Raw genomic sequence first — 134,015 nt, 5'->3', positions numbered from 1 at the left:
GTTTATATATTCATTTTCTTTTTTGTTTCAATAAAAGTTATAGAATTGTATAAACCTCTTTTTCACATTTTTCAATTCGTCTTTTAACCCTTTATAAAGATGATTTAACAGCTAACTCCTGGATACATACAAACGCACCAGACAGATTCTCTCTCAGCATATATGGGATCCACACCGATAGTATCAATACTAAATACTAGGTACTAAAACTCGAAATATAGAATTTTCAAAACTTTCTCTACTATGAAAATGGACCTGGGCCAGTTCGAAACTCAAGCACCAAATATGTGAGCTGCCTTCCGTGTTACTAGTACCTTATTTACAAAATGATTGTGTCAATAACTGTCTTCCTGACTATATTTGCCTTTTTATACGCCGCGTATAATGTTATGCACATGGTTTTCCGTCCGTCAGTCTGTACGTCCGTCTGTCCGTATTTTTACTGACTTCGTGACCGGTCTGTATCTAACCAATAAAGGGAAATTGAAAGGAATCACGTGACTTTTTTGGTATCGCGTACTGACAATATGTCGGCCTAAACACCTCGCTTCACATGTACTTTTTCAGGTATTCTTTATTATATCCCCTTTACTTATTACATACGAGACATGTTGCAGCCTACGTGGAATAAGGAATAGTTGTCGTATATACAAAGTGCCATTTAAAAAAGAACTGGCATCTTTTTTTTTTTTTTTTTCAAGAAAAGTCCCAAATGAATTGTCCATTTTGGACATGATGATTTCCAAACATAGTTTGTGCATTCTCTTATTCAAATTAGACATATTTAGAAAGAATTTCCTACATTTCAATAAATGTCTGCAATAAAAGTATTTTACATAAACATTATAAAGCTTTAAATCAACAAATTTGAATAACTCTAATGTACTACACGTAATAAATTGTTTGCTGTCTTACATGCGCAATAGTTTCGTTACTTTGGATGCATACATACTATAACAGATAATGTTATGATTGGCTGGCAACCTGATACGTATACAGTATAGGGTAATATTCAATTACTTTTCTTGCCTCGCAAATTTTTTTTACTATACATATATTACAAGCAGGACTTAGATTTTCATCCTAACTTGACATTTTTGAATGAAACACAAAATAAATTTTTCTACACTGTTTTAGTTTTAAATTGAAAAACATATATAAACAGATTCGTCTGAAAACGAAATCATCAAATTATACCGGAAAATTCACTATGACCGCTATATCATTACCTTCTTTATTACCTTACATTTTATTTACAACATGTACATTTATTCATAAATGCAATAAAACTATGAAACACTTTACATAAAATCAATTATTTTATCATAAGAAAAAAGTAAATATATGTATTTTCATTTATAATGCAAATTTATAAATGTTGTTGGTATAACGTGATTCTAAATAAATTTGTTACGGCAGCTTCCAAGGCTTCTCACAAACACAAAGCTTAATTATCGATCTGATATTTTGCAAATTCGTCATATACATCTTTGGGTTTTTTTTCAAATAATTATTCCATGCTAGTTAAAGTATATTTCTCAGTCAATGCATGTGGGTAACAATTTTGTTGCGAAATACAATTGTTATCTAAACATCGCTTTTCATGACTTTTTTTTGTAAAATCGATCTTATTTTGATACTCTCGTGTTTTTCCTTCTTTATCTTTACAGATTATATTTGTTAATTTCGACTTTAATGATTCGATTTCTACAGTATCTCAAAGTTTAATTTTAGTCACAAAAGCAATTTGCATGATACAATCCTTTGTTATCTCGGCTTACAAATTTTTGTGACTTGATATGCATCATAAAAAGGTGGCATGTGTGTTGATAACTGAAGTGGTATTAATGTATGTTAAGTTTATATGCTTGTAAACTTTTAAGTGAATTTTCCTCATTATTTTTTCATAAATTAAAAGTAGATGAAACGGAATACTCACATTAATGATATGGTAATCATTTCACAATTTTTACCTTACCTGGCCATACATGAAATACTAACCGGTATAAATTGAATAATAAGTAAAAGAAAAAACACAAAATGCAATTGTTTAAATGATGTTTTACCGAGTTATTTTTACTTTGTGTGTTTATTTATCGTTGAACTGACTGCCTTTTTCCTCTGCTAAATATCCGTTGATTGTAAAGATCGAAATAAAGATTGTTGCACAATAAATACCTTGTAAATCAATCAGATGATAGCCTTTAGAAAACATGACCTAAATACATCGCACTCGGTTTATCTGCCGTAGATATAAGGTTTGTAAATGACTGGTTGAATCAAATATCGGTTTCTGTTTGATCTTTACCATTATTATGCCATATAAATTATCTCGACATTTCGTTATCTCGACATTTTTCGATGGTTCTGACGACTTAGATATGTGCGATTATAATATATTATATATTCAATGCAGATCTTTTCTTTTCATTTCGAAAATGAAAAGATAATATTTCAAATAATTAGCTTCAGAACCTAAAATGAATGATTTACATCTTAAAATAACAATCAAAATAGACTATATTGTCTTTCGAATATTAAAATAGATATTGAATTATATCATATATAAACAGACGCCTAAATTGATTTATAACTTACTTTTAATGGTGATAAATAGAATTAAATACGGATAATACTGATTCCAACTAAGTCTTTCAAAACGTTGTTTATATATTGTAATGTTTATAGTTGACTGAAATAGTTTCTTGTTAGAAAATTACATTCGATAATAATAAAGTGATATGCTTTACAAACGCTCTTACATTTGTTGGAGAAAGGGCGTACTATTTGAAATGCATCTCAGCCAATGAATGGTGAGTATGCAACCAATTGTTTCCATGACCAAGCTACTTCTTCATATGGCATCAAAATCCTTCGGATCACAGGCGAGAACTCGAGTGCAGTTTAAATATTAAGCGGTCTTCACACCTGAGCAAATATATATTTTTTCTAAGTGTACATGGGAATTATTTATCATAGTTGATCAAAAGTAAATTGCTATGTTCCATACAAGTTTATAATACCGTTTATGGCAAAATTTTATTTTGTTGTATTTTGGGAATAAATATATAAAAAATCCGAACGAAAATAGTGTAACTGTAAAAATATTTTGCCTAGGAAGGAAATATAGACAGACAGAGAGATAGACATTATATTTAGATTTGTACAAATTAAATTATCTACACGCCTGTATAATCCATATAACATGTCAACGTGATTAACAAAAAATCTAGTAAAAAGTGTTTGTAGTCAAGTAGTTTACAAAATGGTACAAGGTGGAGATGAACATAATTATCGTTCAGTGTAAGTGGTATTTGAACGTTTCCATAGAGCAAAGCATGTTTAACATAAAGTGAAATATTGATAAGTTCTTGTTTTATTACAGTTGTTAACAATTGAAAATATTTATAAACTGATGGTTTTAAACAGTTTTTCTTATTAATTATTGTTTTCTAATATTTGAATAACAAGGACATATACAAATAAAGTGGTATTCGTCTAAATGTCATATGAATTACGTACAATAGAATAGAGAAAAACAGAATCCCTAAGAAAGCCCAACACGGCAAAATTGAAAATGTTGCAGGCTCGGTTTGATTGAGCCTGTTCATGGACGGTACTGCCAAGTGCAAACTACTGTCCACGCCCCCTAGCACCGGCTAAAGCAGAATTCAACATTTAAACACGAAAATGGTGAAATTTTGAATTTAGAAAGATCCGCAGATGTGTTCATACGGCGGTAATCTTGAAACGTTCAATTTGACACAGTAGTTCCATTCCATGAAAAACGGCGTATGGTCCCCAATAAAAAAATGCGTGTGCCCTTAACGAGAAAACAATAGGCAGAACTAAATCAAATTTATTTTGAAAGGGGATCTGAGGTATTGAAGCCTGTATATCACAGATAAGACGTCAAAAGACAATTTAAAAAGCAGGCAACATATCCTAAGGGTGATAAGACAGTATTCAAGTAGGAATAATGGAACCACCAAAGTTGAAAAAAGTCAAATAGAAGAAACTAAAAATACAACATAACATGTATACACATCAATTATGTCGTGCTTAACGATCTTCAAGGATCGAAAATATAACATCTTTGATTAAATGTACGGGGAGACTTTTAACGGCCGCCACACGCACAAATAACACTGAGGTGACCATAAAATAAAGAAAAACAGAATCCCTAAAGATAACCCAACACGGCAAAATTGATAAGGGTTGCAGGCTCGGTTTGATTGAGCCTGTTTATGGACGGTACTGTCAAGTGGGAACTACTGTCCACGCCCCCTAGCACCGGCTTAAGCAGAATTCAACATTTAAACACGAAAAGGGTGAAATTTTGAATTTAGAAACATCCGCAGATATGTTCATACGGCGGTTATCTTCGAATCTTTAATGTGACACAGCAGTGCCATTCCATGAAAAGCGGCGTATGATCCTATAATTAAAAATATGCGTGTGCCCTAAAGGAGAAAACAAAAAGAAAAGAAAAGGCAATATCGTTCATTTCTGGGTCTATTATAATTAGTATATCTACCGGCCTATATCCTCAAAGGATGTGCATCCTCACCATCAAACTAAAGACCTATCACATGCTTAGCTGTGTAGGTTAAGTTATGGAAAGAGTAATTTTTAAACACATATACACTCATTTACAGACAAATAATAATCTATTCATTACAGATTTATTCCCGGATATTCTACGGTATATCAGCTTATTGACATTTATCACCAAATTTGTAAATCATTTGACAAAAACAATCAACGTGTATAATATTTTGTGATGTATCGAAAGCTTTTGACAGAGTCTAGCATCAAGGTCTTATTTTTAAACTTACACAGTATGGTATTATTGGTAATTCATTAAATTGGACTATCGGCTACCTCTCTGAAAGAAAACAGTCCGTCTTTGTAAGTTCAGAACTATCCCAAACACTTGACATCTCTGCAGGCGTACCCCAGGCCTCTTTTATTTCTCATCTATATTAATGATATTGCATATCACGCCTTTTGCGTTCATTGAACGCCGCCTTTCCTTGTTTATTTTGTTTATCATATTTTTTGCAGACGACAACTCATTGGCCGTTACATATAATCTACTTTAAATCACATTTAGAAATTATCGATAAATGGACCAAACAATGGCTTGTTTTGGACCTGTTTTTGTTTGGCGTCCGCCTGGGCTCCTTGCCACTAGTTTTTGTTGCTGCCTTTCCTTGTTGATCTTGTTTATAATATATTATATTGTAAGTTTAAATCCCAATAAAACGGAGGTTATGTTTTTTTCATTAACTACATCTGACAAGCCTACTCTCCTTTTTAATGATAATGTTCTTGATTTTGTAGATGATCAAAACCATTTAGGTATATCTTTTTCAACAAATTTAAAATGACCTCTTAAGAATTGAGTACTATACGTGCACTAAAATTTAAACTGAAACGCTCAACTCGTAATAAAATCTACATTTCAAACATGCTCAAATATTAGAATATGCCTCCGTTGTGTGAGACGGATGTACGGTATACGAAAAACAATCACTTGAACAACTACAGTATGATGCAGCACGCAAAGTAACAAAAATCTGGAAACAAAGTGATCCCTCGGAAGCATTAATCACAACAAAATTACATAAGAATTGCAGACTCGGTTTCATTGAGTCTGTACATGAGGGATAATGAATAAGTGCAACACCCTCACGCCCCCTAGCACTGGCTTGAGCGGTACTCAACAAGCCTTACCAGGTCGGTACCGATCAATTCGCTTATGAAAGAAGTTGGGTGGGTTTCCCTCTCATGTAGGCGTAAAATACAAAATTTAGTTACGGTTTTTAAAAGCTAAAAATGGTCTTCTTCTACAAAACCTTGAACACATATTTCCAACGCTAGTTTCAGAAATAAAAATATACTCATTAAGAAACAATAACAATAACACAACTATAGCTAGGCGCATCGAAACGTAAGTTAATCATTTATACCTTCTGCTACTGAATTATGGAATGCATTAGACACCGAAATTCGCGAAATTTGCGAAATTAATTCATTGAATATTTTTAAATCTAGTTAAATCTAGAATGAAAGAAAATCCCACGTAGTGCCTAAACACTTTTTGTTATATTTGTCAGTTTTACATGTTCGATTAAGGAACAATTGTAGCAACTTACACGCTGACCTTTTTCAAAACCTTAAGAGAAAGCCCGGCTTGTATATGTTGGAACTTTCTAAGGATGCCGAGCACTATCTATTTTGCTGTCCATTATTTAAACTTCAGAGACTCATACTCTACGCAAAAACCAGAATAAGAATTTTTTCTTAACGTTGAGCTATTACTGTGGGGTAGCAATTCGTTAGATGTTAACAATAATGAACAAATAATTGCGGCTGTCCAAAATTTATCAAAGCTACTGACCGTTTTCGATATTATTGTAAATCTGCCGATTGTATTAATAACCCGGTACCATAATAATTGACAAACACATTTATGATGGATGTTTGCTCCCTTTGACGAATAATGCTAAATGCTGGATCCTTAACCTTATCGTTATTATATAAATACATAAATATACATTTTTTCTGTCTAACTTACTTCTTACATTGGTTTAATCTTTTTAATGTTAATTTGTCTTTTCTTTTTTCTTTGGTAGCTTTATATGTATACAATTTCTCATATAAATGCCATCAATGTGGATTAATATATTTTTCAGGGGAGGGCCGATCGCTAATGTTGTAAGAACTTGGGCCTAAACCTTTTCCTATTTGTTATTTCGATTCAATTTGTTTCTTTGTATATTTACATGTATATATTAGCAATAAAATATGCTTAAACTTAAAGAATGTGCAGACATACGTAGTCAAGAAAAGAATAATTCCAAAGACTTTGGCAAGACATCAAGATATATTTCATTACAAAATTCAGGTCTAAGCAATAACGTTTTAATAAAAAGCAAATGCCCCCTGCTCAGATTCAGTAACAATATTCAAAATATGTTTACCCATTCACTCAGCTAAGGAGGGAAAATTGCCAAAAACACAGTTTTATCATTTGACAGAGCCGTGGCATTTTGTTATTGTGAAAAAATATTAGTTGGCAAGTCGACTTGTGATGAATTTGAAAAAATATTAGAATTAAGTACTAGTATTTTTACATGCAACACTTTACCTTGAACCCAGCAACCCAAAGCTCCATTAGAACTGAAAGAACCGCCTAAAGTATGTTCCTTGTAGATATGATACATGGGTAAAACAAATACAAAGGCTATATAAAAGAAGTATTAAGAAAATCTTCTGTCATTGCAAGTGACATTGACTTTGTGACTCCCAGCACTGGACTAATCCAGGTAGTTTCCTTGCAAATATGAAAAACTTCAGGCTATAAATAAAGGCTGTACAAGCCAAAGTATAAAAAATATATTGTTGGCACCCTGTTCTTTGACCCACTGACGCCTTACTTAATTCAAAAACTATTCAAGACATTTTCCTACCAAATATGAAAAACATCTGTCAATAAATAAAGGCAAAAGTATAAAAATCTCTATTTTTAGCACTGGTGACTCAACCGACCCCTAAATCAATCTAAGGATGCAAATATGAAAAAAAAAAATCAGTCAAAAAAAAATGACCGATTTAGCAAATGTGTAGAAATCTATTATTGGTGTTTTGACCTTGACCCACTGACCCATATTTCAATCGAAAGGGAGAATAATATGCAAGTTATATTCCAACCAAATATGAAAAACTCTGTCAATAAATAAAGGTTATATCTGCAAAAGTGGAAAAAAAATCTTTTTTAGAACTGATGACCTTGACCACACTGACACCAAACTTAAACCAAAGGAAAAAGATTTTTGCAAGATACCATCCTACCAAATATAAAAAAAAACATCAGTCAAAAAGTAAATGCTGCATAAGCAAACATGTAGAAATATATTTTTGGCGTCCTTGACCTTGACACACTGACCTCTTTCCAATCGACAGGAAGAGTCATATGTTAGTTACTTTCTTACCAAATATGAAATACATCTGTCAATAAATAAAGGCTGTATGGGCAAAAATGTAAAAAGCTATTTTAGCACTGGTGACCTTGACCCAACTGACCCCTAACTCCATCAAAAGGAAGAATACCATGCACATTATGTTCCCATCAAATATAAAAAATGCATCTGTCAATAAATACGGGCTGTACGGGCAAAGGTGTTAAAAGCTATTTTCAGCACAGGTGATCTTGACCTTACTGACCCCTAATTCCAGAAAAAAGCCTCAATTTTATGTCCCTACTAATTATAATAGACATCTGTCAATAGAATAATGTCAATCCACCTGTAAAAAAAAGTAAAGATTTATTTTTGACATTGGTGACCTTGACTCAAATCGCCCCTTACTAAACCCAAAAGAAAAGAACATCGCTTAGCAGTTTTTATTATACATGTATGACATCAGCTAAAAATGATCTTATCTCCGGATGGTCAATAGCCATTCTCACCATTTGTTGATGTTCTGCAACGACAATGGTTCTTTAATTAGTGTCATTGGAGCGATCAGTGATATAAATTTCACCCACCGCATTCCATCATTATTTTTTTTTTTTTTGCATTTGAAACACACAATTTAATTTACTTGCCAATGTATCAAATAGTGGCTTGTTTCGACATATGCATACTGGCTACACATCTTAAAATGTCTCACGAATCGGGTTATAATTAGGTGACAATAATCATAAAAAGATAAGTTTCATAATATTCCGTTTATTGAAGTAAGAATAAAAAGTAGTTATGAATAGCTGTACATGGTAAAACAATTAAAAGTCATATAAAGTATCTATCATCACAGATCAAGTTTCTATCAGCTTATATTATAGCTTAAGACATAAAATTTGAGTTTAAAGGAGGCTTTATGAAAAAATCTCAACAAAACTGATTACGTTTTATATGTTCCGTACCAGTGACTCGTTATGATTTTCTGTGAAACGAATGATACCATAAGAAATAAATACGGATACACCAAAGATGGCTATATAATAATGACAATGGAACTTATAACCTCTCTTTGCCATTACTCTGAATGTGTGTTTATATCAATTATAAAATTGCATCAATAGTTGCATTTTGCTCAAAGCAAGCGAACTTCTGTACTGAAAAAATTGAATTGTGCGACGTAAAATGGTCTGACCGGAGCTTACAGGAAGGCACAATCACAACCAAAAACTGAAGTTAGCGGCTCGGGCTATATTTACACACAGCCGTTTATATACGGCTATAAAATCAGTCAAAATCTTTATAACTAATAATATACACTTAATATACCTCATATCAGACGAGAACAGTCGCATATGCCAAAGCTTGTTAAGACGAAGATTTTATTTCATCAGAGCATGTGCGGACAAAGGTTTCAAATTTCTTTATCAAATCGAATTCAGTTTTAAACTTTCCATTGTAATAAAGTATCTCACATATTTCGCAAGGCATATTTTCGGCTTTTTGTAAGGTATTGTTTCCGGCACTAACAGATAACGTTGAGCTTAGATTTTGATCCTCGTGAATAACCGATGTATCCATGTTGTCAGGGCTGTCATGCATATCACGTTTATCGGATCCCTTTTCAACATCAACTATGTGGATCAGGAAAACTTTCTTCAAGTCTGTAAATATTTAGTGTTTATGCGTTTCTATCACATATCATTATTTTCCTTATCATAAATAAAATCTTATCCAGATTCTGTCAAAACAAATGCCCAGAATCTGAAAAATTCAGTCCATGGTCCGTTCGAAACAAAGGATGAACAGAAGATGGACCCGGTAATATATGAGTAAATAACACTAGCAGATGCTTTCTTATATACTCAGGATGCCATTGAATAAAAATATCTTTGAATGAAATACAGTGTAGAAAGATATGACCATACAAAACCATCAGTCTCTTAATTTGGAATCTCGGTTCAATAATTTGTTAGTCGTATTAATTTGCAAAAGTTTATTTCCAGTTGTTTAAAGGTCCGTCTTTGAATGACAGAACTGATGACTTGAAACTACTTTGATGAAATTTTTATTTACAATAGAAACTATAGAATGTGGCCTTAGAAGGAAGGTGAAATAACCTGTTCTCACTCATATTTATGTGAACTTGCTATTTTATCTGTCAGTGAACGACAAACTTATGGACTGAATATGACTGATCAATCACGACTTTTGATGACCAATAAATCGACACCTGTACACCTTATATCGAAATAACCGTTACATTTATGTCGATGCTTTTGTATAAAAAATTCAATCATTGTTTGTTTCTTTCTCTTTCCTTTAATGCTGGAGACCTTTGTCCACACGACACATTGCAATTTCACATATATAAACACTAAAATCCATTTAGAAACATCATAACAATTAATGCATTTTTACGAAAGGTTTCTTTGTGTAACCTTTGAATTACGAACCGGGATCTTACATGCGAAACATTGCTCCATGAGCCACACATCTATGTAAAGTTATTTTATAATCTATCCAGAAACGACAAAGTTATGGATCGAACAAAAGCAGACAGACCAACGGTTATTTGGACGGACAAATATTGTATACATCTTTACGGGGCCTCATGGGTGTCATTCAAATAAAATTATGAAGATAAACGATAAAATAAAATCATATAATTGTTAACCATACATATCTTTTTATTGATATCCAAAAGTAACTATCTTTCTCTTTGAGTTTTTCCTGACATTCCTCCACATCCCCAGTTGTACAAATCTAATAAAACTACAGAGGCCTATGAAAATGAATTTAGTTAATTCAATATCAAATTCAAAAAGCTGCTGTCATCTAAATTCTCGATAGTATACAACCTTTAAGTTCCTTTAGCGAGTCTTTGTTATCCGATTTTAAGAAATGACCGAAACAGTTTAATTTGCGAACAAGACTCTTGTCGATGAAGTTGCAAAGTTGAACTGTCCAGACTCGAATATATGTTTAATAGTTTGAATACAATATTCGTCTGATCTATTGACGTAAAAGTAGGTGACGAACACTCTTTCAAGATCTTGGACATCGTCTGTGAAGAGAAATGAAATAATGTATTTCAAAATAAAAATTCTGTTATATGTTAAAGTTGTCATCTTAAAGTAAATTTAAAAAAAAATATATTGTAAAATATTGAAATTCAAACTAAAACTCCATTTGTGATTGAAAAAAAAAAAAACGTTTATATGTGTGAATACATGTAGTGCTATTTATCTGTTTTATGGGATAAAAATACATTGAATTAAAATAATGAAATCAAGGTTTTTATATGTTTATTCGTCTTGATTGGTACTTTTTTAGCTAAACCAAATAGTAACTTTTTTCTTGAATATGTGTTTTTGCATGAATGTAATTATTCTAATTAATGTAATTGTTATATGTGCATACCTTTTTTTGTGCATAACTTTTACAAATTGTTCTTTTACGTCATTTATAATATCTATAATATGTATTGAAATATGGCGTACAACTGCAATGATAGAAAGAGTATTCTTTTCTTCGTCATTAACAGAGTGAAAATCTTGGAATTCAAAGACATCTAGTTGTCTTTTAAGGGCCTCAATAAAAAGTCTTGTTGTTTCTCCTTTCTCAGAATCATATACCAGAACCTGCAAAATTACATTCGTTGCTTATACGTTAAATTAAATAATATGAGTTTAATAATGTGTGATAACGTCACTTTATGAATATTGATATTATATTTGTATATCAAATAAGTGAATAACAGAGTCAAGTTCTTTAAAGGAAAAGATATGTGATAAACTTCCTCGCTAAAGTGTTTTAAGCGATAAAATCACTGTTAGGGACATATTACTTCTTAAATACATCTCTAATTTCCTTAACTTTACTTTGAGAATCGAAATTTGATCAGATATCCAAATAAATGCTTTAATGTATTCATAATTACTGTAAGTTAACAGGTCAATAAAATCAAACATTACCAACATACCGAAATCGGGTTTTCTTATCAAAAACAACCCTGTGTGACCATAGTGTAAAAAAAACTTCAATCAAGTGCAACAAAAAGAAAACAAATCTTGTATCAAATGTGAGGGTATGTTTAATTTCTATTATTTATTTGTTAAAATATGCAGATTAAATAAATAAAGGAACGTAGCCGTGTCATGTTCACAGTCAGAGTCGATTTTCACCTTGCAAAAGGTTTTTTAGGAAATTTTAAGCGCATTGTTATAGAATGATGCACGGTTTGAGTTCAAAAGCGTAGGAATATATTCACGTTGACCGAAAGAATGGTGTGATTAATTACAATGAACAAGCTAGGAGGGTAGATAATTCAACAATTTGGTTGAAAATCACCATTTTTCTCATCACTTTGTTTCAGCTTTGATGTTTATGATGTTGTTTACCATGAAACATGAATTGTGAACATATTCCTACCATATAACGTGTATTGTGAACATATTCCTACCAGATAACATGTATTGTTAACATATTCCTACCATGATTATTACGTGTACTGTGAACATATTCGTACCATATTACGTGTACTGTGAACATATTCCTACATATTACATGTATTGTGAAAATATGCCTGTCATATAACATTTAATGTGAACATATTCCTACCATATTATGTTAACTGTGAACATATTTCTATCATATTATGTGTATTTTGAACATATTCCTACCATATAACGTGTACTTTGAATATATTCCTACCATATTGAATGTACTGTGAACATATTTCTACCATATAACATGTATTGTGAACATATTCCTACCATAAAACATGTATTATAAACAGATTTCTACCATATTACGTGTACTGTAAACATCTTTCTACCATATTACATTATTGCGAACATATTCCTTCAATATTACATGTATTATGAACATATTAATACCATATTACATGTTCTGTTAACAAATTTCTACCATATTACGTGTACTGTGAACATATTCCTACCATATTACGTGAACTGTGAACATATTTCTACCATATTACGTGTAATATGAACATATTCTTACCATATAACATGTATTGTAAACAGTTTAGTACCATAAAACGAGTATTGTGAACATATTCCTACCATATTACGTGTACTGTGAACATATTCCTTCCATACTTTGGGTAAAAATTGGCAAGCCTCAGGGGTCATTGTTTTTCCCTATATGTATATAGTAAAAACTTAAAGATATTCTTTAAAAAACCCAAAGAGCTAGAGCTAAGATATGTATCATGAAACATTTTCTAATGGGTGTCTACCAAGCTTGTTCAAATAAGGGCCCTTGGTTTAAAATTGGCCCAACCCCAGGGGTCATTGATTTTCCTTATATGTGTATATGTGTAAAAATCGCCTTATAAAAATCCCAAAAAGCTAGAATATAGATACTAAGCATGAAATATCTTCTAGTAAGTGTCTACCAAGTTTGTTTAAATAAAAGCCCTGGGGTCAAAATTGGCCCCTCCCAGGGGGAGGGGGGGGGGTGGTTATTGTTTATTCCTATATGTATATAATAAAAGCTTAAAAAATCATCTTATAAAAACCCCATAGAGTTAGAGCTTACATATTTATCATGAAACATCTTCTAATGGCTGTCTATCAAGTTTGTTCAAATAAAAGCCCCTGGTTTAAAATTGGCATTGGCCCAGGGACCTATATACAGGTGAATGATTTCAGGGCCATCATGGCCCTCTTGCTTTATATTGCTGAATGTTTTTGATGTTTGTGCAATAGGTATGTGAAGTATCCAGCAACATGTTACGTATTATGAAATATTTACTTTTTAGAGCATTATGATTCCAGTTTTATTCCTGATTTTGATTGGTTTGTTTATATTAATTAGTTGAAATATTGTTAAGACTATTCAAATTCATTATGCTTTGCTTTAAAAAAAATAGTAATTAGTTTTGAACGTCTTACCTTAAAGTGTTGCATGGTTCTAATATTGATACAGACAGTTATATTATCATGAAAGTCACAATAAAAGAAAATATCAGAAAATATGTTGATTTCACAGATATTCAGCTGTAAATAATTTAAATCACATTCAGCAATGAAATAATTTATAATATAATTTACTGAAATCATTGGCATTGGCACCATCAATGGTGTTGTATGAATTGACCATTTTCCTCTCTCAGTGCAATAATTAAGAATTGTAGTTGAATATTATCATTTTGCATGGGTCAGTTAAGAGGCACACGATTAAGATCATTATGTCAAAAGACCTGGGTTATTAGATTGAAAAGCATCATCAGGAATAATAAAACAGTGCAATAATTTGTTTTCTCATTGTTGAAAATTGTTGGACTTTATCAGTGAAATTAACCTATTTGACACAATTTAATTTTATAGATGTCTTATTTGATGTCATACAATGTATCAATTTTTATGTTTGAAAGTTGTGAATTTATATCAAATAGTAAAACAGTAGTATTTGATATGATAAACAAGATCAACAAGGAAAGGCGGCGTTCAATGAACGCAATGTTAAATGAATTCTAATTTGTGGATGTATCACAATTTGTTCCTTTATATAAATATAATTTTAATTTTCTTGATTATTATTACTATTTTTCATTGTTTGTTAATGCACTATAAATGTTTTTTACTTATAATATGTTATTGAAGCTGATATCCCATGTTATTTTGAAAAATATTCCTGTTGGTTCTAGTCAAGTTGAATTTGTTCAAGGCAATTGAAAAGCCGCAGATTTCGTTTTGTTTCAAGTTTTTTTCTCAGATTTTTGATACATGTAACTTGTAAAGCTGCTATAATGAAGAACATGTACTGAAAAGATATTGAGTAGAATTTAGTAAAGAAAAAAAACAGTATTAAATTTTAAAAGTTTACTTCAGGATTTAGAGTTTAAATTTTCTTTATCTTTTGTTTATTAATGTCTTTAGATTGGAGTGGTATGCATGAATATTTTTCGACAATTATATGTATTTCAGATATTATGTGGTCATATTTTGTCTTGCTTTCATGTGTAACTGTGACTTTTATTACATTCTGCTAACGGATGAAATAAACTCAAACATGTTTTTTTAAATACAATATACTAGCATCGCTAGAAAAATTGCAATCCCACATTCAATTTTATTCTGTCAGAACAAGAACAGTTCTACATTGCTTTAATCAATGTTTTATTGTTTTAAATATCCAGGCAGGTTTTCACAAAGGATGGAGACATAGGATCAGTATCTCATTGTTGTTACCACTCGTATATGTTAAAAAAATTGTTCTGAAGTAATGAAAATTATGTTAATTTCTTTATAACTTGAATATTACAGGTAAATTTCGATGGATATTTATAAAAAAAATCCTTGTGCCACATGAGTTTATCATTGTTGTGCAGTAAATTAAAAAAATAATTAAATAATGTTTACACAATAATTAGTATTATCATAAGCTCACCTGTCACAAAGTGACATGGTGAGCTTCTGATCGCTTTTCGTCTGGCGTCCGTCCGTAAACTTTTACTTTGAACGACATCTATTCATAAATTGCTAAGCCAATTTCATCCAAACTTCACAGGAATGTTCTTTGGTAGTCAACTTTGAAAATTGATCAAAGAATTTAATTCCAAGCAGAACTCTGATTTCCATGGCAACCGAAAGAAAAAAACTTAAAATATCTTCTTTTAGAAAACCGAAAGAGCTAGAGCTGAAATAATTGGCATGAACCCTCATCTAGTGGGTGTCTACAAAGTTTGTTCAAATAAATGCCCTGTGGTCAAAATTGGCCCCGTCCCAGGGGGTCATTGATTTTCCTTATTTGAATATAGTAAAAACTTAAAGAAATCTTCTTTAAAAAAAACGAAATAGCTAGAGCTTAGATATTAGGCATGAAACATCTTCTAGTTGGTGTCTACAAATTTGTTCAAATTAAACACCTGGGGTAAAAATTGGCCCAGCCCCAGGGGGTCATTGATTATCCTGATTTGTATATAGTAAAAACTTCAAAAATCTTCTTTTAAAATACCCAAATATCTAGAGCTTAGATATTAGGCATGAAACATCTTCTAGTGGGTGTCTACCAAGTTTGTTCAAATAAGGGCCCTTTGGGTAAAATTGGCCCCACCCCAGGGGTCATTGATTTTCCTTTTATGTGTATAGTAAAAACTTAAAAAATCTTATTATAAAACACCCAAAGAGCTAGAGTTTAGCATGAAATATCTTCTAGTGAGAGTCTACCAAGTTTGTTCAAATAAGAGCCCTGGGGTCAAAATTGGCCCCTCCCGGGGGGGTCATTGTTTTTCCTTATATGTTTATAGTAAAACTCTAAAAATCTTCTTGTAAAAACCCCAAAGAGGTAGCGCTTAGATATTTATCATGACACATCTTCTAATGCGTGTCTACCAAGTTTGTTTAAATAAAAGCCCCTGGTTTAAAATTTACCTTGGCCCAGGTGCCTATATACAGGTGAGCGATTTCAGGGCCATCATGGCCTTCTTGTTTTTGAATTGCATTAGTGGATCTTCAACTGATTTTTGATAATTAGCGTTGTTAAGTTCTATGTTTTAGTGATACACATTTTCCTGCTTATATTGTTACATAATGATGTAATATGTGAAACCTCTGTGATATTTTGGTAAATAATACATTCACTATTCTATAATAGTAATTCTTGTAATCCAATAATTTTTAGGAGTATAAAAATGTTTGAAGAGCATTTTAATTGATACCATGACATTGTTTATATCTATGTTTTGTGTTAATTCTGATAATAGTTTTCACCATATATATTGTGAAGTTGACACAGCATTATCTTTCTTTTATAATCTGCAATTTGTATGATGATATTGTCAATTTAGTACAATATTTAGCATACTTTTGTCCCTCTAATTTAAAAAGTAAAACACCTGTCTGCTCAAAGCTATGTTTAAACTTAAACCTGTTTCCATTGTTAATTTAATCTAAAGTTGATTCAACACATTCACGTTAGTTTACTGGTAGCTATGAAAACATTGTTACTCACATGGCATAACAAATGAGTATTCCATCAAACTCTTCAAATATTTGATATCAGGAGGTAACAGTAGCTTTACACAAGTTTTCTTTCCTATCTGTAAAGATGGAACTCTTTTATACGGCCTGTTAACAGCCTTACATAATTGTAATCTAAGATTTTATATTTTTGGTATCAGGAAAGAAAAGAATGAGGATTGTAAAGTTGTATAATTCTGACATGTATCTCTCATGTGAACATATAAAAAACGCAGGTAATAAAATTCACAAAAATCGGAAAGGCTTTTATTCAAAGATTGAAATTTGGAAATATTTCAATTTATATAAACAAAGACTGAATAAAAAAGTTCATGTAGCATTTTTGTGTTGATTTAAACCTTCCAACATTTGTATTATATAATTATGTATGTTATTTGTGCCATGCCTGTTTCCTCTGAAACGGTCTGATTAATGTTGACTTTATATATCTTATGATTTGTTACATAATACAGTTTCTGTTAAGTTTTAATTCTGATGTCATTATTGTAAACTTATCAAATAAAATGTTTATCAACTCGTATATAATTATCCTTGTTAAATGGTCATCATATTGGAATATTAATAAGTGAACACCAGTTGATAGAAAGAAATGAACTGGAATATCTGCACCGGCCATTGTATAGAATAGATCACGATGATCACTTATAAAAGAAGAAAGACATCTGAGACAACGATGCCCAGACCTAAGATATAATTGGCATGTATCACTACATTGTGCTACACAAAATACCTGATATTAATCGTGCCCGTTGGGTCAATATTTGCCCGGCCCTGGGGTCATTTAGTTAATTTAGTTTTCAATAGGAAAATACATTTATTAATAAGTCTTATTTTAGAGAAAACTACCATGCCTAGAGCTTAGATATTTGACATGAAGCATTGTTAAACTGGCCTTTACAAAATGGTACTAGTATTTAATCATGCCCCTTCGGTTCATATTGGCCTGTCCCGGAGCTCACTTAGTTAATAATATTACATACATGTAGTTTTCGAAAGGAAAACACATTTAAGTTTTATTTTGGTGAGACTGCAATGGCAGGAAATAAGATATTAGACATGTAGCAATTCCTTGAAGGCCTCTTCAAAATAAACTTGATTTATATTGACTTACAAAGGAAAACACTTCTGAGACTTAATGTTTGAAACTACGAAACCAAGAGCTTAGATATTTGGCATGTAACATCACTTTGTTTTCTTATCTCCATAAACAAATAATGGATTTTACAACTGCATGCCTGTAGTATACCGGGATTCAATATCGCCTTAGGTTCCACAGGATATACTTTGAAGAATTTTGATGACTAAATATTATATATGTACATTATTTAGTATGTCAATATTGTATATATGAAAACCAAGTTAAGTTTAATTTTATCAAATTATTGTTGATAGAGTCATCCCAAATTTTTAAAACTATTTGGACCTTTTAGGATTTTGCTTTTATGCAAATTTGAAATCAACAATTCTTGAACAAAAGTATAATTTCAAGCCAAAATGAAATGACTAAATTTAGATATCTTCTGTTGCTATTATGTACATGTATATTATACAGGATAAGAGATCTTGGGCTATTACGTCCCTCTTAATTTTGTATCAATGTTGATCTTCAATAATTAATACGCCATCGCCCCAAATATGAGTTGACGTTGTTCAGCTTCATAAAAGCATTTGATTATAAGGATATCAGATATGACTAACACTTCTATCAATGCCCTGACTACAAATGAGCTCGCAGATTTCGTACTTTTCGTCTGTGAAAACATGAATTGTGAAAATAACACATTGTTTCAACGGTCTGCAGCGTAAACTTTCTTTCTTTAAGTTTATTTTGACCTTTCCTAGCCCTTCATAACTTACAGAAGTAAGCAAGTCAAAATGTATATTTTGTAAATTATCTTACCAAGTCATTTGATAAAGTGACAGTAAATGCTACTTTACAGAACTCTAGAAGATGTGGCGAGTGCCACTTCATGCCAGATACAAACATTTTGGTGTGAAGTTCCAAATGCTACAATCCCAGCACATACACTCAGCATGTATATCAATAAAACTTAATTTTCTCTTTTTTAATATTCTTATTTCAAAGTCTATAATAAACACGTTATTTGGATGTTTATGCGTTTGGTGCTACACAACCAAAGTACCCGTGTTCCTAGATGAAACATAAGCTTTTTTTTATCTTTCATATAAACCGCTGAATGCTCGGGCGATGCGTAATTTCTTCGTGTCAACTGCTCTCGCCTTTTGTGTCTAATGGCCGTTGATTCAAATATCGTGTGAAAGCTTGAGGTAGCACTGTAATCATCTTTAACTACAACATTATAAATTCGCTGTGGTTTTCTCCAGGTAAAAACATCTTCTATTAGGAATATTACAACTGTTTAGACTTTTGGCACAATCTTTTATCACTCTTTAACTGGTAAAAACTCCTTTAAATTAGAATATCAAATCTACCAAAAACTTGATCGCATGCCACCATACAATACAAAGTTCAGTTAAACATGGAGTTTTGATTCAACGGACATTGGAAGGTTCGCATATCTTCCTGTTTCTATATCAAAGGACGTTACGTTAAATCAAAACTTGCAAAACGCCACTGTATTTTTTCTACACCTATTGTATTTTAAACCAACTTATTACAACCGTTTTTAGATGTACCACTTTTCATTAAAATGTGTTAGTAAAGCAGTTCTTAGACTATCATACAACTACATTATATTTTTTTAAAACTGTTGAATAAAAATCGGCACATCGTTTAAATTATAATTAACTAGTGTCTTAACATAATAAAACTAGTTGAATACATTTTCCCGCCATCATGGCTTTGTTTCCAAAGCATCTTGTTTTTGAAATACACTGTTGGACTTGTTTGAAAAGGTAAATCATAATGAACGTTATCTTTTACAATGCTACATCACTAATATTCATAGAATGATAAAAAAACATTGTATATTAAGATATGTGTTTTGTATATACTTGTTCTTACATTATTTTCGAATCAAGCATCAAGCTAGTCATTCGAAAATTGGTAACTTAATTATTGCTATCAAAATTTATGTTTTTTATATCCAAGTTAAGAGAAAAAGATGATTTTATTTTTTTTCCTAACCACTACTTCAATTCTTACAACTTAATTTCTTAAAAACATATACACTGAATTATTTTTTGAGCGAATCGCATTTGTCTTTATCAATGATTTCTACGATGTTAGTAGCTATATACAGGAACTTTGTTCCACAGTTTTAATAGAAAAAAATACAAAGTGATAATAGATAAAAGTGATTTATTCACACAGACTGATTTCACAAAACGTTGAGTACAATATTAATCACAAAAATAAAATTTCAGCCAGAATTTGACTATGTTGATTATATAATATTTGGATATATTTGGCAAATAATATTCTTGGGTATGTCTGAATGTAAAAATAAAATACAATTTTCAACAAAGAACATGACAACGCCATGAAACAAGGTTTCCACAATAGTCAATGCAAACACGGCACACTCTCATATTTTTCTGATTAACAAACTGATAAGGTAAACGTAAAAAAGGTCAAGGTCATACTAGAATTACCTAATTTTATGTTTTGATTGGTCCATTAGAGTAAGCAATACATGCCAAAATGACACATCCCTATCCCCCAAACCTTTAATGTGCTGAAAGATCATTTAATAAGTGCAAGCGAAATGATTATGAAATGGTATGTGTTAATTGATAAGGAAACACACAGTACCCAATTATCTTTTCATCATAGTAGGTATGGCAGGTTTCGGTTTAGAGATAATAAGTAGATTGATTGATACCAAATTAAAGTGTTTCATTAATTTAAAGATTTTAAAGTTATTTAAGATCAGAAATGTTTTAAATAATTGCACAAACAATTGGGCGAGTTATATGTACAAGTCACATTCAATGCAATAAAATTATGATACAAGTACTTCTAAGATCTTGCACAGTGTAATAAATTTCTACCTGGGATTTAGATAAAAGATATTTATTTCTTAACCCCGTTCCACTGATTAACATAGTATAACAGATAAGCCAATATACAAAATAAACAAAACATTATGTTTAAAGTCAGAACAGCTACGATTTAAAAGGTATATATACTCAACTTCTTTTCTAATATGATTGTCACACCATTGGCTAGATACTACAATTCTAATAATGAAGTGTTACTAAAACATCATTGAAGTCATTCATTAGTCATGCTCGATTATGAATTTACAATTTCATTTTAAAAGAAACCTTTTAAAAAAAACATAAATTCAACACATTTATTTTTCTTTTTCCGAAGTGAGTTTGGCTTCCCGAACTTTATTAAGTGTTGTAATATTTAACTGGTTCTTCAGGGTTGATTATGCAAATGATTGTGATGTTATGGATTCAATACAACTTTAACCGGTCCTAAAGGATGGGAAATACTTTGCATTTAATATTTTATGACAAGCACAGACTCAATAGGACCGTTTCTGTGATTTTTAGCCTTTTTTATTTTTTTTTATTTTGATCATTGCTGTTGTACGACTTTCCCTTCCCTTTCCAGATATTTTGCGCATAAACATTATCTATAAAACAAAATAAAATTCTAAAAATGTAAAATGTAAAATGTAAATATATTAATATGTGCTGTATGTACAGAAGGTACCATAATATTTTGAGTTTATGACGGATATGTATGTTTCAGATTTTTTTCTTTACCACTTCATCGGCATGGTGTGCATGCTCTTTGGCCATTCTTAGATAAGCTCTCAAAAAAAGAAGTATCGGAATAGATTCTCGCCATGTAAAGTGATCCCTTTCCTCAAAATTTACAACAGGAAACACTTTTGGGGCTGGAATTGCAAGTTGCTCAGCTACTTTATTCACAGCCTGTTGGGTTTTCTTACATCGGAAAATGGACTCGACATTGTATTTTACTTGGGCGGACAGCTTGTCAGTTTTTGTCAGAACGGCAATCACAGGGATATCTGAAATAAAAGATTTTGCTTCAAATTAGTGGAAAACGACATTATAAGCTACACTTTCAAATTTCAATAATCATTAGCCAAAATAAATCGAGACTATAACTGATCTATATTTTGACAATTCCGCTGTAAAATGATCTACATATAAATTTACTAAAACGGATCATACATTAAAGCGAATAAATAACACAATATTCATTTTGTAGGTCTAAAATATTTCATCACAATAATAATTAAGGCGATTAGAATTGATGAACTAGTATTTTATTGTTACTTTCAATTGTCTTGCAGACAATAAATATTTTTTAAAAGACTAATTTACAAAATACACGCGCAGCAAATCTAAACATCGATATTAATTCAAAATGAAATACGAGCGTAACAGCAAAGATTAAATACCCATTTTAAACGTTACAAAATAGTGCAGACATATAAGTAATGACTACATACTTTTACTTGCGTGCGAACTCTTGTGCTTTTAGAACTGGGTTATAACATGATATGACAAGAGAATGGCAGGAGAATTTGACGGTGATATCGATCCCAGTGAAAAATGTTATTATTTTTCCATACACAAATATAAATATCTTTCATAGAACGTAGATAGTATTCGTTTTTTTTAAAAATAAGCAAGAGTAATCTGACATGAAAAAATAATAATAATGAAGCATGTGTAGTAAAGTATGTCATTGATATTAACATTTTCCCTCATATAGACGTGTTGACGGCTTTTCGCCCACCCCCTTTCACGCCTCAAACAGTGAAAAAATGCACTATTTTGGCCTCAAACACTGTTTTCTCGTTTGAGAAATGTTGATAAAAAAGGTCATCACTTTTCGGCGCGGCCCCCTATCAAAAAGGAACATCAAGTGGTTGCCATGAGAGGGATGTGCCCCATCCTGTTTCGGGGGTTTGAAGGGAGAGGCAGCCCCCCTCCTACCCAATAATTTTTTGGACATGTGACAGGCAAAAAATGGCCTCAGGTCGTTCTTAGGGTAACAAGTAACCGACGCTGAAAAGCCTTTTACTCAATCTCAATTCATTGAGAAGTTGCAGCACTTTGAAATCAGTTTTGATGAAAAAACAATGCAAAATAATGATTTTTGGCAATTTTGAGACGTCTCCCCGTTGCCATGGTAGCAGGAAATTTAAGATTGAGCATGCTGTTACAGAGGCTATGGTCTAGTCAACATTTGTGCCAAATTTATCAGTATTGAAGCATTTTTCATAGTTGTAACAAGAATCTTTTCAACAAAACGGCCATTTTTCACAATATGCCCATGGGGTAAAAGGTTTATTAAAAAAAAATGTCAAAAACAATAATTGTTCACCAAAATTAGGTGTAAGGGCACATGGAAGAAACAAGTTTTTTGGAAATTCCAAGGTTTTTAATCATTTTTTGTTTACCTTTTTCATCATTTAGACGTGTTTTGATGGCTTTTTTCCCCTCCTCCCTTCTTGAGGCCCCAAACAGTGAAATATTTCCTATTTAGGCCCCAAACACTGTTTTTCGTTTGAGAAATGTTGTTAAAAAATGACCACTTTTTTCGACGGCGCCCCTATCAAAATGGTACATCAAGGGGTTGCCAGAAGGGAGATGTGCCCCCTTCTGTTTGGGGGTGAAGGGGGCGGTAGTAATTTTGGACATGTGACAGGCTAAATTGGCCCCAGGTCGATCTTAGGGTTTACTTGTAACCGACGCTGAAAAGCCTTTTACTTTATCTCAATTCATTGAGAAGTTGAAGCACTTTGAAATCAGTTTTAATGGGAAAAAACCAATGCAAAATAGTGATTTTTGGCAAATTTGAGACGTCCACCGTTGCCATGGTAACAGGAAATTTACGATTGAGCATGTTGTTACAGAGGCTATGGTCTAGTCAACATTTGTGCCGAATGTCATCAGTATTAGAGCATTTTTGATAGCTTCATAGCAGTTTGAACGGCCATTTTTCACAATATGCTCATAAATAGTATAGAGATCGAGCCTGTGTCGTATAAGTAAGTTAGGAGTATTGATTTACGGGTAAAGCGTGAAGAGTTGGGAAAACGTGATGAAAGACTGAAAATTTGAATCGTATGAAAACAATGTTATATCGATAGAAAGGTGAATAATTTACGATAGTTAGTAAACATGAGCAAAACAACTTTATATGATGCGTAAATATCAGATATAGTATTTAATGATATGTGAAGCGAATAAACTTTTTTTAGTGTTTCAAAATGTGTTGTGTTAAGTAGCAAAATACTGCAATCAACCAGTGTATAATGTATGCTATAAGAGATTGTTAATATTTTTGGTTTACGATATTAATAAATCAATTAATCATACAGAACACACTTTTAATCATAATTCGGAAGTTCATTAAACACATGTATTCAATTCAGTGCATTTTAAATCATCAACCTGTCAGAAAAGGAATATAGATATTTCAATTACTCGTGAAATTGCCGAACATAAATAAAATTTCACTTATTAATTATATTATTTTTGTTTAATGAATCATTAAAACTGACGAAGAATTCTAATAACAACTTAGAAAATAATTCAACAAAGTGAACAGTAGTTAGATATAAAATAGCCATACGTTAAAGTTCAACAGCATGAAGTTATAGAAATATCGTTATATTTTGCATTTTAAAAATGGAAGATTTGATTCTAATATGATTAAATTTAGACTATATGATGGAAAATCCCTTAAAATAAAGTAGTGAACGTACACGATTTCTACATTAATTAAGTAAAATTAAAGAAAACTGATCCTTTGAACATGCACTATTATTTAATAAGCCTTGAACTATCAGTTATCAATTAAGATTAGAGTGAACGAAGTTCGTTGTTTACAAAGTTACATTTAAAAACATGTATTTTCGACTTTTGAAGAATGTACATGTAAAGTTGTAGAGATTGTAAATATTGAAAATTCGTAAAACATTTTACAATTAAATCTTTTAAAACAGAATTCATCAGGTTAAGGCGACATTAGTATATATAGTTACATAGTAAATACTACAACATTATGATGTTTTTAGAATCTTATTTCTGGTTTTTATACAATTAGAAGAGTTTTGTTATCGTTATTCTATTACATCAGATAACACCAAAATGTTAAAATGTAAATGAAGATTGCAACTGAAGTCTTCTAATGTTGACACAGTCATTTATTTGTGAATGTACTGTTAAAATAGCGTACAAAAACATGTAAATACCCCCGATACAAAAGTGTTCAGCTTTGAACAGCGTATTCATTTTCTGGTATTCAATAAAAATATACTGAAAGATCAACATTCGAAATTAAAGCATATCTCTCAAATTTTGTCGTTAAACTATAGCTTTAGTAACTATTTCCCTAACATTTATATACTACTCAAAATTTGCTAAGGATCACTTTTTCTACAGTGTGTTAATGTTGTGTATTTGTAATAAATGTGACAAATTGATTAAAAGGAATTAAATATAATTAGTTAGGAATTGATTTTTATGAAAATAATGACAATTTGAGTGTTTCTTAACATGTGCCTGTTGCGGAAAGAGTGTGCTGGACGAAAATCAACATTTTGGAGATCACATGGTGGAATAATTGAAAATGTTGCAAATCAAGAAATGGTTTGCGTAGTTTGTTTGATACCGAGTATGGTGTCCGCGGGCATTAACTACGGCCTGAAATCGCCGCCGCATGCTGCTGATGAGCCTGTGGATCTTGTGATAAGGAATCTGGGCCCATTCCTCTATGATTGCATGTCTTAGCTCCTGAACTGTTGGTTGGACGTGGCGTGACGAAAATGGCTTTCTGCAGCATATCCAAAGCATGCTCAAATTGGATTTAAATTCGGGGACCTCTCTGGTCTATCCATGTAGACTATAGTTGCCGTCTCAAGATATCGGTTTCTGATGTATGCTCTGTGTGCGCGGGCGTTGTCATCCATAAGAATGAAATCAGGGCCGACTGAGCCAGCGTACGTGCGTACATGGACATTTAAGATTTCATTGACGTACCTTACTGCCGTCAGTGAAGCGTTTTCAATGATGTGTAGGTCCGTTTTCCCCTGAGCGCTTATTCCCGCCCACACCATGACTGAACCCCGCCAAAATGGTCGTGTTCTGCAACGCATGCTAGAGCTAAGCGTTCATTTGGATCTCCACAAACACTAGCCCGTCTGTCCGTGAAGTCCACACAAAACTCATCAGTTAAGAGGACCGAGGTCCAATCATTAACTGTCCATGTGACATGAGGCTGTGCCCATTGCAAACGCTCTTGAATATGGCGTTGTGTCAAATGAATGCGAATTGCTGGCCTCTGTGACCTGAGCCCAGCATCATGCAACCTGTTTCTTACAGTTTGTGTGCTTACACGCACACCAGTTGCATTCTGAAAGTCGTTACGTAAGGTCGTAGCGTTCGAGAACCGTAAGTGTCCGTCCTGAAGGACAATAAATCGGTCCTGGGCTTTAGTCGTTGAACGTTTCCGACCTCCAGCGTTGCCCTGCAAGATATTTCCAGTAATTTGGAACACTCTAGGATACCCCAAGGACATGGGCAACGTGCCTTTGTGAACGGCCAGCCTCCAACATTCCAATACCCATGTTCATCTCATATTCACCAAGACGACGTCTAACCTGTCGGTTTGCCATAGTTTGTTAATTTCTGACACAGTTGTACAATAATACGAGAGAGGTCTTGCTGCTTGCACACGTTTAAGCCATATACCACCAAATTTCAATTGGTATGCTTTTCCACGTGCTTTTCGTGCAAGGTTTACTTGACAAATCGAAGTACACGAATTATAGTTAAAGTAAACTACAAATTGACTAAGACGAATATATTAAAACGAATATTATTCTAACTGGTCATTGACCATATAGACTTCAGCCGGTTTTATGAATACAGGGGCACTAATTGAAGATCTTCTTCAATGACATTATCTATCTGCTATAATGATGTTTTATGGTGTTTAACAGACAATTTGTATATCAGAAACACCCATTTATTGTCTTTGAATGTGCAAAGCACAACTCTGCGTGCAATGATTAGTCACCAGTTTAATAGAGTGTAGTTTTCTTTGATCTTCTTTGTAAATGTCAAGCTGGGATGTGAAGCTGGCAAGACATTCAGAATAATATTCAGCTCACATTCGTTTTGTGTCTCCTTTTCGAATGTCGAGGTGCAATGTGAAGCTGGCTAGACATTCAGCACATTATTCAGCTCGCCATTCATTTTTGTCTTCTGTTTGAATGTCTGGGTTGGATTTGAAGCTGGCCAGACATTTAGCTCTACATTCGTTTTTATCATCTTCTTGATTGTCGAGTTGGGCTGTGAAGCTAGACAGACATTCAGCAATAAAGTCAGCTCGACATTCGTATTTTATCTCCTTTTCGAATGTCGGGCTGGAGTGTGAAGCTGGCTAGACATTCAACACAACATTCAGCTAGACATTCGTTTTTGTGTCTCGTTTTCGAATGTCGAGGTGGAATGTGATTAGTTTTTGTACATTTTCTTTTGAATTTTAAGCTGTTAGAGTTTATAGAGGTCATATTAAGATGAGTGCTGAAAAATGAGCGGCGAGTTGCATACCTTTACTAAATATATATGTATCATTTTTTTTTACTTTTTAAGAATGAAAGAAATTGCATGAATTAAAAGCATATAAATCAAAAATTAAAACATGTTTCAATTGTAAAATACTGCAGTGAACATGGTTTCGGAGAGGTATAGGAAAGTCACAATTACACTATAATTATGTTGTATTAAATGGTTATTAGTGCTATATATTAATGTTGCTGATTGTGATTTGGTGGTGTTATTGGAATGCGCTTAAGTCGGTTCAAATCCTAAGCGAATCGAGTTCTTTTATGTTAGTAAGCTATATAGTAAGCTTTTAAATGTCGGTTGCTTTTTTCTGAAATACAGAACGACAGGCATATTTTATCGTCTTCCATCAAAAGAGCTGCAATATTCTAAATGAACATTTGTATTTTATGCCATCAGTTAAGTTATAAAACACGGTACGTAAACTGACGTTCTCAGTCGCATAATAAACGATTAACGCAAATTAAAAGTAAAAACATATGTGGTATTTACAGGGTATCGGTGAGTTAAAAAATAGCGAAAGGTTACTTGTGACATGAAACATCACAAGCAAAGAGGTAGCCCGTGCCGCTGCAAAATCAAAAGCAGGGGCCTCTTATCAATTTTACTGTTTGCAAGGCTCGACATTCAAAAATGACAACAACAAAAAAACAAAAGCAAATGCCGAGCTGGGTCTTGTGCTGAATGTGTAGCCAGCTTTACCCAGTTCGACATTTGATTAAAATATGCAAAACGAATGTGGAGCTGAATGTTGTGCTGAATGTCTAGGCACCTTCACATACCAGCACGACATTAAAAGAAAACAACAAAAACAAAAGTCGAGCGAATGTCTAGCCAGCATCACATTCAAGCTCGACATTCAAAACGGTAGAAAAAAAACCGGATGTTGAGCTAAATGTTGTGCTGTATGTTTAGCCAGCCTGCTATAATTAATGAACACGAGATTAAGGATACCTTATTGAACCTTGTCACCAATAAAGCATCCGGTCCAGATGAAATTAGGCAAAAAATGTTAAGGGAAACATCAGAATTTTTGTGTGTTCCACTTTGTTTACTATTTAATCTCTCATTAAATGAGGGAATATATCCAAATAAATGGAAACTAGCTCATGTAATGCCACTTTTCAAACAAGAGGGCCATGATGGCCCTGAGTCGCTCACCAGAAACAACTGCTTTTCAGAGTTGAAAATTATCCATTGTCAATATTTTCTTTAATTTGAGCATAGAACATGTTTAAACAATAATTTGAAGAAATGCCATGACCTGGGACATTTAAGCTTCAGCTTAAACAGCGCCATTCAAATCAAACTTGATAAAAGACTACCCAAGAATGCTACAAAGTTTGGTGATCATCTATCAATTATTTCAGTAGGAAATGTTCAAAGGTTTTTTTTATTTTTGGCTTTAGTGGCCCCTAAAAGGGGCCAATCAAATCAATATGAGCAAACTTGATAAAAGCGTGTCTAATAATGCTACAGACAAAGTTTGGTGATCATCCATCAATTAGTTCTGTAGAAATAGACGTTTAAAAGTATTTCTATTTTTAGCTTTAGCGGCCCCTAAAAGGGACCAATCAAATCAATATGATCAAAATTGATAAAAGACTACCCAAGAATGCTACAGACAAATTTTAGTTTTGTAGAAGAAGATGTCTAAAGGTTTTTCTATTTTTAGCCCTGGGGACCCCTAAAAGGGGTCAATCAAATTAATATGAGCAAACTTGATATAAGACTACCCAAGAATGCTACAGACAAAGTTTGGTGATTATCCATCAATTAGTTCTGTAGTAGATGATGTTTAAAAGTTTTTCTATTTTTAGCTCTGTTGACTCATAAAGGGAGCCAATTGAAATGACATGAGCAAATTCAAGTGTGACTGTCACAAGGATGCTACAGACCAAATTTGAAGTAAATCTGCCAAGCGGTTTCAGAGAAGAAGACGACTGTTGACGCATGACGACGGACGCCAGAGTATCCACCTTTGATACTAATAGCTCACCCTGAGCCTTCTGCTCTGGTGAGCTAAAAAGGTAAGAAGGATGAACTATCAAACTATAGACCGATTTCTTTGATAAGCTGTGTTGGAAAAGTGATGGAACGTATTATATTTAAACATATGTATAACTATTTTTTTTATATTAACTCATGACTATGTCAAAATCAATCTGGTTTTTTGCCAGGTCACTCAACTGTTTACCAGCTTATTAATATTTATAATCAAATTTGTAAAGCTTTAGACAACAAAGAATCAACATGTATTATATTTTTCGATATTTCAAAAGCGTTTGATCGAGTTTGGCATGAAGGTCTTATCTTCAAATTAAAAAAGTATGGAATTCTAGGAAAATTGATCTCATGGTAAAACATTTATCTTTATAATAGGTCTCAGAAAGTTTTTGTGTCTTCCTCTTTCTCTAATACTACAACATTACTTAGAGGAGTCCCCCAGAGATCCGTCCTTTGTCCTCTTTTATTTTTAATCTATGTTAATGGCATTGCCGAATACCTTCTAAGTGTAACTAGACATTTTTTCCGACGACAGTTCGTTGGCAGTCTCATCTAAAGATGTCTCATATATGGAAGAGATAAAGACCTTATCACAATTACATCATGGTCTAAACAATGGCTTGTTAATTTCAAACCAGCAAAAACTGAGGTCATGTTCTTTTCATTTTGTAATCGAAATAAAACGATTTTTTTTCAATGATGTACAGCTGAAGTATGTAGACCACCATAAGCATTTAGGGGTAACATTCAGTCAAGATGGGTCATGGCATGAACATATATCTATTATAGTATCCAAAGCTGCAAGAATTCTTGGTTCAATAAATTGCTAAAATTCAAGGTATAAAGAAATACTCTGAATAACATTTACATATCTTATTTACGTCCACATTTAGAATATGCATCTTAAGTATGGGATAATTGTACCCAGTTAGAAAAAGAAACGTTAGAAAAAATTCAGTACGAAGCATCTCGCGTGGTAACTGGTTTAACTAGATCCGTATCAATTCAAAATTTACATAAAGAGATAGGATGGGTTTCACTTTCAGACAGACGACAAATTCAAAAACTAGTTTTAATGTATTAAGGAAAATATAATTTATTACCACAATATCTTATGCAACTTTTTCCACCATCTGTCGAGATGGCGTTAGAAAACTATTATTCCTTAAGTAATAAAAGTGACTTTATTACTTAAGCCAGACGTACCGAAATTTACTCAAAATTAGTTATTCCATCAGCTATTCAATTATGGAATAATCTTCCGACAAACAATCGCGAATCACAGTCGCTAGCTTCATTTAAAAACAAGATTAAACAGTTATATAAACCTCCAGTAGTTCCATCGTTTTTCCTATACGGAGATCATTTCTTGAATGTCCACCAAACCCGAATTATAAACAATTGTAGCAACTTAAAATTAACCACTTAGTTTCAAGTCCATTATGCCAATGCGGCGCAGACATCGAAAATGCGGAGCACTATTTTTTCCTATTTAAATTATATACTATGCAAAGACGTATACTTTTTTTGAATACCAGGTCATTTCATCCTCTCAGTAGTAAGAAATTATATCACGGTATTGATGGACTTGCAGAAGCCGAAAACATAAGACTTTTTCAAGAAGTGCACAGTTTCATCAAAAGTAGTAGAAGATTAACCTAATTTTGTTTACACATGTACTATATTTATTTTCATTTTAAGTTTATTAAAATACTGCTGCAAATCAAGGTTTGGTTTTATTATAGTGGCAAATTGTTAATGGCATATATTTTTTTTCCATTTTACCCCATTAAGTCATTTTGTAATTTTCTTTGTTTTTTTTTTAGGTTAAGCCATTCTTTTTTACCAGTTAAAATACATGAAACTAATATCGCTTATCATATAAATAGATATCTCAGAATTTCTAAAAACCACATTTACTAACTATGTTACCATTAAGCCAACAATATAGACCTTCAGGGGAGGACCCTAGATAATGTTGGTATAACTTTTGGTCCAACCCTTTTGTATGTACATTATATTTATGCTTAAGATAATGATGTTAGATTGTGTAAATTTATCATGTACAAAATATGCAATAAAATATTAATAAACCAGCCCGCTTCGATGCCCAGCTCGACATTCAAAAAGAAGACAAAAGGGATGCCGAGCTGAATGTTGTGTTGAATGTCTAGCCAGCTCAACAATTCAGCGCGACATTCAAACAGGAGACAAAAACTAATGTCGAGCTGAATGTTGTGTTGACTGTCTAGCAAGGTTCACATCCCAACTCTATAGTCAAACATGTGAAAAAAGGGATGTTGAGCTGAATGTTGTGCTGATTGTCTAGCCAGCTTCACAATCCAGCTCAACATTTGAAAAATAAATAAAAAAGAATGTCGAGCTGAATGTTGAGCTGAATGTCCTGTCAGCTTTACATCCCAGCTTGACATTCTAAAAGTAGACTAAAAACGAATGTCGATCTAAATGCTGCGCTGAATGTCAAGCTAGCTTTACATCCCTGCTCGACATTCAACCTAATGTCAAGCTGAATGTTGTGCTGACTGTCTAGCTAGCTTCACATCCAAGCTCGACATTCGAAAAGAAGACAAAAACGCATGTCGTCCTGAATGTTGTGATGAATGTCTTGCCAGGCTAACATCCCTGCTCGACATTCGGATAGAAGTCAAAAACAAATGTCGAGCTGAATCTTGTGCTGAATATTTACCGAGCTTCAAATTCTAGCTAGACATTGAAAAATTGACAAAAACGAATGTCTAGCTGAATGTCTAGGTGAATGTCTAGCCCGCTGCATATCCCAGCTCGACATTCAAAAAGAAGACAAAAAAACGAATGTCGAGCTAAACGTTGGCTGAATGTCTAGCCAGCTTCACTCAACATTACAAAAGTCAGATATATCTATATAATTAATGTTCAGTTGTTCCATCTATTTTGAGTTATAATTATGAAGTATCGGGCTTTAGCAAAGCAGAATATATGGAATGTGTTCACAGAAAATATTGAATGTGTGCACTGAAAAATTTGTAAATGATTATGAAATGTTAAAATGTCAACATTTATTCTTTCATTGTATTATTAACTAAGTAGATTACCTCTTTACATTTAAATATATGTAAGAATGGCAGCATATTAGTTAAAGTCACACGGCAATAAGAGTCAAAATTGCATTTTAACAATTATTGTGCAACAAGAAATGATCTATCGAATAATTCAAATGTTTTCAATAGGTCATCAAAAGTTTTGAGACATGTTACAAAACGCTATATTGGCCGACGTTTCGTTATTTCCTGGATCGGTTAATATTAAAAACTTTATTCCAGTATTCAGATCACGTCTAAGGGATCTATATGTAACCCAACGGCGAGTAGACATGGCATGGCGTTATGCTCTTCCTTACAATTGTAGTGGAATATTTAAGTTTAATCTGAAAGGTCTATTTATGTTAATGTAATGAAAAATGCAAAACACAGATAAGAACTTGCAAAAATAAAATTATAATCCAGTAAACTACATATTTAATATGGAAGACACAAGTTAAAAACGATATGCAAATTTTGATACTCATTGAGTGTAGTGTTTCCATGATCTTCTTGACGTTCCTTATAATACTCTTATGTATTTCTTCCCAATGTCTGCTATCAAAGACAATAATCGCACAATGAATCTTATCGGAAATTGAAGGCGTTTCTTTATAATACTCCTTGTTTTCAGGGGATATACTTTTCTTTGGATCAAACTGCAATAATACAAAAAAGAAAGAACAGTATTTATTTTATTTATTATGGTAGCTATGATACGATTTTTTCTACAATCAAAAAAGATATCATAAAGATTCTTGATACCAGTACCATATCATTTTAACCCTTTATCATCATGTAAGCAAGGAACTGCAATCATGGATAATATTTTTAAGGTAATGACGAAAAGCCTTCTTTCAATGTCGCAAAGGCAAGTGTTTTGATATAGTTACTTAAGTGTGGAAACATTAATATAGTTTTGCTTTAAACTTTCAAATGCTATTTATTTGAAATGTTTCCACACTAGGCCCGTGCGTACGGAGCCCCTAAGGTGACATTTTCCACACTTTTTCCCCGGCATTTAATTCGTTTTTACGAAATATTATTTCGTAATGACGAAATATTATTTCGTAATTATGAAATATTAATTCGTAATTACGAAATATTAATTCGTAATTACGAAATATTAATTCGTAAAAACGAAATGTTATTTCGTAATTACGAAATAATAATTCGTTTTTACGAAATATGTACTCTTTTTCCCCATTGTGAAATAAATGTTCCAATCAGCAATGTTTTAATTTTTGAGGTTATTAATCTTTTCTGACATGTTTCTTTAAAAAGAAACATGCTATATTATTACTTTCTTTTATCATATACATTAGTTAAACTAAAAGGGGGGAGGGCTCCAGATTTTCACTCATCTAATCAAGTTAAAAAAGTATATTTCTTTAAAAGTAATGTGATCATAAAAAACATAATATTTGATTTCAAAACTCATCGACAGAACGATGGATTTGAAGCACAGGACCCCCATTTTAACAAAATTTTCCTAGCGCTGTACAACCACGGCTGTGGCGGCAACGCTATTGACAGCCGATTATTTTAATTTAAGTGTACATAAGTGTTAAGTTGTAAAACTTGGGGAGAAAAAAGTCACTAATTATATTGCTTTAACACGCCTTATATTTAGTCAGGAACTTAGTGTTAAGTCCTTCTTTATAAATATTACCAAAAGTCTTTTACACCCTAGAAAAAAATCGTTTTTTACGAATTATTATTTCGTATTTACGAATTATTATTTCGTAATTACGAAATAACTTTTCGTTTTTACGAATTAATATTTCGTAATAACAAAATAATATTTCGTAAAAACGAATTAATATTTCGTAAACACGAAATAATATTTCGTAATTACGAATTAATATTTCGTAAAAACGAATTAATATTTCGTAAACACGAATTAATATCTCGTAATTACGAATTAATATTTCGTAAAAACGAATTAATATTCTTAAAAACGAATTTATATTTCGTAATTACGAATTATCATTTCGTAAAAACAAATTAAGTTCCGGGAAGAAAAGTGTGGAAAATGTCACCTTAGGGGCTCCGTACGTGCGTATAGTATAGCAAAATGTTTTTTTTTTTTTTTTTTTTTTTTTTTTTTTGTGTGTGTGTGTGTGTGTGTGTGTGTGTGTGTGTGTGTGTGTGTGTGTGTGTGTGTGTGTGTGTGTGTGTGTGTGTGTTAAGGTGAGAATGACGCACTGCTTCTTTTGTTTTTGTGAATGCGTAAAGTATGGTTTTATAGTAGATATTAACAGAATAAAATTCAAAGAATTAAATAAAGAGTAAAATACAACACTTTTAATTGGATGGCTTCTTGATTGTTGTTAATCAAGATCGCTATTTGGATGGTTAAAAATGTTATTATCAGAGTTTTTTTTTTTTTGATATTCATAACTTTGAATTTCCATTATATAATATATTATCTTACATTATCTAACATTATCTGTTATCAGAATTGAAAATGTTATCAAAATTAACTAGATAAGTGACAAAAAATAACCACAGGATGTAAATTGAAAGCTCAACGTTATAAAATTATAGAAGCCAAGATTGGCCGCAGTGCTAGTCAGAAAATATATAATGAAATTTATCAACCAATTACAAAATAGAAAAAATAAGAATCCCTAAAGAAAGCTAAACAAGACAACATTGAAAAAGTTGAAGGCTCAGTTCGATTGAGCCTGTTCATAGACGGTACTGTCAAGTGCAAACTACCGACCACGCCCCCTAGCACCGGCTTAAGCATTATTCAAAATTTAACATGAACTGGTACCATTTTGAATTTTGAAACATCCGCAAATGGCGATGATCAAAGACTTTCACATAGAGACTAATGGATCAGGGGGAGCTATTAAGCCAACAGTTTACAGGAATGAAATAATAATTAGCACTTATTTGTAAGGGGAGCTGAGGCTAAGTGGTTAAGTTGTCTGCTTTTCAACCCAGGGATCATGGTGTCGATCACTAATCGGGTCCCGACCATGTTTTTTTGATACATAGATCAGTATTTATTGGTTCCAGGAAGCCTACTCTTAAGTGATGAAAATAAGTTGCAAGAACTTGTTTCGCAATCGAGCTTAAAATAGATATGTTTAAACCAATTAGCACTACATCCAAACAGTTTGTTGAAAGAATATAGAAAGCTGAAACAAAGAAATTACTCGAAAAACCTTTGTTAACATTTTTAACAAGGGACATTGGATCAACCATTACAACCAAAATCTCTTCCATAAAAGATATATAGAGTTATGATCGCTCGGACGTAACGAGGTCCACAGTGTAAAATAAACTTTGCTTGTGGCTTTGTTTAACAACAAAGCGCTTTGAAAATGGTTATAGATATTCAGCATGGAACAATTCTTTCGGTGTATTGTTGTTTTTTTAGTATTCTGACAGTACTTATTTTTATCAAAAATATGCGTGAAATTGAGCAACAAATGTTGCATCTTTCGTCGGGCATATATTAAATGCAACGTTATAAAAGTATAAAATTTAGGAAACAAGATGCTTTTAAAACTTGTCAGGGGTGTTATACTTTGTTTTAACAAGTTAAATAGCATTTTTTTCATAAATATATACTGTTTGAATGTGCAGTGTAGTGCAGTGTATTTAACTGATTACGTAGGTAAACGTCATTACATTACATTAACTTTTATATCTAAATGTTGTAAAATACTTTCTTAACTCAAAAAGAACTCCTTTTAACAAAAATTTCAATTCTTATTTACAACAAAATTCCAAAGCCTAACAGCAGGACAGATCTTCGTAAAGGGAATTACTAGTCATCAATTAGTGATGAATTATATACTTACAAATCTATGGTATCTGATTTCTGCCATAAGAGAGCGAATACAATTTTTATCATGCGACGATATAAATTTTGTTTTGCTGTTTCAATCGATGTTTGTTTATTATTTTGTGTTGTCGACGATAAAATAACAACAAAATAAAAGAAAAATAAACAAATGAAGAGAGCCACTAATAAAACTATATACAAAAATGTATAATATATTTCAGTCGCCCCCCCCCCCCCCCAGCTGCGACAAAAACTGATTTGAGCTGAACAATTCGGAAGATACGTCACAGTGGGGGTTCATTGAGTATAATAATGCTTTAAACCTATATGAATACATAAAATTGTCCCAAAAAGGTACAAATGATTGTGTTATTAAGATGCCATCCATGAAAGCCTTGTCCTACTAGCTACTGAAGGTCACTGTTACCTTGACCTTTGTCCTACTAACCCCAGAAACATGCTGGACGGGACATCTTCATATTTTGACCGATTACATGTATATCTTTGAATAGCATTTATCATAGGCGCGGATGATTGAAACAGTGACCATTTTGTGTATTCATTGATAAAATGTTAGAAATTGATGTTCCGTTCATAAATGCACCAAACAAATCATGATATAAATTCTAAAAACAACTGTGGTTGAATGTCCGAACACATATATTCTATGGATGTGTTAAACGAAGATGGTAAAGCAATGTTTTGGTCAAAGTATCTTGATGAAAAAACTGGTCTTTTGTGGGACATGCCATCCGGTACTTTATACTCAAATAGAAATAGTATTCGGTTCTTAAGTACTTCCGTTTTAGTCAAGATTTCATCGATGAATACATCATGTCTATATAACATATTTCAATGAATTTAAAGTAAACCTACCTTATATCCGCTCTTAATATGACCGTTTATGATAAGCTTTATATCATCTAGAAATGGATCAATATCCGTTGACAGGGGAAGCCCAGAAATATCCCCAAAAACACATTGACCAAATTCGTCATCAAACTCGATATCTCTGAACTAAAATACAAATATTTTATATAGTCCTTAATGTCAGTTTTTTTTTCTCTACACTTGACGAATATACGATATCATAAATGTACACAAATATTATTACAGTATTTTTAAGATTTAAGAATCATAATTCTGAATCTCAATATGATAATGTTTGTTACAAATATATGATTGTCTCTGATGCTTATCATATTGAGATTGAGAATTATGATATAGTTTGAGAAATGTTGGAAGAGGTTCACTACACAATGTTTCATGCAAAATATCTAACCTCTAGCATTTGTCCGTTTCGAGAAGATGATTTTTTAAAGGTTTTACAATATTCATATAAGAAAAACCTATGACTCCGAGGGCGGGGTTAATTTTGACACTAAAAGCAAAATTTGAACAACTTTGGTAGAGTACCTCTTGATGATATCATATACCAAATATCAAAGCTCTAAGCCTTGCACCATCAGGAAAGAAGGTATTTAAAGTTTTTACTTAATGTACACATAGTGGAAATCAATGATCCCCGGGGCGGTGCCAATTTTGACCCCAAAGCTATAATTTGAATAATCTTGGTAGAGGTCTTCTATACAATGCCTTATGCAAAATATCTATTCTATATGCCTTATGGGTCTTTACAAGAAGATTTAAACAAATTATTCTTATAATTCCTTTTGGTTGCCATGGCATCCAGATGCTGCATGGAATGAAATTCTTTGAGCAACTTTGGAAGGCCTTCACCCAAGGATCAATCCTGCCAAGTTTTGTTGAAATTTGACAAGTTGTTTTTCAAAAGAAGAGTTTTTAAGTTCACTATATAATCTTTATAACACACATACAAACACACACACACGCACGCACACACGCACACACACACGCAAACACACACACATTGTTGAATCGCTTGATGCCACCGCATCGCAGATGCTGCGGTGACATAAAAAAGAGACAGCGTTACTTATTATTTAATAACCATGGTAGATTTAAAATGAAGACAGATAGGGCATATTTGCTAAATTATATATATTTGAATCTATTTCATATACTCAGTATACTACTAATAATAAATGTTTCAGATTGAGAAATATTTGCAAATATAAAAGAGGATAAACACGAAAGATTTAGTGTATTTTAACAACACTGTGCTAAATAAAAACCGATAGCGTAAAGAAATAACGTGTAAAACTCACAACTCTGGTAACAGTTTCATTTGACGGAGCAGCATTACAAACAGTAGTTTTGTAGCCAGCATTTATTGAAGCAATTGAGTTAATCAGTGCCGACTTCCCATGTCCACATGCGCCAATTGTAAGAGCTTTTAACTTTGTGAGACCAGACCTTTCTGTTGGTTTAATTCCTTCAATCTCAGTTTTTAGTTTCTTTTCTGTCTGAAAGAATATAAATACTATTATTATATGATCTAAATATAGCTGTCATCTCTTTTGTCCAAACAGTAGTCAACAGAACTTTTCACTGGGAGTAGTTTCATATTCACTGGCTGAATTGGATTTTCCCAGTCTAAAATAGATTTGAGACTCATATTCAATGATCATACACAGTAGACTGTAAATTACGCGTGTTTATTAAAAAAATAATTGTTGCTTTTTGTTCTTTATGGCATATTTCTCGATTAAAATATCATAACTTTACTATTATACTTAAAGGCGCACCGCAATGATGAGTATAAACTTGAATTATCTTTGTATGAGCAGCGTTCGCGTAGTCGTTGCATGCCTATCGCGTGCGTATTTTTCCCGAGCTTCAACAAGGCAAAATTAGTACATGCATATAAGATTGTAATTTTTGTGATTTTTTATATATTTTTTAGCCTATTAATATCATAAAACAATTATTGACTAGTGAGCCATTGAATATGATGTGATATTTACCGAAAGAATATCATATTAACCTCGGCTATCGCCTCGGTCAATATGTCATCTGCCGGTGAATATCACATCATATTCAATGGCTCACTAGTCAATAATTTTATATTATCAGATGATTAGTTGCTGGTACTATGTAATATTGTCGTTTGAACGGTTAATCATTAATCATGTTTCTAAACAATATTATGGTAATCTTAAAACAAAGCTGTATTTTTCGTACTGTGAACAATGCGTTGTAGTACTGCTGTATTGATATATTACGTAAAAACGAAAAGATATACCTAATTTTCCGGACAATAAGGCCTCAACCTCTCAAAATAACGATTTAAGAAATTAACAAGAACGTGCTTAGTAAACGAAAATGCCCCAATCCTAGATTGTTTACAAATACTCTTGTGAGCGGACAGCGTGCTCCATTTTTCTCAGTACTGGATAGCAAAAAAAAAGGCAACTTAGAAAAGGGGGCAAACATTCTTATCAGACGTACTTGGTCTAGACTGTTAAACAAATATTTTAAGGTTAAAGTGAATACCTCAAAGGGTTCTTTTAGAAAAAGGGAAATATTCTTAATCAAGCAATAAAACAAGTTATGTCTTTAAAAAAACGTTTAAAAGATTTTAGAATGGCATCAGACAGTCATTTCTGTACATCTTAAATGGACCCCTTCATATTATCTGTCTGTATGCCGGGAAAAAATAGTCCGTTCATTAACATATAATTTGCTTAAATGTTGTCTGTTTTAAAATAGAGAAAAACAGAATCCCTAAAGAAAGTCCAACACGTCAACATTGAAAATGTTGCAGGCTCGGTTTGATTGAGCCTGTTCATGGACGGTACTGGAAAGTGCAAGTTACCGTCCACGCCCCCTAGCACCGGCTTAATCAGAATTCAACATTTAGCACGAAAATGGTGAAATTTTGAATTTAGAAACATCCGCAGATGTGTACATACGGCGTTCATCATGGAACCTTCAATGTGACACAGTAGTGCCATTCTAAACAAGCTGTCTTTATTCAAACAGTACAACTTAGGAATAAAGCAAACGAAAACTCAATTTAATATTAAGTTGCCCAAGACGGAATCTCAGTAGATATTGACAAGGTCAAGTTCATAAGAAATTAATGTCCTCCAAAATATATACAAGAGGTACTTAGTTTTATGGAAATTGTCATAAGCAGTGGACATGAAACCTATCTGACATCTGTTGAGTACGAAACATTTTACTGGGGGTCAAGGCAATAAGAAGCTTTTAATAAAATCAGGCTAACTTTGCTTGAGCTGATTATGATCCAATTGGGGAAACTGTAACTTCTAAATATGCTACCGAAGGGAATTCAATATTTTACTTATTGGTCAGTTTGAGGCTTATATCTTACTTAAATTACTACTTTTACTGTCAAATATCATATTATCTATTGCAAAATTAGAAATTATGTATTTCGTGCTAGAAATGTACAATCTTAATGTTTTAGCAATATTTTTTCTTACTTGCAAAACACTATAGGTAGCCTCTTGAATAACAAAATGTCCGTAGCATGAAATTTTCGTGTTTTGAAATATGACCAATTATGTACATGAACACATTGATATACACAAATTATACCAATTACACGCATACAGTATACATCGATTTACACTGGTGATTTTTTATAAGAATTAGGAACAATAAAAAGTTTTCAAATTTGTGTTAAATCCTGGATATTTTGAATGATTGACTGAGACGATTTATGATTTTTAGGAAGGGTTTATACTTACCATTTAGTGTAGAAATGAAATTTGTTAATTTACTTTAACTATCACGGATGTAAAATGACCATTATTGTGAATTTTGGATATTTATGAAACAAAATGATATTTTATCATTATTTTTGAATTGATATTTGTCATACCACAGGAGTCTGAAATGGCATTTATATATAAGTCAAATGCATATGTGGTCAAATATAAGCGCCTTTATTTTGAATTTCTCTATTACATTTATTTGAAAAGCTGACTGTAAAGTTGAACTAACTGAAACATTACGTACATACAATGAAGCAAATCAAGTATGATTTTCAACTAAATGTATTCAAAAAAGAAAAACGGACAAAAGGCAAGAAATTAAACAATCAAATTAAAATCATATCCTTACTGACGCTCTGCTACCTTTTACTAGGGAAGCGTAAATGATTTTAAGAGCTTGGAAATCGAAAACCAGAAGGCTTGAAGATAGAATTCGAGAAATGAGCTAAGAAATCATCGCAAGATAACAATTATTTTTTTGTCGTATAATTCTGTAAAAATGCGTAAAGGCCGAAAGAAAGACGCTGCATTCCTCCTTATGATATAAAAAGAGTGGTTACATTTTTTACTTAATCTTTTTTTTTTTTTTTTTTTTGATAATTGTTCATAAAGTCCTGTGGTCATACAAGCTTCACTACACGACACGCTGTCTGATATTAATGTGTTACACGATTAATATTGGACTTACACATTAATATTGGACACCTACCTGTACTGTATTAAAAATATTAACAATATTGACACCCACTTGCCCATTAACAAAACAAATACATGTCTAAATATTAATGTAGAGTTCAGAGCAGTAAACTTATACATAATACAGTATAATTATCATACTAATTTCTGGCAGTCGTAAAAGTTTCCCCTACTAACCTTCAGTGTAGTTATATTTGGTCCTTCAGAATCATTGGTTCAAGCAATTTTAATTGTGGAAAATTGAGTTCCACTCAAGCCGGTGCTAGAGTGTGTTGGAAGGATGTTGCACTTTTTCATTATTCCTTATGTGCAGACTCAATCAAACCGAGTCTGCAATTTTAATGTAGTTTTATCGATTTTAATGCTTCCGATGGATCACTTTTTCCAGATATTTTTACAAGGTATGGTTAAATAACATTAAACATATAATCACATTCAAGGTCAATCTCAAGCGGTACGATAATTTCTAAGCGAGGTGAATTGGCAAGATATGAAAAATTGGTTATGGAACTTGACAAATAACGTATGTAAGAGTCGGTTTGCTTGAAATATTTGGTTTATGTTGTAATTTTTGTACGAACGATATAGTGTATGCAGAACAGAAGATATAATTGTATACTATGATAAAAATAAATGAATATACTTTATACATGTATTAAGGAAAATGTTACTGAGTTATTCGTTACTTCAACTGTCATCGGCAACCTGACAAATATGTTAAAACATGTTAAAATAGTATTGGAACATGTATTTGATTAGTAATAACACAAACATATTAACCGTTCATAACAGAACTAAATACAAGAAAAAATAACGACATATTCGTACATAACTACATTAATTGTTACCGTACGCATGATAATTAATTAATAAACTAAATGTTTGCAAACATTGCGGTACCTTACGATGATTTTTTTATGAATGACAAACTGATGTCTGTTCTCTGCACATTAACAAATAGTTAGCGTTATAGTGAAAAGCAGGTTCATTTAAAGAACAATTATGAATTAACTAAAAAATACGTAAGGTTATAGCATTCGAAAACAGACACAAGGACATTTTAGGACAGTTCTGAATGAGGAAGAAGTCATTCTTTTTCTGATGCAATGGAATTACCACTTTGGACGACTATGGAAATCGACATGTGTTTTTAAATCAAAATAGTTGTGGTGTGTGTGCAAAAAGTAACTTAGTTCTAGAGAAGATTGAGAAATGTGTGTGACAAACCTTATTTAACGGAGGATCCGTTAGACAGAAACATGGCAGTGCACATAGGCCTTTTATGTGTATGCCCTTATTATGGAAAATCTTGCCGGAGTATACTAGTTGTCTTAAAGCCCTTATGCGTATGTGAAATTGATGTATGATATTTATCAGCAAAAAGCATTGCATATTATAGCATAAACGTATAGTTCAGATATGGGGCAAACGGAATGATCGTAACCAATATTTGATGCAACGTTTCGAAGTTACATAATTTACTTTTACTATTCAACTGTTTTACGTCTCGGGTGACAGTATTTTCATCGGGATGATATTTTTGCTGTTACTGTTGTTGTCCAGAGTGCAAGCAACTTAATTTTATTGGTGGTCATAGTAACTCTAGTGATGCCCTATTGTGGTAAACTTCGAAAATAACAATGAATCGATAAAAATGGCGGTCATTTTATTTTATTTTATACTGTTACCCCTGTAACAATTTAAATTTCTTGGTCACGTGGTACACTTGCATTAATAGTAAGAATAACTCCCATGGGCCTATGGGAAATTAACGTTACGTAAAATGTGAGGGGTAATAATATAAGATATTAATCCAATAAGATATTAGTAAGATATTTGCCCACAATATGGCTAAACCGAAATAGCGTGTTCGAATTAAGAATTACAAGTAACCTAGAGATCTTTATTTTAATAAATTGCCTTAAAAATGGCAATAATATGTATAATTTACAACTTTTTGTTATTTACTGAATTTACATATTTTAATTAACATCCATTTTAATTATTAAGAATGCCTTATTTTAAAACTATAATGAAATCAAATAAACTTATGAACTCTTTAATAATTATAATCTTAACAGAAAAACTATATATAAAGTTTGATAAAAAAAACATAATAAAGTAATATATTTTTAAAACTTCTGGGTGATAACATACCTCACATTCAAGTATATTATCCCTTCATAATATAAACACTTGTTTAAGGATTTTGAATGAGTCAGTATGACCTTGACCCGAAGAAGCCTGAATCTGCGCTATGTACATCACCTCAATAAAAAAAAAATTCTGCCAAATAAATTTAATTTCCTACAACTGGAGCGGACACAACATTTCGATAATAACACATTGCGACTAATAATTTGCTTGACCTTGACCTGGTTTAAGTCAAACCTGCACTTTATATTATGTAATTATGGTACTTAACATTCCAATTTTCTTGTTCGAAAGATACAGATCGGACACGAGAACTCCTACATAACAATTCTATAAAAAAACAAGTAACTCCCGGGTCGGGGCGAGTTTAAATTGCATCTCGTAAATCCCAAGACTGCGCTTGTTTTCCACACCATCTCATTATAAGAAATATTACTACCAAAATGTTTTACTTTCTTTCTATCGTTTCAAAAGATACAGAGCGGACACAGAATTTTGAAATAGATGAAAAAATGATTTAGTGTCACCTTGACAAGATAAAGGTCAATCATGAACTCTGCACATCGTCTAATTATAATTAAAATGATGGTTACTGCCAACCAGTTTTAATTTTCTTCCACCTGTTCAAACAATAAAGACCGGACACGAAAACTGCTGACAGACTGACGGACGAACGAACAGCCAGGTGCATATAATATACGACGAATTTTTTACGGGCGTATAAAAAAGCTGCAGGAAAATAAATCAAAGCAAAAAGCTTACTATGTGTGTAGCAAATTAAATGAATATTCCTTTAATGGTCGTCCTAATAGGTGAAATCAAAAATGGTATAGTATTATAGGTCAGAATTGATTGTAAATAAAAGTTTTGTAATGAGAAATGACAGAATAATTATTCTGACATACATGAGACTATAGATTCTATCTAAACTGAAATGTCACCGAGGCATTACAAAATGCAGAGCTAGGGCAGAATAATAAGCTTTTCGGAAAGTACATGAAATACAAATGATTCAGAACTGCGAGTTTTGGGCTAAATTTCAAAATGTCAAAGTAATTAAATGTTATTACCCCTCACTTTTTTCATAATGTTAATTTCCGATAGGCCTCTGGGAGTTATTCTTACTGTTAATGCAAGTGTACCACGTGACTAAGACTTTTGTACTGTTACATAGGTACCAGTATTTTTAACAGTATAAAATCCGGTCACGTGGTCTTTTTTCTAAATTAAATGAAATAAAATGGCCGCCATTTTTCTCTCGATTCATTCTTATTTTCCACGATAGAGCCTAGGGCATCACAAAAGTAAGTATGACTCTAATAAAATTTAGTTCTTTGCACCCTACAGTAGAGTTCTTTTCGCGTATGAACTATCTTTTTGTTGAATAGTCAAAAAGTAAACATATGTTTTCAACGGAAGTAATTGTAATGTGAATAATTTTGTGTCAAACTGGAACATGCAGACGATTAAAGCATGCAACAAAGGATTATTTAACAATTTTAACCAGTGAAACGTTACAGATATAGTTGGTGGACAGACATCTGTTGGAGATCATCGTTATTTTGTAATGCACTTTGTCAAAAACCATGCGAAGAATATTCTGGATACAGAAGGATCAGATTTCACAGATCATAACCTTATAAATGGATTAGTGTTTTGTTTTCTTAATAAAACACAGCTTTTTGTATGTTTATGACTGGTAGATATCATCACTTGATTAAAGAATAAAAGAAAAACAGCTTCTCAAGTAGGCCTACAGTACACTTAAAACTTGCAAGGTAAGGACAGTTTAGTTATTGCTACTCTTGGTTTATTTTTGTAACATACAAATTCAGATCATCACAGTATTTGTTCGAGATAATAAAATAAATATCACATGGGTTTGTGGGTAAAAATAGCATCCCTCGTAAAAATACTGTTACCCTCGGCTACGCCTTGGGTAACAGTATTTTCCTCGGGATGATATTTTACTGTTATCCACAAACCCATGTGTTATTTATATAATATCTACGAGGTGTGATCAAAAAGTTCTCGGCCCGATATTCTTTTAGCCACTACACGGACATTTACACACGATGCGTCGATACTGATATCTGATTGAAGATTACTGACCGAGTTACACAAGTTTTACACAGATAAAGTTACATAAAACACACTTTGATCGGTAGAGGGGTGTGTCATTTATACCGAATGGAGAAAGTTGATATTAGAGCCGTCATTAAGTACCTCTGTAAGAAAGGGATGTCCCCCAAGGAAATCCATGAAGGATTCCCCTTCATATAGCACTGTGAAAAAATGGGCACCTTAATTTAAGAGGAGCAGGGAGAGCATTGGAGATGATAAGCGGCCTGGTTGGCCAAATGAGGCCACCAACGATGAAACTGCCGAAGCTGTGTACGATCTGGGCATGTGCGACAGAAGGGGAGACCTGTGAAGGATTGCTAGGGAAGTGAGTATTAGCTTTGGTTCAGTTCAGCAATTCTGACTGATGTCTATGGCATGTCAAAGGTTTCCGCTAGATGGGTCCCCAGACAGTTGACTGACCAGGCTTGACATTTCAAAATATCTTTTGTCTCGCTACGAGGATGAACTTGATTTTATCTACCAGATCGTAAGTCATGATGAAATATGGGTCCATCACTTCAAACCCGAATCCAAAAAAAACAAACAACTGAGCATGCAGTGGAAGCACTCTGACTCACCCCCTCCGAATAAATGAAGAGGATGCCATCAGCAGGGAAGATGATGACTTCATTTTTTTGGGATATCCAGGAAATAATCATGATTGACTATCTTGAGCAAGGTCGTTCCATAAACGGTAGTACTATGAAGACGAATTGAGACGTCTGCGTAAAAAATCGCACAATCAAGATCAACAAAACCTGACGCCAAGCCGCATTTATTGTAATTTAGTTATTGTAATTTAAAAAAGAGTTTAAATTTGTAAACTATCTAAATATAAATGAAAATGACATTCTGAAAACCTGTTTACCTTATTTATGATTAAGCTGACAAAAGTTAGAAACTAAACCGGTCGTTATTATGGTATAGTTAGACCGATTTTTTTTTTAAATTTGCAACCAAAATTTATTTTAAAATAAATATCATTTAATTATTTGCTGTAGCTAATATAGAAACCATAGAATTTAATGTCATTGTAATGTATCTTGGCCAATTAAAAGTATTTTAATTGTAATATTACAACTAAGAACAAAAAAGTAATTTTGATAATTTTTAACGTATAGGCCGCGTCATATTGTCCGGAAAATACGGTATTTAAAGAACGGAAGGAGTTACGTTTCATGTGTATCATAGTTTGGGGACATTTCTATTGAAAACGTGTCAGGGTTAAGTAATTTGCCGGGTGGCAAATAATTAAATAAGTTAACTCATTGACTGTGTTTTTGGTTATATATATATATATATATATATATATATATATATATATATATATATATATATATATATAATATACATATACACAGTGCGTTAACTGTAATGATGGTATTAGTTACCCGCATCCAGATCATGCCAATGATTGGCTCATTTTTGCTGGGGTTAATTATTGTGATGACAGAGAAAGGGAAAGCGATATAAATATCATATTCAGGTGCTCGTTAATTGGTTACCCTTTTCTGGGATTTTATATTGCGACAACAGGGTACATGCTTTTATGTTTGACTATGATACAAAAGAATAAGAACATCAAAACACTCGGCCATCTGATTAATACTCAGAGGCTGTTTCGTTGCTCTTTCTGTTCCATACTGGTGATAACTTTTTTAAAATGAAAAAAACTCACGTCTTCGGTCCAACAGAAGCCTTCATCAGGTTCTCTCCAGGGAAACCACCATGTTAGACCTGTAATGGACGAAAAAAGATATATTTATCCACTTTTGCTTATAAAATAGGTGATTTTGTATTTCCGTCTGATACCGATTTTGTAACGCATGCTACTAAATAATCAATCAATTATCACTGAATATGACCGCAAGTGTGTATCAACATGTTGTCCAATTTTCTCTATGTTTTTTTGTTGTTGTTTTTTTTGTGCGAATTAAAGGTTATTATGATTTTGACAACATTTTCCTGTTGTTGCACATGTTATTTCACCGCTTTTCTCCATCAGTCACGTCAGTGAATTATTTCGCTTAACATCACGGATGTGTGAAGATGTTTTTATACGTTACCTTTAACGTAAAGTTTAAAAGGATAAGAATAAAAAAGTTTATTCTATTCACAGGAAATAGAGAATAATAGGTTGGTGCCGTGGATGGAGAAAGTTTATCTGGCGAGGCGTAGGAATTTATTGGGTGAGCCGAAGGCAGGGCCAGATAAACGTCTGCATCCAAGGCACCAATCTATCATTCTATTTATCCTGCCACGTTTTTTTTAATTAAATAAGGCAAGTTACCTTTAATTTTAATAGAGTTATATCCCCTGTTGTTACGTTGTTTTTGTAAGCTTTGACCTCTGCGCCGTAAAAAAATAGTATTAATGCTTCATACCATGTTTCTGATATTAGAAGATTCATAATCATTTCCATATGGTTTCCTTACTGATAGAATTAAGTTGGCTAAAAACTCGTCTAACAGGTCTGGTTCAATTTCATGGATTATTTTGTCTTGTTAAGCTGCTAGAAATCTTTCAAATTTCGCTACATAAGACATTTCTTTAGTGTATTGTTGTTCTCTTCATTTAATATTATATTTCTAACATCATTAGAAGAAATGTCTATGAATTCTGATTCAGTTAGATCAATTTTTGTTGATTCTTAAATGTCCTAGCAAGACATGGAATTTTCATATGTTTCAGTAGAAGTAGATGGGAATTTATTTGCTACAGTATTACTAATAGTAGACCTTTTAGTTTCATAAGCGACAGGTAGTGTGTCTGTATGATTTCAGTAATTACCATGATCTTCAGTCATTTCAGTAATCAGCATTTCAGTATCAATTTCATGTTCATTCATAAGGTCAACATTAGACACCTCTGCAACAGCAGTTATAATCTGATTCTTATTCTTTCTCATAAATCACCCCAAAGGATGTCAAAAGTCCCCTGGCTTAAATCTTCGCAAATTTCATCGTCTTTACAGTAGTTTGACATTTCGTATATCGATACTATGAACGCTTGTTTTACATAAATAGACTTGTATGTCTTATTTAGGTCTTCGATGAAGATTTTAAACAAAACAAACACTTTCAGTAAGTTAATATTTTTTTTTATTTTGTAATTAAACAGTAATCATTATCGGACATACATAGTGTTATCGCTCACAATAAAAAAACCGTACAAAGAGGTGTTGTTAGAAAGTAGTTCGGCGAACAGGTGCCAATTCATGCATACCACGTATAGCACGTGATCGAGAGCCGTAGATCAAGAAAAATATACGGCACCTTGTTATCGGGCCGAAATAACTAACGGGATAAATATAAATACTGTAAATTCGTGTTAATCCTTTAACATGGAGAAAAGGCGTACCAATGTACCGTGACTATCTTCAACAAGCAGTTAAATAGTTAATAAAGATGTAAAATGTTAATAAAACGTGTTATAAAGATAAAATATCTAAAAAAATAGTTCAGAACTGTTTAATCTAAATAAATAACTCGTTATTTATCAAGAATAAAATCTGGAACAAAGTGATCCCTCGGAAGCATTAAAGAAAGCTTAATTACTTTAATGAACGTAATGCTGCAGACGGCATTTGTAATTTTTCCGCTCAAATTAGTATATCAACAAAACGGGGTTTTGCCTCTGAAGTTCTAGTCAGGACTGGGCTGTTCAACCAAAAATTTGGCTCTTTATACCCAGGATAAATCCTAACCAAACAAGAGTGGTTGAAGTGGTTGGCTTAGCAAAGTGGTTGTGGTTGGAACCAAAAATGGTTGGTCCGAGCAAAATTATTGGTTGAATTACCAAAACGGCCAGAAAATTAATAAGAGTCTTAAACCAGTGAAAAAATAAAAATATACATTGAACATTTTGTAACAATGATAAGGCATCAGTTTAAACAATTATACCTATTCGACGAAGAAAATACACAAAACCCAGGCTGCAGAATTTCGTCAATAATTAAGCTGTAGCCAGCTGTCCCTAGTAACATACCGGAAAAAGTTCGATTTGAAAGTGGAAGCACGTTATTCTAAGAAAACGGACGATAACTATAAAAAAATATAGGGAATTAAATATGTTTACTTGGCCAAACAGTGACTTAAATAATTTATAATCAATAACAATAGAATTTATAATCACAGTTAACGAGTGAAAGTGACAATTCCCCTTAGAAGTTAAACTCAGCTGCAAATCGTAAAAATTGAGGATAAACAAGGAAAACATTATAGATTAAATCTGGCTCATAACCTGTATACATGGGTTGGTGTTTTGATTTCTAGTAAAACACAGATGGCTAGTACATTATTGTAAATGTCAACATGTCCTCATTATTAAAGATTAGAAGAAAAATGACTTCTAAATTCAAGTCAGTTAAGGTAAGGAATTGAGTTCATGCAGTTCAGTTATGTTACAGTTATAGTTGCAAATTTCAGATCACTACAATAATGTCTAGTGATTACGTGACCAAAGGAGGTGGAAACCTTTGACCTTTTATATTTCTTTGATAGAGGATCAAAGGAATGCGGTACAAGCAATTTATCTAATCCATTACAATGACTGAAGAGAAGATTCTTCAAATTTTCATTTTAAGCTACTATGACCTATTTGGCATCAAACTTTAACAATTTTTATAACTTTTGAAGAGAGTAATCTCAGGACCATTCACATTGGTTAAAATCTACGGAATGCTTTAGAAAACGATGTAGTCAAATATACATGTATTTTGGATAACGACGGATAACTACGGATGAACGGATGCTCACTTGTGGCACTCTGTGTACATGTGAGTTAAAACGGAAGGACACATCTTTGTTTACTCAACCAACCTTCCCAACAATTTAGATGATAATACATCTTGTCACCTAATTTGCTGTTTCCATTAAATTAAACAATAACATTCATAATCTTTTTTAATTATCGGATTTTGAGAAAGAGATATTTTTTAAAAAGAAAAAAAAATCAGTTAAGTATTGTCCAATTTTAAGATATATTGGAATAAATTAAAAACAGAAAATCTGCGATTGAAGTTTTTGTCATTATATTGCAATAAGATTAAACATTAAAACTAGTCATGATGGATAACACTGTACTGTACTTCCGGTTAACATATAATATGGCTACCTAAATAAACGTATTTAAAGTCAATGTGTTTCTTATAACATCTAGCCCCTGGACATATCATCTGGTGACGAGGATTTTAAAATATTTGATTAAGTATTTTTAAGGTTATTTAAATATTAATTGTTTACTAGTTTATGGATTGATGACAAAGACTACAAAGTAAAACAATGAACAACTTGCCATATTTTCCACGTTTCTATCTTGGGACGGACAAACAAATTCAGGATCATGGTAGGAAAAATGGATTGGTCGTTTAGAGAATTTATCCAAGGGAATGACAGTGGACGATGATGATAAAAAAATAGCATTAATGATACATTATGCCGGTGAAATAATTTACGACATATACGACGTTGAGACGAAATTATGAAAAAAAACGTATGAATCAACAAAGAAAGTGCTTGGAGGCTATTTTTCATTACAGAAGAACATCCAGTCAGAAATATACAATTTTTGAGCATACAAAAATTTGGAAAAACATCCCTAAATGTAAACGTAATGGGGTTACGGTCACTATGGAAAACATGTGGATTTACTAATATTGATGCCGAAATATAACAGCAAGTATTCAACACTGTGAGTCTAATAAATAACGTTATTTGACCCCGATTAAAAACAAACTTGATGCTATTTTGATTATGGGTAGGATGCTTGAACGGAGTGATTAGTACGCCAAAGTGCCTCCAAATTGGTAAGAAAGGTATCGAAATTCACTTGAAGCGGGCGAGGTCGACCAGCACGTGTGAGAACGTATGCACGACATATATTTTTCACGCAGAACTGTGGGGATTTTCCGGGGAATTACCAATCACATCAGCGCGATGAATATCGTGGCGCGTTGCGAGACAATCAATGCAGGAATTGTGGATATGAATTTATCCATAGTTATACCCCTTGGTTAACGAAAAGAAACATCTTTAACAAGTGCTCATCAATTGGTGACTTTGCACAGTGTTGGCAAAAGTCAAAAAGAGGCAAAGTAATTGAAGTAAGCCGTAACGAGGACTAACAGTCTAATTCAGAGGAAGATTGATCTACTACAGTACAGTAAAACGTGTTGAAAAAGACTATAAAAGGTAAACGCCCCAAACAAAATTAATTGTGGTAGAAAAGAACATAACATTAACGACTGACACAAGTTCATGTGTAAACATTATGGATGGAACAAAATTTACAATTCAGGGAAACAATTATTTAAACATTTGCTTTGCGTGGGAGGCTATCCACAGGCAAGTAAAAAGGTACATGAATTGATCTATCGAAAAGAATGGGAAAATAACTGTTGAAAAGTTTATCTTGAGAAAGAAATATTTGGATATTTGACCCATCGTGTGAAATGAATTAGTAAGGATATCACTTTGAAAACAAAGATTGAAGAATATTACCCTGGAATGTACTAAAGAATTGGAAAATTGAAAAGCAAAACAGTGAAATTGCACATCAGTCCAAATGTGAAACCTGTAACCCCCCCCCCCCCCAAAAAAAAAAAACAGCTAAGAACACCATTTCATATGATAGCAATAGTGGAAATATAAATTAAGACCGTGTAAACAAAAACAAAATCTCGATGTTGCAATGTGCGTATATATGAGGGAGGCAAATTAAGTCAGTCATAAAAAAAATGAAAAGATATCAAATACTGACGATAGATGTACTAATTCATGATAAGAACGGAGCAAATATATTCAGCAAGCTAGAACCGCAAAGTCGGGTAAAATCAACATTTTTTACAAAGGAGACGCGGTATATCATAACATTTGCTACATATGGGGCTTTATCGGTATAAACGTTTGAATTTTTGAACAAAATCTGCTAGTGGTTGTTTCAAAAGACCAGTGAAGTAATACAGGATATAGAAGAATATAAGAACATTTCGGATGAAAACATTGTTCGTTTCATTCATTTTATTTCATAAATAAACTTACCTGACATTACTATATGGATTTCTCTCTCTTGATCCGCATAATAGACTCATATCCGGAAGATAAACTTTTGACCTCTAGTAGGTCACTTCCGGTTGAAACCCATGCTTGATTCAGTTTCTCTTATCTTGCGAAAGTGTTCGCATCTCCGTGAATTTAGACTCTTTTCAAAGTCTTTGGACTTAGAAAGTTACTTTATTAGTTGAGTTTCGTTTTATTCAACTTCTATTGGATTATGGCGTCGAATAAATCGGCGGAAGAAGGAGAACTTGCCTCGGATAGTGGTTCCGACGTGACAAACACGTCGTCGCACTCGCCTCGTGGATCGAGTGAAATTCCTCACCATTCAAGGTCAAGTAAGAAGAAAAAGGGTAAAAAACATTCTAAGTATAATGAATTGAGTAGACGTTTTTCTGTTATTGAAGACATGTTACACAAAATGTTAGATAAAGAACAGTCTCGCCCTCGTGAGGGAAGTTCTAGGGACTTGACAAACAAGTCGACGGTTTCGGTACAAAATTCGTCACAAAGACGATTATTTAGCGATAATGAAAGTGATTTAGAAGATCAAGTTTCTATTATGGCTCATGGACAAATTTCCCCACGTGATTATGACTCCGAAAAATCAGACTGTGAGTTAGAAAATTCTGCAAGTGCTCTTTCACAAAGAGAAGAACATTTATCAGACATGCAAAAGAAATGTCTCGTGGACATGTTTGGGGATGATGCCCTGGTTAAGAAGAATGAAAAAAAAGATGGTTTGGTGTTAGATTCATCACAAATTGAAGTGTTAAATAACAGTTACAGATGTAAAGAGCCAAATTTTCTGTCTGCCTTTTCTGAGGAAAATTTTGATCTTTTTCCTGTGGACAGTGAATCAGAAAAATGGTTACAGGTGCCTCCTCTTGATTCTTTAGTTGAATGTTGCTTAACTAAACGTTTTGGTAACAGAGCCTCTTTTGTTAAAAGTAAAGGCAGGACTTTATTTACTCAGCCTTGTAAAATGGTAGAAAAAATTGCTTACAAAGGGCAACAAGCAGCTCGTCTAGGTTTAATTATACAGATGTACATCCAACAGAGCTTAGGTAATTTTCTACAGTTTCTGGAATCAGACGATTTCAATAAAGAGAAGGCAACCCAACATGTTAAAGATGTGTTTGCCATGTCAACTAAGGCTCTTGACCAGTTAGGTCGTTCAAGGGCGTTCCACCATGTTATCAGAAGATCGGTAGCTATGACAGATACTGCTCTTTTTGAGCAACCAGACAATTTGGAATTTTCTAATTTACCTTTAACTGGTGAGGGTGTGTTTGGTGCCGGTTTTAGAGTCTTTGTTAAAAAGCTCGCAAAGAGAAAAAGAAACAGATTGACGATTTTAATTCCAGATGTAAAAAGGTCTGGCTTTAAAAGGAAGTTCTCGGGTGCCCAACCAGATTCGAGTAAAAGACCTACTCCAGATAGATTTTTTGACAGGCCGTCAGCTTCTAACTTCTTCAGCGGAATACATTATATCGAGTTATCCAGAATAGATCCAACAGAGATATAAGATCTGATCAGCAAAACTAATCAGTCATCAAATTAAGACAAGGGGGCAGCACTGCGAAAAAATATAACTGATATACGGGAATTATACGGTCCCGTATTTTTGAACATAATACGGGCGTTTACGTGCTATGATAAGATTCCGGTACTCACCGAATAGTAACGGAAAATGAAAAACCAGAATATATAGAATATATTGAGACCCTGTATAAGGGAACGACCGGGTATAACGGGTCAAGTTCGTTTTACATTAACAATCAAGGCATAATATACGGAATCATTACCGTATTATTAGCTCTGCAGAACTACAATTGTAAAATGTTTATTTGTTTCGTTACTGCTAATTGAGAAAGGTATATGTCCTTACCGGAGAAATAAATCCCTGTAGATTACATTATTAAAAATGCACCTTAGTTACATATGCTCTAAAAGAACTTATCATTCTCAAGCAATTGAGATGTTATATTGACAATAATCGATAGAGTAACCAAATGAGAGTCACACTTCCATTAAATAATTTTATTATATTATCATATATCTTATGACACACATGTAACAATATATTAAAACAAAATAAACATGTCTTCCGGGCTACACAACAGTACACAATATATTGTTCGTTTTTCAAAAGCTTGATTGCCTCCAAGAGGGACATAAATTTATAGAGCGTTGCTCAAGACCGAGCTACGAGAGCGATATACCGGGTAATGATGCGATACAGAGTACATATAGAAATAAATCGTATCACAAGTGGGATGAGAAATCTCTGTCACACTGCAGATATTTTCTTTAGAGATCGAGTTATACATGTACATGTTTCGATATTTTCAAGGCCGTAACCTTTATGAATTGCATGTTGTTTAAATCTAGAGCAAACTATTACCAACTTGAAGTTCGATTCTATTTATCTTAACAATGATTTTTATGAGCCACTTGTATTACACCATAAAATATTTTGAAGATATTCATATCATTTGTTCGTGTTAACATTCACATATTATTTTAGGAAAATGAGTAAATTGATTATTACAGAAAGTTTAAATAATAATAATTAAAACTAAAATCCGTATTCACAGAAATTCGTCATTCAAACACAGTTCTTAAAAGCACTTAAATATATCAATCATCTATAGGAATGTTACGTAGACCATTGTGACGGTGTCTATTTCGTGACGTAGGGAAATGTTATCTCCAGATATTACAATCTTCTTCGGCATGTGTGTATCTGAAAAAGAGAGTTTAAAATCCTGTTTAAATAGTGTCATGAAATAGTTATCACAACTTTCAAAAAGACTATACACAAGCATTTTTTAAGTGTATACATTTATGCATTTTTTTCTAACGCAAATTTCAAAATTATTTTATATTATTAGGATAAAGATGTCATTTATAAGCAACCATTTACACAGGATTTAAATGAAATGATTAATCTATGACGGATGATAAGTTATATGTTTTTGTTATAAAACCTTTACAAATATATTTATTTCACACCTGCAATATAACTGATAATGGTATCTTTGTTCTATGTAAAGAGTGTTTTATTGATTAAAAATATATTAATACAAAATCACATTGTATTGGGAAAAAGTGCTGACATAATCTTTTTGATCGTTTTACGATGTAAATTAGCATCGTTAGTAGGAGTCAATTCGTTTGAAAAAAGGCTTAAAAAAACAGATATTTTTACTCAGATGTAGATCCGTGTTTGCACAATGATATCCAGTTAAGTAAAAGGCGGAATACCCAGCTATACTTCTCATTTATATTAAAACGTTAATCTTAACAAATTTGCATTATTATTTGTTTCAATTTCAATTGTTTCAAAAACTATCTCAGCAACGAATGAATACCTTCAATATACAATAGTGTAGATTAATATTTTTTTTATTGTTAAGACTGTTTAACTAGGTAAGTTGACAATAGAATCTCTTACAGTGTGTCATCTCTAAAAATAAAGTGATAATTCCCACGAAATATAAATCAAAATATCCTCCCTTGCCTATAGCATTAATCTGATAATATGAAATCAAATTCAGATAATAAAATATACGTATCATATGTGACAATTGCATAAAATAACATAGGAAATATTTTAGTTAATAAATGCGAATGCGACTATTACGTGCGCACGTGAAATATTTACGTAGCAACGCAATATGTTTCACGTGCGCACAAGTACTGTGCGTTTAGTATAATAATAAAGTGACGAGGTGGTCAAGTCCACTATCCAGGTGTAAAACAGCTATCATAAATTATTGTGTTTATTATCTTCAAACAGGCAAGCTATATAAATTAAATTATCAACAAATTTACAAACTCTCAGCGTAATGCTAAGGTTGTGGTAAATATCAATGCAAGACAGCTAGGCTCGGATTGCACCTTTTTCCCAAAAATATTGCTTTATAATTATCAATCAGGTAGGAAAGTTTTGTATCATTTATTGTAAAGATTATAAATGCTGTGATATTTTCTATTAATTTCTCATTTTGTTTTAAATGTAGGTATATTTAGCCCTATTTAGCAAGTTGGTGCAAACTTATACCAATTCATGATACTGTACACAGACTGTTTCAACTATAGTTAAGTTTGCACGAAATACTATTGCACAGCAAAAGTACTATGACTACTACATATCATTAACATATATAAAAGTGATTAAACTGTAAAGAAATACATATTTTTGATACAGTGATATGTTTAAGAAAAGAAAACTAATTTAATAAAATAAAGTCGCATGCACATTGCATCTATGTCAAACCATTGTATGTGTTCGATTTAATTCTTATATTTTATATATTTGATTTTTGCTTATTAAAAGCAAGTATGGTTTAGCATTTTCAAATGCGCGGCAAAATGCTTATATCATATATGCCTTAATTGACATCATTTTATGAAGTGTGACATCATTCCGCCTAAGAATTGATTCTAACAAGATATAAAAGAGAACCAATGTACTATGTATAACTAACCACATTTATTCTTGTCAAAATAAGTGCGTGTAATTAAGGAAATTTGACTTTGCCTTGAGAAAGAATAAAACACATGATGTCAGTACAGAGTGGAATATATATGAGTCTGGGTAACTCTTCTTTACAGACAGTATGTCCGTGTAATTGTCTTATTCTATTCACAAAACACAACAATATATATACGTGAACTTACATCTATATAACTTGCTACCATACTTTGCTTCATCTACAATTGCTGTAAAGAAGGCACAGCTGCATTTCTAGAAGATTTAACTGTCCTGAAAAATCATAATATAACTTCAGCATAGAATGATAAAGAGCACATTGAAAATATTTCATAAGTGATCACATGTGCGAAAGTGTTAATACTGTAGGAACGTGTTCACTTTTATGTGCATGTGTAGTTATGTATTTTGAGTGTTCGTGCGTGCGAGTATTACCATATTGCTTTATGTGAAATATAAGTCAAAATATGGAATGTCAAAAATGTGTGATGTACAAAGGCTCAATATAGTTTTTCAAGCGTTTAAATCTATGTATAATGAAATATTAAATAACTGTTTCCTCAAACAGGCGCGTGTTTGTGACTGACCCATGCGATATCACCTTATGCGTAATGTTTATCTTAAAAACTAAACAAAGAGTTTTAATTATAATAAGAAAAAAATATTTAAATTTTAATTTGTCCAATAAAAAATCCATTGTAAATGTCGAAAACTCAGTTCATGTATATACAATTTAAAATCTGGGTAATCCTGAATAACGTAGATAAATTACCAAAAATATCGAATGAAAACCCAGAGTTGTCTGTCCTGAATAGCGAGTAAACTCGATCTTGCTAATTACTATTAATGCTAAAAAAATACAAACAAAACCGTTTTAAAACTTCTGGTTCGTTGCGATATTTTATATTCACGAGTTTTAAAATTCTTACACCGACAACAGGCTCCTGATCTAAGCTTCGTATCAATGTAAAAATAAACATATGAGTCGCGTCACGACAAAACCAACATAATGGGTTTGCGACCAGCATGGATCCAGACCAGCCTGTGCATCCGCGTAGTCTGATCAGGATCCATGCTGTACGCTTACAAACTCTATAACAAGTAGAGAAACCGATAGCGAACAGCGTGGATCCTGATCAGACTACGCGGATGCGCAGGCTGGTCTGGATTATCAATTATAAATTATCAAGACTGAGAAACAATTTTATCTAAAAATTTAAAAACCTATTTTTTAGAAGTACTGAGAAATTTTCTTTTAAAATATGTTAATCTGTTTAATCTGATAATATTGAATAGATAAAACATAACCTATTTTTCGGCTATCAATTTTATAAATTGAAAAATAAATTTGAGTGTCTCTTTTCGATATGATCTTCCTTGCACATTGATTCGTACCCCTGCTGTTAAGTGATAATTGAGATCGCTTGAGATTATAAAGTCCAATCAGTTGACCAATCCCGCATACATAGGTCGTGTCACACACACTGATTAATCCCTTTGTACTACCATGTCCAGGGGCTGTAATACCTTGACATCTCCGGTGTTTAAATGTCGTAATTTCTAACTCGGTGTCTTTTTTACCCTGAAGGGAGTTATGATTAACGCATTTAACAAATGCCCTTTTCATTTTTTTTGTTATTGCATTTTTTATACAAATTATTAATGAAACAAGATACAGTTTCGAAATCAAAATCAAACTCGTAACCTCCCAGTCTAAATTAAGGGATATATCCCTGCTTTAATTATCTAATCCAGCGGCCATATTGGATAGCGAAACAGATTAAACAGTGTTAAAGTTTTCTAAAAACAAATCAGTTTAACCCTGAAATAAGCTGTTGTTCACAAAATGCAACTATTCTATTGATCGCATATTGATATTGCAACGATAAAAAATAACTTTTAACCTACCTTGTTTTGCAATATTCTGAATTTTATTTACTATTCATTTCCAATCCCGTTTTTTCTTTTTTTCATTTCGCCCGCGCTATTTCTGATTGGTTGATAGGATTCACGTGATACAAAACCAACGCTTTAAACTCATTGGCTGTTTTGAAAACGCGTGATATGCCTAGATACCGTTTGTGTAATAAAGCATTTAGCATTAATAATGCCACGGATTTATACTAAGGTCGGTGATAATGCGGAAGAAACCAGCATACTAAGACCTTTATTCGATCCAAAATAATGCAATATTAAATTGGAAATATCATGTATCCTTAAACGATACATTTGCAATTATGTATAACATAACCATTGATACTTTTTCATAGGCAAAACTTTGATTCTAATGCTCAATCGGTTATTCATTTTTTTGATAATAATAATAATAATAATAATAATAATAATAATAATAATAATAATAATGATGACGATGATGATGATGATGATGATGATGATGATGATGATGATGATGATGATGATAATAGTTGATAATAATAATATTATGATGATGATGATGATGATGATAATAATAAAAGACGTTTTAGAAGCGCTAAGAAATATTTATAAAATTACACAAATGTTTGTGATAACAACAATAAGCGGGTAAAACAAAAGACCAACATTAAATTTACACATAGGACAAAAGCCCCCCACCCCAGTCCATCAAACAAAAGCCGCCCTAAGGTTTATAGACCAGACTGATTACTTTCTATTTTTACACGCCCAGTGTTCGGGAACTTGGGTTATACTTCAAATAAATCTAGACAAGAATGCGCCTTTCACTTTTATTTCCTTGATAAGCTTTGAAAAGCGATTCTCTGAAAATATTCATTTACATTTGTACTGCACAATATATAATAAAGTAAACATAAAAACATTCATATCATCAATGAATTATAAGTACGAATTACACAATAAATCAAATTAGAACTTTTGTACCTTTAAATTTAAATCTTAATGTAAATTATCTTTTAAGACGGAGATGGACTGGTGGGGGGGCTTCTGTCCTACCTGTATTTTTGATTGGGGGGGGGGGCTTTGTCCTACGTGTAAATTTCATGGGGGGGGGCTTTTGTCCACCACGTCATTTTTAAATTGGGGGGGGGCATTCGACCGGGGGGGGGACTTTTGTCCGTATCCCCATTAAAATAAATAAATTACTTACTTACTTACTTACACACATAAATGAAGTATTAAGACCCTTTCACATTATCTGCGGATTTCATAATTAAAATAAAACTTTATTAGTATAAGAATATTTGGAGTATCGGTAAAAATTCGAAAGTCCAATTTAAAAAAGTGATTTTACTATCAATATATAATTAGTATGTTCTTAACTTGAGTTTTTAAATCAAACTACGACAATTTTTTATTTTTTAAACAGAAATTTACTTTTACAAAAAATGTTACTAGATACATAATTTTATTTTAAACAAAGTAACAAATGTTGATTTACATAGCACGGTCATGTTCCCCATGTCCTTAAACAATGTTCAAGTCACCGAATTATGCAGAAAACACGGCTGATGGAAGACGAGGAAACTCGGGAGATGATGATGATATTTTTCAAGAAATGCTATTTCGAATAATTTTGAGATCATCTATCAACATTACATGTACATACACCCCAGTGACATCCATCTGATTCTAGCTTGTTAACTTAGATATAATTGGACTGGCGGCAGGGTACTTTAAAGTTTACTTTAATATAAAGCTTAATTGTGTCTTGTTTAAAAGATGACGAATTCCGCCAAATTAAAAAGGATAACAACAACGCGACGCTGCAAAAACATTGGAAAGAATATATAGCAGCTATGTCTGTTTCATTTCATTTATATGTCGGGTTAGAGTCCTTTATAATATCTGGAACAAAATTACATAAGAGACTCGGTTATGAGATCAGCAATTTATTCCCTTATTTCGTACATGAATTATATTAGAAAATACCGGATAAAACACCAATTGCGCTAACTTACCTAATCGGAGAAAAACCGACACTCGATATACCCTGCTGCGTTTATGATCAATATCCGGATCAATATCCGGGCTTAATCAGTATTGTCTTCGATTATGGCAATACAGCACTGTGGCTATTACAACAATATTATGTCATTAAATGAGACCCGCGCGAAAAGAATCAAAATTGGGGATAAGATTTCTATTCAAAACTTGTGTACAGAAACGCAAATCTTTGTTTCATGAGAAAAAAAATTAAATAAATAAATAAATAAATAAATAAATGAATAAATAAATAAATAAATAAATAAATAAGAAATATATGAATAAATGAGTAATGAATGAATGAATGTAGAATAAATGAATGAATGATTGGTTGACTAAATAAATAAACAAATAAATAAATAATAATTTAAAATAAGAAATATATGAATAAATGAGCAATGAATGAATGAATAAATAAATGAATGAATGATTGGTTGATTGATTCAATGAATGAATGAATGAATGAATGAGATATCATTGTTTTTTTTTTACATATGCAAGTATATGTATTATATTATGTTTAGCCTATTTTTTATAGGACATATATCAACGTAAAATTTAATTGCTGTGTGGACAATCCCGATTTCATCTTCGTGATTTCACAATTATTTTAACTTTCACGATTTCAACTTCACAGATTCACGATTTTATTAAAATTAATTCATGTTTTGAACATCACAATTTCAACTTTATCATTTTCTCATGTTTGGCTTATCATTTTAAAATATTATAATGATAATGAAAAGGAAATTACAAAATAACATGATTCACCATAGATGCAAAATGCAAAACAGTACTATCTAATCGTCAATCGCAATTGTAAAGTATTCGCTATTTATCTGCGGGTGTATGCTAAAAACAAACCTAGAATACCGCGTCTGCATGTTACAGTTGGATGTCTTACACGTTCTGTGCACTGACGATATTATTTGTACGCAATTGACGCTTTAATAACTCCAGGAAATTTAGCATTGTGTTAATTGTCAAATGTCTGAAACATATTATTTTAGTAATATACGGACTTGTTATAAAAATTCCGTATATTAGTAAAATACGGACTTCGTACATCAAAGTTCCCGTATATTACGAGTGTACGGAGTTCGTATACTAGTCATGTACGGACTGATATCATATACGGTCCCGTACATCTCCGTATTTCAAGTTTCCCGTATTCTTAAACGTATATTAATGATATACGGAATTTCGTACACTTCCGTATATCCATGTCTTTTTCGCAGTGAGTTTTGGTAGTTACCCAAGACGATCAACATCCTTTCCAGGTAGAGGAAAATTGGCAAAATCAGATGGAAAATGACTCTGTAAGTATAATTGCAAAATGGCCGGAGATACCCGTTGGGGGGAGACTTTCACTATTCCTTCCTGAATGGGAGAAAATAACCACAGACAAATGGGTTTTAGAAATAATCCAACACGGTTACAAACTGGACTTTCTAATGTGGATAATACAGTCTTAAACGCACCTTTCTGAGGTCTGGTTCTCGACTGCGGATCTTCCTCCATCGTCAGCTTGGTGCCCGCCAGATGTTTCGGCCCTTATCCAAGTACATCTGTAATGGCGGGTGGGCCCACCGTCTTACGGTGTGGAGGTTGATCGCATCCAGCTTGTCTCCTCGCGTCGTAGCCACAGCCAGCTAGACGCCCGCTCAGCAGCCTGGCTCAGCTTTCTGGATTGCCCGGCGCCTGTCTTTTCCAGTGGTGCCAAACGGTGTCATCAATCTAACATACAGATTGCCGGCACAGAACCCCTCTAGCGCCCTACTTCGATGGGGAATAGCCAAGTCCGCCAACCTCGGTGTCGGCACTGCTAAGTAGTTTTCAGTGTACTTGGCCTTTTTTCCTCTAAGGGCCCTTCTTAAATTTCCCCTTTCCCCAAAGGGTACTGTAAAACCCCGATGAAAAACGAGTTTTTCTTCCCCCTGTTCGGCCCACAGTACAATGTTGGTCTCAAGTTGGCCCTTGGCCCGATACCCGGGAACAAAAGCTTCTTTTCCCTAGGTGACTGCCCAATTCCTTTTCCTTTTGGCCCGTAAAGGACCCAATTTCTTCTGGGGAGTTTCTGTGTCGCAGTTTTCCCCCGGTCTAAAAAGTTGTGTGGCCCCCTTGAGTTTTTCTGGTGGTTTTTTTCTCCCCTTCCCCCAAAATCGGCCCCTTTCTGGGCTTTGGGTTGTGCCCGCCAGCGATACTGCCCTTGCGTCATTTGCTGGGGGAGCAGGAAGAAAACATTTTCCGGGGTCCCTTTGGTTTTTTGCACGACGGGCATTTTGGGTCTTGGTTGTCCCCCCGGAAGGGTTGGGCTGGAGAGGGCGGAGGTCATAATAAATTTTTGGGGGGAAGGTTTAGACGAAGGGGTTTTCATACTTCCAGATGTCTTTAAGGTCGGGCTTCCTTTCCGGGTTTCCCCGTTGTCCATGCCCCCTGCGAAACCCATCTCAAACCATTTCGGGGCCCTTGTTTCTTTTTTCCCCTTTTCCCTTCCCGTACTTCTGATGTATCAGGGGCTCCCCCTTTTCAGTCTGGTTGGTTTGGGGCTCCATGGAAAGGTTTTTTGGGTTCCCCCCCAATACCTTGTCGTCCGACAGCCGTTTCCCCGAGTTTCCCTTGTGCAGGGAAGAGGGTCTCCGCCTGGGGGCGGGTCCCCGGGGTGGGTTTACCATTTTTCTTTCCAGGGGGGTTTAACCCCGTTTCCCGGGTTCCCGGATCTGCTCATCTGGGGAGGTCTCCTTTAGGGGGGTTTAAGCACCCAGTCTTGGATCTTGCGGCCGTCTTGAATTCTTCTACCATTGAAAGATAAGTGGGAGTTGCAAGTTTGTTGGTTTTCCCATACAGACCAACACTGGGGAGAAAAGAAACTGGGTGGGATTCCCCAAGCCACTTGCGAAGATGTCGGCTGGTGATTTACTCTCTAAGGCTTCTATTGTTGAGCTGGGTACCTCGCACAGCATCATTGGCAGATCAGCCTTGGTAGTAAAGGCATTCTGCTGGTACAGCCAGGGCCTTGAACTTCCGGGCAGGTAGGTTGCTCCGGTCTATATCTTTCTTCAGGCCCGTCTTCTACCTGGTTCTCTAGGCCCTTCTTGGGACGTTGTCCTTGGTTTACTTAGGCCTGCATTTCAAAACCACTTCCCAAGGGCACTTGATTGGGTTCTTCGTGATGGATGGGATCTCCTCGTTCTGTACTCGGAAGCATCAAACATCTGTCTATGTCGTCTTGCCTTTTCTTGATAATGAGGGACCTGGATTTACGGCCTTGAATTTCATTTCGGGCCCATTGACGCGACGTCTGGTCAGTGCTGTCAACATCCATCTAGCTCTGGAACAGTGTGTTGGGTGTCGTCCAACGTTAGAGGTCATCCATAAAACCCTCGGCTTGATGGGAGGTAGATACCTGACTCTGTCTTTGGGTCCGCGGGTCTCTCTAATGGCAGTTGATGGAGCAGATTCATCCCAAAAATGACGAAGGGTACCACAGAAAACACAGGTACATCTCGGTGACTATACCCTTTTTTCTCCCAACTTCTGCCACTTCGACAATTGCTGGTGGTCACCAACAGAAAACCGAAAAGCTTGATGTGCCGTCAGGTAGCTGGTGATGATTTTCTGGACATGGGTTTGTCGACGTTGGTGTGCTGGAGAGGCTGTTGTTAGAATCCAGCGGGGGGGGAAAAAAGACCCGTATGCTTTTGGCAAGATCGAGCCAAATTCTGTTCAGTTTTTTTTCCCCGTCTTCCCCTTTTCTTAAATTAGTTGGTGGTTTTAGCGTTTTGGTGTGCTCTACAAAACCCGGGAAAAAAAACCAGGTATTTCCACCCTTTGGACGGGAAGTTTTCGATTTTACGCTTTGGGTTTCTTTCGGGAAAAAGGGTGGGTCTTCGGGCCCGGGATAGCGAAATATTTCCCCTCCTTTTAGTACCCGAGAGGGGCCCCCGGGAAAACTGTTGACTGTTTTGGGGGCCCTTTTTCCTTGGGCGTGAAATATTCCCTCTGTTCCCTTTTACGGCTTCTGGTATTTTCCCCTTTCCCCCAAAAACCCACCTTGGGGGTTTCCCAAAAGCCTCTTAAAGTAGGGGGTGGGCAATTTTTTACATTTTGTAGGGGAAATTGGCGTTTAGGACCAGGAGTAGGGGCCCCATCGGAGCCTTCTTGACGACGTCCTTCACCTCTCCAAAGTGGGTTCAGTGGTTACCAGTGGCGTCTCTGGAGGTAAAGGCAGGATTCTATCCGGTCACCAGTCCCCTAGGGCCAGTTTCTCTGTTGGGACATCTGAATGCGTATTCATGCAGGGTACTTTTCAACCTCTTCAAGTGGGGTCTCTAATGTTCCTGAACGCTCTTTGTCAAAAGCAGCAGTCTTTGCAAATTTGTATTGGGTTGGTGTTGAACGCAGCTCTCTTTCTTGTTCGCTCCCTCGCTTTTCTCCTCCAGTTGTTCTCAGCTCGCCGAAGAGGACTTCCAACTGTGGTGCCGCAGTAACTGTGTCACGTGTTGGGACAGGCCAAGGCGCTGGCACTGTCGTGAAGCATGTTCATACGGTACTGCTTCTTCAGCTGTCATTAGATTTCTTTCCTACAGAGTTCATCTATGCGGTGTTGCTCCGAGTTCGGGCCCTATTGGAGGACCTCCTTTGGGCGTTAATCTTTGTCTTCTTCATCCCAACCTCTCCCTTGCAACAGAGATATTTACAGAGGGGTGGAAAAAGGGTGTGTACTTCCAGCGTGTACTAGAGACCTTTTGCATGAGTGTTCGAAGGATTGATATTCTAGGTCCTCGTCAAAACGTTTTCCATGGTTTCACTTTTCTACAGATCCCTTTGGGGCCATTTTTGATCTTTGGGGTTCTTTGGTAGGCTTTAAAGCGTGGGGGTCAGGGCCCGGCCCTCTTTCCTGTGGTTGGCTGCAGTGCCCTTTGCGAGTAATTCAGTAGCTCTGGGAGGGGGCCCGTCTTCTCCTAAAATTGGTTTCCCGGGGTGGCATCGTGCGCGTTTTTGACCCCGGAGAGTTCATCGTACTGTGGGTAGTTCCTGACGGGGAGAAACTCCCCCCGTCTCACTAGCCATATGGCAAATGCGCTGTAAAAGTGGCTACGCGGCTGGAAAAACCGGGACTTCCCCGGGTTGAATCCCAAAAAACCCTCTTTTTGGTTTTTGCGGGTTTTTCCCAAACAAGGGAAGCTGCCCTTTGGGTGCTAAAAGTTCGAAAGTCGTTTGGGCGGGGCCGGGGTTCGTTCCAAAAAAATTTCCGCCCATGTGAGTTTTATCCTCCCCCCCTCCGGGAAAGACTCGGGGGGTTTGTCTTTATTATGGGGGTCTGAAAGCTTGTTTGGGGGGGGTGTCTTCTCACAAAGACGCACGCCCGGATTTTCCCCCTGGGGCCCCCGGGTTTCCAGTTGTTCCTGGGGTAACTGTTTCTCCAGTTTTAAAACCTCTATTCCGGGTTTCCCTTTCCAGTTTTCCCTAAAAGTCATGGAAAAACCAGATGATAAATTTGGGGGAAAATACGTTTAAAAGAAACCTTTTGGGGGTTGGTTTTCTCGACTGCGGTTTCCTCATTCTCTTGGTCCCCGCCAGATGTTTGGCCCCTTATCCAATTTCTTTGTAATGGCGGGTGGGCCCCCGTTTCGGTGTGGGGTTTGATGGGATCCGCGTTTTCCCTCGGGGCCCGGTAGCCACAGCCCGCTGGGCGCCCGTTTCAGCACCTTTTCGGGTTTAAACCCTAAAAAGTTTTTTTTAAAGGACGAAACTGTTTTAAACACAGAAAAAACCCATCTTTTAGAAAAAAAAGTTTAAAAAATTTGGGGTTTCCCAAAACAAATTAAATTCAGGTTTTTACATTTCGTTGTTTCTGTGAAAAAAAAGGGACTGGTGATTTAAACCCAGTCATAAACATAAACCCCTCAACGGGGTTTTTCCACAAAAAAACTTTTCAAATGGACACTTTTTTCAAAGTTTTAAACCCTTGTCGAAAAGGAGCGGGGTTTTTCACTTGGGATTTTAAAAAGAGCATTTTTCCAATAAGATTTTAAAGGGTCTCGGAAATTCTTCGCTTTCAATAAAAAAGGTGTTTTTTTAACCGTTTCGCCCTTTTGTTTGGGCCAAACAAGTGCAAAAAGAGTTTTTTTTTCAAAGTAATATCTTTTGTGGGGGGCCCAAACCTACAAAAGTTAATGTGCGTCTTCCCATTTAACCTGGACTTTTGGTTAGGGAAAATCAAAAAAAAGATTTTTTTAAAAAAAAACAAGCACTATTTTCTCAGTTTTCCTTTATGGGCAAAGGTTTTTCATTGTAAAAAAAAAAAATTCAAAATTTGTCCCAGTTCAGTGTTGATTACATAGGGGTTCATTTCGTTTTGAAAAAAGGGGCAGGTGTCTTTTCCAATTTCTAGAAAGAAAAAAAAATTTTAAAAAAATCTGTGTCAAAATTTGGCGGGTCAAAAAAAGCCAAAAATTTTTATTTTGATTTTATTGGCAAAATTTCCCTTTTCTTGTTTTAAATGTTTTCCGAATGAAATGTTTTTCATGAGCCCAAATTTTAAACTGCATTTGTTTTCAATTGGAGCCCACACAGAATGGTTCTTTCTCATGGGGTTTCCCTTTTAAACTCCTCAGTGTTTTTAAATCAAAATTTGGGGTGGTTACGGATAAAAACTTTAGCAAGGGGGCAAATCTTTTTTAAAAGATCCCTTTTTCCATTTTCAGGGGACCACGTGAAGGGGGGAAAGGGGGTTTTGGGTGGTCAAGGGAAAAACCTTTAAAATTGTCGGGGTCAGGGCCCATAACACAAAAGTTTTTTACACATAAACTGTCGGGAAATGTTGGCAGTGATGTTCAGTATTCAGCAGGTTCCCTGTCTCACTTGAAGGGTTGCAATTTGCATGGTCAAATCGGACAATACTACAGTTTTCAGGACATTAACCATCAGGGGGGGGGGACAAGGTTGCTCACTGAACAGTATAACTTGGGATTTATGGCATTTGGCTCTAAGGGAACAATATTCAAGTTAAAAGCAGTTCATATAATGGGTATAAAAGAATGTGTAAGCAGACACTTTGAGTCGGGGAACTAAATAAGGGGGAAACAGAGTGGTTCTTCGAACAGTACTGTTAGTAGAGAAATATTCAATCTTTGGGGTCAAACCAATGATAGATCTTTTGCCACTCACAAGAACAAGAAAACTCTTTCCTGTTTTTTTTCTTGGATTCCCATCCACAAGCCTTTGCTCAGGATGGGCCCTGTCAATTGGCATGGCCAGAACATGTTTGTGTATGCGTTTCCCCGCCTTGCTCTTATTCCCAAAGTTATCGTCACCTGAAGAAAATACCAGCACTATGATTCATCATTGCTCCACAGTGGCCGAGAACAACATTGGTACACACAGATACTAATCTCTTGATCATGTTCCATTGAGACTTCCATTTGCATTCCGACTCTTTTAAAACAATGCAAGGGGAGGGTTCTCCACCAACCAAGAGAGTTGCGTTTGACTGCATGGTTGTTATTCGACCGAAAGTTTTCATGTCAAAAAACCCTGTTCTGGGAAAAAGCAAGAAACTTTTGGCCAATCCTGGAGGACATTGGTACTTCAAAAAGGGCTATTAAATCTAAATTCAGACATTTTGTAAACTGGTTGTTGTGAACGGCAAAATTGATTGATAATCAGCTCCTTTAACTGATTGTGCAGGGTTTTTTACAATTTATTTGAAAAGGGGTACAATTCCCCACTATTGATGGATACAAACCATGGGTATCATCGTTTTTGACCTGTGGGAATATTCCCATAGGTCAACATCCTTTTATTATTCGGGCCTTTTTAAAGCTTTTTTTTTAACCCAACGTCCCCCAAATTAAAAAATTGTCCCGAAAGGAAATTTTTTTTCATTTTGGATGTTGGAAAAGCTCCCTTTGGGAAACCCTTTTAGGATGTACCTTGAAGTATTTAAAATGGAAAAACCTTTTTTTTTACTGGTATAACAACTTTTAGACGTTGCACGATTACAGTTTTACAAATTGGTGAAGGCTCTGTTAATGTTCAAAAAAAATGGACTTACATTTTTTGACCCCGGGTTATCTAAACAGGATAGACCAAAACATTGTGGTAAAAAATTTTTTGTTCCTGCGTTTCCAAACAAAAATTTTTTTTTTTACCCAAACGTTTTTTTTAATTACTATTTAAAAAAAACTAAACCTTTTGTATTTTTGAAAATGGGCAAAATTTTATTCAAATTATTTTTTTCTTGAAAAAAACCCCTAAACAGTGACCCGCGCATTTCAATTTTAAGTGGTTAGTGGGCTTATCAAATTTTGTTTTCAAAAAGGAGAAAAAAATTTTTGGGAAAAATTTTGGGAAATTTTTACACGTTTGCATTGGAAACCTTTTTGGGGTTATTCAAAAGGGGATCTCTTCAAAAGATTTAATTTGGGAAACGGCCCGATTGGTCCAAAGGGGGCCACTTTCCCAAATTTCACTTTAAAACCCCGTAAATGTAGATTTCTTTTAAGCTGTGATGGCACAAGCTGGGTATATATTGATTTAATTGGGGTGGTATTCCTATTCGGTCGCAGGGTTGTTTATGATTGTTTATTATGTACTTAAATAAATACTTTTATAGGATTTTGTTTGTACCTAAAGGGAAATACTTGTTTCTTTTATGGGTATTTTATGAGAAATTGGGAAAAAATATTTATGGAAAACTTCATCAAGTCTTCTGCATTCCTTACTCCCTTTTGGGGGTGAGAAATTTTCAAATTTTTAAATTTTATTTTATTAAAACTATGCATGTATGTATCCAAAAGTAAAATTTTTTCTTTTAAAATCTTTTTTGGGGGGATTTATGATTAAAATTTTGTTAAATGACTCCCCACCTAATTTTTCTATTTAAAAACTAATTAATTTTTATAGTAATGTTTAGGTTAAATTTATTTATGAAATAAATTGGAAAATTTTTTTTTACCAAAATTTGGTTTTTTTTTGATAAAATACTTACCTGGGAATTTAAAATGTTACCCACCCCGGGACCCACCCCCCTAGTCCCTTTAGTATTTTGTTTGGGGAACACTTTGCCAGATTTAAAATACTGAATCAAGGGATGGGTTTTTAAAGGGAAATTTACCCACTGAGGTCAAAATTTTTCTTCCCGGGTATGGGGTCTATTATGCGGGTCAAGGAGGAATCCATAAGTATGTTTAGGGGAAGTATTTTTTATTCATTTAAAATTTTATTTGTAAAAAAAATTTTCCTTTTTTCGGCCCTTTTTCCCACGGTTTTCAGTCATATGGGCCGGGGGATTCCTAACCCAAAATTTCCTTTTTGGGGGTTTCACCAGTACTAGACTAAACCCTTTTCCGTGCTAACTACCAAAGCATTCCGGGGGGTCGAACCCCCCTCAGAGAGGTAAATGGGGTTGAAATTTATCGACTCTAACCCCCCGACCACGGGGGTCGGTTGGAAACAATTTGTATTAGGGAATCAATATACCAGTGCAAAATTTCCTGGCTATTTCAATACAGTGGATGGCTTTATCACCCTTAGGGTTTATATTTAAAAATGTGTCTTTTTTTCGTCGTAACCCGTGATAAAACAGCTTTATCACTCTGATCCCCTTTTTAAAATTCCCCTTTATTTGTTCCGCCAATTTATTTCTCGTTTAAAAGGGACTTTTTTCTTTTATTGGGGCCATACACCCCTTTTTGGGGGGTGGGCACTACTGTTCATAAATTTAAGGTTCCTGATTCCCCCGTAAAAAAAAAAAAAAAAAACACATCTGCGGATGTTTTTAAATTTAAAATTTCCTATTTTTGTGTTTAAATATTGAATTCTTGCTTAAGCCCGGGGCTAGGGGGCCTGGGACGGTAACTTGCACTTTCCCGTAACGTCAATGAAAAGGGTCAATTTAAACCGGGGTCTGCAACATTTTTTTAATTTTTCCGTGTTGTGCTTTTTTTAGGGATTCCCTTTTTCTCTATTTTTTTAAAAAAGTTTTGGTTTTGGTTAACGCAATTTCCGCACCTGGCTGTAGCAAATTTTTATGTCATAAAAAAGCCGCACCCAAAAAAATGAAGATTTTGGGGAAAATCGTTGATCCGGAATTTAAAAATGTTTGAGAATTGACTTTCTCTTTTAAGCCGGTTTACGGGGCGAGAGTTTTATTTTTGCACTTTGTCATACGCATAAATCAAACCCGATGTCTTGCAATTTTCATTGTAATTTTGCTGTGTTTTAAAGCTTCCAGAGGATCACTTTTTCCAGATATTTAAGCTGAATAGCCAAACTGATTTGGGTTAGAATGAACTCTTGAACAGAAATTAAAAAAAATGTGTATTCATATTAAACATGACTATTCTGAAGGTGTTAAACAGATTCAAATATGCGCAAGGAAAGCAAAACAGCGGGTCTAGAAGCTGAATCCATGTTGCGTTTTATATCTTTATGACATAAGAAACATTTAAATTTATAATATTTCAGTCCGTAATTTTTGTCGACATGTTACGGACTCTGGCAAGCACAGATCAATCGATGTACTTTTTGTTGCATGCAATATACTCAGTATTTAACTTTACATGTTAATAAAACACGTATTATGGTATCTGGGCTTTTAAAGCTTTTTTCTATATCACGTTTATTCTGATAAATGTCTGGGCAAAATTTTTGATTAGGGGCTTTTCTTTCTTTTTAAGGAATTTGGGATTGAAGAATTTTTCTCTTTTATATACAAGTATACAAAATTTAATTTGCAAAAATACGGGTTTTAGAATTTTGAAAATTGGACTTCCCTATTTTAAATAAATACGAATTTCGTAAACAAAGGTCTCGTAAATATGAGTGTACGTACCCCTATTTAAATCATTACCGATTTTAGGGCACCGCTTTTTTCTTGGGACCATACGCGCTTTTCAGGAAAAGGCCGGAAGTGCAATTGAAGGTTCCGATAACTGGGATGAACAACCGGATGGGTTTTAAATTCAAAAATTTTTCTATTTCAATTTAAAAGTTTTTCTGCTTAAGCGGTGCAGGGGGGGACTTACTTGCATTTTTATTACGTCCCTGACAGGCTAATCAAACCGGAGCCTGCAACTTTTTCATTTTTCGTGTTGAGCTTTTTTAGGGATTTTGTATTTATTATTGCTAAATTATGGCCTGTATTTTCGTATTTAAGTCTCCCGTATTTTTAATCGAATTATAATGATTACGAGAATCCTGGACATTCCGTATATCTACATATTTTTAAGCCAAGGTCCGGACAGCAATTCACTGATTCTTAATGAATCTCGCGGTCTTGGTTCATTTCGATCTTATGTGACCTTTTTTTTTTTAAGTCGTCTAGTTATATTGCATTTTGCAGCACTAGTTTATCTTTTTTCATCAATAAGGTTTCATTGCACACAGTAAATTCGTCCTTCATACTATGAAAAGATGACAAATTTCTTTGTCTACCTCCGGGACATGTATTGTTTTCATTTCATACCATTTCCCATTCTTTGTATATTAATCTGCCTCTTACATTGTCTTATTTATTTTTATAAATGATTCCATTTTTACCTATTTTGATTACATTTGTTCTGATTGTTCTGCGACAAGTGACATGTATTCCACCGCCAATTTTTGTTCCTCCTTCTCTTTCAATGGATGTCGCGACATGTAGTCCAAGGGATTATCATAGCCTTATCTATATTGTATTTACATTATGTACGGTTGTAGTCGCAATCCCTAACGTTTAATTCTAAGTGGTGGTTGTTTCGTCTCCTAAATTTTAGTTAACGGCATGCAATAAGTAATGCACGTGAATGTTGGTGCTCACTTAAGTACATCGCCATGACAAAAAACCCCCTTTGGTTTCTCTTTTTCCGTTGTTTTGTTTTTGTTTTAAAAGATGGTTTTTTTTTGGGGTTTCGGTGGTGATAAGGAAATTGCCCTTTTAATTTTTCGTGGGAATTTATGTTTTGCTGGGCACTCCCCCTTTTTGAATTGAGTTCTTTTTCTTTTTTAAGGGTCTTACGGTTATGGGATCGTCGCTTTAGTATCTATAAACTGTAAATGAATTGAATCTTTTCCCGGGAAACTTTTCTTCCGCCCTGTTTTTGGGGACCCCGGCCATTTGTTTGACTGCCTTTCTATCTGGCAAAAGGGGAAACATTCCTTTTTCCCAAAATATTTAAAAATAGAGGGGTGAAATTTGACTTTTTTTAAATAAAAAGGGGTGAAAAAAAAAAATCCCAAAAAGAAAAATAAAATTAAAAATTTTTTGCAGGCTGGGTTTTAAATTAGCCATTTCATGGACGGTACTGGAAAATAGATAAAAACAGAATCCCTAAAGAAAGCCCAACACGGCAAAATTAAAATGTTGCAGGCTCGGTTTGATTGAGCCTGTTCATGGACGGTACTGGAAAGTGCAAGTTACCGTCCACGCCCCCTAGCGTCTACTCCCCCTATCACTGGCTTAAGCTGTATTCAAATTTTGATTGGGATGTGTTCATATGGCGGTTTTTATGGAACCTTCAATGTGACACTTTCGTGCCATTCAATGAAAGCGGCGTATGGTTCCAAAGTAAAAAAAAAATATGTGTGCCCTAAACGAGAAAAACAATGGGCGGAATTAAATAAAATGGTGAAATTTTGAATTTAGAATCATCGGCAGATGTATTTATACGGCGGTTATCATGGAACCTTCAATATGACACAGTAGTGTCATTCCATGAAAAGCGGCGTATGGTCCCAAAGTAAAAGAATGCGCGTGCCCTAGACGAGAAAACAATAAGCGGAACTAAATAAATTGGAATTTTCAAAGGGGATCAGAGGTTATGCAGCCTGTATATCACAGAGGAGACGTCAAATTTAAAAAGCAGGCCACATATCCTGAGGGTGATTCAACAGTATTCAAGTGAGGAACCACCCAACAAGAAAATAGCCGAAAAAACAACTAAATTACCACAAGCACAACAATCATGTCATGCCTAACGATCTTTAATGATCGGAAATATAAAATCTCTGATTGAATGAACGGGGCGACATTTTACAGCTCCACATGGCACAAACGCTGATGTTGCGATAAAATAGAGAAAATATGAAACTCTAAAGAAAGCCCAACACGGCAAAATTGAAAATGTCGCAGGCTCGGCTAGATTGAGTCTGTTCATGTCAAATTTGAAGACATTTTTGTGGCGCAAAGTGTTTTTTCAGCCTGAATCCAATGTGTTATTCTGATCTTAAGAGTGCGTATCACAATATCAATATTTTTCCGGATCATAGAACCTATTTAGGGTTTTCTTGAGTAAAAAGTTATATAATTACTTACTATGTGTATAATTTACTGCCGTTTGGTATAGCCACTTTGGGTCATATTTTCATAAAGTACTTAGAGTTGTGTTCTCGTTTATTAGAGTGCAGGGTAATAAGGTCGTCATGTTTTAGACGACGAAATTGATGGGCATTATGTTTTAGGAGACGCATTGATGTCTAGTCATTCCATTAAATTGTCACTGCAGGATTTCGGTTTCCTTTTGTCGGACGAAAAATATTCATTGCAACCTTCACAAAGTGTGACTTGTTTAGGTCACGTCTTAGATTTTAACAGCATTGGTATTTTTGTTACGGAATGTGGAATTTTAGGTGCAAAAGCACTTTATCTTGACAGATTCAATTTATTACCAGGTAGGAATTAAGCATCCATGGTTGTACAGATTATTTCATTAAATATTGTATTAGAACCTAAAGTAATGATTAAAACCAGAGAAATGTACAATTGCATTCTAGTTAGGGATAGTTGGAATTCTTATGTATTTATAACAGGCAGGGGAAAAGAAGAATTATTATTCTGAAAAAATAACATTGCACAATTAATCGCACAAGGTAAGTCAATACAAGAGGGCCATGATGGCCCTGAATTGCTCACCAGACACAGCTGTCTTTCATTGATTATATTCTTTTTTTTCAAATAAACTTGTAGAAAGACAAGTTCAGGTAAACTTCAACTTTCCTCTCTAGTTGTAAGGTTTCCAGACATTGATTGTATTATTTCTTTATAGTAAAAATAAAAGAAGCCAAGTTTGGTGATCACCCATCCATTTATTTGTGATAAAGTTTGCCTATGACTGTTTTTCAAAATTGCGATCTTCCCTTTTTTAGCTCACCTGGGTGAGCTTTTAGGATCGGTGAATGTCCGTCGTCCGTCCGTCGTCCGTCGTACGTCCACAATTGCTTGTGAACACTCTAGCGGTCGCATTTTTGCCTCAATCATCATCAAACTTGGTCAGGATGCTTATCTAGTTAAAAGCTCGGATAAGTTTGAACATGGCTCATCTCGGATGAAAAACTAGGTCACAAGAGCTAAAAATAGAAAAACCTTGTGAACACTCTAGAGGTCACATTTTTGACCCAATCATCATCAAACTTGGTCAGGATGTTTGTCTAGGTGATAGCTCGGATGAGTTCGAACATGGGTCATCTCGGATGAAAAAGTAGGTCACCGGAGCTAAAAATAGAAAAACCTTGTGAACACTCTAGTGGTCACATTTTTGAACCAATCTTCATCAAACTTGGTCAGATTGCTTGTCTAGTCAATTGCTTGGATGAGTTCGAACATGGGTCATCTCTGATAAAAAACTAGGTCACAGGAGCTAAAAATAGAAAAACCTTGTGAACACTCTAGTGGTCACATTTTTGACCCAATCATCATCAAACTTTGTCAGGATGCTTGTTTAGATAATAGCTCGGATGAGTTCGAATATGGGTCATCTCGGATGAAAAACTAGGTCACCGGAGCTATAAATAGAAAAACCTTGTTAACACTCTAGCGGTCACATTTTTGCTTCAATCATCATCAAACTTGGTCAGGATGCTTATCTAGTTGATAGCTTGGATGAGTTCGAACATGGGTCATCTCGGATGAAGAAGTAGGTCACCGGAGCTAAAAATAGAAAAACCTTGTAAACACTCTAGGGGTCACATTTTTGCATCAATCGTCATCAAACTTGGTCAAGATGCTTGTCTAGGTGATAGCTCAGATGAGTTTGAACATGGGTCATCTCGGATGAAAAAGTAGGTCACCGGAGCTAGAAATAGAAAAACCTTGTTAACACTCTAGTGGTCACATTTTTGCATCAGTCATCATCAAACTTTGTCAAGATGTTTGTCTAGGTGACAGCTCGGATGAGTTTGAACATGGGTCATCTCGGATGAAAAAGTAGGTCACCGGAGCTAAAAATAGAAAAACCTTGTTAACACTCTAGCGGTCACATTTTTGCATCAATCATCATCAAACTTGATCAAGATGCTTGTCTAGGTGATAGCTCGGATGAGTTCGAACATGGGTCATCTCGGATGAAAAAGTAGGTCACCGGAGCTAGAAATAGAAACACCTTGTTAACACTCTAGTGGTCACATTTTTGCATCAGTCATCATCAAACTTTGTCAAGATGTTTGTCTAGGTGACAGCTCGGATGAGTTTGAACATGGGTCATCTCGGAAGAAAAAGTAGGTCACCGGAGCTAAAAATAGTAAAACCTTGTTAACACTCTAGCGGTCACATTTTTGTATCAATCATCATCAAACTTGATCAAGATGCTTGTCTAGGTGATAGCTTAGATGAGTTCGAACATGGGTCATCTCGGATGAAAAAGTAGGTCACCAGAGCTAAAAATAGTAAAACCTTGTTAACACTCTAGTGGTCACAATTTTGACTCAATTGTCATTAAACTTGGTCAGGAAACTTGTCTAGGTCATTGCTGGGAATAAATCGAACATGGGACATCTCGGATGAAAAACTAGGTCAAAGGAGCTAAAAATAGAAAAATCTTGTTAACACTCTAGTGGCTACTGTCCTGATCCAAATATTCTGTTAATTGGTCTGAAAGTTTGTTTTGATGATTTCTAAGTCAAGATCGAACATGGGTCATCTTGGATGAAAAACTAGGTCACACTGCCCAAATATGGAAAAACCTTGTTAACATTCTAGTGGTCACATTTTCGACTCAATTATCATCAAACTTGGTCAGGATGCTTGTCTATGTAATTGCTTGGATGAGTTTGAAATCGCATGTGAAACTAGGTCACCGGAGCTAAAAATAGAAAAATCTTGTTAACACTCTAGTTGCTACTGTTTTGATCCAAGTATCCTGGAAATTGGTCTGAAAGTTTGTTTTGATGATTTGTAGGTCAAGTTTGAATATGTGTCACCTGGGTAAAAAACTAGGTCGCACTGCTCAAATATAGATAATCCTTGTTAATACTGTAGTGGTCACATTTTTGACTCACCTGTCATGAGACTTGGTCAGAATGCTTGTCTAGGTAATTGTTTGGATGAGTTTGATGGGTCAGGTGAGCGATCTAGGGCCATCATGGCCCTCTTGTTTACTAATCTTGAAAATTTGATAATGACATAATCTCAGTATTTAGATATACATGTATACTGTTTGTCAGGATGACACCACTAGTCAATATTAATTTAGGATAACATAGGTATACTAGTCAACTCGACCAGAAAGTTAACATTTCAGGTTAATTATCTTACTCTCTAATAGAAATGGGAAAAAATGTAACTTTAACTACATAGAGGGAAAAGGAAAAAGGTTGTTTGATGAAATGTATTCAGTGAACATGAAAACTACTTTACATACATTGTATTAAACAGTGCAAAATTACTTTCAACAAATGATAACCAAGTTTGCAAAATGTGATTTTGAATAGAAATAATTGAAACTGATACTAAAATAATACAAAGAATAAAATAGGACAAATTACATAAAGACAAGCAAGAAATACTTCTTAAGTTGACATGAGTTCACTTAAACTTAAGTTTTGTTCTTTAATGTAAAATGCTAAGTTACAAAAGATTATAAAGTAAATTAAGATGAAAAATAATTTTAGCCATGTATCTACATTTATGAAATTAATTCAAATTTATTAACATTTACTTATTAGTTTGAGTGTTTCTCTATTGAAAAATTATTTGAATATAACTTTATGAAAAATAATGAAGAAACAAAAAACTGATATCAGGGAAAGTGGTTATGCAGCTGGAGAAAACAAATTCAGTCTAATAAGACAATTACAGGTCTAACGATCAGGCTATTCTATATATTGTTATTATATCTCATATAATACAACGGATACTGTAAATGAGTTTCAGTGGAAAACAATCACATACTGTTACAAAGCGACAATATCCCATGCACACGAGGTAAGGTTCAACAGTGTGCCCCAATATATATTGAAATGTGCTTTCTCCAAGTTAGTGAGGTACGAGAAACAATTTGTAATATTTCTTTAGGTGTTATTTTATTTCCTGAGGAAAAGTCTCTAGATTGACCTACAAATGAACCTGCAAAAAGATTAATAGAAGGATGCAATGCCCACAAACAGAAAGATACACAGCACATGACCTCAAATCATTTCTTCAAGATCTCTGAAAAGCAAATAGGTCATGACATTAAGACATTCAATCCTATTTATGCATAACATGTTAATACATGTGAACTTTTTTCAATGTGCAAGAGGGAGAATTAACTTCAAAAAAGGAATATTTTTTAATTGACAATAGACATAGTAGGACATTTTGAAAAGAAAAAGAGGGAGATTTCTTTATTTTTTTAAACACCCCTTATTCTAAGATAAATAGTTAAAAATTTGACAGGAGAAAGAGGGTGTCTCCCGCTCAAATTAGGAGAGTTCACATGTTTGCATGTACACATATATAGAAACATTCCAACATGAGTTATTTTCCTTTCATTATTAAACTATAATTTGAAGATATACCATGGCTATAGCTATAGATGCTCCTAATAGGGGCCAATCAAATCAATATGAGCAAACTTGATAAAAGACTACATAAGAATGCTATAGACAAAGTTTGGTGATCATCCATCAATTATTTCAGTAGGAAATCATGTTCAAAGGTTTTTGTCTATTTTTAGCTTTAGCAGCCCCTAAAAGGGGCCAATCAAATTAATATTAACAAACTTGATTTATGACTACACAAAATACTACCTAAGAATGCTATAGACAAAGTTTGGTGATCATCCATCAATTAGTGCTGTAGAAGAAGACATTTAAAGTTATTTATATTTTAAGCTTAAGCGGCCCCTAAAAGGGGTCAATGAAATTAGTATGAGCAAACTTGATAAATGACTACACAAGAATGCTACAGACAAAGTTTAGTGATCATCCATCAATAAGTTCTGTAGAAGAAGATGTCTAAAGTTTTTCCTATTTTTAGCTATAGCGGCCCCTAGAAAGGGCCAAACAAATTAATATGAGCAAACTTGATAAAAGACTACCCAAGACTGCTACAGACAAAGTTTGGTGATCACCCATCAATTACTTCTGAAGAAGAAATGTCTAAAGGTTTTTCTATTTTGAACCCAAGAGACCCCTAAAAGGGGCCAATTAAATAAATATGAGCAACTTGATAAAAGACTACCCAAGAATGTTACAGACAAAGTTTGGTGATCATCCATCTTTTAGTTCTGTAGTAAAAGATGTTTAAACGTTTTTCTATTTTTAGCTTTGTTGACCCCGAAAAGGGGCCAATGGACATGACATGAGCAAATTTTAGTGTGACTGTCATAAGGATGCTACAGACTAAAATTTAGGTAAATCTGCCCAGTAGTTTCAGAGAAGAAGACGATTGTTGACGCATGACGACGGACGCCGGACGCCGGAGTATCCCCCTTTGATACTAATAGCTCATCCTAAGCCTTCGGCTCTGGTGAGCTAAAAAAGGACATCCCTTTGCAAGGACACATAATTCTGCGATGCAAGTATTGAGGGTTATGGGGTATGTACTGAAAAATATACCAGTTTGTTATCGCCGAAAGGCAGGGGACATAGCCAATATTATATTACAATCGGAGGTGGTTGGTATTACAACGGAACAGGAGCCTTTTTAAGTCGACATATTTTATATAATAAAGTAGAGGTATTGTTATAGTCCTGGCAGCGTTGCCGTTGCCGTCCGCAAACTTGTACCTGGAACATAACTTTTTTTAGTTCTTGGTATATTGTCTTCATACTTGGCCACAACAACCCTTGGGACAAGACCTTTAAGTGGACCACACTAACCTTGACCTTTATCCATAAATGACCTTGACCTTCAAGGTCAAAAATAAAAAAATTGCTTGTTTTTGCTATTATTGGCTGTAACTTTGTTATTTTTGAATGGATTGTCCTCAAACTTGAACATAATAATCGTCAAGTATAGTCCGATAAAATAACCAGACAGACCTTGACTTCTCTCATAAATGACCTTGACTTTGAAGGTCAAATAATTGAAATTTTCATTTTTTGGCTATTATTTGCTGTAAGTTTGGTATTATTGAATAAATTGGCTTCATATTAGTAAACAAAACATTGTTAAGGACATGGCCTTCATGTTTTTCGAACTCAAATTGACTTTGGCTCTTTTATGACCTTGACCTTGAAGGATAAATTGTTGAATTTTCATTTATTTGTGCATTACATGACAATATGTATTTATTGGTATGCATATATGATGCACGACGCGGGGAAAACGGTTTTAATGACACGCCTATAAATATGCACTACAGCGATTTAAATGACGCAGCTCTTCTTGTGTTAACATATTTTAACATGGGAATGCTTTTTCTCGTGTGTTTAAGAAATAATATCGGTCTTAGCGATGTGTACCGGCTATTTAATATCGGTTTGAAGTTTTGATGCGAATGAATTGACCACGAAGGCCGTAGGCCTGAGTGGTTGATTTTTTCGCATCAAAACGACATAATCGGTGTTAAATAGCCGAGAAACACCGCTAAGACCGATATTATTTGATTCTAACACGATAAAATTAGGAAGATCACTAATGTTATTTTTCAAGCGGAAATAACTTCCGGTGCCGATTTTCGTTTAACGCTGTTCGATTTTCGCACCCTACTGTTGCGTAGATATAGTTGAATTTTCATTTATTTGTGCATTACATGACCATATGTATTTATTGGTATGCATATATGATGCACGACGTGGGAGACACGCCTATAAATGTGCACTACAGCGATTTAAATGACGCAACTCTTCTTGTGTAAACACATTTTAACATGGAAATGCTTTTTCTCGTGTGTTTAAGAAATAGTATCGGTCTTAGCGATGTGTACCGGCTATTTAATATCGGTTTGAAGTTTTGATGCGAATGAATTGACCACAAAGGCCGTAGGCCTGAGTGGTTGATTTTTTCTTATCAAAACGACAAAGTCGGTGTTAAATAGCCGAGAAACACCGCTAAGACCGATATAATTTGATTCTAACACGATAAAATTAGGAAGATCACTAATGTTATTTTTCAAGCGGAAATAACTTCCGGTGCCGATTGTTGTTTAACGTTGTTCGATTTTCGCACCCTACTGTTGCGAAGATATAGTTATTATTAAACAAAAGAAATGATAAGAAAAAACGTTATTTTATCAAGTTTTCAACAATAAAAACTTACGTCGTATTGTGTTTACATCAGAGCCCCATTTAACATTCTTGTATGTATGAAATAACGTGAGCTTGTTTATGAATGGGTTGTTTACTTAGGACGACGTCATTACGTTGCTTACGGATTGGCGCCGTTTTGTCAAAATATTTATTAACTGATATGGATCAAATATGTGGCGTTAGTGTATGTGAGATTTTTTTTCGGTATTGTATGATGAGAAAACACTATAAGAACTAAAAATATAAATAAAAACGTTTTTTATTGTTGCTTTAAAAGGCTTTATAAACTATATAATGGAGGGTGAAAACATAACAGCCACATAAACAAGTAGTCCCCAACCAGTGTTCTTTGTCTATAGTAACAAAATCACGTGGTGTTAGAATGAAGTTTTTAAAGTTAACCCAACGTCGGAATTTTGAGGAAAGTTTGTAAGATGGAGGAAGAGTTTGAAGTATGTATCTTTAAAGTATCTTATATTTTATAGAATTAATTAAAGGAATACATAGACAAATGAATTACAAAAAAATAGTAAATTGATGTTATTTACTCAAATCATGCTAAAATGTCATTCTCTGAAGTCTTTGCATGAATTTCTGTATAAATACTATATATTTTTGGTTCGAATTATATTTTCATATATTGAACGAAATTAAGACGCCTACAGAGTCACCGAGTAGTTTTAAAACAAATCATATAACTGGAAAACCCTCTGGAAATTAAAATTACAGATATTCTGGATATTGTTAGATTGAAATTAGTATTAGTCATTCATTCAAAAGATATCAGTTCTCTATAACAGCTATTTTGTCTAAATGCTATAACCTGACCCACGTGGGTCAAGTTGGGAAACAACCATTTTATTCTTTATAAGGAGAAAAGCTTTGTTCCTCTGATTGCTTAGTGTTTTCATTTCAAAGACATTTATAGAATATTGAATAAAAAAATTCAAATCGGACAAATGAAAAGTTTGCCTGTGTCTACCTACATTAAAGAATTTAATAGCATAAACTAGTACCATATGTTACCTATTCAGGTGATATCATGACTTTTTTTACCGTAATTATAAAGATCGTTACTTTAAAAAGGTTTAAATAAGCTGTAATACCTCTATCTTCACGGTACATTACGCTCAATTTGCCTGGTTGACTATTTATTTAAAAAGATTGACTGTTATAATGGCCATTGAACAATGGTTGATTATGAAAATTGCCAAGTATAAAATAAGGTTAATTGCCTGAAATATAAAGGGCCTGTCCCACCTTTTTATCAACGGAGCATTAACGACATAATCCGAAGTATATCTATAGAATTGTTTGTGATTCATGTGGCTTATCGATTATTCACATGGACTATTGTCTATAATTTAAAACCTATTATGGAAAAATCTCAAGTTGTTTTGACTTTGACCTTTTCACCCAAAATTTATACTTGGATAGACATAATGTCACTTTAATTTATGTTTAACTATAGATCTCTTATTTTGTTATTTCATAGGTAATGAGGGTAAACGGCGTGGTGTTGCCACACGTGACACTGAAGAAAAGTTTGTCCCTCCAGTCAGAATGTCTGTTTGCCTCTTTTTGTCTCACTAGATGGGCCCAATACACTTTTTAACCCTGCGTAAAATCCAGACTGGATGACATCCTACAACAACTCAACTTCTTGATTGACGAAGGTCAAACGATAGGTCTAGATGGTTAAGGGACAAGCGGATCTGAGGCTGTGCTGTCGATAGTAGACTGGACATTGCGGAATCAAGTTAATTACACTCCTGCCTTGTTGATACACTCGGTATTTTTATAGCAAGCTATTTACAATTATATAATGGTCAAACGATTTGTAATAGTGCCTAACTTTAAAGTCAGAAATACGTCCCGTACACACACGTTTATGTTGCAAATACGGGATCGTATATTCCCGTATATTTGTATATTTTTCGCAGTGATATAAGCGCTATTTTGTGGTCCTTCCGAAACATGGTGACAATTAACGTGTGGTAATAGACAAGTATTCAAGATATCCGATAGCTAAAATAGTTTGTTACAGTACCGACGACTAGAATTGCAAACATATGTCGTGACTAAGGTGGAAATCTTCAACCGAGAGATATAGCGCAACGTAACGACGACTTGTCACAATGTAACATTATCAAATATTCCTGGTGATATAGGAAATTCTCAAGAGAATGTAGAGGAAAAGATACTGCAATATGCTAATAATAATCTGGAACTCAACCTAACAACAGATGACATTGACAGAGCGCACCGATTGGGCAAGCACAACAGTGACATGGAAAAAAACAGGCGGGTGATTGTACAATTCACCAATTTAAAGGCACGCCAACAGGTCTTCGATGCTAGGAACAAAAAGAAAATGGCATCTTCATACAAGAGTCGCTGACCAGAAAAACGAGAAAGCATCGCTTATGAAGCTAGGACACTTAAAATAGATTATTCGTCTACCTGTCACAGGTGTATGGTTTACAGTCCGTGTTATTCTTTATATTTTTTTATACTAAAAAATTAAACAGATCCTTTTGAAAAATCAGTTATCATTATGCAAACATAATCTTGATCAAACATTTATTGTACCTCATACATTTTAAAAGGTAGATATGAAACGATTTTGAAGTTAATTTTAACGAGCAGAGCTTATGCTAAATACTATTAATAAACTTAATATAGACGTTTAAACGTGTAGACGTCTTTCTTTCCTTTTCTGATAATTCATTCAATAATTTCTTTCGTTTTTTCCTTATGAATATACTGTAAACTTATTTTGAAAACATAGTAGAAAAAGACAATAAGAAACTGCTTAAACTGTTTTTGTATGGCTTTACATCGATATGTTTGAACGAGCGAATAAGGCGTGATTTCTCAGCTTGTACAGAGTTTTCTTTTTTTTTTCCTTTACATGTAAAAACTGAGTTTTGTTCATGTGGTTTCTTTCTGTTCTATTTGTGTAAGAAAGCGTTACTTTATTTTAATAATAAGATAAAATATCTTAATATGTCTAGTTTAGAAAGGAAGTATATAGTTTTCTCCTGGTTATCTTCTATCCTTCGCCTTAATCGAGAAGGAGTTTTACTTTCAGTGGAATGGTTAGACTCACTTATATATAAAATATGGTACACAATTTCCCGTGAAGATATCAGTATGGATTTCTAGTACTGTCTATCCGGCTATGTTATTTATTATAATATTATATTTTGTGTATTTATAACCAAGTAACCTGTAATACAATGTAGGTGTCAAACAAAAATACAATTATTTTTATTCTCTGTAATACAAAATTAATTTTTTTTTGTTATGTTTCCCCGGTGTTTATTCAAGCAAGCCTGAAATATTAAAAAAATATTGCATTTGAATATATTTATAATAATTATCCTACGTACTATTTCTGAATTTTCTTCGTATGCTGTTAATCAATTTTGTTGTTTTAAATATTCTTCAATTTCTTTTCTTTCTTAAAATTGTTGCTGTATACTTGTTGTTCTGTGTTGGTCGTCATCAGTTGCTCTCTAATAACAATTTAATAATAACGACCCCATTATTGCCTGCCTTGACAATGACACATAAATACCGAGACGATGATTGTTAAAGACATACTGTTAAGGCGAGCATTTGCGGGGTCATGTGATTATGAGCAAATAACTTATGATGTAAGACGTATGTACAACAATAATCTCCCTTTTATTACAGTTTTATTACATTTTTACTTTTTAATCTACTACAAAGAGCAGGCGACATCGAGTCAAATCCAGGCCCCGAGATAAGTAAGGAAAATTGTTTAACTATATACCATCAAAACATTCGTGGCTTGAGAAGTAAACTAGCCTTAGTAAATGACAACTTTCTCGATTATGATATTTTGTGTTTTACGGAGACAAAGTTGGATGCAAATGTTCAAGATTATCAACTTAATTTTACCGAGGTTCGATCATATGTTTCGGAAGGATATTTCATGTCATGCTTGGGGGTTATTAACTTATTTTTCCGCTTTTTTAAGACCAAAACGTATAGATGTTTTGGAAAACATCCTTCCAGAATCACTTTGGATAGAAATTAAAGACACAAAACATTCATATCTATTATATTTTATAAAGGCCCCCGCATTGTACGGTCGATGTTTGGGATAAATTAAATAGGTGTCTCGAACTTGCTCTAGAGATGCAAAAACCACATAGTCATGGTAGGAGATATAATGAAAACCAGCTGAATTATTCAAATCATGAACTTCGCGACGTGTTATTACTGAACAATATGACCAACTTTATTCAGGTACCAACTCGTGTTACACCGACTACCAGTACATTAATTGATCCTATAGCAACAACAAACAACATTCATGTTTTAGATTCGGAAATTTTTGAAACGCCAAACGAAATAAGTGATAATTTCGGACCCTACATTTTTTTCAAAATTGAATTTGATTCAAATAAACCATTAAAAAGAAGAGTATGGAACTACAATAACGCTGACTTTACTAAATTTCATACCCTTATTCGTGATTTCGATTGAATGTTCATTATCAGTCAAAATATTGATCTTGCACAAACACTTTTTTAATTGCTAAGCGATGCATTCCTACATATATAGCGTGAGTAAGGCCTAAAGATAAACCTTGGTTTAATTCCGAAATTCGAAATACTTCGCGACTTAAGGATAGGCAATTTAAAAAAAACATTGAATTCAAATAACGAACATGACTGGAATAAATACACAAAAAAACAACAAGAAATAAGGTCAATAATATGAAAAAAAACATGCCAAAAACTTTTTATACAACAATTTAGAATTTTCACTAAACGATCTTAATAGTAATGATTCGCGCACATATTGGAAAACGGTAAAAATGCTCGTCAAAGAAAATTCTTCTGATTCGGGAAATATTCCACCTCTAAATTTAATAACACAGATATATCATATTCTGAACCCAAAAAAAACAAAAAGCTGAAAGATTTCTTTTTTTTAATTTCAAAAATTGCGATTCAAAACTGGAAAAACGGCTTTTTCATTTAAAAAACCCTTCAAATGACTTTTTTTTTAAGACCAAAAATACCGATATTTTTTAAATTTTATCATAAAAATTTGGGTCCCCGACGAAATTTCTCATAAATGTTGAAAGAAAATTTAAAAAATATCAAACCCCTTTTTTTCTTAATGATCTTTAATGACAAAATTTACCCCTTACCCCCGGGTCAAAGATTTGGTCGATGATTCTAAACCAGTTACCTCTCTGCGTGGTTCCGATCCCCGGGAGACTTTGGTAGTTTAGCACGGAGGAAGGTAGACTAGAACTGGTGTAACTCTCCAGGAACGATTGTTAGGAAACTACCCGCATATATGACTGAAATACTGTTGGAAAAATGAAACAAACAAACAAAATTTACCAATCTAATTGGAAACTGACTTATGTTATGCCTTAATATAAGAAAGGGAATAAAGATGAAGCATCTAATTACCGACCAATATCACTTATAAGTTGTGTCAGAAAAGTAATGAAAGAATAAGTTTTAAACATATATATAACTATTTTCATGAACATTCACTTATTATTCAAAACCAGTCAGGCTCCCTTTCAGGCCACTCCACTATTTATCAATTAAAAGACATTTATAGCCAAATTTGTAAATCTTTTGATAGTAGAGAATCAACATATAATTTTTTTGTGATATTTCAAAAGCTTTTGATAGAGTTTGGCATAAAGGCTTAATTTTTAAAATAAGGCAATATGGAATTGAAAGAAACTTGATAAACTGGTTATAAAATTACCCAAAGTTAAAACAAGAGTCAAAGGTCTTTGTTCATACTTTGTTTTCTTTACCTAGGTATTCATACGGTGGAGTCCCCCAAGGCTCGGTCCTTGGGCCTCTTTTATTTTTGATTTACGTAAACGATATAGCGGATTCCCTTTTAAGTGTAACAAGACTCTTTGCACTTGACAGTTCTCTAGCAGTAACATCAAACAATGAAAAACAATCGCAGAAACTATTAATCACGACCTTGATAATATTCTTACTTGGTCAAAGCAATGGTGGTTAACTTTAATCCAGCAAAAACAGAAGCAATGTTCTTTACATACGTCAATCGAAATCGACCTAATTTATACTTTAATAATGTTCAACTTAATTGTGTATACCACCATAAACATCTAGGTGTCACATTTAGCTAAGACGGTAACTGGCATGAGCATATCACAAATATAGTATCATCTGCATCAAAAATACTAGGTTCAATGAAATTGATAAACTTCAAAGTTAAAAGAAATACTCTTAATCATATATATATTTCCTATCTTCTCCCAATGCTTGAATATGCATTAATTGTATGGGATAACTGTACACAATATGAAAAAGGAACTTTAGAAAAACTACAATAATTATGAAGCAGCAAGGGTTGTAACAGGTCTAACTAGATCTGTTTCAATTCAAAATCTTATAAACGAAATCATTTCACTTTCATTAGACGACAGGAGAAAAATACAAAAATACAAAAATTTATTTTGATTAATAAAGAAAAACATTGTTTGCCGTTATATTTATCACAGTTCCTCCCACCAACAGTCGAGCCGTTATATTTATCACAGTTCCTCCCACCAACAGTCGAACATGTTTCCTCACATCTATACTCGCTACGAAATAATGCTAATTATGCTTCAATAGCAAAAAGAACAGAAATTTATGCTAAGAGTGTCATTCCATCCCCTTTACATCTTTGGAACGAATTATCAGCTCATACGAGTATTAGAGAATCAGAAACATTATCCATATTCAAAAATGAGCTTAAAACATTATATAAAGCCCCTGTTGTGCCGCAATTTTATATCGAAGGTGATTGTGTATCTGCTGTCTACCATGCTCGTATTAGAAATAAATGTAGCAATCTGAATTCTGACCTATTTACAAATCATCTTACTACTATTGCTGCATCTGATTGTGGTTATCTAATAGAAGTTGTCGAACATTTCTTATTCCAATGCCAAAAGTATACAAAGAAGAAAACTATTTACAAACACCAGAGAATTCCATCCGCTTAGTACTAAAAAGCTACTCTTTGGCATCGAAAATGTAAACGACTTTCAAAACAAAATCTTATTTCAGCATGTTCAAAATAAATTATATCCAAGAAACAAGGAAGCTTACATAAAACGTTACTACATTGTTTTTTACTGTAATTAACTATAACAAGTATTTAAGGTTATTTTTGCTCAGTACAAACAAATGGGTATCTGCTTAACAATTGATAGTGGCGATTGGTTGATGGTAGTGTCGACAAACAACTGATACAGCAACATTTCTTTTTTTTTCTTTTCTTTCATCTTCAATCTTTTCATCTTAAAATGAAAATGTAATGTTACTTAATGCATATTTACTTTAATGTAAAAAAATATTTATTTTTGAAAATGATGTTAAAAAATTTACAGGGGGAAGGGGCCCCGATAATGTTTTAAAATTTATTTGGGGCCCAAAACCCCCTTTTATATTTTGTAATTTTTTTTTGATTTAAATGAATTGTGTTTTATCTATTATGCAAAAAAATATAATTAAACTTAAAAAACAATGTAAAGCAAAACGATACGCAGACAAACGAAGTGGGGCTAAAACTAAATATGTGTCAATATACAAGCCCACGCCATACACAATTACTGACAGAAAAGGGAAAATGATAAGTGTAAGGATAAGTATGAAGAATGATGCTGGCCATTGGATGACTCGAAATTCGTCTGTTATGAACTGTTAATTCGGGAATGGTCGAGAAGGAACCAGAGACATCTGAAATAACAGAGATAACAGGTAATGGACAGATTACGTGACTCCGCAATCAGGTTTGTGAGGACAAGGCAATCACGTTACAAACGTCCTCTATCATACTTGAAAGATTATATGTTGAGCTAAACAGAGAGCGATATAAAAGAAGGGTAAAAGAACGTGAGAGTTGGCCATAATTATGCCAATCGTATGTTTTTTATTAGATTCTACATAATGGATATATATAAATATAGTTGATTAACTGTAGAATTATCAAAAGTAATGAAAAAATTCGGATAAAAGGAAATGATTTAGTTAATGAATGTTTTATAATACACAAAAAAAGCGAAAAATTTAATAAATGCCGCTTTTCATGGAAAGACACACGTGTCACATTGAAGGTTCCATGATAACCGCCATATGAGCACATCTGTGGATGTTTCAAAATTTAAAATTGTACAAATTCATGTTGAATTCTGCTTAAGCCGGTGCTAGAAGGCGTGGACGGTAGTTTGCACTTGTCATTACCGTCCATGAACAGGCTCAATCAATCCGAGCCAACAACATTTTTATTTTTTTTTTGTGTTGGGCTTTCTTTAGGGATTCTTATATTCTCTATTTTACAATACACACATAAAGTATTACATCATTCACGGGGTATTCACTTGAGTTTACTGGGGTTGGTAGATGCTAAATTAAATGATATCTTAAACAGAAATGAGTTAAATTAGTTGTAATGTTGGAGAGACAAAGACATTATCCATTTTATAAAGTGTAAGATGTCTAATACTGCTCATGTTGTAGAACAAATTCATTGACTTACTTGATCAATTGTCAATACCTATGTTATTATATCCTATGTTATTATATATAGTAACAAAAACTAGGGTATTTCAATGCCATTATGGCAAGCTCCAGATCAAAAGGGAGTCATTCAAGTCGCCCGTTTAATCTTGCAATAGCACGCTTTGAAGCTCAATATAATCTGTCCCACTCTACTGTTTAATTCACAAAAATAGTTCGGCCTAATTCTGAGTATTCTAATACTTCGACCTGTATTTTTTGAAAAACGTCAACATTATATAAATTGTGTATAACAGATGATATTAACCTCAAAGTAATAAAGATTTAGCAAAGCTGACCTACAAACTGTTTAAATTCGGACAGTTCCCAACATTTCTCGTGAATCACTGCTTTAAAAAAGACTGCGCGGAACAAGCAATGTTGATAACTCGAACACACTCCGACAAATATATTAAGCTGCCGAAAGTGTGTCACATCTGTAGAAACTTAATATACAGATTTTGGTATTTTGAATATTTATTTGACTTATAACTAAAATTTGAAGAAAATATCATTACTACAAATGTTAATATTATATTATCTTGACGATAATAATTTAATATAAGTTAATGTTTTAATCCAAGAAAGAAAAAAGGATGGATGTAATATCCTTATGAATGAATCATGTTTATAACTGTATTCAGCTATTTATATATTCTTTTTTTGCATAATGGATAACATTCTACACTGAACTGTACTTCCGGTTAAGATATAATATGGCTGTCTAAATAAACGTCATTACAATCAAGGAGTTTCTTATAACATCTAGCCCCATGACATAACAGACATTGAACACAGTAGTCCGAAACTTTTCATAAAGTTATTGGACTAGTCAAGGTACTTTCTCACCAAATTTATATAAGAACATTGGCCCATAAATAAAGAAAAATGGTTTAAATCTAACTCCTTCATTGTATCTAAGTTACAGTAACCTTAATCATTTTCAATGAGATGATCAACAATGCGCCGTAGCCCCACTGAGGCAAACCGAGGCAGTTCCTTCGGTTAAAATTTGAAAAAAAAAATATATTAGGTAGAAAAATCTGTCTTGAAAATAAAAAAAGAAAAGCCTCCATTATGAGTAAAAGCAGAATGAAAAAAATATGGCATGACCTTCCAAATTTGAGACCGGCATTTCGAATTGATCACCACATCTTAGGCCTACCACACCACGTGCGACATGTTGGCAATGCATCAAAGCAGAGTCCGTCAAATTACGCCTATTCTTGTAAACAATCAAAATGGTGGACTTTATTACTTATCGCGCGAGGATCTGATGGTTCTATGAATCTAGATACCAAAAATGGCTGGATTTATAGGCATGGTGCTTTTTGAGCGGGTATTCAGTTCTGGCTTATATGAAGTGGTAAGGCGATTTTAGACTAAGTCTAGTTTTGAATTATACCACACCTTCTACTTAAAATAGCAAGAAGGCCTACTTTTGTCCTGAATGGGAGTGTGTTATCGTGTGTTCCTATATTTCTTGGAACATGTTCTGTTATTATTGAGATCATATGTTTAACGTCTTATCAATTACTGTCAACCAGCTTTTCTACCAACACAATCAGTCCAGAGCATTCTCCCGGAACCTGTCTTCACGAGAGGTCATTTTACGGTCAGTAAAAACGGAGTGTTAAGCAAATCTTGCTTTGTGAAAATAAACATATTCTTCACACAATCACTGAGGCGATAATAAAGTTATCATCAAGAGGAATTCCTCTTAGAAGAAAATGGAACAAGAGCCGAAATTGTGTTATCTTCAACTTCTTTTTGAAATTGTTTACTGAGAAAAATGAAAAACTGTCTAAACAAATCAAACATTGTCCTAAAAATGCAAAGGACACTTCCCAACAATTTCAAAATGAAATCCTAACGTGTATTGATAACTGTATACGAAGCCAGGTACTTTAGTATTATGGCTGACGAAACAGCCGATACCAGCGAAACAAGTGTGTGCGTAAGATACATCTTAGATTAAGAAATCCTTGAAGATTACATCGGGTTTGCTGAATTACCAAAAATAATTACAGACACCATCACAAATAAATTAGTTGAAAGTCTCAAACTATGGAACTTTAACCTTGATCGGTGGCGGGGCAAAGGCTGCGACAATGCGTAGTGAGGTCGGTGGTGTTCAGGTTTTTATTACAAATCTTTATCGGAAAGCTAAATACTAAACACATTTCAAAATTCAATGTCGTTGTGTCGTCTTGCACAAAAGTTCCACAGATAAGAAACTTCATGAATACTTTCCAGGAACTTACGTTTTCTCTACAATTCGGCGAAACGAAAAAGTATATTAAGTGAACAACACTGTCGCACTAGATGGATTTCAAGAGTCGACCCTTTGATAGCACCTTTTGTCCATTATGAGAATATTTATGATGCACTAAATGACGTAGTGGACGAATCGTCGGGTCGATCATCTGTTGATGCTTCTAGTTTTATCAAGTATGTGGATTACTGTTTCACGAGTCACGCAATATATTTTAGTCTTCATAAGGCCACTCTAAGTTAATTAACAAGCAAACAATTGCAATCTCTTACAAGCATAAAATGACGCAAAGAACACAGTCAAGATAATTATATCGTTCAGATCAAAGGAAGATTTATACACGAAAATATATTAATATATGTTACTAGTTTCGCTAAAGGTACTGACATAATACCAAAAGCCAAGAGTCAAGAGTTGTTGGCAGACAGAAACAATCCAACCGATTGTGTAATTAATCCAAATCTTATGAACAGTTCATTCATTTCAAAACATAAAAAGAATGAAACATTGTGTTGTGATAGACTTCTAGAGGATAATTTTCTGCTAAATATTTACTCTAAAATCACCGTTTGGCACTGTTGAGTTGGGCCAATGTGGGTTGCATTATATTAACATTAAACGAAGATTCAAAGCTAGAGGTCAGCGTATTAACAATTTGATAACTTCTTTTATAAAATTATCGACAATCAACCGTTGACCCCTAGACTACAGGCCAGTGGCAAATCCTAAGATTTGGTAAGGAGACTAATCATGAAATATTATTTATCTATTTATTTTGTGAGTATTTGGTCAAGAGAAAGGTTACCAAGGCCTTTACAAGACCAATACCTACAGAATGGCTTTTATTTACAATCCTAAGAATAATTTGCAATATCTGTCATGACAAATAGATGACAACCTATTGGTTTGAGATCATACAGTCAAAAGTCAATTGAAGGCTTGTATGACCAAGCATCGGCATACATTTTATCAATTTGGGATGAAGTAGATGAACCATATTGATGATAGGTATCAGGGCAATGCTCCGACAAATAACAAGAGAACACTTTGGCCTACAGGCCTAATATGTGGTGTGTAATTGGTAATGACTAGCATATTACCAAGATTGATTTTGAAGTCAGAGGGTCGAAGCTTTTTATTAGACATAACTATAATAAAACAATTAAAATGTTTATTGCGTATAAACAAACCACTTGAAAGTGCATCTATATGTTAATATGACACAGTGACACCAACAGAAATTGAAACATAATTTGTTCCGTAACAATAGTTATGGTCCCTGCCTGTCTTATCTGAAATGAAGGTGTTAATCCTAGAATAAGGAAATTGATTGAAACAGACATATATATATATACATACTTGAACGGTCTTAAAAATACAGGTCAAATTTGCTTTAGATCATTCATTTTTCAAATAGTTATTTTGGAAGGTAGGGTAAGAATCACAAAAAGCATTAATATAACTAAGTATTGTCATTATCAGCATTCATATACTTGTATTAAGCATTGTCATCTATAACACTGTTATAGCCTCAGTCACTAAAATTTGTTTAATTTAAAAAAATTTGTTAATACGAGTATTTAATGTTTTTTACTTTAACTACTGCAAAATGCAAATCATTTCATTATGTTCAATGATTTCGACGTATAATCGTCCTTATAAAATAATTTGTGCATTTTAAGTTTTTGCATACTTATATGTAAGAAAACATATAATGCAAACAAGAAAAGTGGTTATGCTAGTCATATCTATTTTTGTATTTCATTAAAGTTGAATTTCAATTTTGATGTTTGCTTATATACATGTCGCGTTAAGTCCGTTAATATGACGGAATAATATTATGTTTTTTATTTTTTATTACTATTGTACATTTTGCTTCTGTCATTGAATATAAGGGTGCGTGAATACATCAACAATTGTTAAGTTTATTCGCTATTCCAATAAAGAAATGATTTTGGTCTGGGTGGTGTACATCGGCTACTTTACACCGGTTTGGAGTTTCGTCTTTAGTAATTGCCCACGAGTTGTTTATTGTTCTGCATTAATATTGAACAAAAATGTATTCAAATTGGCGTCAAAACACGACAACATAACAAACAATTGATACCTAATAGTCTTGTCATAGCTATGATTTTCAGCATTTAGCTATTTATAACAATAAAGTTAGGAATTTACAGCTGCTTAGATCTACATGTAAATGAAAATAAGGATTTGGAAAAATAACCGTATGAAACAAAGCAATTAAAAGCGGCATATCAATTAAGCCTGGGTAAAATATGAGATAGTAAGATGTTTAATCATACAAATTCTTAAGTCAAGTTTCTTGTTTTAAAGCCTCATATTATAAGAAACTAAATCATTGTATGTTCCAATGGTTAGTTTCGTTAAGAGTGAAATAAAGTTTGTTTACCAAACGTCAATATAGAAACTAAGATATTTGCATCTTAACATTGACCGTGGCAATATTTTTTGATAAATAGCAGAAAACTGTTTTCAGGAAAGGCTAAAAATATCGTCTTCCTTAAATGAAGTAGCATTATAAATTTGTGTCTTTGAGATGAACAAATGTTCTTAGTTCAAAATTTTACCATCACATTTTTAAATGTTGAAAAACTTCATAAGCCGATGATAAGGGGCGTGGACAGGAGCTTGCACATTTCAGTACTGAAAATGCTGTAGTTTTGGATTGTCTTTAAAGATTATATTTCCCTCTATTTTAGCAAAATTAAGATCTCGTTAGTAGTATAGAGGTAATTTGTTTTTCTAACAGTTAAAAATGAGAGTGAATGAGATAACATAAACGGAATTCATCCGAATGAATGGATGTGCAAGTGAATGCAATTGATAGTGAAAATATTGACTAGAAGGTGTCGCCAAAAACAAAGCATGGTACTGATAACTCCTGTGAGTTCTTCATGAAATCCCATCAGATGTTTAGTCTGTGAAAGCCGGACAGATTTTTCTATTGAAAGATCTGGTGGCCATTTTGAAGAGCAAACCATAACGTGCCCGCGATATGCACAACTAGGTATGGTACTGATCATTCCTTTGAATTTTCATTAAAATCATGCCAGAGTTAAAGTTCAAAGCCGCATAAGAGTGTTCTATTTAAAGCTCTGGTGGCCATATAGTGCAGCAAAGCGGAACATGCCAATAATGTGCAGGATGACGGTTGGTACCGATTTTTTTTTGTAAAATTTATTGAAATCTCGCAAGGAGTTTGACCTGGGAAAGCTGGACAAGATTTTCTTGGACTTAGCTCTGGTGACCATTTTGTGCAGGCGGCGATATGCACTAATATTATGATACTTAACACTCCGGTGAAGTTTCATTGAAATCCCGCCAGCAGTTTGACCTATGAAAGCAGGACAATATTTTACTATTTATAGATCCAGTGGAAATTACTGATGAAAGAGAAACGTACCGGCTATATGCATAACTAAGGATGATCACTCCTGTAAAGTTTCGATGAAAACTGGCAAAGAGTTTGACCTGTGAAAACCGGGCAAGCTTTTTCTTTGTATAGCTCTGGCAGCCATTTTGTGCAGCGAAGCCGGACGCGATGGCCATATGCTTAACAAGGTATGGTACTAATCACTAAGTTATGTCGCAATCGCACCAGCAGTTTGACCTGTGATTGCCGATTAATATTTTATACGCCTGAATTTCGGCGTACATAGCTATGCACCTGGTTGTCGTCCGTACGTCTGTTATCAAGTTTTCTTGGCCGTTCTGTATTTTCTGAACCTTTGGAAGGAAAATCAAATTACTTAGCAGAATTGTTAACCATAATAAGACGATGTGACCTTTCTCAGGTCAAGATCAAGGTCACACTTAGTCATTTTGTTTGAATATTACATTTTTTTGGTACTCTCTGTATCTTTTGAACCGATCGAAAGAATTTAAACTTTTTGGCAGCAGAAATATTACTTATAACAATGCGGTATACAGAACACAAGTTTGGACTTGTGAGGTCTTCATGAAATCCCATCAGATGTTTAGTCTGTGAAAGCCGGACAGATTTTTCTATTGAAAGCTGGGGGTTGCGTTCATTGAACGTCGCCTTTCCTTGTTGATCTTGTTTATCATATTTCCTACATTTAAAATTGGCCCCACTTCGGGGATTTATTGATTTATATAGACTTATATAGGAGTTTTTGTGTCCGGTCTGTATCTTTTGAACCAGTGAAAGGAAATTCAAACACAAATGTTAATTATAATGAGACGAGGTGCAGAGTGTAGTTTTGACTTTCCGTAGGTCAAGGCCAAGGTCACACTTAGTCATTTTGTATCAATTTCAAAATTTTGTGTTCGCTCTGTTTCTACTAAATTGATAGTGTGAAATTTAATCTATTCGGCAGAAATATATATATTACTGAGATGATGTGCAGAGCCTACCTCACATTGACTCAAAATCCTTATATAAAGTGTATATATTAACAAGGGATATATTTTATATTTTAAACTTAAAATTTTAAAAGATATTTCTTATTAAGATTTAAAAATCAACTTTATTGGGTTTTTTCAGTCAGCATAATTATATACTCCGTGACTCTTGCATGGTGATAAATAATCACTTCAAAATAAGTTTTAAAAGGCATGGATGGTGACATGTCTGGTGCATGTACAGCGGTGAGGTTTGGTTGTTATCCAAACAGCAGTTTGACCAGTGAAAGCTGGACAAGATTTTTCTATTCATGGGTCTGGTAGCCTTTGTGTACATCGAAGCTAAATATGCCGGCGGTGTGCTAAATAAAGGATGGTACTGATCACCTCCTGTAAAGTTTGGTTGAAATCCTTTCAGCAGTTTGTCCTGTGAAAGCCAGACAAGCTCAAAGCAGAAAGACAGACGAACAACCGGACGGACGGATAGACAGACAGACGACGGGGCCGAAACAATATGTCTCGCAAACATTTTGGGAGACTGAATATACATTTGTTTGCACACCTTATTATAGATAGTGGTATTGATAGACTTGGATTTTTGGAAAACTAATGTAGAAAGTACTTCTGACAAAAGTAAATGTTAAAAAATTGTATATTTTATTCATTATTTTCGTATTTTTAATTATGGTCCCAATCAAATTAATTAATATTTATTCATAAATGCCTTGTACGAATCTTAAGGGTGTTTAGTTCATCCATCGTACATACGTTCTAAACTTAACAACACTTTAATAGTTGAAATTTTACCGTTTTAGTTACGAATATCTAGCCGATAGACCAACAAATTTTTGTATAAAGAGTTAAACTTTCCAGTTGTTTGTACACATGTGGTATTATCACCAATTTAGAAAAAATAATCTAGGGAACATGTTTTACTTGTTTGTCATCAAATTAGAAGTGTTATTATGAAAAATTGATATGCATTTCTACCCTAGTCTGAGCTCAGCTGTTACGTTTACAATGCATTGTATTATGATTCGTCGATTGCAATTTATAAAGAATGCTTTGCGAAGAGATAAATTTAAAGAAGAAGAAAAATAGAAAAGAAGTTTTACATACCCTTTCCTAAATGAATTCCAAAGTTCATCAGGCAAACAAAATTTAATTTTTAACAATAAATCTTAAAGGAATATATGAAACGCAAAACAGGTACTTGCACGCACAGTTAATTTATAAGATTGATCAAAAAACCTGGGACAAAAGGAATTCCATACACTTCAAAAATATTGAAGTATTGGAAAACATTATTTGTACAAGGCTACCACGAGATGTGTGTCTTTTGTATGATCCGTTTTGTGTACATTTACACCTGTATATTGGATAATAGAAGATTAATATAGATTTTATATACATTTTAAATCTTTAACTTTAAGGCTTCTCAGGTAAGTCATTTTGTTAGTTGTTTATTTCTTTTATTAAGACGTGAAAATAAGAATCCTAATGAAACCGTACAAAACCGTTCAAATATTTGTTAATAAAGAAAATGTTTGCTTGCTTTGCATTTAAGGTCAAGATGTGTTTCACTGAGTCTCACATTCATTTTTTTTATTGCAGATAATTTGAAGCTTCATCAAAAATTTCTCACAGAATATTTAAGAAGATTGAATCAGGGTCGGATTTTATTTAATTTTACCTTTGTGTATCAGTAAAATGAATTTAAGTCTTATATAATTAATAATCATATGCAACGTGCTTATTTTTGTTTAACCATATCACAAATTAGAACATGCATTTGCTTCTTGTTGAAAACATTTTAGAGGAGCAAATTTTTTTTAGATATCTGACCCAGGTGCTAACTTAAGTAGATACGTTTAGGTTTCTCGGATATTTTGCCTAAAAGGTCACAAATATAAATCTGTTTTCTCTTTCTCTTTCAGAATGGCTTCGGTATGTTGTTTTCTTTATTTTCACCCAATAATTATCTCACCAGAACCGAGGGTTCAGTGTAAGCCTTAAGTTTCAAAGAAGGATGCTTTGGCGATTGCCGTTTGTCGTCCGTCGGCATGCGTCAACATTTGTCTTCATCTCTGAATCTGCTGGGTAAATTTACTTAAATTTGGTCTGTAGCATTCTTGTGAAAGTCACACTTAAATTGCTCATATCATTTCAATAGGTCCCTTTTAGGGGTTAAAAGAGCTAAAATTGGAAAAAAAACTTTACACACATTCTTCTTCTAATTGATGGGTGATCACAAAACTTTGTCTGTATTATTCCTGGGTAGTCTTTTATCCAATTTGCTCATATAAATTTGATTGGCCCCTTTTATGTGCATCTAGAGCTAAAAATAGAAAAACCTTTAAACACCCTCTTCTACTAAACTAATTGATGGTTGATCGCCAAACTTTGTCTGTGTCATTCTTAGGTACTGTTTAAGCAAATTTGCTCATATATAGAGCTAAAATAGGAAAAGACTTCTAAACATCCTCTTCTACTGAACTTATCGATGGATGATCACTAAACTTTGTCTGCAGGTAGTCTCTTATCAGATTTGCTCACATAAATTTGATTGACCACTTTAAGAGGCCTCTAAAGCTAAACACAGAAAAAATAACATCATTTAAACATCTTTGACTGAATTCATTGATGAATGGATGACCACCAAACTTTGTCTGTAGCATTCTTAGAGGGTTTTTTTTAACAATTTTGCTCAAAATTAATTTGATTATCCCCTTTTAGGGGCTACTAGAACGGAAAATAGAAAAAATATGTAAACTACTTCTTCTACTGAACCAGATACCTTGGTTATCACAATAGTTTGTTTGCAACTTTCGTAGATGTTTTTTCCTCACGTGTGCTCACATTTATGTGATTTACCCCATTTAGGTGCCTCAAGAGCTAAAAAAAAAAGACATTAAAAAAAAAAAACATTAAAATAGATTATACTTAAATAATTTATGGTTGACCAGCAAGCTTCGTCTTAGCTGGTTGTTTATCAAGTTTACTCAATTTGATTTGATTGGCCCCTTTAGAAGTTACAATTTAAATGTGAGCTGGACTTGTTTTTTGGCAAGTGTATTTAAAATCATTTCTAACACTGTAAAACAGTTGTTTATGGGGAGCGATTCAGAGCCATCATGTCTCTATTGTACATTGTAATTGTAAAAGCATATGATAATGATACCTTTATTATTTTCCATTATGATCAAATAATGATTCTAAAACAATATGTTCATGAAACCTATATTTTATACATGAAACATGGCCATGTAACGAAATCAGGTTTTCAAATATCATCATAATGATTGTAGAAAGTTTTGTTCTGGTTGGAATACAAATACAAGCAACGTCCGATTTAACTTTGTTCAATATAAATAATAATTAAGAAACAAGAAAAATAGGCAAACATTTTGTAATTACACAAGAGAATATGAAATATTGTTTAGTACCTTGATATAGTGTAATCAAACAATCATAAGTGAGGTAATCACATGAGCATGCTATAAACTGATTTTCTTTTAAGTCTCAAATTTCTGTTTTTAGTTACAGTGTATTTGACCTTGATCCAATGGTCCTTAAAAGCAATCCAAAGTGAGGTTTTGAAAAGAAATGCTATACAACAAGTTTAATTAAATTATTTAATTTCTTAATCCAGGTCTAGTAACAGTGAATTATAACATAGCAAACATTTCAATTTAGGTCTTGCGACCTTGACCATAACTCTACACGGCCTATAAGCAATTCCAAGCGAGGTCTTTACTTATTTAGCTTGCAACACACCTATTCTCATTGATATATCGCATTCTTAAAGATCCTGTCACTTAAGTGTAACTAGAACAAGCAGCATGCCTCCAGATTAATGCTAATTTTCATGAATTTTTTTAAAATACATGTATGTGTAAACGTTTAATAATGTGTAGTGACCAAAAGGAAGGAATTGACGCCTAATTAATTGCAACTACAACTCACGTAAATTACTAAAATGAAATAAAAAAAAGTGCCAAATAGCCATTACTGCGTTAGTAACGCAGTAGAAATAAAGTCATAATATTTAAACGTCAGTCATTTACACATATAACATGTCAATGTTTACTTAAATATTAATATTTTTTTAAGTTTGATTTTATTGAAATATTTTAGCATTTGGAGGCATTTGCATTCTATCAAATACTTGTTCTCCTCGTGCAAACATTACAGTATCTTAATACCAATGTCAATTATAGATTTAAGACCAATAAAACTTCTGAGAAATTACATAAAATTTGACAATTTTTACACATGATCGATATATTTATCTTGGAAGTGTTGTCAGTTGTGGTCGTAGATTCATATATATTCATATATATTCAACGGCTGCTTACATATACATGTAAATACAGTATCTTATTAATACCAATGTCAATTATAGATTTAAGACCAATAAAACTTCTGAGAAATTACATAAAATTTGACAATTTTTACACATGATCGATATATTTATCTTGGAAGTGTTGTCAGTTGTGGTCGTAGATTCATATATATTCATATATATTCAACGGCTGCTTACATATACATGTAAATAACACTGAAAATTATGTGTTAAGTGCCGTGAGACAGTCGTAAAAAGTTGCGGCGTACTTCACTCTAGTGTTGTTTTATTTTATAATCCCTCCGGATCATTGATATACAGCACTTATAAGTGTTGAAAATTGAGTACTTCATAAGCCGGTCTTAGTGCGTGTGAGGGAAATTGCATTTGTTTATTATCCCTGATAAACTGACTCAATCAAACCAATTCTGCAATTTTCGTGTAATTTTGATGGTACTGCTTCCGATGGATCGCTATTTTGTATTCTTCAGATATGTATGTAGTGTAAGAGCGTAAATTAGTATCTGACATTTCTAAATGTTAAACGTGTTGTAATATCGACACCTCGTAAATTTGTTGTTTTCTTATTTATTCTTTTTATCCTTTCCGAAGATATTTGGCCTATTGTTTTGATACTATTTTTGTTAAGATAAGGTAGACAATTTCCTCAAAGCTGTTTTAAGCGATTTTGGATTATATAAGGCAACATGCAGTGTAAAAAGAGATTATATTCAAAATGAATCCTGTAAATTTATTAACCCCTTATAACGACATTTTTTTATTTAAATAACTATACACAATGTTAAATTTAGCCACAAAAATTGGCATGTGCTCATTGCTTATAAATATGTTGTGATAAGCAGGTCAGGGATCTATGTATTCTACTCTTCGCTATAGAAATATTCAGAACAATACAACATTATATTGAATACAAAGCTTTTTTCGAGTCAATATATATTGAACAATAATCTTTAGTTAATTAGTTCCAATACCCACTTAAGCCAATTTTAGACAATAAGATGCCACATTGATCTCAATGTTGTTCAATATATTAACTGTTACATACTTCATTAGTTACAAATAATACAAATTTGTTACTTCTTTATATAATCTGATCTTATAATCAGTTAGCGGTCTATTCTGAGACTGTTCAACGATTTATTATAATTATATTGAATACTATGTAATTAAAGCCTTTTTGAACCATTCATGATTTAAATATTTCCATTGTATAAGTTTTGATTATAACAAGATAAATTCAAATGTATAAGTTAAATTATTTTTTATTCTCTTCCTTATAATATGCCCGAAAGAATTTTGGGCATATTATGTTATACCACTGGCGTCCGTCCGTCTGTCTGTCCGGGCGAAAAGATCCAATGGTCTTTAAGCGTCATTCCGTCCATAATTTTAGTTAAAAACAGAAGGAAATCACATAAACCGACTGGTTTATGTAGTGATCTTACTGGTTTATGGGGGAAAATGCCATATAAAGATCAAAGAAAAAGCACATAAACACCAGAATTCGTCCGTCCGTTAGCAATTTGGTTTCTAGTGCATAACCTAAGTTCCATTTGGTCCGCAATATTCAAACTTCAAATAATGATTGTACATATTAGGTACAAGACCCCTATTGATTTTGGGATGACAAGGTCAAAGGTCAAGGTCACTATAACCTTAAAACTGAAAACAGTTTCCGGAGCATAACTTAAGTTCCATTTGGCCCACAGTGTTTAAACTTCATAGGATGATTGTCCATATTGGGGAAAAGACCCCTATTGATTTTGGGGTCTCAAGGTCAAAGGTCAAGGTCACTATAACCTTAAAACTGAAAACAGTTTCCGGAGCATAACTTAAGTTCCATTTGGCACACAATGTTCAAACTTCACAGGATGATTGTCCATATTAAGGCGAAGACCTCTATTGACTTTGGGGCCACAAGGTCAAAGGTCACGGTCACTATTACCTTAAAATTGAAAACAGTTTCCTGAGCATAACTTTAGTTTCATTTGGCCCACAGTGTTCTAACTTCATAGTATGATTGTCCATATAAGGTAGAATACCCCTATTGATTTTAGGATCACAAGGTCAAAGGTTAAGGTCATTATTGCTTTAAAACCGAAAGAAGTTTATCAGAGCATAAATTAAGTTCCATTCGGCCCACAGTATTCTAACTTCATAGTATGATTGTCCATATTTGGAAGAAGACTCCTATTGATTTTTGGATCACAAGGTCAAAGGTCAAGGTCACTTTTACCTTCAAACTGAAAACAGTTTCTGGAGCATAACTTAAGTTCCATTTGGCACACAATGTTCAAACTTCATAGGATGATTGTCCATATTAAGGCGAAGACCCCTATTGACTTTTGGGCCACAAGGTCAAAGGTCAAGGTCACTTTTACCTTAAAATTGAAAACAGTTTCCTGAGCATAACTTTAGTTTCATTTGGCCAACTGTGTTTTAACTTCATAGTATGATTGTCCATATTTGGTAGAAGACTCTTATTGATTTTTGGATCACAAGGTCAAAGGTCAAAGTCACTATTACCTTCAAACTGAAATCAGTTTCTGGAACATAACTTACCATTTGTCCCACAATATTTAAACTTCATTTTCTAGGAAAATTGATATTTGAAGGAGGTAATACTTTATTTAATTCCCATGTCTTACAAATGTTTCATCTTTTCTAAAAAAAAACACTTTCGGGCATATAATGCTCCGCCTAGCGGTGCTCTTGATTATTTTAATTTTATCGTTTAAGTTCATAGATATATCACAATAATAGTTATAATAATGTTAAAAGGTCAAAGGTCATTGTCAAATAAATGTAAAGTGTTATCTCAAGGCCAAGATTTTTGTTATTTTAACTTATTATATGAAATTATATATTTGACAATACATGTATATATCCAGAAGTTTTGAATGAATAGTAATGCAGTCTTTTTCTCATTTGTATTATAATTCTGCTTTTGTTTTGTAAAGATGAAGATAATAATTTTGGGAACGATGCAGACAAGTGCAAGCTGTGATGACATAATGATATTGATGGTGACTTAATAATGCACCACAACTCACATTTTTTCTCTTGTATTGAGATGATAATAAATGTATCATTTGATATAATCAAATGTATTGTCATAGGTATGATGTATTTTTACCATTACAGTTAGGTTATATTGTCATTTAGTGTTTTGTTTGTTTTGTTTTGGGTATTATTTTGTTTACACGTATATATCTTTCACTATCTAAATATGATAATTTATAACCAGTGTCAGAACGTTCCTAAATGATGATGATGTATAATAACTTGGCATTTATAATGACATGTAAATATGTGTTATTGTCTTCTTATAATGTGTGACATTGCACATTGCCCTGAGAGAATAATGAATGCATAGTTATATGAATATTAATATATGTATATGTTGATTGGTAGATTGTTACAATCAAGTAAATCATACAACTCTGCAAACTAACATTGTGATAGAAATTCCATAAACTTATTGCACAAATGTTGTTCATGATGTGTGCATTCCATTCAACTAAACGTCAACTTATCTATAATCTAATACTTTTCACTTCAAATTGATTTATTTTATACACTCGCACGTCTTAATGCTTATGATTCCGCAATAAATATTGTAAATCAAAGCTAAAATGTCAATACACATAATTGGGTTATTCATTAGCAGAAACAAAACAACACAACTTATTAGAAATGCATGCACCAGTCACACAAGCAAACTTGCTGAAAGGTTTAAAACACACAACCTGACATTATCAGATTATTTGAAAATATTGAAACAATTCATCAAACCAAATACACAAAGTAGCAACATACCAACTATCACTGACAACGACAAAACACCACAACAAAAATAGACAAAGCCAATGCCTTAAATACCTTTCAATCACAAACTGAACTTAATGATAACAAAACACAACTTCCAGAAATAACGCACACTGTTCATAATCACTTAAAAAACATAAATATTACACCACTAGAAGTTGCATCAATACTGAAATCACTATGCGGATGAAAAGCGGTAGGTCATATAAACAATAAAACCCTAAAAGAACTCTCACAAGAACTTGCTGTACCAATTTGTTGCATATTTAATCATTCTTTACAGTTTGGTAAAGTTCTTTCACAGTGGAAATTCGCACATGTATGTGCTGTGTATAAAAAGGAGAGCCTCAAAATATTTGTAATTAAAGACCAATCTCAGTTTTTAGCACCCTTCGTAAAGTAATGGAAAAAATATTCAAAATATGTTTTCTACTACAACATTATTACTTCACGGCAGTCTGGATTTGTTGCCAAAGGTTCTACTGTAAATCAATTCACTTCAATTTATCATACTTTCTGCCAAGCTCTTGATGAAGGCAAAGAAGTTAGAGCGGTATTTTGTGATATTTCAAAAACTTTTGATCGGGTCTAACAAAAAGGTTAAATACATAAATTATCTATGACAGGTATTTCTGGTAAAACTCTTGTATGGTCCAAAGACTATTTATCTGATCGAAACAACGAGTTGTACTTCCTCGATCTACTTCAGACTTACTTTATATCAACGCTGGTGTTCCTCAATGCAAATATTCTATTCATTGTTTATATCAATGACATTGTTTTGGACATACAATCAATCACCAAACTGTTTGCTGATGACACAACTCTCTACCTTATTGTTGAAAACACTATCACCGCCGCTGCTGAGAACATGAACTCAGACCTTCAAAAAATATGTAATTGGGCAGATACTTGACTTATCAAGCACGACATTATTGTTGTGCTTGTGGTATTTTTAGTTTCAGCTTTTCGGCATTTTCTAGTTGGGTGGTTCCAATATTCCTACTTGAATAATGTTGAATCACCCTTAGGATATGTTGCCTGCTTTTTAAATTTGTCTTTTGACGTCTTATCTGTGATACGCAGGCTTCATAACCTCAGATCCCCTTTCAAAATTCCATTTTATTTAGTTCCGCCCATTGTTTTCTCGTTTAGGGCACACGCATTTTTTTACTTGGGGACCATATGCCGCTTTTCATGGAATGGCATTACCGTGTCACATTGAAGATTCCATGATAACCGCCATATGAACACATCTGCGGATGTTTCAAAATTCTAAATTTTACCAGTTCATGTTAAATGTTGAATTCTGCTTAAGCCGGTGCTAGGGGGCGTGGACGGTAACTTGCACTTTCCAGTACCGTCCATGAACAGGCTCAATCAAACCGAGCCTGCAACATTTTCAATTTTGCCGTGTTGGGCTTTCTTTAGGGATTCTGTATTTATCTATTTTATCAAAATCAATCCGAGCAAAACAGAATCAATTCTTATAACTAAAAATATCTATCACATAACCATCCACGTCTATTTATGAAAAATATTCAATTTTTTGAAGTAGAATCCCATTTATAAACATCTTGGAGTTAAGTTTTCTAAAGACGGGTCCTGGTGTGAACACATTTCATATATTAAACATGAAGCTTGGCAAATAATCAATATCATGCAGAAACTTTAATTTACCCTAGACAGAAAGTCCCTATAAACTATTACTTTCTCCTTTATTAGGCCAATATTAGAGTAATGAGACGTCGTATGGGACAATTTGACACAAAACAGGAACATTAAATGGAACAAATACAGTTGGAAGAAGCTCTAATCATATCTGGAGCTACCAAATTAACCTCACTATCAAACTGGTCTTCTAGGGATTCTGTATTTATCTATTTTATCGCCACATCAGCTTTGTTTCTGCCGTAAGGAGGCTGTAAAATGTCGCCTCGTACATGCAATAAGAGATGCTGTATTTCCGATCCTTAAAGATCGTTCAACACGACATTATCGTTGTGTTTGTGTTATTTTTAGTTTGAGCTATTTGGCATTTTCTAGTTGGGTGGTTCCGATATTCCTACTTGAATAATGTTGAATCACCCTTAGGATATATTGTCTGCTTTTTAACTGTGTCTTTTGTGTTCTTATTTGTGATATGCAGGCTTCATAACCACAGATCCCCTTTTAAAATTCCATTTTGTATAGTTTCGCCAATTGTTTTCTCGTTTAGGGCACACGCTTTTATTACTTGGGGGACCATACGCCGCTTTTTATAGAATGGCACTACTGTGTCACATTGAAGTTTCCGCGGGTGTTTTTAAATTCAAAATTTTATCATTTCATGTTTAAATGTTGAAGCTTAAGCTGTAACTAGAGGATGTGGACGGTAGTTTGCACTTGACATTGCCGTCCATGAAAAGGCTCAATCAAATCGTGTCTGCAACATTTTCAATATTGTCGTTTTATTTATTTCTCTATTTTGAAACTCTTAAATAAAGAAGACTGAAACAAAAATTAATAATGTACAACTAAATTACAAACTTTCTGGTACCACCATATTTATCTTTTCTAGTCCCTGAATCTGTTGGTGATATCACTCCTTATTATTAATTTTAGAAATAGTCACAATACCAGAAACAAACATTGTAACACTCAATTCTTTTCTAAATCATTTCTTCATTCTACAATCAATGAGTGAAACCAACTACCTGTGGAAGTCAGAAATTCAGAAAACATCGGCATATTTAAGAAAAAACTAAATTCTACAATTTCAAAAGTACCTATATACTATTACCACGTTTACCGTATGTCATGAATCTTACACGACTTAAAACCTTTTGAAGCATTCTAAAGGAAGATCTGTTTTTAAAAACATAATTGATGACCCCTTCTGTCAAGGCGGTGAGATTGAAGATTCATGTCACTTTTTTTAATTGTAATCAATTTTCCTGCCAGATGACCATTCTCAAAGAACAGATTCAAACAATAACAACAGTTACAGTGACAACTATACTCTATGGTGACAGAGGTCTCAGCGAACAAACAAATGCCAAAATATTTAATCTTTTACATGATTATATCTCTAGTACAAAGCGGTTTTGTCTTGCTTAACTCTTCATATAATTCATAAACAATATAACTGGTGTATGTACGTATGTTTATCACGTGTTTTTATAATTCAACATTCTTTTATTTTATCTATTTCTATATCATCATGATTTATACTTTGTAACGATAATAACAAGCTACTAGGTATTATATCCAGGATGTAAATAAACCACAATAAAGCTATTAGTATCAAAGGGGGGTGGTCCGTCTTCCGTAGTCATGTGTCAACAATAATTTTCTTCTGTGTAACTGCTGGGCAGATTTACCTCAAATCTGAGCTTTAGCATCATTGTGACAATCACACTTTAATTTTCTCATGGTATTTCAGTTGGCCCCTTTGAGTGGTCAAAATAGAAAAACTTGACCTACTAATCAATCCACTTATGTTTTATTGAAATTGCATTAGTGGTATAAGATGAGTAGTCCGGTCATACTTTAAAAAATAAAAATAATTTAAAGGCCATAACCCCGACAAAATTCATTGAACCATAAAAATTCGATGGTATGCACAACTAGACTTGGTACTGATAATTCCTGTAAAGTTTAGAAAAATTTGCACCAGTAATTTAAGTTCGGACAAGTTTTGTGATGGACAGACAGACGGACGTACTTACGAAATGGTACTTATGTGACTTTTCCTTTGATTTTTTTTAGCAATTTTTAGTCACACAAGGTTTAAAAAAAGACGCACCAGTAAAAACGGAATGAATAGGATCAAAGAGAATTGACTGTTACCTATTGTTCTCAAAAATAGAGTGAAATAAAGAATCCCTAAAGAAAGCCCACCAAGACAAAATTGAAAATGTTGCAGGCTCGGTTTGAATGAGCATGTTCATGGACGGTTAAACAAAGTGCAAGATACCGTCCACGCCCTCTAGCACACGCTTAAGCAGAATTCAACATTTAACATGAACTGGTACAAACTGGTATTTCGAAACAGCCGCAGGTGTGTTCATATTGCGCTTATCATGGAACCTTCAATGTGACACGTAAGTGCCATTCCATGAATAGCGGCATATGGTCCCCAAGTAAAAAAAGTCACACATGTACCTGTGGGTTTGTACGGACAGACAGACGACGAAAAAGTGATCCCTATACTCCGTAGAGGCGACACAATAAAACAAATCATTACCTTAAATTAAAAAAAAACTAAACATAAAAAACACATGAGCACAAAACATTAAAATCATTATTCAAACATTTAGTTTTAACCTCAAAAATACAATTTAGATTTTTTTTATAAAAATAATTACACTTAAATATTTCAAAGATATTTTGAATGGATATTTGTATTAAATTACCGTTTAAGGAAATATATAAACATAAATGTATTTATTTGGGGGTTTTATATAAAAGTATCGTTATGTTTGTATGAAAGTTTTATTGTCGTTGTTTAGATAAAAATGACGTCACGCGGCGTCTCATGCCACACCAAAACTTGATGATCAATGTTAATCTTATAATGGTTAAATATAAATGATCAATTAGTTGCATAAACGAATTCAAATAGATCCCATCACATCCCCCCTCTCTCTCTCTCTCTCTCTCTCCCTCTCTCTCTCTCTCTCTCTCTTCTCTCTCTCCCTCTCTCTCTCTCTCTCTCTCTCTCTCTCTCTCTCTCTCTCTCTCTCTCTCTCTCTCTCTCTCTCTCTCATACATGAAAACATTATTAGTTACAACTGCTAAGGCAATTAATAAAGATAAACTTATTACTCTGAATAATTTTTCTTGATAATCTATCAATCTTATATTTTCATAAACATATAATTTCAGATCTTACTTCATGTATATGATAAAGAAAACAGCGAACACAGCGAAAGATTAGAACTTTATGAAAACGAGCTGAAAAATAATCTGACCATGTATTCTTTTACAACATACGAAGCTAATGATAAGAATCAGAGGCACATGCCGATGCTTGTAATCATGGACAAAAGAACAGAAGACCTCATGGATTGTTTTAAGAGTTTGGATGAAGATCTGATCAGTAAGTTTTAAAACATAGTATTACTTTTATTTAGTAATGTTGGAAAGACAGGCGTCACAAAAAAATCACCAATGGAAATTCGTAATTAGTGTCTAACTTCATACAAGGAAACATTTTTAGTAACAATTTAAATGCTAAGGCCCTTAATGGACTCGGATATCCTATAATTAATTTCTTTTTTCTCGAATTATCAAGCTACATGTTATCATAATAAAAATATGTTACATCATTGACAATCATAATACTTGTTGCTTAATGAATTGCTTTAAAATAATTTTGAATCCTTTAAAATTTCATGTGAATAAGCTACCCAGCTTTATGAACAAGAATGGTGGACAGCACTTTAGACCACTTTTTTTCCTTCTTCGTCTATATAAAGCAACCATCTTGGATTTTGATATTAGGTGCAGTCAATTTTCCAGATGATATGTTTGTCTGGAGATGTCATTTTTATGATAAGTCATACTTTGCTTAACAATTGCTTAACAGGATCAATCTGATAGTTTTTTTAACTCTTACCACTGAAGTATACAATATGTAAACCAATGACATTAAAGTAGTAATAAAAGTCACCAAACTATAATACATTGTTCATATTTTATTATCATAACATTTTGAGAGCAGTTATAATAACTCTTCAATAGTCGTATGGAAAAGACACACAACCATTTTTCACTCTTTTATCAAATACAATCCTAAACTTTTTTGTTTGGGTTAGTGTTAAAAGTTTAGGTAGATCACGGTCTCTACATATTTTATGGTAATCTTTAACGGTTATAATTTCATTTTTTGGGCTTGTAACCATTTCTTTGATTGTTCAAAGTGTATTGTTTTTTGTTTTTTAAGTGAAGCGTTTTGCCTAAACCTAATATTGAATATTATTTACCCGTCTGAAGTACGTGTTAACATCTAAGGTTCCTCTACTAAATGCAGAAAACTGACACTTTTCCGATATTTATTTGAAGTGCACAGACCTAATAGAGAACAACAAATAGGTGTTTCGTAACTTTTGTGTTTGTAAACATACGATAAATTGTACTTAATACACGTATCAGCGTAAATATTATTGCCATTGTTATTAATTTATATGAAGTAAATGATTTGTTTTACGGTTTTCTTTTGTAACAATGTCAGTGATTTCAGTTAATATACATATATGTAAACGAAACAGAGAATTTTAGAGAAGAAGCCGTACGTTACCACGATCAAACCGGATGAAAATTCTCTCGCTTCGAATCTGGTGACGCGCATTTCAGAAGAAGTACGGGACGAAACCTCATGAAATAAATTTCTGTGTGCCAGGAACATTGTGGAGAAGGTTGTTATATGTACCTTTACACAAGAACATCACGAATTTCAGAGAAAAAAAAGGGAAAAACCTACTTTTTGGCTGCATCCGCCATCTTGTTTGTTTGGGTAACGAACGGCGTGATTCCTCCCCGTGATATAAACATTATTTTATAAAGATAAGTTGAACTTGGTGATATATATTGAGAAAAATGAGTCCATTTTGCCTCATTGATTCAAAGCTCTCAAATCTACGGTTTGTAGCCGAAACTTTTTCAGTTTTTAGGCTGACACCATCTCTTTATTGGGACTCCGTCTGCAGTGAATGCAACACATATTCATTTTCATGACGGGGACAGGAAATATTTAAACGTTATGGGTTGCATTTCGTAACATATCTCCCTCATCCTAGAAACTTCAGACAGCAAGACAAGCTCTTATATATAACAGTATGCGGACAACTCTGTGTATTTAATCGGTGTTGACAGTGTCTCATCACAGAATTATACATATCATATACTACAGTGGTACGAGATTTGAAAAGCTATAGGATTGATCCTGTAAAGCAATTGTTAAGCAAAGTATGACTTATCATAAAAATGACATCTCCAGACAAACATATCCTCTCAAAAATTGACTGCTCTTAAAATCAAAATCCAAAATCCTTTTTCTTTTAAAAGCATAAAGAGACAAAGAGTCTTTAATATATAAATGTAAATTATTCCATATATGCATAGCATTATTTCTATAAGTTCTTTTAGCATATTTTGTATTAGATCTTACATGTATTACGTTTCTATTTGTAGTTGATCTAAGTGTATATGTTTCATATTTCGAGCACACTAAGATATCTGTAATGTAGGAAAAAGGCAATCCGTGTATAGATTTAAATACTAACAATGTTGTATGATACGTGCATCTATTTTCAAAAGTTAACCAGTTTAATTTAAGGAAAAGCTGTAAGATGGTGTTTTACTGGTAAACACAATATTACCTTTGCTGCACGTTCTGCGGTTTATTCACTTTTTCAATTTCAGTTTTATTACTCTATAATATATCATCGAAACAAGGTAAAATATAAGCATTGTAAAACATTTCTTTTATTTAAGAGGATAAAAAAACAATACACGCTTTAAGAGAGAAGTCACTTGAAATAAATATGGGTTTTGTCTCCGCCCACTTTCATATTTGTATTCCATATTTAATTTGTTTTTTAACAAATATGAAACATATTCGACTGATATAACACCATATTTCATTGGGTAAAATTAAATAATATAAACTTTTTGACATACAATAATGAAGACTCTTTGATATTTGACAATGTTATGTGACTTGGTTGTTTAAAGGTCTATTGGGCCGGGTGAAAATGCGGTTACTCTGAATTTAATTGCACCACAAAATTGATTTTACACATGTTACTTAAGTTAATCAATTTTTTATCTTATCTTATCTTATCTTATCTTATCTTATCTTATCTTACATATCCTTATATTCTATATCTAATATATCCTTGTATTTTATATTTTTGACATATGTTCAATTGTCTACGGATATTTTCTGAATAATTACCTAATGACCAGATAGTATCTTCTAATTATGGTAAGTGTGTCTCCTAATTAGGCTTCAGGTAAAAGATCAGGGAAAATGTGTGCATTAAGGTCATAGTATGTATATCTTATTTATGTGTGAGTATGCCTAAAATGTTGATATTGTTCCGGTCGACATTTATACGGATTTGGTTAAAACTGGACATCTGTTAGCATTTTTAAGTTGATAATAATTGTCAGACATAATATGTTTAAATCATAATTTTACTGAAATTTTACTGAAATATACTTAATTTTCCTCTTGATGTTCAATATATACATGTACATTCGTCAAACATTACCGAAGATTACACGCATTGTTTTTGTTTAAATCTAAGACCACGTGGTAGAACTACTTTCAGACCGTATTAAATCCGAGGATTTTATGAATAATAACTTAGGACGTTTCGATTGCCGGGTTGACTGGCACCAAGAAGTTGTTCAAAAACCAATGGCGAAAATGGTTTGTATGCAGGCTTCATAACCTCAGATCCCCTTTCAAAATTCCATTTCATTTAGTTCCGCCCATTATTTTCTCGTTAAGGACACACACATTCTTTTACTTGGGGACCATACGCCGCTTTTAATAGAATGACGGTACTGTGTCACATTGAAGGTTCCATGATAACCGCCGTATGAACCCATCTGCGGATGTTTTTAAATTCATAATTTCACCATTTTTGTGTTTATATGTTGAATTCTGCTTAAGCCGGTGCTATGGGGCGGGCGTGGACGGTAACTTGCACGTTCCAGTACCGTCCATGAACAGGCTCAATCAAACCGAGCCTCAAACATTTCTTTAGGGATTCTGTTTTTCTCTATTCTTTTGTATTTAAAACTCAAAATTGTGCTCTAATTTATAAACGAAATAGTTCTAGTCAATCCGACAACAAGTGCTGACTTTCTTTACAGATGAATGCACTTATTTCAGCCAAACTAGAAAACTAAAATCACTAAAATAAATACACAGACAAGGTAAAAACTCAAATGTTCATTTTTGTATTCCACTATGGCGTAATTGAACGGCCATTCCCCTCAAATGTTGTTGACTTGCTTTGCTTCTAGTGGGGTTCTAACCGGTAGGGGAGTTTTATGTTTGCTTGCAATACTTTGATAATTACTTGATCTTTATGTATTTCTATCAACATTACCAAACATACAAGTATTTGCTCTATAACACTATTATTCATATTCAGAGTCTAATATGATTATCAAATTGAACTTACACATTTGATATTTGACTTATCACGGTTTTATAAGAGTGACTTAAAATGAAATAGAAAAATTACAAGTTTTGGTCTCATTCGCATACATTAAAAAGTGCCGTCATTAAAATGTTTCATTTATCCCTTCATGATCATATTATGAATATATTGCCTTTGTGTAGAAAATCAGTATGGTGGAAGTGTCGTTATAGTGGTGTTGTGTACAGATTTTAACATCAACTTCGACAAAGGCAACTACACTTTGGTTGAGGATATCGTACAAGTTCATTTTGAATGCAATACACTTGAACCAAATGGACGACTCCATTTAATAGGAAAAGATTATGCTGTGGAAAGAATTCGGTATGTGTTTCATTAGAAACGAAATATTAAAATATCATCATGCTATTACATTTATGGAGTTTGACAAATCAATTGATCAGTTTAAAAAAATTATTTTGATCAATGTTGTTGAATTTTTATACTGATTTTGAGTTGCATCATTTTAACATTATATCTGTATATGTATATTAAATCTACAAAATAATTTGTTTCAAAAGGTAAAACAAATAATTGCCAGAAAAACTGAGAAATAACCATTTATATAATGCCTTAGATATACACATGTATAATTTGCATTATACATGTAATCATATTAAAGCAGTCTAGAATGTTGTAGTAATTCATGTTATTCGTTTCATGAATAATTATTTGCGTTTGTTTTTATTTAACAGAGCTGTGTTAGACAAGATAAAAGTAAGTTTACAGACTAAATGTACTAGAAATATCTTATCAAATAACAAAGCTAAGAGAATAATATCGCAATAAATTCATTGATAAGAATTCTTCAAAAGCAGCAAATAATTAAACGCGTATATGTGACTGATACATTTGTTTGAATTTGATATAAGACGCAATTACAAAATGTATTTTCATAGAACAGTGTAAAAAATACCTTTAAATACAGATGCAAAGAATACTATTACATTTTTTATCATTTTAAAAGGAAATATTAAAGAAGGTTCGTTCATTTTTGTTTAATTTGTATTGAAAATTATTGAGATAAAACAGTTTTTCTTTCTCATCTTCATAGAAATTATAAGAATTTTTTACGAGCTAAATTTGTTGTTACAAGTATGCGATTTTAATAAAAACAAGTGTTTTTCTGAAAGTTTATATAATTTCTCGCTTCGAATGTTTTCTCTAATAAAAGTCACTCGATATTGTTAAAACTTGGTGTGTGCGAACTTTAAATTGATTAAAGTGTACGTTTTGAAATGTATACAGACAGGTTTCCACAGCAACATGGTAATTGGCACCCGGAGCAGTAAAAATATATATAAATTTCTACAATAGAATTACATGTACCAAGTAAACATTTCTTCCCTTAGTTTGTTAAAAGCTTTAAAAAGTAAACAAAAATATCAGCTCTCAAAGTGACGTTTTGATATTGTTCCTCAAAGCTTTAAATCGGCTGCAGTGTTTTAACGGAAATGACATCATTTTGTGTCCTACCATTTAAATCGACTGTAGGAAAAATAACGTCGATCAGTAACTTTCAGTTGAAAGGGTAAAACAATTTTCGCAAACTTTAAAGCTCAATTCAAACAGCTTATAGATACCCTGCTAGGATTTGAGGTTCTGGATCACCCACCAAGAAGTCCGGACTTAGCCTCAATTGAATTAAAAAATTTATCATGATGTTAAAGAGGCATTTATTTGTAATTAAGTTGTTTTCAACGCAAGTACATTCTAAACCCTCAACTTTTGATATCCTCACTTAACGAGGACTGGTTTGTTAAAACATACTTGACATGGATTAGGAAAGACACATAAAATGTATTCATCTCGTGTAAATACCTTGAGAAATTGTGACTAAGAAGACTGAACGACGTCATTTTTATATTCACGTCAAATTATGATCCGGGCATTGGTTACATGCATTGTTGTTTTAACTGTAAAAATATAATTTAGCATTATCTTATATAAAAAAAAATGTGGACAATTAGAAACTTGAGATTTGTTAGATGTTGTCATGATTATCTGGCATTTGATAAGGAAATAATACAAGCTTTCCGGACAACCCTCGAATTTCGCTTCTTGAAATGATTTTCTTAAACAATCAAATATACCAGATCACTAAACAGTGTTTTATTTATCATTAATTTACAAATCACAAATGGTACTTGATATTTCTTCAGGTTCTGATATATGATGAAGAGAAAGGAAAATCAACAAAGTGTTTTGTTGCTGCCTTAGAAAAATGTCTCCCCGAATTGAGATTCAAAGATTTTGACCGCGCTACTGACGTAGAAAAGGCATATTTTTATATTATTGCAGTTCTACGCCAGACATCAATACGCATTGAAGAAAACATTAACCCGTTAAAGATGCAATTAGAAAGAAGTACGTTGATATCTGTAAATTCAATTTCTAAATAAAATCATTGTAACATGAGGTTTGGAAATTGTTATAAATTAAAAGCAAGTGCACACGAGTAATAACATTAAAGTTTGTAAATAAGTATTATGTCAGTCTCAAGCTCAAATCAATCCAAAAAGCTTCATCAATTGATTACTGTGTGTATGTCATGTTTGTTTGATTGTTTTGGTCATATGTCTAGGACAACCGCATTGTCATAACCAGTTTTTCTGCATGTGACAAACCGACTTCTAATCCAACATGATCTTAGAATCAGCAGTGAGAGACAAGTGATGATGACTCAATGTCAGAGATTAATTGTCACTGAGAGTATTTGCCTCGCCCGAGGACCCCTTTATTTACAATTCATTTTTTTTGGTCCTTTTTGAGCTTAGTGGGCTGAAAGAAAACATAATTTTATTATATGACTTGTGATCTTTCAGTAAATACTACAAATGTACTTTTGGATACAATCTAAAATCGAAGTAGCCTCAAATTAAATTTCATGTCCCATTTCAAATCAATATTCTTTTGCCTTGTTCTTCTGATAAATTAATCTTTTTTGATTTCTCAAAACTAGTACATTTTATAAATATGTGTTTCTCCTTAAGGTAGAACGCGACTCTTTGCGAACTTTCGAGTAGCTTTTTGAAAATTGGCATGTAAAAGGTTGACAATTTTTCTGATTATATTCCATTGATTGTATTTAGTAGTTTCCGCAATTTTTTGTACGCACGACATTAAAGTTTACCACCAAAGCTCGTTTTCTTGTTGTTTTTTTTTTAACATGTCGTTTCGTATCCTTGGCAACTGTTACGGGTAGCACAAAGCCATAGGCGGACAAAATATCTTAAATTCTACAGCATTCGACGACAATTATTTTTTCCTTTAAGCTGTATCGTTTTACTCCGAAAAACATTCAGTTTTAGCCATATTTTTCGGCTTTTAAGCGGATTATTAAAATATTTCTGAAATATTTTTTTTGGATTGTTTTCTTTACACGTCCTTTTATTGTATACTCAGTCTAAATAATTACAAAAATAGGGTGTAACCGGCTCAATTCGTTGGCTAAACATTATTTTATTTCCCTCATCCCTTTGGTTAATAGTCACGCTATCACAGGGCGTTTGTTATTTTGTTTGTCATTAAAAAGAAAGCCCTGTGCCAGAATCCCGCTTTTTTTTGTTGAACCTAATCAGACCTATGGTCAACTTTTAACACGACAATTCTCAAGACGATACTCGAAAGTTTGCAAAGTGTCGCTTTCTACATTAAGATGGTGGTGCCAAAGAAAGGGTCAATTATACATTGTGAAGTGCAATACTGATTCTACTGGATTTGTACGCACCCGCTTAACATAAACTTGTGTTTTGCAGCTCTTTACACGTAAAATAAAGTTCATAATATTGCATGACAATTCATCATGAGAACCTATATTTACATTTAAAGACTTTCTTTTAAATGCAAAATGTCATTTTGTTCAAGGATCTTAAATCTGATAAGGATGAAATATAATAAAGAATTACATAATTTTATTCTCTTTACAGAAAATGTTAACCCGAAAAAAGTAATCGTCACATACTTTTATATGTGTAAGCCAGATGAAACGTTTCAAGATTTAAAGGCTGAACGGTTGTACTTTGCGAATACAGTATTAATGGACTTCATCGACAAGGACCTGGAGGCCGGACCTTTCCGATTATGTCCCATTTGGCGAGTTCCGAAAAAGATTAACGCAGTTGCTTTACAGGAACTGAAAAAATCAACACAGTTAGAAAATATCAGAATGGTAATGATAACATTTATTACGCCAACGCACATGTGCACGCATTACACGCACGCACTGAAGTACCTAACTTAAGAATACAATTACTTCTGGAAACATAAAGGCATGTGGACCTAAGTCCTTTTGGTCAAATGTATCTAAAAACAGATATTTATTCTAACAAAAACTGATAAATTCCAAACACAACACAACATTGCTTCTAGAAATATTGTATTATTTAATGTTTTTTACATTGTTTTTTAGTTTTGACCAAGGGTTATCAATATTTTATCTTGTCAAAACTATTTATTAGACACAAAGTCGCAAAAACGTTTAATTAACAATAACATTAACTATAATATAGCCTTCCTTTTCATTTGACTTTATGACAAACCTTTTTTACTTGACCTGGTACCCTTGCTGTTTTAATTTGTTATAAAAATGTTTAATCCTCACATCTTTCCGAGATTGCGTTGAGATAATTTATCTTAAAAGTCTGATACGCGTAATAACATATGTACCTTCTAATTGTTTTCTTTGACATTGAACTAAAGATACCTATATTCGAACTAATCCGTGGGTCATACTGATATAGTTTGAAACACCATGACCTTTAGAGTGTTAACTGCTGACGATTGTAGCCTGATCGACATACTTAATATATATTAATAACGCTCCGGTCATCTTTATATTTTTGGACTTTTGTTAACCCTAATTTAACTAGTTATTGTTAATATGTTTTTATAAATACTTCAAAATTTGTTTCTTTATTTAAGGAATGGTTTGTCGATTACATTGAATCCAATACGCCACTTATCAACAAATTTGTTGAGGAATTAAGCAAATCCATTCCAAGCTCACTTCCTTTACGAAAGGTTATTGACCTGAAAAGTGTAACCTCCCCGACTTTGGTTTTCTGTACAGTGAATCAGGAGCAACACGAAGTAAAAGGAGGTAAAGTTTGAATATCATCTAATACGTAAATACACTTTCAAGGTTTATATTCATCTGAATGACATGTTGTTGCATCAAAACGCTTGAATGTCATATTTTTCTGGTCTCTTGGTTATTTCAAAATGCACAATTTTTTTTGTCTTCAAGGAAGTATTTAACTTTAAATTGTTTTTAAAAATAAGGAATCTAACACAATGCTCTTTATGTTACAGACATGGGGAAAGTTATCCTTTTCCACATCATTGATCCCGATTCGGGCATGAACCCTCAAAGTGGGCCTTGTCAACAATACGGACAGACTTGGAAGGTATATCATAGCGATGGAAAATTTCATGTGGAAATGAATTTCTTGAAAGAGTTTGAAAGCTTTGTTCGCATGTGTTACAGACAGATGTAGCAAGTATCGCAAATGAACCCTCTTTTAGTTGCAGATATGCATCTATATGCAATTTCGTGCAGGAACGTGTCTTCAATCCACTATGATATAAATATTCTACGATAGATTATCTTCACTCATGAATAGATTATCTTCACTCATGAAATTAGTAATTGATATATTAAAAAGGAACTGACAGTACCATTATTATCTTCACTTGTATATATTTGAATATGTCATGTTTACATTTTATACTATTTTATTAGATGTGCGGGGAAATCGGGAGATGAATATGACCTAAGGCGCTAGGCTCCGAGTGTTTCATTGGTGTTATCAAGGCTATATACTCTTGTATATATATAGTCAGCAACTTATATTACGAATTTATGATAGCGCAAATGTTAGTGACGGAAACTTTATGAGAAAACGAAGAAATTTTAGACTGTTTTTTTTTAAAAGCGCGGTGAAAAAGACACAGCTTAATAAGATAATAGCAGACGTTCAATGGCTTCGCGAACGCTGTGCAATGAAAATGTATTCAAATAAAAAGCCATCATGGCGGTATACCTTTTTTCTTCTTTTTGTGATAATGACATTTGTATCGAGAAATGTGCCATAAAGAACAAAACGCATCTACTGATTTTATATAACTTTGATGAAAAAAATACTTTGTTATTTGTGCGCACTTCGGTTCTTCACGGTATGAAAGGTATTGTATACAAGTATATAATTGTTTCATACAATCAAAATTCGTGGAAATTATTAAAATTGCTAGAAAATATATATGAATTACGTAATCCCTGGTCATGTTTTATGACGTATTCATTTATACATTGTATCTTGTTTTATTTTTCAAGTAATAGACTGAAACTATCACACTTGCACAGTTTTGTTTTAATTAATGTAAAGTCTCCATAATAGCCTAAACTTGATATATTAATTATAAAAAAGGTTAACCTCTTCATTTGGAGGCTGCAAGATATAAAGTAGTTTAAACTTTATGCGTTTTTCATGTTCAAGTTATGTTTGTCAATTTAAATAACAAATGTCCACTTAAACATATATATGGTCAGTGTTAACTTTTGCATGATTAAACGCTTTTTTGTATTAAATATTGCGTTATATTTTTGCTTATATTTTCAAGCTAGAACATTGACTTTCAAATTTGAATAATTTATCTTCTTTATGGACATTTTTTTCTAGGCAGTGCAGTTAAAATTATCAGACTTTTAAACAGAGCTTTAAAGGCATACTATGCCACATAAACAAACAAAAAATGTCATAAAAGTAGAGAACTGTAAACAATGTTGTATTTGACTTCCATACAAAAAAGCGGTTCCTTTTGCTGACATATGGAAACTATTGGTAATTGGCCAATAGTAAACATTTTTGATACTGTTTAGTATACACTTACATTAAAAGATTTTTTTCAAAAATATAATAAAAGCATTTTTAAGGAATAAGGGCCTTAAAACTCATATTTCGCTACGTGCAGGGACAAATTGCAGCAAAACTGCCCTTCAGTACTTTGGTTTTATTAAGCAAAAAAGTCGAAAGTTCTTTATTCAATCCTGATTAATGTTGTTGTTGTTGAGCTGTGGAGAATGACAAAGCTTTGAAAATTTCTTTGTTTCGACCGGAATTTCTATCTATCTCAGACAATCGATTCCAAGTTTTCGTTACAGAAGTTTGCTAGAATAAAGTAGAATGCTACCGTTTCTTGATATTTCGACATGCATGTTTTGAATCAATTCCAAGAAAGACTATACCCTTATTCCCATCCGCAACCACAACCCCTACCCTAAAAAAAAACAAATATGTACTGAGATTGTATTCATAGACTTGTAATGGTGTGTTTTTAATGTGGTTGTTTTGTGATTGTGACTTTTTTGTGCTCATCAGTACATTATTATAACTGTAAAAACTGGAATAAACTACGAAAAACTTAAATGGTCTTGGTTATTATTGATAATTTTAAGGCAGACTATTATGTCCAATGGAAAAGTGCGGTTTTCTCAATATTATGTGGTGAACGGTGAGTTTTTATCCATTTCATTCCTAGTTTCACTTTGTGAGTTAAGGTACAAATAATGGACGTAGTGAAATAAGGATCTCTTTTACATACGCATAGCATATGTAGTACAGCTATCAATATAGTTTAAAAAAGTAATTTTAGAAATAAAAATATACTGTATATATAATATATAGACAAGGGATTGAACTCTCCAAATCGGCCCAATGCCAATAGTCCAGTATAAGTCAAAATTGCAAAGTCATTTTTACGTAAATCATATAAAGCTATATATCAAATTGCAGCTAAATAATATCACTAGACGTTGACAATAACATAATTGTCCCCACTTATACCGTTTATGAACAACAAACCGATATTTCGGCTGGAATATCGTATTTTTGCTAGGTCGGACACGATCGTGTAACATGTCCCCACCCGATTTTCTACGAGTAAAAACGCAAGTTCAAACCATGTCATTGTACCAACCCGCAATAAATCGATAAAACAAATTCAAAGAAACAGCATACCGCCGGAAATATATTTTTAAAATGTTTTATTACATCTGTAAACAACAAATTTCTGAATGTGAAAATGAAAGTTGAACTCAGCATCCAATGGCTATTACGTGACCGATTTGAAACGAATTATTTCATTGGTTGATTAAAATACGAAGCTGACCTGGGTCACAGTATAGTCTAATCCAACCGGAGCCGATTATGTATCATGGCTTCAAAATAAATTAACGGAAGAATCAGTAAAAAAAACACATAGATTGAATTTTATGCATAGCTAGGGAGCCACATAGGTTCGCCCACGACGTGTTTTCTGTCGTGATCTTCACGTAACGGATCCTACAAATAAATCTTTAACAAAATACATGATGTTTTAGAAATTCAAATTATGTTTACTTAAGATGTTCTTATTAAAGGCTTATTATGCTTCAGAAATACTTTTATTTTCATTTCTCAAAAGCTTTTTAACTTTAGTTTATTTTTAAAGCATTCAAAAATATACTCATTCGCCAATTACCTGGACCATCTTTTTCATCTGTAGCTTTGTGGCAATAAGTATAGTTACAGTGAATAGAATTTTGTATGGAAGTCAAAATACTACTTTGTTTACATTGCTACATTTATGACAAAATATTTCACATTCATCGCTGCTTTCTTTAGGTAAAAAGCATAAAACCATAATCTAAAAGCATTATAAAACTCATGTTTTTCCTTTCTAAAAATTAAGATATTTTTTGAAGCTTTATGTGCCTTTAATATTATAAAGTTAATTATTTGAAATTGTAATTGGTGTCATTTGCACAACACGTTAAAGGTTCGCGATTGTTAATGAAAATTTAATAATGTACCACAACAGGGCAATAGCCAGATAAATTAACCGAGTATAGGGTAATTGGCGTGGAACCAAACCGTACCACCAGGACCCATTCCACAACTCTCTTTATTGCATTAATATCCCGCAACCAAGAAACACAAAGTATTCGTTTAAAATACACGTCAACACAAAATCAAACAATTTTAACAGATATATGTTACTGATAACTTTTCATTAAAAGTTTTATTTGTATGATGTCTCTGGTGTGTCCTGAATCATTTCTGGACGCATTTTACCGAAGAAAAAATACTTTTGGGCATATTTATTACATGCTCTATCCAAATGCTTCCCATTTTGCTCTGGCATCTTTTGCAAAATCATTTTTTCAAAAAGTTAAAGGACAATTCAAATGCCTTAAAACTGTTAAATCAAACATTTTTAAAAGAAAGAAAAAGAACATTTCCAGATTAAAACCAGATCCAACTAAGTGAGATGCGATTGATACATTACTTATGAAACAAGGCCTTAAAATATGCTGTTGTTTTGTTGGTTTTTTGTTATCATATAAACATCAAAACAACGTATCGGAATATTATATATAATTATACATGTAGATATAAAGTGATCGGTTGCGAGATTCTAGATAATGATCTACTTATGTTGTTAAACGTCTAAAAATAACTTTTGTCTGTTTTTTGCTTTTCCCTAATGACAAGCTAATCAACGCATTTGGACTAACTACATACTTACTTTCCTGTTATGGATTTGTTTCACAACTTTCTTCTGGTTTTTAGCTAAGTTAGTCTATGTTTTTTGGTTCTCTCATCTTCAATTAGCCTTACAGAATCTATAGACAGTCATATGTTGTATTGCTGCGTTTTGTAACAGAGAGGTTATGTGCAATAGTCTTAAACGTGTTCTTTGATAATGTCATATTCCATGTATTTTGTTTTAGTGAGTTCATATCAGGAGAAATTCATATGATCGTGTGCACTTTTTATACTTGAACCGTTTTTCCTATAACAAGGTCGTTGTTGCCACAGAAATCCGTGTAGAGTTGTTTATTCTCGCTCATTATACCAAACAATCCCTATTTTCCCTTATTCACGTTGTCACATTTTTGCATTCCTGTCAACACTGAGGCAATGTCTCTTCTTGCCACATAATCAATCATGTTCTGATGTTCTTGATAATAGTCATCCTCTTTTTCCTGATTCTTACGGTTTGAGGGAGAAAAACAATAGACTTTATTCACTCTCTAAACTTTGAACACATTTTACAGCTGTACTGAAATTTAAATTGGTTGTCATGACAAAATTTAGATCAATTTCTATTATTTTTCAGTCCTACTGAAACAGTATTCATTATCCTTTCAATAGCTTTAAATGAAAACAAAACAAAACAATTGGTCATAAGGTCATAATTAAGATCAGCTGATCCGATACTGTGCGCATGATGCAACTTTGATAGCTGTCTATCAAACCGTTTTGTCCCAGAATCATGTTCTGACGAAATTCATTGTGGTCTTCTTTACAATGCTATACACAAAATATCGGAATTCTAGGCCCTCATTCATATAGAAATTTATTTTAAGGGATTTTCGTAAATGCCTCTTAAAGTGGCCATTGTGGAAATTAAACCAAAGAGTCATGATTTACAAACTAATATAGTTGTACTTATTCGGGTTTTCAGGAGATGCTTTTGCAATTCTTTTCTGACATGTGTAAACAAATGATTACGTGCCGGGACTAATAGTATTAATAGGGTCATTGTAATGCTTCACAATACAATGCTCAAAACAAATACATTACTTCCAGGCTTATAAAGGTTTTGCTATATACGAGGGTGTTCAAATATGAATGCAACTTGATCAATTTTCGAAAGTGTTTAACAAATAGTGCTAAATAATTATCTCAATCATTCAAAATACTTACAAACATGTGCTATAAAAAGTTTTAGTCTGTTTATCCAATTTGTAAATGCGTTTTGATAATCTTGTCGAGGTATATTGTTCAGACACTGGAAAATAGCCGAACCGAGACTTTTACGCGTTTGATATTTTCTTTCAGCAGGCTGTTTTTTGAGCCTCTAAAATATGAAAGAAGTCATAAGGGGCAAGATCTGGCGAATAAGGAGAGTTAGGAAGCTCGACAACCTTTCCATGTTTCAGATATTTTCGTACAATGGCCGCTTTGTGTGAAGAGGCATTGTAATGCATCAACCTGACACCACGGAGACCAGTTGCTGGTCGCCGGCTTTTGAAATATTAACTTTATGAACGATCTCGCCTTTGTAAAACTTGGCATTTATGGATTTACCCTTTGGTACGGCAATTTGAATAGCAGGACCTCGATTGGTAAAGAAAATTACATACATGGCCTTTTTGACGCTTAAGGTGCGTTTTGCTATGCCAGTTCTTTGACTGCCTTTGGTTGTCTTATTGTGTTATGTATTTTTCGCTTGGGCTCATAAAAGTGATCCCACGTCTCATCGCCAATGATTTTTGAAAAAGATTTATTGTTGTATTTAGGTATTTAGGATTTTGTTGGATATTCTTACCAGAGCAACATTTTGCTGTTTTGTTAGGAGATGGGGTATCCGCTTATCCTTCTCATTTTCAAATCACATCTGAGAATTGAATGAGGGGCTCCAATAGAGATACTAACGCATTAAGCTATATACCTAGTTGTAAATCTTGAATCAGTAACAATCAAATCCTTTACTTTTTAAAATATTTTTTGGCGAAGATACAGATTTCGGAGGTCGGGCATGTGGTCCATGTTTTACTACTTTTTAATTTATTACACCACCGTGTGACAGAAGAAACAGAAAGTTCATTGTTTCAATAAACATGACATATTTCATTAAATATGTCTGTCGCCCGTATAACAAGAAAACATGGGTTTTTGATGTAGGACCATATTTCTGCAGTGGAACAACCATTTTAGCTTTAGTTAACACGAGTAGATAGCGTTAATCGAGCTATTGTCAAAGCTAGACTGAACTAATTTACACATGTATTGTATTAATCTAAAACTTACACAACACATTTTTCAATATATATACATAGTTTGTGCAAAACGTGGTTAACAGCGAGATATTGGCCTAGTTGCATATATATTTGAACACCCCTTGTATGAAAATCAAGTGATCCTCAGAGCAGCTGAAAGAACAGAGTCATTCAGCAATTAGGATAATGCAGAATATAGGAATAGAAACGCTTTGCGTCGTGACATAATTTATCAGGCTATGATTGAAATAAACATTAAATATTTCACTGTCGAGAAAGACCTTTGAAGGTGCGTGCGCAAAGTAGGCCGTTAAAAGCGGGTATAACTTCACTTCTAGAACTACTAAGAAGAAAATGAAAGACAGTTACAATATGAGAACATAGAAACGGAAAAAAGAGGTAGCATATAATTGTGGGTACAGTACATTAATGGGATAGTATTAGTAGTAAAGAATATACCAGTATTAAGATTTTTCCATGACAATCCTAGAAATTTCCAAAAATAACATAAGAAAATTGCAAGTTTTACAAGCATTTAGGGCACATTTGGCGTTCAGAACAATCATAAATATATTGTTTTGAGCCAAGACTGTGGGCAGTGTTGTTAAGTATAGAAAACTATGTACTAGAGGGGAAATGTTAGTCGGTTTATCTGTTGATTTTTGTTTTCTTTCTACATGGTAAAAGTGAAATATACCCATCCGAGTGCAAACGATCAGTGAAACGTAGTAAAACACTGACCATTCTGTTATTATTGTGTTAATTTTAAAGTTTACCATGAAGCAATATTTCACGTGTCTTACGGCAATTCCTATAAACATCATTCAAATGTTCTCAGAATCGCTCATTCTTAGAAAGAGTGAGTCAGTTTAATTTTTAATTATGACCTTTTTATATTGTATCATGAAATTTTGTTATAAACATTTACTAGTATTGGTCAATCAGCATAATACAAAATATCTTGAATTATGTTAAAAAATCAAGCAGAACTTGAAAGTGAAAAATGAGAAACTCACTTTAATTTATTACAACTTTATTTACACTCATAACTGTTTAACATGTACTGCAATATGAAATGGAACACTATGAATCTTTCGTGATCTAATGATCTTCAAGCCTTTTTTCCACACGCACACACGCACACACACACACACACGGTATATGCCACCGTGGCATAAAAGATATTCATGATTAATGAATATTTGCTTGGCAAAATAAGCATTTTCAAATTTGATTTTGAACAAACAGTTTTTCAAACTACCTACAGGTGAGACTATTTTTTTCGGAGCCTGAGCAAACATTGCTTACTTCCGGATAAGGAATTATGTCATCAGAGTACACTTCCGGTGAACTTTCAATCACTGACGACTGACCTCACTCATATCAGAACTAACAAACCTTCAGCATTAGTACCCTCTGAAATCGCCTGTGTCAAACTCTGTGTCTGAAGAGCTGACATGAATTTTACCCTTTAATAAAACAGTTAATTAGCTGTAGCTTTTCACCTTTCAACGCCTTTCTATAATATTATCTTATTTTAGTAAATTATTTTCTTTTTAAATTTCCTATTTCCTAAGTGCATCATTTTACAATAAAATAAGGCATTTTCTCACTTGATTCTATACTACAAGTATTTTAATTTTAATTGTCCCTTGCCTTTTTTAAGAAAGAAAGGCTCTGTCCGTCCGTAACACTTTCGTGTCCGTGTTATCAAAGTAATTTGAAATAACAAATTATCACAATGATTAGACTAACACCTAGATCCCTTCCTCTACGGTCAAGGTCATACTTAGAAATTAAAGCTAAATATGGTCTGTTATAGGGTTTATTTTGTTTACATTTCATATCTTTCTCATCCATCAAGTGATTTTTTAGATATTTTGCACAGATGTTAACATTAACAAGATAGTGTGCCGTGCGCAACATCCAGATGCCATCCCTCAAGGTAAAGGTCACACTATGTGATAAAAAGTCAACATTGTCCTTTCAATGGTTTTTGTGGTGTCCGGTCCATAACATACTTATCTATTTAGGGATTTTGAAAATATTGTCACAAATAACCACAATAATGAGACGACGTGTCGTGCTTAAAAACTCAGTCACCAACCTTTCCTCTAAGGTCAATATCACACTTTCAGTTCAAAACATAACATGGTCTGTGTGATAGGCTATATTTTGTGTTATTTTGTGTTATGCCTAAATGAGTTAAAGTAGCGAAAAAGTTATGAAAATGAAAAATCGTATTTTGATAATAATATTAGATATATACTTGTACATTGTATTTGCAACTTAAGCAAATACTTCAATTTTCAAACAAACACAATCCCGCTTCTAGACGATGAAATAACTCGTTATTTACCTATTCGTGCTATGAATTTCAAAAACAAAATCAAAACGTAAAGACGCATTTTGAAACAATAAATCAAAATACCAAAACGATTTTATGCCTTTTCACATCAGATTTTAAGTTAACAGGTTTTCGTAGTATTTTTAAATTAAAGAGAAGGTCATATACTCTTACGGTATGTTAACCTTGCGACAGTTAATATATTTCAATAATAGTTATAGAAGTGTACTTTTTCACTTTTTCAATTCATCTGTTGACCTTTTAAAATGATTTAACAGCTAAATCGCATCTGTCAGGTTGCCTCAGCATATATGAAATCAACACCAATTACATCAATACTATAACTGAAACACAATATTTAGCACTTAAACTTAGAATACAGCAATATCAAAACTTTCTTTTCTATGTAAATTTGACATGGGACAACTCACACAGCAAACCTACCGTGTTACCTTATTTAATTATGATTGTGCAAAATACTGTATTCCTGACTATATTAACCATATGAAATTGGATCAGTATTATTTATCCAATTTTAATTTAACGCATTATTGTTATAATGTTTATTGAAGAGATAATTATATGTTGGGACATTTGATAATGCTAGCAAATGTTGATAACTTTTATACTGATTAAAAAGTCAATGAAATGAGCTAGTAATCCTAACGAATAGAGAGATAGGATCAAGTTTCGTTGTAGACCAACGCTCTGTGTAAATGTAATAAATCATGTGTAACTAAATAAAAAAAGCGTAACACTACGGACGGTTTACTTTCAAATTGATATTCAGTCGTCTAAAATTTTACGGTTCGTACGGTTATCTGACACATCTGCATCATACTAAAGGGACGTAACCAGAGTAGCTTAGAGGTAACCAAATTACCGCATTTATGCTGCTTACCAGGTACACAAAGATATTATTTATTGGATATAGCAATACTAATGCAGATTTATTTGTCGTACCGTTAAGGTAAACATTTATTCACTTAAGCGCAGTTTTAATTTATAAGAATTCGTGCCCAAAAATCTCTATTTTGTTTTAAAAAAAACAAATAATGAATTAACGATTTCCGAATATTTCGGATACTCTGAAGAATTATTTTTGAATTGTTTACTAATTTAAATTAAATATCAAGTTTTTATAACCAATGAATTTAGATATAATTAAATCAATATCTATATCGTGCTGTATATGTGAGGTTTTTAGTTTTTTTCCTATCGATTTTTTTGATATGTCTTGGAAGCAAATATACATGATCCTTCTGCCATGTCAAAACAATTCATGAAGTGCAAAGCGGAATAATGTGGCAAAACGAAATTGAATCACAGTGTACCATTAAAAGAAGGCGTTACTAGGGGGTTTATTACACCCATATTATCTTGAACGTAGGAGATATTCTGGGCGTAAAACCATTATTAGCTTGAACAAAGGGGATATTCTGGGCGTAAAACCCTTATGAACGTGAACAAAGGTCCAACTAAAAAACGGCTCAAAGATATTTAAAAGGCTATCAGAATTGACAGTCTCATAAACGGAAAGAGGGAGGGCATCTCTGTATCAAGGTAAGCTGGACCAATACTTTTTACTTCTATAAGAGACTCTTGAAGACTTTAACAAGTCAAGAAGTGATAAATCCGTTATAACACGGGAATGCGTATGTTCAAAGGGCACTGTTTGGCCATGTGACAGTTAACATTGCCATTTCTGCTTCATGGGCAAACAATTCATCCGGTTTTAATATTCTCAAAAAATCTACCTAGAGTTTCATATTGCGATTGGTTGCCGGATAACTGGGAGTTTGAATCCAATGAGTTTAGAAATGGTTTAGAAAAAGTGTTTGTAACATCGATTTGTAATATCGATACATTTTGATGATGGGTGACCATATGTCTCATTTGTCTGTTGATGTGATAGATTTTGTAAAAGAAAATAACAAAGATTGTTAATTTACACTACTGCAACATTTGTTCCATAACATTGTCAGAGTATAAACAGAATTGCATCTGCGTCTGTTGCAGCTACCTTCTCTGCAGCATGTTATTTTCCTTTCGGACTGTTGTAAAACTTTCAGTCGGGCCTGTGGCAGAGGGAGGAACTTGGGGAAATCAGCTATATCCGGTTTTGTTCCTAAAAGTTCTGATTCAGCAAGTATACAGCAAACACATAATCTCCCTTCTCAGCATCATATACTAGAACCTGTAAAAATACAGTCGTTGCTTATCAATAATGATAGGAGTATTATTATGTATGATAACCTTAGTTTATGAATATAGTAAAGTATATATGTATATCCAAATGCTGAATGACAGAGTCTAGAAATTGAGACAAACTGATATGTGATATAATTCCTTGCATCTGAACTCCAAACAGTGATTTGATATAACCATACAATCAATGTTGGGGATATATTGTTCTTAACTAAATCGGTAATTTCCGTAAAATTAATGACATAGGCGAAGTTTGATCACTTGTATTCAAAGAAGCACGTTAATGTATTTATAATTAATAGGTTAATAAATTCAAACAATACCAAAATATTGACATCGCTGTTTCCTATCAAGAACTACCATTCGGACTGTTTCAATATATCCATTTCTTTACCTAACTAGAAAAATGTTCATTACAAGTAGAATGCATATTTATATCATTTGAAGCTTCGTATTTTTCTTTACAATGAGTGGGGTAGTGCTATGCGGACATTGTTTGGCTTCCAAAACTTTGATAGTCATAAGCTTTTTTATATTGGTTAGAAGAATTGGTCACATATTTGATGCCTGTAAAATACCGCGTCTATAAAAACGAGTTCTTGTAGAAATGAAATTGATGCCCACATGAGCAATAACTCAGTTTTTATCGGTTTTTAGGGGGGTTAAATATAAAATCAAATTGTATTATAATATGATATAATATGATATAATATTTATCATTTTTGTCTTTATGTATAAATGTAAAACTACCATCAGTATAATTGCTTTTATTATCCGCAATTTCCTAAATAAAAAGTGTTAACAAGTAACATCCAAATATGCTATCACCATAAAGAAGATTGTAGATAAAAATTAACGGCTTATTGTTTTAAGATATTCATAGATTACATAGGTCTCTGAAAAAAATCGAGCATGAATTTACATCAATTTTAGAACGTTTCTTTTCATTTCAAGTGTGTTTTCCAATATAAATGATTATAGTATTTAACCGAATACCCGATTAAAAATAACTATAATTATACATCTTTTATGTCCTCCTTATAAGCGATATGTCAATGTACACAATAAATTTAACAACCTATCTTTAATGTCCATCTAAAATACGAGATACTATTATACACGATATCAACTTGACAAAAGAAATATGTTTAATAGCACGTGAAAGGTTTGTTTGAATACAGCTATAATTATCAAACGCTTCAGATCAACTCTATTGTATTGAAGGGTTTTTTTACCTGGTGTAGACGTTAAATCAATCTCTGGCAATTAATTTGTTATTATGTTCATTTTAATATTCATATATTTAAAATAACTGAATTGTGTTTGTGTAAAAATGGCTTTAGGACTTTATCTTGGAATCGGTAAAATAAAATTATTTTCTATTTTCTGTTTTCATTCAACGTTGTTTTACTAAGCTTGACTCACAATTGACTGGACAATGACAAAATGTATTCACAGGCACATTTACCCTATAACTGAATTTATTTCATGTTTTTGAATGGATATTATTTCACTTTACAATGGAGATACATTTTTTTTTAATTTCCCAATGTGGTACCTCACTTCTATTTTTGCGTAAACATGGCTTTTTAGCTACAAATAACCGGAGTATCAACATGACAATATTATAACGTTTTTAAAGATGTTTCATAGTGTGTGTTATATCATGTACCTTCTTTAAACATGTTTACAGACATTATGTTTATAATGAAGTGACGTTTGTTAATTAGGAAATAGATATCAATTCTGAGTGCATTATTTAGAGGTTAATACCAAAACATCAGTCTTGAAAGCTCAAAATTTCATAAAAAATCTGGCACTAGATCTAAATGTTGTTCTCACACAAAAAATGTACAGAGTCCAGTAGATCTAATTATCGATAAAAAAAATCAATAAAACAAAATGTTCTCACATTTATTTTTTGTTAGATCTATCACGTTTGTAAGTTAATCGGAGTGTTAAACTGTATGACAGATATTTGTTTACATTGACAACAGTTACTGTCCGTTTCTTAAAAAGTGCGACAACCAAGATTAGCGGCGATGTCTAAACGCCGTTTTTCGGACATATGTATTAAATACGTTAATACTTGTTTGCTGCTCCCCATTATACGATGATGGCCCTCAAGTTCATAATGGCCTTCGGGCCTGCGACCCTCAGGCCATTATGCACATCTTCGGGCCATTTTTGCATAATGGCGTGCAGCAACCAAGTATATACCTCAAATTAATACAATTGTTACTATGTATAGTAACAAAATCGCCTATGACTTCAACTGATGATGAGTGTCACGTGACCTATTATGAGTTTGCGGCCTTGGGCTGAGAACTGGTTATCAGCCCACTGAATAATATGTGCACGTGCACAAACTGAAACAATGATGTCATATTTTACGTCATCAAACAGTTAACTGTAAAAGTGAAGGTAGGTTTTTAGCACAAGTTCTCTTGATTTTATTATGAGAACTTAAGCGTATTTCGTACAAACACAGTTTTATTACTATTGAAATATAAAGAAATAATACGACAAATTCAATCAAAAAAAAAATGAAAATAAAATTTGCTTCTAGATTCTACAATAGTGCACTTTAAACATACAAAAAGTTAACAACTCTGTAGAAGTTACTGAACTATACAGTTCAGTACAGTAAAAATGCAGACATCAACTTCAACGAAAGAAATTTCAAAGTTTGTTTTTAGAAAAAATGCTACTATTAGATCTAACAAGTGTATTAAAGTCATAAATACACGACACAGTAGGGCCGGAAGGTGATAATCGGCCCTGACGTAAAAAAATGCACTCGGGCTGAAGCCCTCGTGGCCATTATTCATTTTGCGGGCCGATTATCACCTTCCGGCCATACTCTTCCGTGTATTAATCTCTTAATATTGCCGATAGGACTGAGTGATTAATTACAAAGCATTTGAACGAAATTATACAATAATTTAAGAATTAATATCTATTTCCATTCAAACACGTCAAGAAACA

The 134,015-nt window shown here is 33.3% G+C and overlaps 2 protein-coding genes across 2 annotated transcripts; one reads left to right on the top strand and one right to left on the bottom strand.

Moving 5' to 3' along the window:
* Positions 1 to 20,244: 20,244 nt before the first annotated feature.
* LOC132756215 (interferon-induced protein 44-like) lies at positions 20,245 to 98,567 on the bottom strand. Its single transcript, XM_060747223.1, has 6 exons — positions 98,368 to 98,567; positions 47,741 to 47,799; positions 38,611 to 38,808; positions 37,298 to 37,438; positions 33,101 to 33,275; positions 20,245 to 21,951 (listed from the first exon to the last, which is right to left on the bottom strand). Exons 1-6 carry the CDS (start codon positions 98,393 to 98,395, stop codon positions 21,665 to 21,667), a joined length of 888 nt encoding a protein of 295 aa, XP_060603206.1. The 5' UTR covers positions 98,396 to 98,567; the 3' UTR covers positions 20,245 to 21,664.
* Positions 98,568 to 99,186: 619 nt separating this feature from the next.
* On the top strand, positions 99,187 to 121,351 carry LOC132756220 (uncharacterized). Its single transcript, XM_060747229.1, has 8 exons — positions 99,187 to 99,195; positions 110,312 to 110,525; positions 114,789 to 114,969; positions 115,341 to 115,362; positions 116,808 to 117,012; positions 118,575 to 118,816; positions 119,569 to 119,746; positions 119,959 to 121,351. The coding sequence occupies exons 1-8, from the start codon at positions 99,187 to 99,189 to the stop codon at positions 120,141 to 120,143; spliced, it is 1,236 nt and encodes a 411-aa protein (XP_060603212.1). The 3' UTR covers positions 120,144 to 121,351.
* The last annotated feature ends 12,664 nt before the right edge of the window (positions 121,352 to 134,015 follow it).

The sequence above is a fragment of the Ruditapes philippinarum genome, unplaced genomic scaffold (assembly GCF_026571515.1).
Source record: "Ruditapes philippinarum isolate M1 unplaced genomic scaffold, ASM2657151v2 ctg174_1_1_1_1, whole genome shotgun sequence".
NCBI lineage: Eukaryota > Metazoa > Mollusca > Bivalvia > Venerida > Veneridae > Ruditapes > Ruditapes philippinarum.
This window is presented reverse-complemented; position numbering and strand designations above follow the sequence as displayed.

Coding starts and splice junctions, on each gene's coding strand:
- LOC132756215 (XM_060747223.1), bottom strand. CDS start 98,395: ATGAACTTTGGAATTCATTTAGGAAAGG. Junction 47,800..98,367: donor TGGAATTCATTTAGGAAAGG/GTATGTAAAACT, acceptor CGTCCATTACAG/GTCTAACATGGTGGTTTCCC. Junction 38,809..47,740: donor GCTTCTGTTGGACCGAAGAC/GTGAGTTTTTTT, acceptor ATATTCTTTCAG/ACAGAAAAGAAACTAAAAAC.
- LOC132756220 (XM_060747229.1), top strand. Junction 117,013..118,574: donor AAAGATGCAATTAGAAAGAA/GTACGTTGATAT, acceptor TTCTCTTTACAG/AAAATGTTAACCCGAAAAAA. Junction 118,817..119,568: donor AGTTAGAAAATATCAGAATG/GTAATGATAACA, acceptor TCTTTATTTAAG/GAATGGTTTGTCGATTACAT.